Source organism: Balearica regulorum, chromosome 1, assembly GCF_011004875.1.
Source record: "Balearica regulorum gibbericeps isolate bBalReg1 chromosome 1, bBalReg1.pri, whole genome shotgun sequence".
NCBI classification, from domain to species: Eukaryota; Metazoa; Chordata; class Aves; order Gruiformes; family Gruidae; genus Balearica; species Balearica regulorum.
The window spans coordinates 84,318,283-84,449,755 of NC_046184.1; the positions used below are offsets into that span (position 1 = coordinate 84,318,283).

The following is a 131,473-nucleotide window of genomic DNA, read 5'->3' on the forward strand; positions in this document are numbered from 1 at the left end:
CTGTGGGTCAGCAACTAATTGTGCAGCTGGTGTCAGTGTTTTGCACCAAGAAATGTTGTTTTGTTATGATTCCAGCAAGAAAGGCACTCAGACTCTGTAAAGTACCAGTTAAAATGCTGTTTATCAGAGATAACACTATGAAGAAAGGGTGGATAGTACATATAATCTTTTGTCCCTTTGGATGCTGGGAACCCTGAGTTGTGCAGCACTGAATGGTCCTACAATCAGGTCACAGGATGCTGAGCAGATCCCATCTCTGCAAGGGTTGTCTCATTTTGTTCCTCTGAACTCTTATAGGATTTTATTACAAGGAAAGCAATTCTATTCATCATTTCTTCTGTACAACAAAAGGATGTTCACATGGGTACTTCTTGCTGCAGCCTTAAAGACAAGTATACACAGTGTAATTGCTGATACTGTCTGGGAGATGCTTGCAGGCTCCTATTACAATCAACCAGATAAGTTTATCCTGAGGACAAGGGATATGGGCGGCACAACACAGTCTGAAGGCCACACTGTACACACAGCACAGTCCTGCGCCTACTCAGGTTAACTGTTACGTGGATCACTAACTTCTCAATGGTCTTCTAGTGAGGATCACGACAGTTGGCAACAGGGTTTTGGATTCTATGACCATGTGACCCTCTTTGAGGACAGCTGCTTGGAAGAGATGCTTGGAAGAGATGGCATCAACCTAAGTGGGGCAAAACGATCTTTGCCAACAGGCTGGCCAAGCTGGTAAGAAGAGGGTGGTGATCAGTGGGCTCAGAGGGTGGTGATCAGTGGTGCAAAGTCTAGCCAGAGGCCAGTAACTAGCAGTGTACCCCAGGGGTCTAAACTGGATCCAGTCCCATTTAACAACTTCATTAGTGACCTGGATGATGGAGCAGAGTGTACCTTCAGCAAATTTGCTGATGGCAAAAAACTGGGAGGAGTGGTTGATACTCCTGAGGGTCATGCTGCCATCCAGAGGGACCTAAATAGGCTGGAGAAATGGGCAGGAACCTCGTGAAATTTAACAAGGGGAAGAGCAAAGCCCTGTACCTCTCAGTTTTACTCAGGATCAGGTTTCCTCTGTCAGACAGTTGATGCTGCAGCTTCAGAAATTTGAAAACAAGGGCTCTCACTCATGTGGAAAATTGTTCCAGCTCTGGTGTACTTCTGCCTTCCAGTTAATTGCAACACACGCATCATTCACACTGGTTGGTTCCCCAGGCCTCCAGAACTGGAGACATGTTGTGCTCCAGCATGCCCTTGTCAAGCATTGCAGGGAAAGGTCAGGTATGGGACCTGGGGGTCTAGGGCTTGGAGGGGCATGGAAGTGGACTCTTCCAGGTGCTGATTCATCTCTGAATGAGCCCAGACAGGAGGGATGTGTATGATCCTGGTCAGGCATGCTGTTCACTGCAGCTCACCCCAGTCTCTCCACATTCAGCAGATGAAACTGCAGGTCAGCTCTGTCATTCAATGGCTGTGCACCTTCAGCTAGCTTTATCACTGCAGGCTTTGGTTTGGCTCTTTTCTGGAGGAAAGAAGAAAGGAAATCTGCTCCTTGTTATTCTTGCATGCTAAGAATTATCCCAGAGTGAGAGCTAAAGAGGAGTCCTGCATGGCAAAAGCCAGAAACTAGCAGGAACTTTGCTAATGGGTCCAGACAAGGAGGATGCCCCGCAGGCAGAGCTGAGCCCAGGATCCCAGAATGGTGTTGGAAGGAGCTGTGCCACTACAGAAGATACTTTGTAGCTTGTAGAAGAAGAGGCTCTCACTTGCAGGGCCAGGAGGGGATACTGTCACAGGTCACTCTTCTTGAGACAGTGTGTAAGACCAGGCAGAACCTGGGTCTATGAGAACTCATCTTCTGCATGTTTCAGGAAGAAAGCCTCACTGCAGGTCTCTTGTGCAAGAAGAACTCTCAAGGAAGGTAGTGAGCCATTCTGTGAAGTGACAGAGTGCAGTCAGATCACCAAGGTGGACCACCACTGGATTTCTTCTGCTCCCTATCTAGTTTTTCAGGGTCTGTTCAAAGGGAGGCAAAGCATGGGCTCTTTCACTCCACTAATACAAAAAGAAAAGCCCTATGAAGAGGTGTCGTGGTTTTACCCCAGCCGGCAGCTGAGCACCACGCAGCCACTCGTTCACTCCCCCCCATCGGGATGGGGGAGAGAATTGGAAGAGTTAAAGTGAGAAAACTTGTGGGTTGAGATAAAGACAGTTTAATAGGTAAAGCAAAAGCCACGTGCACAAGTAAAGCAAAGCAAGGAATTCAGTCACAACTTCCCATGGGCAGGCAGGTGTTCAGCCATCTCCAGGAAAGCAGGGCTCTGTTACAGATAACGGTTACTTGGGAAGACAAACGCCATCGCTCTGAACGCCGCCCCCCCCCGCCCCCCCTTCCCCCAAGCTCCTTATAAACTGAGCATGACATCATATAGTATGGAATATCCCTTTGGTCAGTTTGGGTCACCTGTCCTGTCTGTGTCTCCTCCCAACTTCTTGTGCAGCCCCCAGCGATCCCGCTGGCAGGGCAGTGCAAGAAGCAGAAAAGGCCTTGGCCCCGTGTAAACACTGCTCAACAATAAGTCCACAGAACAAAAACATCTCTATATTATCAATGCTGTCTCCAGCACAAATTCAAAACATATCCCCACACTAGCTACTATAAAGAAAATCAATCCTCTCAGCTGAAACCAGGACAGGAGGAAAAGTCAATAAGCAGTCAAAGAGTAGGAAAAGCTGTGAAAAGTTTAGAAGGGACAACTCAAGAGGCCAAGAAGCAGGCTGAGAGGACAAATGATCTGGAAACTGGAGAAATGAATTAAAATCAGTCAGCTTGGAAAGCAGACCGAGACCATTACACCATGGAAGAGAAATCCAACATGGAAAAAAAACATGGGACAAGTGACTACAACGCAGCTTTGCAGGGGTGAGCTTGGGCCTCATAAAGCTCCCTAAAGAGAGGAGGAAACTCCTTGTCCAGCAGCAGGTCTCCAGAGGAGGTATATTAACACTAGGGCTAGATGTAAGACATAGGGGGGCAAGAGGTAAATTGTGCTATTCTGCTTACAGCTAGAGCATTGGGCTTATCCAGAGCCAGAGGGGAATGGGAAGAGTCCAAGGTAAACTAAGAAAAATGGTGAAAAGAAGTCTGCGAGGAAAGATGAGGCTTGGCACTGGGAAAAAGCCCCTGGAAGAGGAAAGGAGAGAAACATCTCAGCCACTAAGAGGTTCTGAAGAACACAGTGGTCATGTTCCCACCAGAGGACACTGGAGGACATTAACTCAAGTGGCAGCAGATAAGGATTTTGTTCTGCATGAGATACACTGCTGTCCTGTGAAGCTGGAGAGGACTGGAACACCAGGAAGGGGAAGGGAGGCAATTTCTAGTACTGCACTTCTCAATTTCCCAGATATCACCACAAGTCTCTGCCGATTACCGCTTTCTGACAGCTGTCTGCGACACTGCTTCATGTCAGCTTTCATTACTGATGATATCTTGTGGAATTAAGTCAAATCCCTACAAGTGTCAATACTACACAGGTGGAAATACCCTTGTCAACCAGTGGAAATAGCTAATTTCCAAAGAAGGACTCCAGATTCTTCCTACCTGTCAGATTATGTGGTTGAACAACGTCAGGCAGTTATGAACGCCAGAAACCTCGTCACTAAAAATGGAGCACGGTCTAACGTCCAAGCCAGCTCCCAGGCAGACTAGGGGTCTGAGAGGCAGCTACTGGGAAGACCAGAAGTCTTAACGAGCTACTGGAGAGACCTTCTTCTTTATGCATCTGGCATGAGACATGCCAGTATAGGGAAAACGAGGGGATGCAGGGGCCAGCTATGGATAGACTGAATGACTAAGCCTCGCTGCTGGAGGGGTCCATATTGTATATGTGTAAACATGTATTTTTTCTGCTAGCAGGCTTTCACCCTGCTAGCAGCCAGGGAGGGGAACAGGATCATGCTGTTCACGCTGTTTGTGTTTGCATCAGTGCTTTCTGCCTGTGTTGACCTGTGGGGCTGCTTATGTGTATGTATTCTTATTCTTCTATATGTACCTGTATATGCACATATTGTACATACACACTCAGCCTCACTACCAGCTGGAGCTGGGGACCTGGAGCTGCAGCAGCCTTGCATTTGCTGGGCTATGGGATTCAGCAGCTCCTGCCACCACCCACTGTCATTCACAGAACTACTCCTATTGATTGGCTTAGGAGCCAAATCTCCTTCTCACCTTGCCTCCACTACAAATTCTCCCCTCTGGGACACAAAGAGAGGAATCACTTTCATAGGTGGGAGGGAGTCACACTGACAGAGAGGCACACCAGTGCCCTGCAGGGAGCTGGCACTATTTGGTTGGGAAAGTTTAAGCAGATGATGTTACCTGAGGCCAACAAAAGTGGGAGCACAGGGGCCAGTAAATGGGAATAGGTGGAGAAAAGGTGGGACCCACATGGGCACATGCTCTGCAGCAGGACATGAAGGCAATTCAATAGGCAATCCACTTGTGGAAGGGACCTCATGCACAGCAGCAGCCCTGCCCCTTCCTCCCTCTTCTGCAACATGGTCTGGCCTGGGCAGAGACCATGGAGATGTTAGCATCCTAGGAAGGCTGCTGCATCAGTGTGTCTGGGTTTGCGTGGCAAGGTTTTGGTAGCGGGGGGGGGGTGTGTGTGTGCGCGCGCGCGCTACAGGGGTGGCTTCTGTGAGAAGCTGCTAGAAGCTTCCCCTGTGTCTGATAGAGCCAATGCCAGCCGGCTCCAAGATGGACCCGCCGCTGGCCAAGGCCAAGCCAATCAGCACCTCTGTGATCACATATTTAAGAAAGAAAAAAAAACAGAGAGAAAAAAAAACATTTCTTGGGTGGTTCTGAAACTAGATTCCAGTTTTGCCCAGTGGTCTTACTGTGTCTGGAGACAACTATACCTTGGCCCTAAGTTTCATTTCCAAAAGGAAAACTTTTTCAAGGGGAAACCTCACCTAAGATTTCCCTACCCACATGTGGAGAATTGGGGTGGTACTCCTGTACCTGCCTAACAGGAAAGAACGCCTCCATCCATCTTTGGTAGGGAAAGATTTACCACTGGGCATCTGCAAAGAGTGACTGGTGACTCCTCACAGTGATGGGGAGAGGAGGTCCTGTGACATAGAGTCTCTGGGAGTTAGAGGCAAGGGAGAAGATAAAACCCATGAAGGAAGAGAACCATTGGAAAGCACTGAAGATGTGGAGCCAGTTGAAGTCTAGTGGAAGGCAGAGTCCCACTGGGGAGCAGTTTGTGGGCTCAGGGTGTGAGCTGCTGAGAGTGAGGGTCCACTAGCAGTAATGGGATGGGTATGCACATGCATGTGCTGTCTTAGGTTGAATCCAAGAAGATGTGAGGCCTTTCATGGCACCAGTGCTTGTAGAGCATGAGCAGGGAGGCTGAAGTGAGGTACCCTCACCCTTAAATAGCACCACTGCTCTTTCTCACCTCTTGCTGCTCTCACAGCTTTCCTGTTTATCCACTACTGCACAGAAACTGAGGTTCACTGAGAAAATGATAACCCATGATAAATTGGCTCATTCATTTCAGGAGATTAGGCTCACTGGTGGGTTCCTCACAAAAATGAGATCTTCTATAACAGTAGCTGTTTGTAGTTGGCGGGCAGTTTCAGGGCTAAGCTGGCAAACTCCAACCCAATCGTTCATGTCCTCACCACCACCCAGAGGCACTACAGCAGTGCAGTATACCTAGGGAAGAAGTCTGCAGCTCTTCGGAGACCCCAGCAGAAGCAGAACACTGCAGCACATCTTCTCAGCCTTGGCTACCCCAAGCATACCAAATACTATGCTCTGCAGGCCCTGCAATGACTTCTAGGCCTTGGTTCTTAAGATACCGCATGCCTAAAGTATCTAAAAGATCAAATAAGGCTGTAGGCTTGTGGCCATGATCAACAATGCATTCCTGAGATAGGAAACAGCTCTCTCAGGAGCCTGTCCCAGATGGTCAGACAGATACTCTGAGTCATCATGAATTGGAAGGCACAATTCCTTACTTTTCTTTCCCCTTTTAATGTAAAGAAGCAGTAATGAGTACCTACCCATGCCTGAACACATGAGTGTGTGTTACTATTTTGAAATAAAACACCATACTACTCAGACTCCTTCCCAGGAGAGAAGCCGGAGAAACAGGTGCAGACCAGATGTCTGTTATGTTGATAATGTCAACTTGGGGAAACCTGAAGATCTTCCTTAGCTCCAGGCCAGCATCTGAGAGCACAGGCAGATCCCCAAGTATATCTTCTGGAAGGGGTTCCATGCAGTTACTGCTGTTGGAGACATCTGAGGTAGGTTTCTTCATTTCTGTGAGTTTGGCTCTCCAGTGCATTCATAGATAATAATCACAGAACCTCTCCCAGACTTTAATCTTTCAAGGCTTAAACAAACTATTTTTAACAAAGCAAGTCTTATGGCTGGTTCCTCATTCCCCCTCCCCATTATCTTCTGCATTTATTTAAGTTTCAGTCTATCTTAAGCTATTCAGTGACCCACTTAATATGCCCAGATTTTTTCCTCTCTGCCATTATCCATTAACAAGTTCTTAGCTTAGAAAAGAAACTCTTGATGATTTCAAAATAGTTCTGCGCTTTAAAATTTCATTCCATTTCCCATACTATAGTCTTCAGTGATATCTGATTATTTTCAGATAATATTCATACACTCTATTCATGTACCAACAATGCCCATATATTTGTGGTATCAGCAAGATTTATTAGCAGGAGATCAGGATGAATATGCTAAATTAAATTAGTGCCTAGTACAATTCTTCATGCTGTACTGGAAACTGTGAAGGAAACACTTTGAACATCTTGGATATAACTGCTGAATTATGTTAACAGAATGTTATCATATTGTGTACAAACAGATAGGAACAATCAATCAAAAAAGCCTTTATTAAAGACACCACAAAACACCAGAGGTAAAAAGAGGTTGTACAGTAACATAAAATATCAGTGTCAAAAGTACTTGGAAATTTGGAAGAATATCCTCTACTGTAGAAAAGAGAATACGGTCAATTTTCTGGGGTATTAAAACTAGATTTGTGGAAATTTTTCAAACATCGGGGTTGAGGAGATAATCAGGCACTGTTAGCTTTTAATTCCTAAGAACCAAATCACAAAGTCTTCAGCTCTCTCTCAGCTTAGAATCACCAAAACATCAAAACAAAATCAGAGTTGTAGGACTTTGCCAGAAGAAAAAACAGTAGCATGTGAACATTTGTCTTCAAAGTATAGAATAAAGTTTTTCAAGTTCAGGATGGCTGAAGGATTTTGGGGATCTTTCTGGATAACATGTGCTATTGGATGTGCATGTAAACGATTTGTGCTATTATTAATGCAGGTCACTTAATTGACTTTGGATTATTCATAGGTTTGACATATGTTTATCTGGGCAAAGTGGAAAGAAATGCTTGATCCTTGTATCCCTTACTTCCCAGCTCTTTTGCTGAAGAATCTGCTCAGCTATGGCCCATGAGAGCTGGAAGAGTTGCACAGAGCCCTTGTGGTGTGTGTCAGGGGCCTGAGCAGCAAGATCAAGAATTCTGTAACATTCACTAGAAAAAGAAACCACAGCCACAAGACAAGCAACTGCTTGGTTCTGGATCTTGAAATGCACCATAAAAAATTGGCTTGTGCTATAGCCTGTGTTTTAACATAGGGTAAATTCAGGGGCAGCATTTAAGAAAGGTTCACTGATCTGATTATTTAGATTGGAGATCAAAATAGACCATTGTAAACACACTCCAGTGCTGCTTTCCTGTCAACACATTCAATCCTGTGAGGTGAGCCACCTTCTGTCTTAGATCCTTAGGCAGAGTGAGTTGCCACAATTTTACATTCACTAGATGTCTGCAGATTTATTCTAGCTGAAGATTGAGGTGGTAACTTCACTGGCTGGACACTATTTTGTTTCTAACATGAACTAAAGCAGCAGTTTCTCACTACACAGCTAGCAACTCTGAAAAACGAGCATGAGGGCAACCCCTTTCAAAACATTAAACAAAGATCAAGGCCTTTCCTGTGCTGTCCATCATGGTCTTCTTTTGAATGGTCATTCTGATTTCTTGTTGCCGTAGCAGTGATTTCACCTTAGTTCTTCCATTTATTTCTAGCTTTATTATCTCCTAACATGTCTCTATTTCTAAAATGACTTTTTTCCCCTGTTCCTACTCTTCTTCTAATGATCTTAATTAACAAACTTTGCATATCTAAATCTGGAACAGAGAACGTTTTAGAGACAAGGAAATAGAGAAAGTAAAAAAATAGGAAGCAGTTGTTTTGTTTCACAGGTACTAAGATAGCAAATGTTTCCCCTTCTGTGGTTAAAATTAGTTCTGTTGGGAAAGGAAGTAGTGGGACCCTAGCACACAAAGGCAGTCTTGGGAGGGATCCGAGAACAAACTCTTCTATCACATGTACAATGTAAAGCTGCTTCTCAGATTCATTATCATTCCATACCATTCAGACACCATTTAAAACTATTGCAGAGCACTGGCTTTATTACAGGCAATCACATTTTCATTTTCATGACCAAAAACCTGCTTAGGAGATATATTGCTTCATTGGATCATCTGACCAACTGGGGAAAGAATCAGCCAGCTGCTGGGAAAGGGTCTCCTAGATTGGCCATCCCCAGCTTTTAACGAAAGGAGTCAAATTCTTCTTCACCAGATGAGAAAAGGTTTCTGCCCATAGATTAATTTTTGAGTCATTATCATCTGGGAGCTCAGACATATTTTGGTATTTAGAAAATATTTCAATGAAGGCTTCCCATCCAAAGGCCTCTTGCAGCTGTGGATCTGAAGAAAATGGAAGCAGCACAAAATATATGTATGGAAGTTTAGAATTACTCTACTTGCATTCTTTACAAAATCTTTTACTAAATTTAGTTACTGATCTTTTTACAGGGTATTTTTATTTCTTTTTTATAAGTGTAGCTACCTGACAAATTCTAAATGCTTACTGAAGAATCAAAGTAGCCCTTTAACACCTTCAACAACCCTATATTTCTAATATTCACACAAAACCAAAAATCAAGTATTTATTTAAGTGCTTTCCATCCTGAAGGGCCTTGCTGCACTTACAGGCTTGATTGCTACATTTATTTTTACAATTGTTACAATGGTTCAAAAAAAGATTGATACAATTATCAACCCACTTCTGCATGCTTATAAGTATGCATATGTATAATATCTCTGAATACTTATAATGCATAGGACTGTCTTCTCTCAGCACAAAATAGAGGCTCTCTGCTTGGTGATTCTGCACTTGATGTTTGTACCATCAATTAATCCTGGGTGCTACTGAATGAAGTATTGCACCAACAAAACTGAAAGACTCACTTAAATTTCAAAAAAACCAAACCAAAACAAAAATTATCAATGATCAGAAGTCATCTTGGTAATGCCCAAAGGCTGTGATTTACCAATACATCCTAAACCGGTAAATTCCACAGACAAATGACCTTTACACTGTGCTGAGATCACAAATGACTCAAAACAAGTACATTTTTTGAGGAATGCTTCAAAAACTTCCCTGCAACTCTGGGTCTCCCACTGAAGCGTGATACCTACAGACAGATCAGGATTGACTCATGTTGGTTTATGGAATCTTATGAGCTGGCACACAAAGACTCTGTTGGAGACTAATAGTCAACAGAGAGAGATAATCCGGGGTAGGGACCAAGTGGATGCAGAAAGTGAGGAAACGGAGAGCAGCAGCCCTGGATTAAAATTATCAGTTTGTAAATCTGTTGCAAGCTTAATTTGCCTACAGATTACCTGCAGGTATGTCTCCAGGGCAGTAAATACTTCCCAGTCCTTCAGCTGTGCTCCATTTTCAATGTAATCTTGAATCCTCTTCTTTCTAAGTTCCACTGTGAATGCATTGTGGGCCTTATCTCTTGGGATGCCCAACACAGTCTCATTCACATGAACAGACCAGAGGTTGCAGGTGGCTTTGGTGGTGTGAGGAGGAAACTCCCATTCAGATTGCTGCTGATTGTGGCCCAGCTCATGAATGGCACCCCAAAGGCCATTGGCTTGGAGGGACTACACATCTATCATCTCTGTCACCGACTCCAAATGATGCATGACTGGGTAGCCAGCATGCATCCAACCTGCAGGGAAGGTTAAACCACAATCAATCCTGGCAATCTGTCTGGGAAAGCTCATGGGATGGAAGACCACAGTGAGAAAAATACAATTCATTATCTTTATGTTAACTCATTCTTTGAGTTGTTTTTCATGAGTGGATGCTGCTCATGATATGCTTCCACTCCCTGTGCTGGAGTATCGAATGTATCAACCACAAGCAAAAGTTCAATGTGCACATTGTACGGTCTTCTGCTTCATTTCCACTCCTCGGCACTACCCAATGCAAAGAGCAAAAAAGGCCAAATGACTTTTGCCAGAGCTATAGACATTGAGATGACTGTACTCACAGCAACAGGAGAGGAGGCGTGGAAATCTAATTCTGTCTGTAGAAGAATTTTGTGTTGACACTGGTGTTTTCTTATTTTCAGATCTGGCAAGGAAGATGCTGTTGCCAGGACAGTTTGTATCCTTGTATAGCCAAATAACTGTATGGTTTGTGCTGATGAAAATTACCCCAGCACCCTCCCCAGCTCTTCCTAGAAACTCTGTAATCTAAGTTCTGGCTCTGGAGGAAATACATTGAGGGGAAAAACTCATGACAAATAGCAGACACAAATAAAGTATTACTAAAGGATTAGTTTTCCTAAAGTACTCCCAAAGAAGAAGGAGATTTTAATCTTGAAGGCAGAGGACTAAAATGTTTCATTGCAAAATTTTGTGTCAGGGCCCTGTGTGCACCAAAAGGCTTTAATGGCCTTGAGCTGCCCCACTTGGGGATTCCACTCACACCTCCTGTTGGTGGCCCCAGGGGTTGCATTTCAGCTCAGCCCTGGGCTGTCAGTCCCTGTCTGAGCTATGCTGTAGGCGTGCCTGTCTCCAGTTGTGCCACAGCAATGCCTGTGTCTGGCCACGGACTCGGTTGATCCAGACCCTGATCCATGACTTCCTCGCTTTCAGGATGTGCCTCATCACGATGGGCCTGCCTGGTAATCACTGAACTATGTCTCACCCTGGTTACCATCACTGAACCTGACCATGACCCGCGGGTTGATTTCCTTGCTTGACCTCAGACCTGCCTCATCCCTGAAGACTTGTCTAGCAATCTGGATGGTCAGCTGACCCTGGCTATTGTGCCAGGTCTGCCCTGCTTGCCTCACTCAGGTGCTGGTGAGGCATCTGCCCTCCTGGCTGTCTTACTGCAGTTGGCTTCTGGCTCCCTGGCCCTCGGGGAGCACTTGGCCTCCACTGTGCTCTGACAATGTCAGAAAACAAAATGTGAACTGGGGTTTTGTTTTGGTTTTTTTTGTGAAGGCAGATTCTTGTCAGGTTTTATTAAAGCAGCTGTTTACTATTGAAAAATATTCCATAGTTCACTTCAGCTTTGGATAGAACTTGCTGCTGATGGCCACAGTTACTACTTCACTATAATTGTCATCACTTTGTTTCCAGTTTTGCTGTTTCTCATGCTGTTTGTAAAAATCTTTCTTCAGAAAAGACAGACTTAACATACTCCTTAATATCCCCCATGAATTTATCAGTATTGCTGACTACCATAACCAGATTTAAAAATCATGTTTCTGTATCTTTTCATAGGAATTTACTATCTTTATTTCTTTTTCCTTCAGTGCCAATTCAATAGGCTCAGTGGATCCTTCACAGGTTTCTCACAGCTCCACAACAGTGCAGGAAGGATACAGAGCCATTCACATCTCTGAAATGGTGCTACTCTCCACTTACTTCACCAGGCGTGCCAGAAGCTGGAAGAGTTTTATATGTTGGGTTCTACCATTGTGGCCTCTGGTGGACATAGCAGTCTATCACATTGTGAGTATCTGTGCAGAGGGCTGGAATACATTAAGAGAAGAAGCCACAGAAATCAATAATCCAGCAGTCTTTGAGTGCAGCTTCACTCAGAGAAGGGCAGCTATCTAAACAACAAGTGTTTCTCAGGGCAGCTTCTCAGTTGGTGCAAACTCATTTGAAAGATCTGCAGCTGTGAATCAAGTCTGCATGTGTCCAGGGTCATGCTGTTTTTTAACACTGCTGTTTCTCTACAGCTCAAGGGAAGGAACAGCTAGTGACTTAACATTCACCTCCATCTGTTGACATCCAAGAATTTTAAACTCTGGCATTTGCAAGTCAGTTCTTCCTGTGCATCAGTAAAAATTACTGCAGAACAGCTACTTGTGTCAGCACAAAACCTACTGATTGGCCTGGGTCATGCACACACCATGGTTTGCTTACTAGGCTTATGGAGTCAATGCAGCTAAAACAAAGCAGGGAGAAGGATGGACTTTGCTCTCTGACATGCACTGCCAGATTAACTGCTTGCTCATTCTTTATACCTGTACAAAAATATTCATGACAATTATATTACCTTTGTGTCCTGAGTCTGAATTTTCAACTACAGCTGTCACTAATGGTAAGAATGAATGAGAAAAATATAGTACTCCCATATTCCCTGATGAGCTTGAGGGGTTAGCAGTTACAAAAATTAGCAACTGACATGTAATCTAAACACAGTTGTTGCAGACTCACTGACAGATTACAACTTCATTGTTAAATTTAGAGCCATATGTTGCCAGATGTAATGATCGATTACTCTGATAAAATCCTTCTTACATGAGGATATGCTTGGAGAAGCATATTGCAGTGTGGAAACACAGCACTTACTTATCATGGAATCATGGAATGGTTTGGGTTGTAAGGGACCTTTAAAGGTCATGTACTCCAACCCCCCTGCAATGGGCAAGGACATCTTCAACTAGACAAGGTTGCTCAGAGCTCTGTCCAACCTGACCTTGAATATTCTAGGGATGGGACGTCTACCACCTCTCTGGGCAACCTGTTCCAGTGTTTCACCACTAGTCTGTGGTGTTTCTCTAGTCTGAATCTATCCTTCTTCACTTTAAAATCATCACCCCTTGTCCTGTTGCTACAGGTCCCACTAAACAGTCTCTCCCCATCTTTCTTATAAGCCCCCTTTAAGTATTGAAAGGGGCTTATCATTTATTTTGGTTATATTTCACTAGTGATTATAATTAACTGATTATTAATAACTGAAGTGCAAGTTGTTTACACTTGAGCCAACCACTCTTGAATTAGTCCTACTTGACTGACAGCAACTACACCATGTGAGTTAAGCTGCTAGACCTGTGGATTATTGACAGAGTGGTGGCCTGGGCAGCTGATGAACTTATCAATTCAAGTGGTAGAAAACACCTCTAGTGTTGCAATCAAATAGACCTGAAAGCACCTACCAATCCTACTGAGAAAAGTGTAATACTTGAAAAAAATTAATTGCAAATAATGGTGAGATTTGGCCTTTAGGAGCCTCTTTACCATCCATAACTGGCTACAGCCTCTTCAGTTCCACTGGCCTAGTGAATTGTCTTTAAGTAGCATGTTTTGTAAATGACAGCAAAATGCTGCTTACAACAAACTTTTCCCCCTACCACTACCCTCAGTTCCCCACTGATGTAAGTGATCGTATGCCTGCTAACGTCAGGGTCTTATTACATAGTAGGCTACCTGTGTGTCTGTTACATGCCTTAATTAAAGTTTCAAGATCTCATTTGTCCTGCCTAAACTAGCTAGCTCTGTTTCCCTTCTTTCTGTTGCAATTAGCATAAACTCACTCCAACAGTAATAAGAGTAACATGACACAATACACATCATTTGGTGGCCAGCCTGTCTCCCTCCACTGTGTTTTACCCTGTGATGGCCTCAGATTTAGCAGCAGAATGTGTTACTTTTGTGTACGAGCTCTTGACATTTACAGAAGACTCTTACTCTCACGAGCAGCCTCCATGAATTTGGTGGGATTAGTCGGCTGATTTGAGGATCTGCATGATCTTCTGATAATACTACCGCCTTGTGTATTTCTCATACAAATATCCATCACAGATAAAGACAAAATGTTGTAGTTATTATACTTGCCGTGAGATATCTGGACATCTGCCACCATCCTCTCTGGCCTTGGAAAAGTTGCTGGGATGGCTGCCAGTCTGGCTATTGCATTCATCATCTTGTTCCAGATGGAAAGCAGACTCTCTGGGTTGTCCATGTGGCATACATCAGCAGCTGGTACTGTCAGGATGATGTTCTCTGTGGCCAACTCAGCCCAGGGGAGTGGGTACTGACGGATGGTTGATTGCCAGGCAGAGATGTCACTTTCCCCTAATTCAGCATTCAGGTGAAAAAAGGTAGCCAATTTAAAAAGAAGTGTCAAGGCAGAGGAGAATCACAATAGCTAAACCCCTCTGTATAGCCTCAGAAACAATAAGTTAATCTAGATGTAACTGGGTTTTACTGAATCAGGGGGAGATCTTGAGATTCTGGAGAAGGGTCCAGTCATCTCTGGTGACTCCATGTCTACTGTCGCTGCCAGGGATTTGTGTTGGGTTTGTTTGGCAAGGTTTTGGTAGGGGGGGGGGGGGCTACAGGGGTGGCTTCTGTGAGAAGCTGCTAGAAGCTTCCCCTGTGTCTGACAGAGCCAATGCCAGCCGGCTCCAAGACGGACCCGCCGCTGGCCAAGGCCAAGCCAATCAGCGCCTCTGTGATCACATATTTAAGAAAGAGAAAAACAGTTAGAGAGCGCTTTTGCAGCCAGACAGAGGAGTGAGAAGATGTAAGAAACCCTGCAGACACCAAGGTCAGTGCAGGAGGGGGAGGAGGTGCTCCAGGTGCCGGAGCAGAGATCCCCCTGCAGCCTGTGGTGAAGACCATGGTGAAGCAGGCTGTCCCCCTGCAGCCCATGGAGGAAGGATGAGGGGGTGTAGAGATTCCACCTGCAGCCCGTGGAGGACCCCACGCTGGAGCAGGTGGAGGCACCTGAAGGAGGCTGTGGCCCCATGGGAAGTCCACGCTGGAGCAAGCTCCTGGCAGGACCTGTGGACCCATGGAGAGAGAAGCCCACGCCAGAGCAGGTTTGCTGACAGGACTTGTGACCCTGTGGGGGAACCACGCTGGAGCAGTCTGGTCCTGAAGGTCTGCACCCCGTGGGAGAGACCCACACTGGAGCAGTTTGTGAAGGACTGTCTCCCGTCAGAGGGACCCCACGCTGGAGCAGGGGAACGATGAGAGGAGTCCTCCCCCTGAGGATGAAGAAGCAGCAGTAACAATGTGTGCTGAACTGACCGTAACCCCCATTCCCCGTCCCCCTGTGCTGCTGGGGGAGAGGGGGGGCAGAGGTTGAAGCCAGGAGGGAAGTTGAGCCCGGGAAGATGGGAGGGGTGGGGGGAGGTGTTTTAAGATTTGGTTTTATTTCTCATTCCTCTACTCTGTTTTGCTTAGTAATAAATTAGATGAATTCCCTCTCTAAGTTCAGTCTGTTTTGCTCGTGATGACAATTAGAGAATGATCTCTCCCTGTCCTTATCTCGACCCACAAGCTTTTTGTTATACTTTTTCTCCCCTGTCTAATGAAGGAGGGGAGTGATAGAGCAGCTCTGGTGGGCACCTGGCCCCCAGCCAGGGTCAACCCACCACAGGATTGAAGATACTCGCTTTTTAATATCAAGCAACTTTAAAGGTGTCTCAGACATCCTTATACTGGGAACATGGACAAGAGATTAATTCCTAAATGAAAGTCCTATAAATACACTTTCTGCACTGAGAAATACAAAGCTTTATGCAAAGGCTTTCCTGGGGCATTACTTATTCTGAGGTCTTCTCCATACATGACCACAAAAAACCAGGAAAATATAGGCAAGCCATCAATACATACATACTCACTCTTTACTCACCTGCCCATAGTTAAGTTTCAGGACCACTTACCAAGCCTGAAGAATGGAGCCTGCACAGCCTCTTTAATTGTGACTGATATTTGGCCTAATGTGCTCTCCTTCGGCACTATGATATATATGAGGCCACCCCACAGACTAGAGACTTCCATGGTGTTTTTTTCAACTTTGAACTTCTTTACCACCAATGGAGGCCGCTTCAGCTCTGCAGCATAGCTGAGGTCATCAGTGGTGACAGCCAGTCTGCACCTGGTGGGGAACAACGGTCACCGAAAGGCACTGCAACCCAGACAGGTTCGGGTAGCTCCACTCCAAATGTGGTGTGTTCTGTAGCTACTGTAGGCAACAAGATGGTCTTGTCTCAGCAGGGAAAGGCAACAGTATGCTACCATATGGAACATTATTTTTCACCTCAGCACAGACATCAACCAGATGAAAGTAGCATGAAAGAATTCAAGGGCAGACTTAAACTCCATGAAGAAGAAAATGGAAATGCTGGATCAGATGCCAAAGGAAAGTAGAATTCTCTTTCTACAGCTCTGTTCAAAAGGAGAGATTTTGAAGAAATTTCAAAGTTGGTTGGCCTCAGTTTTATCACCCTTACTTTCCATCACAGCTACCATAGCTGTACTGCTATAAATGGGTAGTGTCAAGGTGAAAAGCAGAGCATGAGCAGAGCTTACCCTAATATGAAATGGGTGAGAAGAAAGGACATTATAATGTCCCATTTATAATAATTCACCTGCTTTCTATGCACTCTCTGAAACACTGTAATGCCCACATGGGCCAGCCATCAGGGATTGAAGACATAGGAATCCCTGGTTGTCAGACTAGTTCTGCCCAATTCTGACCAAAGCTTCTGTCCTATTACTGTCCTTTTAAAGAGAAAGAAACAACTCACCCTGCTATGCTATAATACTGTTTGGATAACTACCTCTAGTGTTTATCCCTTTTTGCTAACAATTACATAGAGGCTGGTTTCAGAGTCAAGATATAAACCCCACAAAAATATTTTTTATAGTGTGGGTGTTTTTCTGTCCTGATGACAAAGGTAATAAAACTTGCAAGAAAACAGCTTGGAGGCCATGAAATGAGGCAGGATGATACCAGAAGACAGCTAGGTGTGGCAAGTAAGATATTTTTATAGTGGGCAGAAATATCTAGTAGTCTCCTCCACATAGACAAAATTCAACCTTATCATTTCTCATCCTATTCACTTTCAATACAGGGATTATTCCTTTAATCTTGAAAACAACAATGTAGGTATTTGTCCTGTTTGACCACTGCCTTGTCTAGAGGAATGGAGAAGGGCATAGAAGAAGTATGAGACCAACATGAGATGACCACAGTGTGGAGCAGATGAAAATCAGAGGTGTGACCATTACAGCTCTATAGGGCAGTCTTTTTCAAGACAAAAGTGAGAGAGAATAACTTGAGAAATGTAGGTTCATGACAGGAGAAACCTGGGGAGAAATTGTTTGTGATTCATGTTTCAGTAAGGCCAAGCCAAACTTCGAAGAAATGAGAATGGAAGCAAGGAAAGTTCTTCTCACTGTAATGAGAAACAAAGGGCAATGTTCACCTTCACGTTAGCTGCAACAGCAGAAGCAGGAAAATGTAGAGTGGCTATTCTTCTGGGAGGAATACAAAGCCCAGTGCTTCTCCATGCTTCTGGACCTTAGAAAGAACCACGGGCATTATCAGGATAGAAACATGTAAGTCATATGAGAGTTTTCAAGTTACAGATAAAATTCAACAGCAGCTTCAGTTCTAATTCTAACAAATTAGTTTTCTGAAGCTTACACCTTAGTGTAAGCAGAGAGATTTAGACTATTATACTTATAGATTCCTCTGGTCAGCCTGATTCCATTCCATGGTTTGGGTGCTGCTGAGGAAGGAAATAGAAAAATATCCTCTACCTTCATTTCTTCCATCAATCTGAACAGTTACAGTTGGGAATGTAGTCATTTCTGGAAGATTTTGGTTGGGAGCACACATTTGGTTTTGTACATCAGGGAAGTTGTCATAGAGCTCGAGAGCTATGTTGAGTAAAACCATTTCCTCAGAGCTGCCTTTGATTGGGCTGTCAGCACTGACATCAGGAACCCCCTGGGAAAGCACTAGCTCAGCCATCTCCTTCTGAACAAAGCAGATAGCTAGGGAGGTCTGTGCTGGAATCCTCAGGAACACTCTTGAGTCCTGTGCTAATTTCTTGAGCCAGGAGGAATATGGTGGCTTTAGAGCTTCTTTTTTCTTGAGGTTTTGCTGAAATTGGGAGAGTGCCTTGCGAAAGTGGTACTGTAAGAAAATCGCATCAGGATGTAAGACTGGCTGACTTGATGGTAGTATGTTATCTCCTAAGATACCAACTCCAAACTTTTGCAGTATTTTGTTCCCAGGAAACTCAGCAATGACATTCTCATCAGCATTCGCTGCAGCCCAGGACCATGCCTGTCCTCCAATCAGCAGACCACCGCCCCTTGAAACAAACTCATGAATCTTCTCCACCTCCTCATCACTGTAAGCTTTGCAGCAGTACACACTCAGGTTTTCCTTAAGATCCATTAGCTTGCAAGGGTTCTTCTCCTGGCTTAGGAAAGTGAAAAAATCCTGCAGATCACCAGCAATACCAACTTGTCCTCCCTTCCCAGCATCAAGCCAACCAATGGCATTGAGGATAAAGGTTTTCATTGCTGATGCTTGGAAAAAGTTTTCATGAGCAAGTACCACAACATGGCCCCTGCCATAGTGTGCAGCTGCAAGGAATGCCTGGTGGGAGTCATTCATTTTTTTCATCATAATGGTGGTTAAACGCTGAACAGGTGCCAAGACAGGTTGTGGAATCTCAGTCCTTGAAGATATTCATTACTTGACTAGACAAAGCCCTGAGCAACCTGCTCTAGGTGGCCCTGCTTTGAGCAGACATTGGAGCAACTGACCTTCCGAGTTCCCTTCCAACCTCAAGTATTCCATGATTCAGATTTCCATCAGCATGTTCCAAATATATTGGCAGTGCAGCACACCTGAAAAATTACTGTGAATATAATGGCTTATTGCCTCAGCAGAGCTGCCTACTGAGCGTGGCCAGAGCTGAGTCTTGTTATCATGACATGGTCTATTTTCCTTGTTTGAACATAGCTCTGAGACAGAGATGAAGCTGTAATATGTTCTTCCTTATGTAGCAGTATAAGGTCCCATTATTGAGCTTCAAATTCATACCTTATTTGTGAGAAATTCCCTGAAGAATTATCATCACTTTCAGGGACTTGTGACATGAAAAGAAAGTGCCTTAACTCTAAGAGAATCATAGAATGGTTTGGGTTGGAAGGGACCTTAAAGATCATCTAGTTCCAACCCCTCTGCCATGGGCAAAGACACCCTCCCCTAGACCAGGTTGCCTCCCATCCAACCTGGCCTTGAACACTTCCAGGGAGGGGGCATCCACAACCTCTCTGGGCAACCCTCATAGTGAAGAATTTCTTCCTAATACCTAATCTAAATCTACTCTCTCAGTTTAAAGCTATTACCCCTTGTCCTATCACTACATGCCTTTGTAAGATACTCTCTCTAGAGCTTTCTTGTAATACTCCAAGGTTGCCCACCTAGTGGATGAAGGGAAGGCGGTGGATGTAGTTTTTCTGGATTTTAGTAAGACTTTTGATATTGTCCCTCACAGCATCCTTCTGAACAAGTTGTCCAACTGTGAGACGAGCAGGTACATGGTGCGCTGGGTGAAGAACTGGCTGAAGGGCAGGCCTCAAAGGGTAAATGGGGCTACATCTGGCTGGCACCCAGCCACCAACACTGTTCCTCAGGGCTCACTTCTAGGGCCAGGTCTGTTCAATGTATTTATCAATGATCTGGATGCAGGAGCTGAATGCACCATCAACAAGTTTGCTGATGGCACCAAACTGGGAGGTGCTGTTGACTCTCTGGACAGACAGGAGGCCTGGCAGAGGGATCTGGATAGACTGGAGCATTGGGCAATCATCCATGGCATGAAATTTAACAAGAACAAATGCTGGATTCCGCACCTGGGATGGAGTAATGCAAGATACAAGTATAAATTGGGAGAGGAGTGGCAGGAAGGGACCTGGGGGTGCTGGTCGACAGACAGCAGCTGGATGTGAGCCAGCAGTGTGCCCTGGCAGCCAAGAGGGCAAACCCCATCCTGGCGTGCATCAAACACAGCATAACCAGACAGTCAGAAGAGGGGATTATCCCGCTGTATTCAGTGTTGGTGTGGCCTCTCCTTGAGCACTGTGTGCAGTTCTGGGCCCCACCATTTCAGAAGGATGTTCAGGTCCTTGAATGCGTCCAGAGGAGGGCAACAGAGCTGGTGGAAGGGCTAGAAGGCATGTTGTCTGAGGAGCGGCTGAAGACTTTGGGCTTGTCTAGTTTGGAGAGAAGGAGGCTGAGGGGCGACCTCATTGCTCTCTACAGGTTCCTGAGGAGGGGAAGTGGAGAGGGAGGTGCTGAGCTATTCTCCCTGGGATCCAGTGATAGGACATGTGGGCATGGTTCAAAGCTGCACCAGGGGAGGTTTAGATGCAATGTTAGGAAGCATTTCTTTACCGAGAGGGTGGTGAGACACTGGAATAGGCTTCCTCGAGAGGTGGTTGATGCCCCAGGCCTGTCAGTGTTTAAGAGACATTTGGACAATGCCCTTAATAATATGCTTTAACTTTTGGTGAGCCCTTTTGGTCAGGCAGTTGGACTAATGATCCCTTTCAACTGGAACTATTCTTTTCTTTTCTTTTCTTTTCTTTTCTTTTCTTTTCTTTTCTTTTCTTTTCTTTTCTTTTCTTTTCTATTCTATTCTATTCTATTTGCAGCACTGGGCAGGAAGGGATAACCTGTGCTACTGAGTCTACTTGCCTCCACCAGCAGGCATCTACACAATACACAATCTGTTACAAATGCCTTAACATTTACACCACACCACAGGAGATTAGCAGGAAAGACAAACATCATCTTTTGTGTCCAAGTTTCTGCATCAGGAAGGATCTAAATACGTCAGGAACTGGCCTCATAGCTGTGCTGTTGACATAGTGGAGAAAAAAGGCTAGATGTGCCATAGCACAGCAGGTCAGACCCAACCAAAAATTTCTTCCTGAACAGTCAGTTATCTAACATTTTAACATGGAGCACAAGCCAAGCTTCTTGGTAGTTTCTCAATAACCTGTAGAAGCACCTTCAACTCCTGCACATCCATCTCTATTCATAGTAATTTCTTTTGGGGGACAGGGAGAAGAGATCTTTTTCATTCTAGCAGGCCATAAGCAGAAAACCCAAGGCAGAATAAACACTATATACAATCTAAACACAGTCCAAACAAATATATAAATACTCACCGGGTGATCAGAGGAATCCTCGGCCTTTCTTTGGACACTGAAAAAGAGCCGGTCTCTCCCTCACTGGCTGTGAAGTACACGCCAGCCACGCTGGTCACCTGGTTCCCAGGGAATTCAAACAGCACCTTCTCCTTGCCATGTCGACTAGCCCAGTGCCAGGCTTGGCCATCAATGAGCAGCCCTCCACCCCCCTTTACAAAGCCAACCAAGTCTTTTGCCTGCGTGCTGTCATAAGCATCCATACAGTACACCCCCAGGGAGGGGCTAAGCTCTGCCCCAGCCTGTACTTTGGTGCCAGCCCTGAGCAGCAGCTGGGAGAGGGAATCCAAATGAGGATGGACCCCAACCAGGGCCTCCGCGGAAGGCTTGAGCCACTCCACAGCATTTCTGAGGAACTGGAAAAACTTGGGTCCTTCAAGATTCCCTCATGGGAAACAACCACAATCTGGCCCTTCCCATAGCAAGATGCTGCAGTTAGCACTTGCCCACTGGTGCTCACCAGCACTGGGAAGGCTTCATCTCCAATGAGGAACAGCTCACATGGATGATAGTTTGTTGTGAACTCAAATGAATTAACATCTTTCACCAGAGAGGCATAGGCTGCTGTGGAATCCATCTGATATACCTCTTGTTAAAGAGTACTGAAAGAGAAAGAAAAGGAAACACTTTTTTAGATTAGAAGCTACATTTGAAATTTTTAACAGATACGAGTTACTGAGATACATACCAGCTATGCTGTTCTACAGTCCCAGGAGGAACCTGTATCCACAAATGATGCACAAATATATAACCCATCAGTAAAGTGAGCCAGGAAAAAATGACAGGAATGAGGAAACTTTGCATAGCTACTAGTCACACAATAATCCCAAGAAACATGTTCTGAAATGTACGTTGAAGACATAATTCCAGTTAAGCCTTTCTATATTCTTCTGCCTATGAGTGTTCAAATTGGTATGAAACTGCTTTACAACACTAACATGCCTGGATTTGTAGAACAACAATCCAAATAATTTTTAATTAGATAATATGTAGACTTCAGATTACTAGGTCTAGCCACAAGCTATTATGTTTCCGTGGCACAATTTTAAGAGGAAGTCTTGTGTCTCCGGGTGGCAAAGTCCTTCAGTTATCTCTAAGACTGCAGGGCTTAGTGTTCATCCTGCTGGCAGAGGTGGAATCAGTGGCACTCATGCCATTGTACCCCTGCCATCAGAGTGTGTTGCAATCAATTAAAGTTGTATGGACTTAAAGGAACATACCTTATACAGAGAGTAAAGAATTTATCATTCGTCTCATTAGTGCCTTGACAGGGCAATTAAAATACAGCAAAAATATTAATCCAGTTAAAATGATACTGTCATATATAATACAAATCATTCAATTATTGCTAAATCCTACTAATGATACAGTTAAAATTGATATACATAGGCTCACTGGTATCTATCCGTTTCCCCAGCATTGGGTCCTGATGTTCAGTCGTGCTAGTCTTTTCTTAGAAAAGATGGTTTGCAGTGAGCCATCAATATCCTGACTTTGTCACTGGGAGGAACTCAGTGGAGGAAAGTAGAGGGAAGTTCTTCCTTGATCTTATGTCCTCTTGGAGTTATTTTTATACCTCTTAAACAATCCGTTTCTTATCGGCCCATGGGTCAGTTACACAATGACTGCTTAGTAATGGTAGACCTCTACCATGTTTGATAAATATGCAGAATCAGTGTTAAGCTATAGAAGATAGCCCTTCTGAGTCTTTCCTGACACTTATAAATTTCTGAAGTTATATCTAAAAGAGACCTGTGGCCACTCAAGATGGTTACTGGTGCGTCTTGAGCTGTTAAATTAGAACAAGGCCTCTGGCTTGCCTCTACTAGTAGCAACAATGCATTTAATGGGTGTCCTGGTTTCAGCTGAGAGGGTTAATTTTCTTCATAGTAGCTGGTATGAGTCTGTGTTTTGGATTTGTGCTGGAAGCAGTGTTGATAATATAGAGATGTTTTTGTTATATGGACCTGTTGTTGTTGAGCAGTGCTTACACAGAGCCAAGGCCTTTTCTGCTTCTCCCACCACCCTGCCAGTGGGATGGCTGGGAGTACACAAGGAGTTGGGAGGGGACACAGCCAGGACAGGTGACCCAAACTAGCCAAAGTGGGTATTCCATACCATGTGACATCATGCTCAGTATAAAAGGGGGCTAGTTGTGGGGGGGCGGGGGGTGGGGTGGCAGCAGCTCCAGGACGCATGGCTCGGGGACGGTCTGGCTTTGGGACAGGTCTGAGCGTGTGGTCTGAGTTGTACGGTCCTTGGGTGAGAAACTGCATTGTGTGCCACCAGTTTTGTATATTCTGTTAAGTACTGTTTTGGTTTTTTTCTTTTCCCCTCTCCCTTAGCTGTCCCAGTAAACTGTCCTTATACCAACCCATGAGGTCTTGCCTTTCCTTCCCATTCTCCTCCCCATCCCACAGGGGGGGTGGGGGGGTGGGGGGAAAGAGGGGGAAGAGGGGGGAAGGGGGAGGGGGGAGTGAGTGAGCGACTGCATGGTGCTCAGCTGCTGGCTGGGGCTAAACCACAACACTGTGGAACAAAGACGATCAAACCGCTTCCAGAACATTACGTATGGAGTGCTGAAGAATTAGACAGATGCATGCTTTTGCAAGGCTGTGTGTTTAGGGGCACATCTTCTGGCATAAGCAATGTGGCCTCATTGCCTCCCCAACCATCGACATGGCCATTAGGATAGGTAACTGCATCCATTCATGACCAGTGTATCTCCTCTGGGGCTACACTGGTGTGGCGGGTTCTACATACCTCCACTTGTCCAGACAGGTAAACTAACCGGCAGGGTAAAGCTGTGTTAACAGAATTTTTTTAATCCGATCCTGCACCAGGTGCCACCTTCTTACATAAGCTGACCTAGCAATACGTTGGGTGTCTTCCTCTATCAGCAAGGGGACAGGGCAGAGACCTAAAGACATGGCCCACGGGGAGAATGAATAGGGTGCTACTTTGCATCTACCTCCCGCTGGAGTGAATGGAAGCTCTAGCCATTTAATATTTGCTTCCTATAACCTCAGTGAAGTGACTAGCTCATCTAAACCCATTCCCCTGGCAGCTGAGAATATATTGTCAAAATAGCCACCATGTACAGTTTTCTGCTGGCAGTTTCAGCTGAATGTCAGAGTCCGGAGTGCACCCTTCATGGTCTTAACAGCCAATCTCACTTGGGGCCTCCACCTGCTCCCCTGCCCATGGGTGCAGGGGCTCCATTTTGGCTCAGCCCTGGGCCTTCAGATGTTAAGTGCCTGTGTCTGGCCCTGCCTCCTGGGTGGCTCTCAGAAATTTGCTGTAGGTAGCTTTTCTCCAGGGTGGGTCCCACAGGCATACATTGTAGCTTGTCTCCTGTCCTGCCTCTGCTGTAGTTCACTCAAGGGACAGGGTCTAGGTCTGACCTAGACCTGGAAATCACAAGATAGTGATTTTCATCCTGATCTAGCTGTGGCTAAACCATTTTATCTTTTAAACCTCTTTCATTTGCTTAATTAGACTGTAGCCTGTGGGGAAAGGTACTGCTTGTTTCTGCATGTTTGCACAGTGCCTCGCACAAGGTTCTCACCCTTGCAGGAGCCTGATGGTCGAAAAACAATAATGATAGTAAATGGCTGTCAGCTCCCAGTATGAACCCTTTTGATTAGGTAAATGCTTTTGATTTCTTGACTATTCAGTCAGGTGGCTTTGGTGAACACTGAAATATCTAAATGGATTTTTTTTTTTAAGGTCAAAGTAACATTTATTTTTTACTTTCTGTGTACAACTGATGCCCTACATGAACTGTCAAACCAAAGAAAATATTGGCAGGGGTTTTTTGGGGTTTTTTTTTGGCAGGGAGAGAGTTAATTTTCTTCCTAGCAGCTGGTATAGTGCTATGTATTGGATTTAGGATGAGAATAATGTTGATAACACACTGACGTTTTAGGTGTTTCCAACCGGTCAAAGACTTTTAAGCTTCTCATCCTGGTCTGCCAATGAGAAGGTGGGGGACGCCCAAAAAGCTGGGAGGGGAGACAGTCAGGACAACTGACCCAAACTGGCCAAAGGGACATTCCATACAATATGATGTCATGCTCCTTATATAACTGAGGAATGGGCCAGGAGGCAGTTTGGCTCAAGAACTAGCTGAGCATCAGTTGCGGGTGGCAAGAAATTGTGCCGTGCATCACTTCTTTTGTATATTTTTCTATTATTATTATTATTATTATCATCATCATCTTCCTTTTCTGTCCTATTAAGCTGTCTTTATCTCTACCCACAAGTTTTACCTTTTTCTTTTTGATTCTCTCCTCCATCCCACTGTGGGGGGTGGGGGGTGAACAAATGGCTGTGTGGTTTTAGCTCCCTACTGGGTTAAGCCACGGAGCAGCTTTACAGCCACATGCATTGTAGTGCATGCTGGATGAGAAAGGCCCCACCTCAATAATGTAAACAGACTTGGAATAAGCAGTGTCATAGAATCATAGAATCATAGAATGGTTTGGGCTGGAAGGGACCTTAAAGATCATCTAGTTCCAACCCCCTCTGCCATGGGCAGGGACACCCTCCACTAGACCATGTTGCCCAAAGCCTCATCCAACCTGTCCTTGCACGCTTCCAGGGATGGGGCCTCCACAACCTCTCTGGGTAACCTGTCCCAGCACCTCACCACTTTAACCGTAAAGAATTTCTTTCTAACATCTAATCTAAATCGACCCTCCTTCAGCTTAAACCCATTACCCGTTAGTGTCCTGTCACTACACTCCCTGATAAACAGTCCCTCACCAGCTTTCCTGTAGACCCCCTTCAGGTACTGGAAGGCTGCTGTAAGGTCTCCCAAGAGCCTTCTCTTCTCCAGGCTGAACAACCCCAACTCTCTCAGCCTGTCCTCATAGGAGAGGTGCTCCAGCCCTCTGATCAGATTCATGGCCCTCCTCTGGACTCGCTCCAACAGCTCCATGTTTCTCCTGTACTGGGGCCCCCAGAGCTGGACGCAGTACTCCAGGTGGGGTCTCACCAGAGCAGAGTAGAGGGGCAGGATCACCTCCCTCGACCTGCTGGTCACACCTCTTTTGATGCAGCCCAGGACACGGTTGGCTTTCTGGGCTGCAAGCGCACACTGCCGGCTCATGTTGAGCTTCTCATCAATCAATACCCCCGAGCCCTTCTCCTTGGGGCTGCTTTCAATCCATTCCTCGCCCAGCCTATAGTCGTGCTTGGGATTGTGCTGACCCACGTGCAGGACCTTGCACTTGGCCTTGTTGAACTTCATGCGGTTTGCACGAGCCCACCTCTTCAGCCTGTCAAGGTCCCTCTGGATGGCATCCTTTCCCTCCAGCATGTTGACCACACCACACGGCTTGGTGTCGTCGGCAAACTTGCTGAGGATGCACTCGATCCCACTGTCCAGGTCACTGATAAAGATATTAAACAGCGCCAGTCCCAATACTGACCCCTGAGGAAAGCCACTTGTCACTGTTCTCCACTTGGACATTGAGCCGTTGACTGCAACTCTTTGAGTGGGACCATCCAGCCAATTCCTTATCCACCGAGTGGTCCATCTGTCAAATCCATGTCTCTCCAATTTAGACACAAGGATGTCGTGTGGGACAGTGCCAAATGCCTTGCACAAGTCCAGGTAGATGATGTCAGTTGCCCTTCCCTTATCCACCAACGCTGTCACCCCATCATAGAAGGCCACCAAATTTGTCAGGCATGATTTGCCCTTAGTGAAGCTGTGTTGGCTGTCACCAATCACCTCCTTATGTTCCATGTGCCTGAGCAAAGTCTCCAGGAGGATCTGCTCCATGATCTTGCCAGGCACAGAGGTGAGACTGACTGGCCTGTAGTTCCCTGGGTCTTCCTTTTTACTCTTCTTAAAAATGGGGGTTATGTTCCCCCTTTTCCAGTCGGCGGGAACTTTGCCAAACTGCCAGGACTTCTCAAATATGATGGCGAGTGGCCTGGCCACTTCACCCGCCAGTTTCCTCAAGACCCGCGGATGCATCTCATCAGGTCCCATGGACTTGTGCACCTTCAGGTTCCTTAGATATTCTCGAACCTGATCTTATCCTACAGTGGGCGGTTCTGGACTCTCCCAGCTGCTGCCTTCTGCGACCTGGGCAGTGTGGCTCAAGCATTTGCCAGTGAAGACTGAGGCAAAGAAGTTGTTGAGTACCTCAGCCTTCTCCATATCCCGGGTAACCAGGTCACCCGTTTCACTCTGGAGGGGACCCACATTTTCCCTCATCCTCCTTTTCTCACTAACATACCTATAGAAGCTTTCCTTGTTGTCCTTGACATCCGTGGCCAGACTAATTTCTATCAGGGCTTTGGCTTTCCTAACCTGATCCCTGGCTGCTCAGTTTCTCTGTATTCCTCCCAGGCTACCTGCCCTTGCTTCCACCCTCTGTAGGCTTCCTTTTTTTGTTTCACTTTGCCCATGTGTTGGGTTTGCGTGGCAAGGTTTTGGTAGCGGAGGGGGCTGCAGGGGTGGCTTCTGTGAGAAGCTGCTAGAAGCTTCCCCTGTGTCTGATAGAGCCAATGCCAGCCAGCTCCAAGATGGACCCGCCGCTGGCCAAGGCCAAGCCAATCAGCGCCTCTGTGATCACATATTTAAGAAGGGAAAAAAAACAGCTAGAGGGAGAGCTTTTGCAGCCAGACAGAGGAGTGAGAAGATGTAAGAAACTCTGCAGACACCAAGGTCAGTGCAGAAGGAGGGGGAGGAGGTGCTCCAGGCGCTGGAGCAGAGATCCCCCTGCAGCCTGTGGTGAAGACCATGGTGAAGCAGGCTGTCCCCCTGCAGCCCATGGAGGAAGGATGAGGGGGTGTAGAGATTCCACCTGCAGCCTGTGGAAGACCCCACGCCGGAGCAGGTGGAGGCACCTGAAGGAGGCTGTGGCCCCATGGGAAGCCCACGCTGGAGCAAGCTCCTGGCAGGACCTGTGGATCTGTGGAGAGAGAAGCCCACGCCAGAGCAGGTTTGCTGACAGGACTTGTGACCCTGTGGGGGACCCACGCTGGAGCAGTTTGCTCCTGAAGGTCTGCACCCCGTGGGAGAGACTCACGCTGGAGCAGTTCATGAAGGACTGTAGCTCATGGGAGAGACTCACGTTGGAGAAGTTTGTGAAGGAATGTCTCCCATGAGAGGGACCCCACGCTGGAGCAGGGGAACGATGAGAGGAGTCCTCCCCCTGAGGACAAAGAAGCGGCAGAAACAACGTGTGATGAACTGACCGCAACCCCCACTCCCCGTCCCCCTGTGCCGCTGAGGGGGGCGGAGGTTGAAGCCGGGAGTGAAGTTGAGCCCGGGAAGATGGGAGGGGTGGGGGGAGGCGTTTTAAGATTTGATTTTATTTCTCATTCCTCTACTCTGTTTTGCTTAGTAATAAATTAGATGAATTCCCTCTCTAAGTTCAGTCTGTTTTGCTCGTGATGATAATTAGTGAGTGACTTCTCCCTGTCCTTATCTCAACCCATAAGCTTTTCGATACCTTTTCTCCCCTGTCTAATGAAGGAGGGGAGTGATAGAGCGGCTCTGGTGGGCACCTGGCCCCCAGCCAGGGTCAACCCACCACAGCCCAGGAGTTCCTTGTTCATCCATGGGGGCCTCTTGGCGTTTTTGCTTGACTTCCTCTTTGTTGGGATGCATTGCTCCTGAGCTTGGAGGAGGTGACCCTTGAATATTTGCCAGCTGTCTTGGGCCCCTCTTCCTTCCAACGCTTTGTCCCATGGTATTCTACCAAGCAGATCCCTGAAGAGGCTGAAGTCTGCTCTCCTGAAGTCCAGGGTATTGAGCTTGCTGTGCTCCCTCCTCGCTGCCCTGAGGATCCTGAATTCCACCATTTCATGGTCACTGCAGCCAAGGCTGCCCTTGAGCTTCACATCCCCTAGCAGGCCCTCTTTATTGGTGAGAATAAGGTCCAGCATGGCACCTCTTCTCATGGGCTCCTCTACACTTGGAGGAGAAAGTTGTCATCGACACATTCCAGGAAGTTCCTGGATTGCTTGTGCTCTGCTGCATTGTCCCTCCAACGGATGTCAGGGTGGTTGAAGTCCCCCATAAGGACCAGGGCTTGTGAACATGAGGCTACTCCTATCTGCCTATAGAGGGCTTCATCTGCCCGGTCCCCCTGGTCAGGTGGCCTGTAGCAGACCCCCACTATGATGTCCCCTGCCCCAGCGCTCCCTTTAATCCTGACCCATAAGCTCTCAGTCAGCTCCTTGTCCATCCCCAGGTGGAGCTCCATGCACTCCAGCTGGTCATTGACATAGAGAGCGACGCACCCTCCTCATCTGCCCTGCCTGTCCTTCATAAAGAGCCTGTACCCGTCCATCCCAACACTCCAGCCATAGGAGCTATCCCACCATGTCTCTGTAATGCCAATAAGGTCACAGCCTTGCAGGCGCACACGTCTCCAGCTCCTCTTGTTTATTCGCCATGCTCCGTGCGTTCGTGTAGAGGCATTTCAGTTTGCCCATGTTGAGGCTGACTTATTGGCTGGGGTGGCTGGAATTCTTTTGATCTATCTTCCCAGTGTTACCCCCTTGTTTCCTGTTGCATCCGGAGCCCCTGGCTCATCTCCTCTAGGCTTTGAGCGTGCTGTAGTCTCTGAGTCCAGCACGTCTCTGAGCAGTAGGCTGAGGGCCCTCACCAGCACCCTGTGCCTCCAACCTGGGCACATTATCCCACAACATGTCGCTGGATAGCCTGATGTTGTCCCCCTCCCCCTTCAAGCCTAGTTTAAAGCTCTGTCAATGAGCCCCGCTAGTTCCTAGGCAAAGATCCTCTTCCCCCTTTGAGAGAGATGAATCCCATTGGGGTTCATCAGGCCTGGTGTCATGTAGGCCGTCCCATTGTCAAAGAACCCAAAGTTGTGGCGTTGACACCAGCCATGGAGCCATGCATTTATGGACTGTGTCCGCCTGTTCCTCCCAACATTGCTGCCCTCAACTGGAAGGAGGGAGGAGAATATTACCTGAGCTCCTGAATCCTTCAGTGACTGTCGCAAGAGCCTGAAGTCCCTTTAGATTGCTTTCGTGGTACGTGTCTCTGCTTCATCCCCACCCACATGGAGGAGCGGCAGTGGGTAATAGTCAGAGAGGTGTACCAGGCTGGGGAGTTTCCTAGTGATGTCCTTAACATGGATGTCTTTGCTACTGAAGTTGGACAGGCTATCCAGAATAGGATTAGAGAAAAGGGGCATGTTAGAGACCATAAATATCAGAGGTGGCTTGCTGTGGAGACTCATATCTCCCTCCCCACCCGCAGCACTGCCTGTCAGAAAAGTGCACTCTTGGTCATATTTAATGGGGAAGCCTGTGAGGTTGCAAGACGGTACCCACACACCATGTGGCCATCTCTGGACTTGGGTTTACAGACGCAGCCACGTGCTTAAGTTCGGAGGAACCAGTAGGTGAAGTAGATGCTTCAGTTGGAATTTGCTCTGACATGGAAAATAATCTGTTATTGTTTAAGCCACCTGTCACCAGGTCTTTTATACTATATAGATGACATTGTCCCCTGCTACAAGCGTCAAGCATTTCCTCTCAGACCACAGAGGTTTGGTAGGTGCTTGACTTGCCCACGTCCCGTTCCACAGCCCAGTGACAGCCATGTCCCTTCCCTCTGAAGCTGCTGCTATTTGGCACATCCTTGAACTGCTCCTCTACGTGAGCGCTCTGAGACATCTGAAAGAGCAGCTAAAAAATATACATCCCCATTGACAGAGGCCTCTAAGTTTCTTCCTCTCTTCTACAATATTAATGTTGAGAAATTCTTTTACCAATGATTAGCTTTGAATTTAACAAGGCCAATGAGTGATTACTGTGTACGGAGAAGATATCCTAACCTTGAGAATAGAGACATCCTGGCAGGACTGCCCAAACAAGGTTGATAAGGAAGAACAACTCTGTGGCCGGGCAACAGAGTTGGGAAACATTTAAGGAGAAGAAATTGTCCTCAAGACTCATGACCATAAAAGGGAAAAAGGAGTGGGGGGCTAAATCCCCAAATGATCACTGATGACCACCTGAGACCCCCACGCATGCTCAGTGTAGTTTTGCAATGCCAGCATTATGTAAATATAGTAGATAGGCAAAGAGGCGGAGACTTCTCAGAAAATGTATGAATATTCATGTCTTTAAGGTATATAGAGGATGAACTTTTGTTTTAGGGTATGCATGACAGGCAGAGCTATCCCCCATGCATCCAGCGCCGTAATAAAGAATGCCTGCTCTTTAATACTACATTAGTGTTCAGGTGTTCTTTTCTGGTTTTTTGGTAACATTAACATAAATGAAATTGTTCTGTACTTCCACACTGTTTCTCCACTGAGCAGTTTAATCCATTGTGGAGCTCATGACCCCGTTACTTGTTTTTGAGGTGCTGTGAGAGTTTCAGGCAGCTCTGTTTCAAAAATAAATTTACTGCGTGTGTGGAAAAATGCTTCTTTAGGAGGTAGCTTAAGATTAATCCTTTGGCTACACTGAAGTTATTTTTACATTCTGCAGAACCAGCAGCAGCCTCTGGCTGATTCTGTGCCTGGCCTTGTATTTTCCCATTTGAGAAACAGCAGTAGGCCCTGCACACCAGCTCTGTGGTACATTTTTCAACCCATTACCATGAGCTGGACCATATTCACTTCTGCCTGGGTTTATTTACAGCCAATTTGGTGAGGCCATATCCCTAACCAAATATTGCGCACCTCTTGGTAGTATCCAACACTGCTCTGCTATACATCTTGGTCATCCTGCTTATCTTTGGGCCTTCCACTGCTTATGGGTCATCTCAGCCACATGTCAGCTTCCTATTTGAAGGCATAGCCATAGTCTGTTTACATCAGTGCACACATCAATTCTGCACCTACATTCACAGAATTGCATCGCAGAATTGCATCACAGAATTGTGTTCTATGCTTCTGATTATGGATCACAGGGTTGCCAAACTCTGTATTTCAGTTTCATCTTGTGTAGAGATTCTTGACATCACTGATTTATAAAAGAGTGATGTATCCAGTACCATTGAATTCAACACCCCAAGCAGCTCCCAAAGAAACAGTCAAGGTCGCCAGTGTATTGAGCTCAAAGTCAGTGATACTGAACCATCTTAGGACCTGGAGGAAGAAACAGGTCCAAAGACCCAAGCAGCTGATGTACGTGCTAGCCACACGAAGGAACAACATAATGGGAGAGTCCCACCCGATGTTCTATCAACTTTTTAGCTCCTGTGCTCTCATTTCACCACCTCCTTTCACACCAAATAGTGGCTGTGCAGGACATAGACAAGGCTTCTGAACTGCAAGCACTTGTGCGCTCAGCCAGCCACCAATATTCTTTTGCATTTTTCCCTTACCAAGGGCCTTTCAGTATAATTAATTACTGTCCACTCTTCCTATTCCATCCAGGCACAGAGCATATCTAAATTATTGGCAATGGAGGAGTTAATCCAGTGTTGCATAGTGGGGACAATTTTTACCATAGAGGCAAATGTAGAAAGTAACGGCTATTGAATCATTTATGCAGTCCAGGGTTTCAGTCATGTCCCCTGCTTTTACCCCTTTTTAAGGTAGGTCCAAAAAGGGAAGGTAGGCAAACACTGCGTACAAGAAAGATAATATCAGATACTTAAGAATGCTTTTCATTTAATCCACTACTGAAAAGAAGTCTCATCTAAATTGTGGATTTTTGGATTACAGTTTCATGAAAGCCCACAGATTTTAAGCAATATGTGAACTATCAAAAGGTATGTCATGTCACCCAAGCTGTACTGTACAGTTTCTTTTCCAAAGAACAACAGAGGGCATTTACCATAATTAAGTCTCTATACTCTGCAGAATTCTGTTTATTTTGGAGGTCACAATACTCAGATACTCACTGTTATGAAAGGCAACTGAAGCCTAAAAACAATGCTCTAATTTGGTCTGATGATGACAGGGTAAGTAAGGCAGCTCCCTCAGAACAGCCCAAACGTGTGCAGTCCCCTGTGGCCATTCCGTAATGAACTCGTCAGTGTGCATGTTTCTGTCTCGCCCTGCACAGGCTATAGGCAGGCTACTGCTTGCACTTGTTAACTCTTACAGAGCTCTGTGCTATGGCAGCTCCTCGTGAGCAGCCTCCAACTCATGCCAGTTTAAAGGCAGCTCTGGTTTGCATAAGCTACAGTTCTGCCAGTAGATCTAGACATAACCAGTACCGCAGAGCCAGAGCCTCTACCACAGCCAGCATATCCAATGTAGTGCTTTGCCTCTGAAACACTGCCACCATGAGGGACCTTATCATCAGCGATCAGAATAGTTTCCTCGCAGTTGTATGGGGTTTTTTTCTGAGATCACAGTCATAATAAAGCTCCCACTTTGAAGGTCCTACATCTACATAGTTGAATCTGGATTATCATGGTGAAGAACAAGGAATAATTCATGAAAATAACCTAGATACATACATTTCCCTACAGGGTGTTAAATGCCAAGTATGCCCGATCTGAAAACATCCACATATCTTGAATTAAGTCATGGTATACTTTATGGAAAGAAGCCATGGATATCTTAATAATGAAAGATCAATGGCTATTTCCTATCTAATGAAGTACACGTCTACATGCATAGTAAAATCCCTGGCTCTTACATACATTATACTTCATGATGAATTCACTTATTTTCACTTCTGTCTGTTATCAACTTACTAAAACAATTTCATGTTTGTACCAAGGCAGACAAGTTTGAAGTAGAATGATGACTACATTCTTTATAACTGAACAATATAAAATTGAAAAAGTGTATACATATTTATGCAACAAATTCCATTTCTAATTATATTCCTACTTGGTTGTCTTTACATATCTAGGCACATACAAAAATGTATAAGAATGCTAAACCAAGGTTATTTAAGTTGCGAAAAGTAAGATTGCCATTCTCCTTTAATACTGTCTGACTGCCCATCTCTGCTATATACTGAGTTTTATCTTGGGAGGAAAAAAGCATCTCAGATGACAAAATTCAAAACTATGACCATGCATAGGTAGAAAGTCTCATAATTCCTACATTAACTAAAGTGTTTTTGATGGAAAAAATTGAGATCTAAGGTAATACATGCAATGGAAATAACTTATTAAAAAATAAACCTGTAATGCTTGCAATATATTTTACTTACATTATAATGTTTTATATTCTCTAGTTCCCATGTAGCAGTCCCCTTTTTATCCTAAATACATTTTTAAAAAAATAAAATAGAGAAGGTACACAGCCCCAGACAGCAGTAACTTTGACCATTTGATTGATAAAAAGAGATTATTTTTAACAAAGTAATTCAGGAGGAAATACAGAGTATGTTAAAAAGGTCAGAAGCAAATGACAGTGGACAGTGAGCAGAGTGAACGGACAAAGCAAAATTCCATGTAAATGCAGTACAGAAAACAGCAAAGGGCAGGATGAAAAAGGGGAATTGCGTTTTATAACTGGCTGACTGAATTGTTTCAGCTTCAGTTCTGACCTAAAGACTACTTAATGCTCTTTGTATAGCAGACCTCGATTGATTTCAGAGGATTTAGAATCAGGCACCGTGTAATTGCTGTTGTTTAGTTCAAACATGTGAATGAACCGAACTGTGTTAAAAATAATGCTTACATCTTCAACAGTGTCTCTTTGGGCTTACCTGAAGGCTGCTCACTCAAGGTAGAGCTGTAACTTGCAAATAGAAAATGCATAAGGACTTTATTAAAAGTTGTTGATAAGGTTTTTTTAAAGGCAACCCTGTAAGTCTCTCACTGGCTCCTCCCTTCACTATCCTGCATTTGTATCACATGGCTGGTTGCACCAAAGGTGAGAACTTCTCTAAAGGGGAACCACTGTGTGATGCAGTGTTTACACCAAGCAGAATTATTTGTTTCATAAAATACTGTGCAAAAGGAAATGTATTTCCTCAGAGAGCTATTCCTGTATTGCAGAAGAGTTTTATTTAGGGAATACTGTGGCCCATTCAAACCTCAGTTCACTCACATAGCTTGCACTCTCCACAGTTCCATCTGACTCTAAAATCTCTTCACCTACAACAGGCTTCTTTTCCTTCTTGTATAGCATTAGGCTATCAATTATTTAATCACTCAGGAAGGTTTTTTATCCCACTCCTGCTTCCATAGAACTCCCTGGACCCCTAGTACCCCACTGCTCTGCAATGGAAATCCAACTTCTGCTCAGCTCTGGCAGTAACCAACTCATATTGAATGTTTTCAAGTGCCACTTTCAGTCATTCATCCTCTCCAGCCATCATTCCCCATTCTCATGTACATTCAGCTTTCCCATTATTGGCATGGTTATACTATGCAAGGTTGAGTGGGAAGAGTCTTCAAGTCCCCAAAACAGGTGCACATAGCACTGAACACCTGAGGCAAGTGATCAAAGAATCACATATGTCACTGCCATAGTGCAGAGTTCACTTTCTTTCACGCTAAGATGACTGATTCATCTAACCTAACTTAGAGAGAGACCTGCAAAGGGCAAATCCTCTGCACTGTCTTACGGGATGAATTACCCTCTGCAGGTGCCTGCTTCTCTGCATTGGCCGTAAAGGGAGCCTTGGGTGAGCAGCTCCACTTGAGATGGCTAACTTTTGGAGACCTAAACCAGGGCAGATGAATCCCATTTTAGCTATGTTTGATTTATGGATTACTTCCTAGAGCTGCTGCGGAAGAATCACAGACTAAAATGAACAATAAAAATAGCACAATTTTTTCTAGGTGTCTAACTAAATTTTGAGAAATCAGAACAAGCAGAAACTGTTATTACATCAGCAGTTCATTCAATGCCACTGAGTTCTTTACTACCAACAAAAGAAAAAGCCATGTTTGAAAATAAGTTGCTGCTAGTCAGAAAGCTTATACAGAAGTAGTTAATAAAATTGACAGAATCATCAGCACTTTATTTCATGTTTGCTCTTGAAGAGGTATTGTGCCTCTGCGTGTTTCTCCAAGTGTCTTGACCTAATCACCATTAGCATGATAATAAATGGAAAGTCTTTGCCAGATCTTTGCTGGGCTTCCAGCTCCTTACTAGCAGAAGCAAGTATATAGCAATAGCAGACAACTTTCCACTAAAAGCAAGCTGACTGTAGAAAGGCAGCCAGTAAATGTATATGTAATTTGAAAACCTCACCAGTGAACCCATTCATTCTTAGTTTATCAGAGCACAAAATCCTGTTTCTGGTTTTATTTTTGCTAAGGTCAGTGTGGCCTCCTAATGTATTTTGCTTTTTTTCCTACTTCAGCTCCTGCTCAGGTCAGTATCCAGCATGTCCCAGGACTTTCCCAGACTGCATGCTGAATTGCTTTGTGACTGCTGCTCGAACTACATTTTCACAGAAATTAATACATTTTTCATGTGTTATTTTGCAATCTGCTCTGTGATAACATTGACTTGTCTTATCGCTACAATCTCACTTTGGCCTTTCTGCCAATCTTTTCTCTGATTTATGCTACATTGCCTTTTTTTTTTTATTTTATGGAGGAGAACAGACATCATTCTGAGGGTGATATTAATTTGAGTCAGTCCAATTTTTAATTTCTTTACTATGTATGCCTGAATATTTCAGACTGCATTTAGAGCTGGTGTAAATAAATTGTAGCTTCTCTACTTGAATCCCTATGGCTGAACTAATCCATCCTAGCTCAGAATCCAACCCACCACCTTTTTCTTTTGTCTTTTTTTCTCTTAAGTATTTCAAGATCCATTTTGTTGTACCATTCATGACAAAGGAATAGATCCTGCCATGCTTACTTAGGTAAAAGATCTGATAATATTTTGAGCATTTTTTTAATGTACATGAGCTAAACTTTTATTCATTAACTCATTAGGGGTTAAATCTGCTTCTGTAGGTAGGGTCAGGTCTAAACCTTTACACTATGTGAATTTTCTTCTCAATCTCCAAACCAGGACCACCCAGTACTGAAACACTGTCTAAGTTATGATCAGTCTCTGCATTTATTTTATTGGAAGAACAACTCACACTAGTGGTGAATAAGAATGGACAGAAAATTTGAAAGACAAAGCAAAATATTAGACCAAAAAAAAAAAAATCACAGGGAAATCAGAACCATATCTGAGCCAGAACGAAAATGAAAAGCTGCTGTAACAAATCTTCAGGTCACTTCTATTTAGGCTTTTTTTACTGGGCATACAGACATGAAAAGTAGGACCACACACACACAGCCTGCAAGTTCACAACATTTTTGTTATTTATTGCTAATACACAAGGAATGGGTTGGGACTGGTACGCTACTAAGCTAAGCATTAACACACTTGCCTGTCATGTGTATGGTGTACTAGCCAAACAATTCTGAATGAGGTGGGAGAAAGATTAACTTCTGTTGCTCCTTGGAAAAGTCTGGTCCTCTGTCTTGATGAACTGCTGTCTTCCTCCTCTCTTTTCCCTCATGCTGTCATGTCAGTGCCTATTGTTTTAACCTTTGATGAGTCCGCGAGTTAAATCATTACTGATTACAATCAAGTCACCTCTTCTTTGTTTCCACTCTCCAGTCTTGCATGGCATGTATCTTGCTGTCAGGCTATGGTTAAGAGTGACAGCTACAATTTATAATTGACTTACTTACATAAAGCTGGACGTTGGATCACAAAGAAGTCATACAATGCAGGAAGAAATCTACAGCATTTCAGTATCATACAAGCTGTATACAAGCATTATAAAGTCACTTTCATCATAGCAGGTGTGGAAGTTCTGCACACTTAGAGCGATTAAAAATTAGCGATTTTAGGCTAATCAAAACCATAGTGAAAATCTCATGTTACTGAGATTATAACTGAAGAATATAATATTTGCTACTATAAAGCTACTATTTGCTTTACAGACCCATATTCTATTTGTATTGTCCTTGAGACCACTCCAGGACTGCTCCACCCTGAAAATCTCCAGAACCAGAAAGGTTCTGCAGGAACTACATCTACTCAGAATTACATTTCTCCTGAGGTGATGAACCCTGAACAAAGGTCATTCGTTATTTAACCCTTCAGAAGATAGCTTAGATGGTTGCTGAGCTGCACACAAGTTTCTGCTGAATTTCGGTTGGGGCTGACCTCCATTGACAGCAGGAAGCTAAAGAATTTAGTGTAAAGCTAAGCATCCAGTGAGATATCCTGCAGCACACAGGGACAAAAAGATAGGCCATAGGTAGTGTGAGAATCAAGGTTTAGACATTTTTTCTTCATGGTCTATAGGATCTCATTGGGTCCTGTTCCCAGGTGGGTAAAGAGGACAGTTCCACAGACAGCTCTTTCTTGATAGGCCAACCCCAGGCTGTAAAAAACGGAGCCAGGTTCTTATTCACCTGCTGAGAAAACTTCTGTGCCCACAAGTTCATCTTAGAAGGATTATCTTTTGGGATGGTGGACATTTTCTGGTAGTCAGAGAAGAGCTGGGTGAAGGGGTCCCAACCAAACCCTTCCTGCAACTGATGGAGAAAAACACAGTGTAAAAACAATGAACTTCTCATTTTTCTGGCATTATTCCCGTGTTACAAGCAGTAGAAAATTCCATAGGTTTCTGCAGTGTCTTTTAGAATGAATGTAAAATTAGATGAAGGTATTCAACTTCCAGGCTTCAGAGCATAACTTAAGAGCACTAAGGTACAGAAAAATACACCTTCCCATTACACTGGCCTGCCAAAACAAACAGAGATGAAACGTGCATTGGGAGCAGCCAGAAATGTCAGCACCCAACTATACAACCTACTGATTTTGGCAGAAGAAAGCTTCCTGTGCAGTGAAAAATCATCAAAGAGGACACTGACAGAACCTGGAAAGAAGGAGCATAGGAGATCAAGGAGTAATCAGAAAACAGGAAGGAGAGACTGTGAGCAGGGCATCTTCCGCTAGGAGTAAGAAAAGGGATTTGGATAGAAAAACTGCTGTTGCATGTGTAAAGAGTTTGAAGAGATAGGGGAAACCTACATTGTTGCTCAAGATGAGGTTAATATGAAGAGCTGACTTGGAAGCTCAGCATGACAGAATGCAGAATGTCTACTCAATGCCCATAGTTCCCTACAAAGCCATGACCTACGTCTCATTTTCTGATATTGAATATATTGACATTCAATTGCATTCCACAAATCCTCCATCATGCTGGAACAGCTAAGCTGGAGACAGCACTTCTACATTAGGCAGAACAAACAGGTAGGTTATCTACCTCTGATAATCCCCTATTGATATGGAAACTCCTGGTACTGAGACTAGCAATGGACTAGGCAGTATCTTTTTGTGAGAAGGTTGGAGAGCCATGAGGAGGCTGACTGGAAGGTGGGAGATGAAGGGGTCTGGTCTTGTGCCAGGTCAAAAGCAGTAAGGCAACTTATACTGAAGGAGGCTCCACACCATGTTAGGCTATGTCTGAACTGCAGAATGCAGGAGCATCTCCTGGACCCTGAGTTCAAGTATCCATCCCAATTTACAACTCCTTGTCACAACATGTCCACAGTGAAAACTGTCTGTTCCCTCCCCCACTGCCAGCCTTCTATGGGAAGAAAACACAGGTATTTGTGGGGGTGAACTGGGGGAACCTGCATCCTTAAGTATGCTGCAAGTGCTTCTTTTTCCTAGTCTAGACAGAATGTGGGAGGTCTCTGACTTTACTCCAAAGCAAGCAGTGAGGAGGTGGAGACAGAACAGTACAGAGAGGAGGTTTGTGTTCCATTTAAATCTGTAAATCTCTTGGGCTAATTAGCTAATTTTCTAATTGTTTTATGCTCTTTTTTGCAAGATTTGTGTTACAGGCTTTAATGACCACTCTGGAGAGGTAAACGGGATCCAGGCTGAACTCTGAGAGATGGTATGCTCCATCAGGCAATGGCAAGACCAGAGGACACCGTGCTGCCATGCAAGTATAAGAACCATACAGGAGCTGGACCTAAAAAGGCCTGAAGATCAATGCTGAAGCCTTCCTACATTGAAGGAATTTGAAAAGTGTCTAAATGGCAGCCAAATGTGGAACATGGAGACCATTCCATTGAAAAAAATTGTTATTTCATGTCACATTTATCCCAGCAGTCCTGTCAGTAGCCAGACAGGAGATGGGAGATCCCAGCCTATAGGGTGTGGGTGAGGCAGTGTGGCAGTGACCAAACTAGTAAGGTAGTGTGGGAAAATTTTGAAACTTCCACTCTGTGTAACTATTTTGACATTTGTTGCACCAGAAAAAACAGAAGATGACTCTTCAGCTTGATGATTCAGGCACTCCTTCTGGAATGTGGAAAAATCAAGATCAATGCTCCTCCAATAAATATTTTGTTGTTTACATCATAGAAACATAGAATCATAGAATGGTTTGGGTTGGAAGGGACCTCAAAGATCATCTAGTTCCAAACCCCCTGCCATGGGCAGGGACACCTTCCACTAGACCAGTGGATGACTGAAGTCCTCCATGAGGACCAAGGCTTGTGAACATGAGGCCGCTCCTATCTGTCTTTAGAGGGCCTCATGCGTTCTGTATTCCTGGTTGGGTAGCCTGTAGCAGACCCCCACTATAACGTCCCCTGTCCCTGCCCTCCCTTTAGCCCTGACCCATAAGCTCTCAGTCAGCTCCTTGTCCATCCCCAGGTGGAGCTCCATGCACTCCAGCTGGTCATTGACATAGAGGGTGACACCCCCTCCTCGTCTGCCCTGCCTGTTCTTCCTAAAGAGCTGGTATCCTTCCATCCCAACACTCCAGTCATAGGAGTCATCCCACCACCTCTCTGTAATGCCAATAAGATCATAGCCCTGCAGGCATGTGCATGTCTCCAAGTCCTCTTGTTTGTTCCCCATGCTACATGCGTTTGCATAGAAGCATTTAATTTGGGCCCTCAATGAAGCTGACTTACTGGCTGGAGTAGCTGGAATTCCTTTGTGCGGCACTTCAGGTGTTCTCCTGTTGACCTGTGATCCTTCTCAGGCTCTGGGCATCTATTGCTGGCACTGACATCAAACTGGTAGGCATGGGATGGATTGAGGTTCCCCTCCTCCAGCAACTTTAGTTTAAAGCCCTCTTCTGCATCTTGACAAGCCTACAACCAAAGATGCTGAACCCATCCCCTTGCCACCTGATGGACTACACGGGCTCCACCAGGGCATCGCCTGATACGAACACCCTCCTCTTTGCTATGTTTTGTAAAGAGGAGCCTAGCCATGTTAACTCACCAGGATACTGCTAGAAGTCTGGCTCTTCTAGACACTTTACAATGCCAAAGGTTTTTCTGCCAATTAGCCTAATGTGCCACAGGAAATCTGCAGCAGATTAAAGAGCTGTGACCAAATTCGACCATCCTTTTCCCATGCTGTATAACAAGCAGCAGTTCCTGTTTCTCTCCTAGGGCAAAAGATTAGTATATTGCACTAAGCTCTCTCCTTGAGTAGTTAAGCCCAAGTCTGGCAAAGGAACATTTTCAGGAGACATCAGCAATAGATGCTTTATCTGTACACCTCTCAGGTGCTTTCTGGACCCAAGACGAACCCACATTGTAGCAAACACTTACAAGGCATACCAGCTACAGTCACCAGGCTGCAGACATCCTCTGACACAGGCTTCACTGACTGTACTAAGAATACACCTGCTTTTCCCAGTTACCTGCAGGTATGTCTCCAGAGCAGTCCACACCTCCCAGTGCTTCAGTTGAGCGCCTTTCTTCAGATACTCTTTTATCCTTTCTTTCCGACATTGTGACCTAAGTGCCTGATGGGCCTGATGCCTGGGAATCCCCAGCACATTCTCATGAACATAGACAGACCAGAGGTTGCAGGTGGCCTCTGTGGTATGAGGGGGAAACTCCCATGCTTGCTGCTGTTGATTGTGTCCCAGCTCATGGACAGGACCCCAAAGACCAGTAGTTTGTATGTGCTTCATGTCTAACATCTCCTTCACTGAATCCAGGTGTCCCATGATGGGGTAGCCAGCATGCATCCAGCCTGCAGGAAAGACAGGTACCAACATATGTTGTAAGTACTCACTCCAGTGCCTCTTAGACATAAATGGGTTTGGGGTTTTTTTTCATTTCTCTAGTGCCTTTCCTCCATCTCACAAACCATGCTGCATTACCATGAATGACAAACCTTTTCCTTTGTGAGATAAGGAAATACAAGTTTCACCCTAATAAATAGTCAAATAAGCAATGTAAAGGTAATACCGAACTATCAGTTAATCATGGTTTCGCCTGCTTTCCCTTTTTATATATAAGCATACACTCACAGCTGGACAGACGTTGAGAATTTAGGATGAGGGGAAAAGCCTGACCATTGCCCAGAATACACCTGAACTCTCACAAACTGAGCACAGTTGATGCCAACCCAGCCATGCAATAATGTGATTCAGCATCCTGGCAGAGCTTGTGTCTTCCTATGTATAGCGTGGATACTGCAGGTCTGCACTCCAGTAGTAAGCAGTGTGGATGAGACATAAGGAAGCACAGTTTGTCAAGCTTAAGGACTGTTCTTAGGCATGACATGCTTAAGCCTTTTCTTAACCTCATAGGATAGCTCTACTATAAACAATTTCCCAGCATCACGCTAGGCAAGAATCTTGCACTTCAAGGGATTTTACTCATGTCTCCTTGGTGTCTTCATCCCTGATTTGTCCTTCTTCTTGAAGATTCCCAAAGCTTCATACAAGAGTCACCTTTACACTCACTATATGGAGAGCCTACACAGCTGGCTTTGAACACTAAGCTTGTAGACTACCCAAGTTGGAGAATATGAATGGCAACCCCCTTCCTGCAGGAACTATTTAAGATCTTGAGCTCCCTCTTTTTTAATAAGAGGGATGCATGCATTTATCAGCCACTGGCGCCCAAAAAGTTCAGGTCCAGAAATGGGAGTGAAACCATTTACTCCACCCAAAACAGAAGGGAATTTTGTGTCTGCAGACTGATGCTTTTAACTGGCATTTGCTCAGGATAGCAGAACTTAACACTCCCAAGATGTGCAGCAAATTCTTTCCACGTGGCTTAGCAAACGGTTAGGACATCAGGGTTCATACCAAATCCTTGTCTCATTGTGGAATGATGAATTTAACCAGTCTACTTTGAAAAACAACTGCACAAAACTTGTACTGAAAAAAGTTCCACATTTACCCAGTAATTTGACTCCAGATCAAATGCACTCAGTTTACAACTTGAAAAGCTGGGGTGGGGGAGCATCAGCTGCAAAACTACAATCTCACGGGCTTTGACAGTGATATTGGTTCTGCTTCTCCATTGGCATCATCTCAGGCCCATGTCTTTTCAGGCTAAGCTTTGCTCACAATAACCTTTGTGCAGCCTGTCTCCAGCAGGTAGGCACACACAGGTTTAACAACTGTCACTGAACGTCTGCGAATAGTCCTGTGGCTGAGGCAGGGAAAAAACAGAAATCAGGTCGCCATCTCCCAGCTGTAGTGACTTTGCAGTGCATTCATGAGGGAGAATGAGCAACTACATGTGAGTCAAAGCCACTGCAGTCAGCAGCTCTGCCTCCTAACATACCCAGGCAGCAGAACAGCTAAGTGAGACAACACCAGTTTTGAGAGCAGGGAGGCATCTGAAAGGGTCAACACAGTTTTTTAAGCCCTGCCTTACCATGTTTCCATCCTGATGGAGTAGCTCACAATTATGTAAGGGTCGCAGACATTTGACATCTTACATATGTTCCTTGCCTGGTTTTAGCAAAATAACCTTGAAGGAAGAGACATTTCTGCTGGAGGCCGCATGTCTCTCAGCCCCTTGAGAAGGCCAATGTACCCACCACATGAGATCTGGACATCTGTTACAATCCTCTCTGGCCTCGGGAATTTTGTTGGTATGGCTGCCAGTTTGCTTATTGCCACCATGATCTCATTCCACAAGGACAGCAGCGGCTGTGGGTTCTCCATGTGGCAGATGCTGTCAGATGGCACTGTCAGGATGAGATTCTCAACAGCGAGTTCTGCCCAGGGAGCAGGGTAGTGCCGGATACAGGCCTTCCACTGGCTTTCACAGGTCTCCCCTACGTTGACAACACAGAAAATAAGTTAAGGACACCTCTGACTTTTCAGCATGCTCCTAGAGGTCAGGCTGGAGAGAGACCACAGGAAATTGTCTTGGAAAACAGTATGTGTAGTTGTGTGACTGGGGGTGGTGGCTGTTAACTAGTTAATCCTCATCCTGTGCTTGGGAAGTCTCCTCAGGCTCTTTTATGGATGAGAGAGACTGAAGAGGACTGGCATATACCAGAGTAATAACATACCAAGAATGGATCCCTGTTTTCCATCTGAGAACAAGCATCAGGTTTCACCAGTGTTCCCTGATGATCTCATTTCTTCTTCTCAAGCAGAGATTTGCTATTTCATATAACAACCCTGGTTTTGTTCAGTTTGACAGAAGAGCAAGAAGAAAATTCATATAGGAAGAGATACTGACGGAAAACACGGGACTTCAGCAGAGAGATTTACTGTAGGGACTGGAGATGGCCATATGAGGGCACAGTAAAGCAGGCAAAGCACCAGGATGCCTTTACTGTGGCAGAGGTCAGCTGGTGTCCCTCCAACCCAATAGTTTCCATCAGAAATCACAACTCCAACTTCCAAAAAATGTCGGTCTGGACAAACCCTGCCCATTTTGTGACAGCTGCCTCACCTACCTCCTGCCATGTAGTGGGCACAGAGTGACTAAGTGACTTACCCAGAATCCCAGAGGACAACAAAGCAAGGAAACTAAATCTAGGTATTCCTAAACTTAGGCATTTCTAAGATTTTCCTAAGCATGGGACCATCTTTCCTTTCAGTCACAGAGACAGCAGCATCTGTGAGCAGCACTAAGGAGAAAGGCACCAAGGTAAAAAAACCTACCAAGCTTGAAGAAAGGAGCTCTGACTGCCCCTTCTACTGTGATTGGCACTTTACCCAGCACGCTCCTTGCTGGTACAACGATGTAAATGAGGCCACCCCAGAGGCAGGAAATAGACTGTTTCTGGCAGGCAATATCACAGGTGCGTGTTACCACTGGGGCTCGTTTCAGCTCTGTGGCATGAGAGAGGTCATCTGTGTGGCACCCAATCTGCACCTAGCAAACAGAAGGGTAGGAACACTTGGTCAAAGGGCTCCAAGTGCCACCTGGCAGACTGACCTGGCAGACTGACCACAACACTCTGAGTCATCTGCAGCAGCACTGTCCTTCCTGGGCATGCACGCAGAAGCAGCCTTTAACTCCAGCCTAGTTCAAGCTTTCAGCCTGTGGTCACCAGAAGCAGCAAATACAGTGAAAAAAGCTGGTGAAGTTCAGTGCTATCCCTGTCTCAGAGAGTCTTACAGCTATACTCCCATTATTACTGGGTCAACTACATCCTTCACCAGCAGTTCAGCATACTGCAGTGACTTCATTCACTGCACTGTACTTGCATTGATCATTCCTTCACCCTTCACCAGCATCAAAGTCACATCCTGTAAAATGAGTTGGAGAAATGTGACCACTGCTAGCTTCTTTTATTGTGTCTCTTCCTTGATCCTCATACAGACAGCATGTGGGTGCAGGATCAGACAGAAACACCTGAGTTAATTTTGCATTCAGCTACAGGGAGCTCACTGCAAAAAATATCAAAGCAGGTAAGCATTTATCTACTTCGTACTTTGCAGAGAACAGGATCCCAAGTAATTAGCTTATATCTGATCTGGATAGATCTACATGAGCGATAGTGACAGTACTTTGAAAGTACCTTATGAGAGATACGGAGAGACAGAACTAAGTTTGGTGCATAGAAGGGCCCAAGTTCTTATCTTGGGCCTGAAAATGACCTTCATCAGCTCTGTTCGCATGATAACAAAACAAATACAGCTGTCTTCAGGCAGCAACCATACTCAATTATCCTGCCAGCACACAGAATTAAGAGGAACGCAACAGAAGAGAGTGGGAAACAAGGTTAAAAATTATGACAACGCATTCAAAGTGCCACAGGGTGGCAGCAGTAGGAAAGGACTGAAAAGGCAGCAGAACCAAGCTGAGAAAAGCTTCCTGAGAACTATTTTTGAACGTTCACCTGACAAAAACATCGGTGTAAACAGAAGCCAAACTAGACACAGCTTACCTTCAGACCAGCACCGACCACCAGGCAAGGGAATGTTATAACTGCTGTGTGCCCTTCAGGGAGGTAGAGTCCTGTACTCCTCCAGGCTGTCTTACCTAAAAGATAAGAGAACACAGTCCTAAAGAGTCAAGGATTTCTTTGGCCTGATATTATGGATTCTGGAGATTTCAAGCTGCAATAGAAGAATATTCTATCCTTTTCTTTTCCTTTGCTCTACAGCCACAGAACTGTCTCATGTTTTACCCAACCTGTCATAACAGTTTTAAAGCAACAGGGTAGCAGTGTGAACAAGATAATCACACTATTAGCAAGCAAGCCCCACAAATTTGAACTTCTGGAAATTCCAAACTTAAATATGTTTACTAGTATCTTTTAAAAATAATAATTAAAAAAAACCCAACAAATACCCCAATAACTCCTCCACTCATATCCTCTTATCCTAAAGCCCTTGTAAGGGGTGCATAGTGTGGTTGGTATTAAACACAGTTGAAATTGTAATGGTCATAAAAGATTTCCTAAACAACAGACTGACAGTGACGTCACATTTTTCCTTATTGACTGGTCCAGCACAAGCTGGGCCCCACATCAATTCCCATTTCTAGCTGACTGAAGTTATAAGAAAGCCTAAAAGGACTGTCCTGTGCTAGGTGTAAGATGGGTACTCCACCATACCACTACAATTTAGCATGTTTCTAGACAGTCTTCCCATGGAAATGCAAGTCTCCTCTGCCTAGGTCTCTGTAAACACTTGTGATACACAGCGCAAAACTGATCCACCTCTACTGTACTGATCAGGCAAAATCCACTCCCTAGTTCTGACATAAAAGTTTACTCAAGCATATTTCAACACAAACAGCAAAAGTCCTAAAAAGAGCTGAACTGTCATAAAGCACCCAGCTTCCAACCTTTTCTGTCCTCCAAGAAAGCAGGACCAGTTTTGTCAAGCAAAACCTAATCTAAGGAAAAATGCAAATTAGACCATATCACAATGTTTCACCAATTCATCTCAGCTTTGCTGAATTTGCACCAAAGGCAGTTTTGAAAGGGCGTTCAGGGTTTGGTATCATTTCTTTCTTTTTTGTTTATGTGAAATGACACAAATTCTGAATATCTCTGGTCAAACAAAATACTTGGCTTCAGTGATGGTGTCAGCCCAAGAAGTTTGCACCATGCTATCAGCCTCTTTTTTTCACCCCCAAAACCAGACCTTCACTCCATCAACTGTGCTGACACAAGCTGTGAAACTGTGCTATAACTCAGGCTGAAATTATCTAGATTAAAAATAAACCTTTTGTACCTAACTCCTACCTCTGCATAGGATGGCCCCATAGATGGCTGTATCAGCACAACTATGGCAACAACAACCTGCAGTGTTGAGCCCGGAGTTTCTCTAGGAGGCTTTCTTGCCAAAGCCCTTGTGCCATGCAAGTACCCCGAGGTGCCTCTGCTAGGTGGCTCTTTTCCCCCAAGTGCCTGTGCACAATCAGCGAAGAAGCAAGACTTTCATGGGAGAGCTGAAGTCAGGGCTGGCCACAAAAGGAGAGGTCAGCCACTACAGAGAGGTCAGCCTCCTCACAAGCTCACAGTGAAACTGCACATCCATCCCCATGTTCAGGCACACACAGACACGTGCACACTGAGGACAGGCGCCCCACCGATTCCAGCAACAGGATGCCTCAAGAGAAAGGGAGATACACTCCTCACCTGGGTTTGTGCCATCTATGTCCACAGTGATAGGGAGGGCACAGATGCCAGCAGCAGACTTCTGCACTAGGGCTGCACTGTCTGTCATGGTGAGGGACAGCTCAGTCGCCATGCAGAGAAGGACTGCCTCTTTGGAGTTGCTCTTGACAGGACAGTGCTTGCTGACTTGTGGGATCCCATTTCTCTGAAGCACTTTGGTCAAGATGCGGTGGAGTGAGGCATACGCAGGGCAGTCGTGGGCTGGGATGTGCAGAAAGGCAGCGCAGTCTTGTGCTAGCCTTTGCAGCCAGTCCTTCAAGGGGGCCTTGAGTTCCTCATGCTCATCTACATGCCTGTTAAAAAGAGCGAGTGCCTTGCGGAAGTGGTAGTGCTCCCCAGACCTCACAACCGGGTACTTAGCTGCCTGGACGCTCTGCCCCAGGATGCTCAGCCCAAAGCGGTTGAGTATTTTGTTGCCAGGATAGTTTGCCACAGCAGCTTTGCCACGGTTCTGGGAAGCCCAGTACCAGGCCTGGCCTCCAACCAGTAGGCCACCTCCCTCTGCCACGAAAGCATGCACCCTCTCCGCCTCTCTGTTGCTGTAAGAAGAGCAGCAGTACACACTGATGTCATCTGTCAGCTGTGACACCTGCGACTTCACCTCTTCCTGAGAGAGAAGACTACACAGTTTCTTCACGCTGGCATCCACACCCACCAGCCCCTTTCTCCCAGCATCCAGCCAGCGGACAGCATTCAGCAGGAATCTGGCCAGCTTTGGGGAGAACAGCTGGCTCTCGTGGGTTGCCACCACAACACGTCCTCGGCCATAGCGTGCAGCAGCTAAGAGGCAGCGGTGAGAGCTGTCCAGGCAGAGCGGGAAGGAGAGTACACCATGCACCAGCAAGCAGGATGGTGCACCCCCGGTCACCAAATCCAGCTCCGACACACCACGCAGGAGAAACTCAGCATCAAGGCCGAGGTTGGCCTGGTGCCTGCAAAACCAACAGAGTCCAGGTTAGCCCTCATCCCAGAGTCCTTTCCACAAAAGGCCACCTTGTCCATCCTGCCTCTTCTTCCTCCATATTGCCCGTTCTTTCATTTAAAAAAAAATCCATCAATACCTCATTTTTCTCCTTTTAAAGCCTGTTTTTGCAGCCAAGCAAATCTGTAAGAATCTCAGAACTCCTTTAAAAAAAGGAGAGAAAGAAGAGGTCAAAAGTAAGTTTCTACACCTCTGACTTTGAAGAGCAGCTTGAAAAATCTAAATACATTGCAGAAACTCAAGAATCAGCCTTTCATATTTCTTAAACTGCAAATGATGTGGGAATTGGTACATGTCCTATAACAGAAACTTCCTCCATTTACCCCTGCCAGTCATCATCAACCAGGCAAGCCCGAAAGATTTCTTTGTGTCTTCTCCCAGCCTCTGCCACTGTTGAGAACTGAAGAAAGGATAGCTAGGCCAGATGGGCTAGATGGACTGGCAGACACACAGCTAGACAAATAATGAGTGACTAGAAGTTGAATCAGGGCCCTAGCACAGTCTTCACATTAGCTGGTCTCCACAATATAAAGACATTACGCTGTGCAAGGCCCTCTTATCTCTGCTCTTTCCATATAACTCCTATATGTCACTGTGGAGAAAGACATGTTGAATTAGTCTCATTTGCTTTGTCTACACTTTCTCCTGGTTCTGCCAGAGTTTTCCCCCAACACCTGGAAAGAACCTGTTGTTATGCGGCGATTGCAGCCAACTCAATAAGAATAAACAATGCTGCCCTTCTGCATGCCCATAGGACAGGAATTAAATTTGCAGCTCTCCTTTGGTTATTACTTTAGAGAGACCCTTTGTCACACAGAGTATGTGCCCACCCATATGGCACAGCATTTGCCTTAGAGTGCAGTCTGATTCTCTGTGGGTTAAACAAAGGCCAGTAGCAAGGCCCAGATGCACAGAGCTCTTGTGTTGCAGGGAAATTAGGTACCTAAATTTCTCTGTGGCTCTAGATCCAATCAAAACCACCACAAAAGCACCCTAAACAATGTGTAATTCACCATTAGGTACCATTTAAAGTCTTGTTAATTGCTATGTAATTTTTCTCTGCTGAATTCTCCACTTCTCTCCCTCTTCCATGCATGAGGCAGTGGGGCCATGCCTGTGCACTGCACAGGGGGACAAGAATCAATCAGCAAATTTTAATTAAGTAACTTCATTTGTGAGCCGTGACCTAAGCACTTCGCTGAATTCAACAGCAAAGCTTTCTACTACCTTTATTGGGAAACAAATTGAGCATCCAGAGAGTATCAAATCCAATTATTTGTTTGAAAATAACAGAAATTTAGTGTTATATATTCACACGGAAAATGCCTTGAAGGAAAGACTTGCAGGGAATTTTACTGTAATTGTTGCAGCTTCCACTGCTGTGACATGAAGCTCCCACACAGAGGAAGCGCAGCAGCACTCATGCTCCTCGGAGAACCCGCTGTGCTTTGTGTAACAGCAGAAAGTCTTGCGAGGCACAGCCTGGCACACCTGCTGGCAAGGGGAGGTGGAGGAAGACAGCAGAGCAATGCCCAGGATGCCACTGCCTGGTCTGCTGTGATACACAAATCACAACAGCCCTGAGTTTTACACCTGCTGTTCCAGGACCCAAATGGCCAGGCTGGAATCCCAAATAAACAGGGAGCACAGAGGTTTCCCACCTACAGCCTGTGTCAGACGCTGAGAAGGGAGGTGGCACCCCTCAACTCTTCGCCAGCCCCTGGGTTTCACCTGCAGAAGGTGAATTTTTGCAAGTAACCGGCTAAACAGGTTTAGCAGCTGCCAGCCAGAGCCTGCCCCAGAGGGCTGGCCTGGTGCTTCATCTCCAACCTGGTTTTGAACTGTGGGAAAGTTGCCCTGAATGTATACCCGTCTAGGGAGAGGAGTTACTCCTTCCATCCCTGTCCCCATGTTGCTGTGTGTTGCACTCAGGCACACCTGGTCAGGCAGATTGCTCTAAAAGATGGCTCCTCTCATTTCCTTCCCCTTGAACGAATTCCTCAGGCCCGTTTCAGCTACCCTGGAAGCAGTCAAAGACACAATTCCTTCCAATTGCAAACAGCAGGAAGGTCCCCCTTAAATTGAAAGACAATAGTTGCATCCCATCCTGGCTATTAAAGAACCAGCGTTCGCCATCATCCTCATCTCACCTCAAGAATCTTCTATAAACACCTCACCTGCATAACCTGATCAGTTGTTCAAATACCGAGCAGTTCAGATACTCACGGGACAATTAAGGGGATCTTGGAAATTTTCTTGGCAACTCTGAAGATGCCTTTCTCCACAGCGTTTCCTGTGAAATACACGCCAGCCACGCTGGTCACCTGGTTCCCAGGGAATTCAAACAGCACCTTCTCCTTGCCATGTCGACTAGCCCAGTGCCAGGCTTGGCCACCAATGAGCAGCCCTCCACCCCCCTTTACAAAGCCAACCAAGTCTTTTGCCTGTGTGCTGTCATAAGCGTCCATACAGTACACCCCCAGGGAGGGGCTAAGCTCTGCCCCAGCCTGTACTTTGGTGCCAGCCCTGAGCAGCAGCTGGGAGAGGGAATCCAAATGAGGATGGACCCCAACCAGGGCCTCGGGGGAAGGCTTGAGCCACTCCACAGCATTTCTGAGGAACTGGGAAAACTTGGAGTCTTTCAAGATTCCCTCATGGGAAACAACCACCATCCGGCCCTTCCCATACTGTGAAACAGCGATCAGAACCTGCTTCTTAGAGCTCACAAGCACAGGGTAGGCGTCCTCTCCAACAAGTAGCAGCTCACAAGGAACAAAACCGCCAGTGAAGTCCCATGGCCCAACACCATCCACTAACAGCTCATAGGTGGCAGATGGTTTCATCTTCAGGTCACTCTTATCTGGTGGAGAGAAGACCAACATTCATTACAGTATGGCTCAGTAATAAAGGTGTAACAACTCTGTGGGGTCATTTCTGGGTTGTCTAGTAGGAATTCCAAACAAACAGGAAACATGTAGTGGAAGCAGCTTTGTGGACACAACTTTTTCAGTGATTTGGGATTTTTGTTTGCTTGTTTGGCTTTGTTATCACACTATTTACCATTTAAACAGAAATGACAAATGTATCAAGATGATGGAGGAAAAGAAAGTGACTGTTTCAACAAATTCTGCTATGCATCATGGAGGAGAACAGGGAAATAAAGGTATTCGCTTTCCCATCAATGATTTATTTGGAGAGGGAAAGTCTACTAGGAACTTGACTGGTAGGGACGGTTTACATGGAAATAGCCAGAAAATGAGAAGACCTTATCAACACAACACATGGCATAATTCAAACATGCAGGTCACATTTTCCTTCCTAATTGGATACATACAAAACTACATACAGTTGCTGCAAAATGATATTCCAAAGTTGTACTTTTCTACCTCTGTTTAGGCACTATAAGCCCTTGCTTAATATTAGGAGATGCTGTGATGGGGAGAGTCAACAGAAATGATTAAGACAACCAGCTCCCCTGGAATAAATGTCAGTTTAAAAGTCACACAGTACCTAGGAGAGCAGGTCTGGGCACAGCGGATTCGTGCCCTAGTTCCCTGACCCAAACTGCCACTAACAAGCAAATAATTTCTCTTTTCTGTAGCTTTGTTTCATCTATTTTCCCATCTATGAAGGAAGGAGAACGGTACTGACCTCAATTGCCAAGCCCTCTGAGATCTATGGGTGACACGTGCTCTATTTAGGCTCCCCCAGCTTGAAAGTTTGTCTCTTCTGCTGAGCTGGTGCTGCTGTGACTGTACAAACAGGAAGGTTTTGAGGTAGAGAGTATAACCCAGTCCCACCCAGTTCCTGTCATTCAGGATTCACAAGGCTGACTTAGAACACAACGCCTACGGCAAGGGAAAGCGCTGCTTGGGGGCGGGCCTGGCCCTTTCCCTGTCAACATCCCATGCCAACACTGGAGCGGTGTTCTCTAGTCTTCTCATGCATTTCATATTTGGCTACCCTGAAAGCAAATCCTTGGCATGCAAACACAGGAAAATTGAGAAATCCTGGAGAAGCAGCATTCTTCATTTGGACTTGTCACAGGCCCCATGGTGCTCAGAAACAGCAACCTGATCTAGAATGACAGTATCATCCCCATTGCTTATCCTATGGACATGCCTGGAAGCACCTGTTTTCCACCCAAAATCTTGTGAGACTCCACTGTTGTTTTACATATGATTTCTGAGTTGAAGCTGCTGATTAACACAGGGTAAAAACTACATTGCCCAGCAATTTAGTGCTTGTTTGCTGGCTTAGTCTGAATCCCAGCTTTCTTTCCCTGGGTTTGAACAAGGCCTATGTTTAAAGGCAAATACAAGATCTAAGTAGTTTAGGTGGCTTGCCAGGAATCATGCAACAAAGTAGTAACGCAGCTTGGGAAAATACTAAAGGTGTTTTTTTTCTGGTGGCTTCTCTGGATTTGACACTAATGCACCTATACTGATACACTGACCATGGTGTAAGGGAGAGGAAAATCAGGTGGAGTTTTGGCAACTTGTACTCTACCTGAGGACTACACTACAAGACAAGGTTTAAAGTAAATTCAGTAAAAACCCTTACTTCTTAGTTCCCACCCTTCTTATCAAAGGATTTGAAAGCTAACATCCTAGACCTTGGTCCCTGTACTGGGTTGGTGTGGCAAGGTTTTGGTAGCGGGGGGGGGCTACAGGGGTGGCTTCTGCGAGAAGCTGCTAGAAGCTTCCACTGTGTCTGACAGAGCCAATGCCAGCCAGCTCCAAGACGGACCTGCTGCTGGCCAAGGCCTTGGCCAGTCAGCTACAATGGTAGTGCCTCTGTGGTAACATAATTAAGAAGGGAAAAAACAACCTCGGAGAGCTTTTCCAGCCAGAGGAGTGAGAAGATGTAAGAAACTCTGCAGACACCAAGGTCAGTGCAGAAGGAGGGGGAGAAGGTCCTCCAGGCACTGGAGCAGAGATCCCCCTGCAGCCCATGGAGAAGATCATGGTGAGGCAGGCTGTCCCCCTGCAGCCCATGGAGGAAGGATGAGGGGGTGTAGAGATTCCACCTGCAGCCCATGGAGGACCCCATGCTCATGCTAGAGCAGGTAGAGACACCTGAAGGAAGCTGTGGCCCTGTGGAAAGCCCGCGCTGGAGCAAGCTCCTGGCAGGACCTGTGGACCTGTGGAGAGAGAAGCCCACGCTGGAGCAGGTTTGCTGGCAGGACTTGTGACCCCATGGGGGACCCACGTTGGAGCAGTCTGTTCCTGAAGGTCTGCACCCTGTGGGAGAGATGTTGGAGCAGCTGGTGAAGAACTGTAGCCCATGGGAAGGACTCACGCTGGAGAAATTGGTGGAGGACTGTCTCCTGTGAGAGGGACCTCACGCTGGAGCAGGGGAAGAGTATGAGGAGTCCTTCCCCTGAGGAGGAAGGAGCAGCAGAAACAACGTGTCATCAACTGACCATAACCCCCATTCCCCATCCCCCTGTGCTGCTGAGGGGGGGGGAGTGGGTAGAAACCAGGAGTGAAGTTGAGCCCGGGAAGAAGGGAGGGGTGGGGGAAGGTGTTTTAAGATTTGGGTTTATTTCTCATTGCTCTACTCTGCTTTGCTTGGTAATAAATTAGATTATTTTTCCTCTAAGTTGAGTCTGTTTTGCCCGTGATGATAATTGGTGAGTGATCTCTCCCTGTCCTTATCTCAACCCACGAGCTTTTCATTATACTTTTTCTCCGCTGTCTAGTTAAGGAGGGGGAGTGATTGAGCGGCTCTGGTGGGCACCTGGCCTCTAGCCAAGGTCAACCCACCACAGTCCTATAAAAGGATGGGTGCTCCCTGGTGTTTATCCAGAACAAGAAGTAGCTGTCTTGGGAAGGATTTTAACTCTCTCTTAACTGAATGCAATTATCACCATATAACAGAATTCCCAAATTCTGTGTAATCACAGTATCTCCCTTACCATTGTATTAACCATTTCAGTGTGTAGAGAAGAAAGGCAGTGTACTCATTAAACCCAGAGCAGACACAACTACAGGTGAGGTACTAAGGTATATCGGGGCTTTATTCAAGGCAGACTTAAGATTCCATCATCTGCTGTCCAGAAGTCATCACATCCAGCCAAAAGGGATGTTGTACAAAGGAAGGAATACCCCTTGGTCCACTCAAGAAGAGTATCTCTGGGAGACAGGTGACTTGGGCGACTCTAAGGGTGAATAAGGGAACAGACTTTGTGTGTCAAGTGCTCAGTCACTTTGGGGTGAGTCCTTAAAGATCCCTGTAAAGCCTGTGAGGATCACCATAAGTAAAAAGTACGGGATTGTGCAGTATCTGAGAGGAGCAGGATAAAAGACACAGGACAGCCACCAGGGTGGATCACTTGTTAACACAGGCAGCTTGAGACAGACACAATTCCTAGGGATTTGGCTGCTCTTCATAAACAGGGGGGACTCCTGGGGTTTCCAGTCTTTCCTCTTTTTCAGATTTACAGTCTAGCTGTCTGCACAGTAACCAAGCACCAAGTATGCTGCAAAGTCTATAGGCAGTAAAGAATGAGTGGGCTTTTGCTTCTTAACATGTTTATCAACAAACTGAGCAAGAGAGGAATGCTGACAATCAGCATTTGTTGCAGAGACAGAAGTACTTACATTCATTATGTTTGTTCATCATCAGCAAGGTTTTAAAGTGAAAGAGGGCAGATTTAGATTGGATATAAGGAAGAAATTTTTTATGACGAGTGCAGCGAGACACTGGAATGGGTTACCCTGAGAAGCTGTGGATGCCCCATCAGTGGAAGTGTTAATAAGGTTGGACAGGGCTTTGAGTAACCTGAGCTAACGAAAGATGTCCCAGAAGGGCAGGCAGGTTGGACTGGGTGATCACTGAAGGTCCCTTCCAACCATTCTGATTCTGTGATTCTATGACTTGTGTGCTGTGTAGCACAAATGCAAATTTAACATATATAAAAACTGCAAGTGTACTTCAAAGTTCTATGGCATATTCTTATAAAGAAAGCTGGTGTCTAGACTGCAAGAGTAAGTGGACTCTAGAGCTGGCTTAAGCACACAAGTGAGAGCCCGGGCTGATGTTAGGGCAGTAATGTGCTCAGGCTCTGCCCTACTGGAGGATCAGAACTCAGTCTCAGCCAGTGTGTGCTCACATATGAACAGCACCCAGGGTAACTGCGAAGCTTGACTACTTGAAAATGGGCTCAAATTTGTGTTAACCTGAAGATGGAGACGATGACTCTCAGGACCGAACATCTTGGGTATGTTCTGCATGCTTCTCCACCCTTTTCAACACCTGTGCAAGCATAAGCACAATGAGGCCACCAGTCAGGTAGCCTAAAGCAGAAATCCACGAAATCTGAAGATCAGGCAATGTGCAAAAAGGGTGGTGAGATGCAGCAATAAATTCAGGTCCAATGGATTGCACGCAAAAGAGAACACAACACTTAAACTTTGACGACAATCTGTCTTAAAGAACTGCTCCAAACTATGGTAAAAGAAGGCACCTAGTGGAGAACACATAATCACAGAATATCTCGAGTTGGAAGGGACCCGTAAGGATCAGACTCCAACTCCCTGCTCCTCGCAGGACTACTTAAAACCAAACCATATGACTAGGAGCATCATCCATTCCTTAAAACACAGCAGCATTTTACTAGGCTTGGAAATTGTAGTGTTTTGTTGTTCTGCTGCACTTTGACTAAAATTGTTTGATCTTACGTCAAGAAAGCAATTACCAAAGGAAGTTACTGTCTTTATTTATTTTTTTTACAATTACAGTGTTAAGAGTTACTTGAGAACAGACTGAAAACCGATAAAAACAAAAAAAAACACCCCAAACCCCAACAATTTTAGTCAAAGTGCAGCAGAACCAATCAGGCAATTAGCGTCTGTACTTACTGTTATTGGTGTTATTTTCATATGGCACTTTACAGCAGTAGATTACAAAACACTACAATTTCCAAGCCTAGTAAAATGCTGCTGTGTTTTAAGGAAAAAACCAGGAATTGCCAATCCTTTCTGGTGGTGTTAACATGCACACATTAGGGTATACTCACTGGCTAACAGGATGCAAAGAAATAGAAAACCTGAATGTCTAAACATACATCTGTCCAGCAATCTTAATTGCTTTTAAAGGTAAGGCAAGCAAAGAACAAAATGAAAGCAGCTGATGACATCTGTCTGGGTATTTTAAAATAATTTTGCATTTGGAAAGGTAATTAAAGGTAATTAAGGTTAATTAAAATTAATTTTACTAATTTCCTATGAACTGAAAGCAGGCTGATGGGCTATGATCAGTACAGGGATAACTGAAACAGAAAAAAGTGCTGTTCAGTCTTTTAAAAAAATCTACATCTGTGATCTAAAAAGGATAGCACGTATCACATAAATGAAATTACTAAATAACAGAAAGTAATCTGCAGAAGCACAGGAGAAGTAATCATAACTGTAATAGAAAATAAATTTTAAAAAATGACAACTTGCCTAAATGCAAGTCCTATGGCCTGTAGTTTTATTAAAGTGTTGACATCTGTTGGTGAACAAGGAGAAGAACAGCTCAGAAATTTCCAAGAACTGGAGATACAAGCCCTTTCCAATCCTGCACTGGAGGAGTTGAGTCTCATTTGCATGCCTGCTATGTAACAGCTCAGATCATTTCCCTTTAATAGGCTTTAAAGCAGGGCATGAGTGTAACACCACTGTTTTGACAAGGAACCGAGGTGTAATGCTCTTTGCACGTGGGCCATGCCAATCTATTATAGTCTGCAGTGACATCATAAAGGGTAAGGAAAAACAACTTTCTCTCTTTTAAACTAAAAGGACAGCAAAGGATTTGTTTTTCTATATACTGTCTGGGAGCAAGCGAAAGCAGGGAGACTGGGATAGCTCACTGAAGCTGAGAATGAAGAACAGGCAGGGTATATATATAACAGGCAGGCCCGCAGCAGGGGGGTTGGAAATAGATGATCTTTAAGGTCCCTTCCAACCCAAACCATTCTATGATTCTATAACTGAGGTGGCGGGCAGCAGCTGACATCCTTAATGCCTATCACAGACATGTCACACAAACTAATGGTGTAGGGTCAGACTGATGAAAGTTTGTGCCCTACTGTGGACTTCAAAGGAAGCACCACTTATAGCAATAAAAAAATGTGCAATTCACATAAAGTGAACATTGCTTCCTCCTTATCATGCACCATGGTATTTATAATGCAACAAGCAGAAGTATTACAAGCTATCTCTGATCTCTTAAATCATATTCTTTTCCAACAGAGGAGCACCTGGAGTTTCTTTCAGATTCTGAGACTAACCAAGCAACCACTCAGAAGAAATGTATGCCAAGTAAAAAAAAAGTAACAAGTTTCCTTAGTTCTTCATTACTGCAGCTAGATAAATATTTACAATCAATCAATGTTTTAAGGCCTTATTCCAAATAACATCGGTGCACAAATTATTGCTTTTGCCCATGTCCAATGAGCTATCCCTCTGGATATTAGTTTCCCCAGGAATGTCCTCACCACACTCAAACCGTGCTGGCTCGAATCACATCTTCCCTGGCAGCTGGCATCAAGGCTGTCCCTGTCGATGGCTGGGCTGTCGGTCTGCCTGCCAGCTGGTGGCTAAGTCTGAGTCAACACAGAGTGTGTGGCTTCTTTCTTTCTTACACCCCATGCTCAGCCCTTTCAAGCCAATCAAGCATGCACCCAGTGCTCATGATGAGCTTGGGTTCAGTTGATGTTCAACCACAATGAATACTCAGGTTCATTCCCTTTTTCGTTACTCTGTTTGCTGTTATCTCGTATTGTCATCTTTGAGCTTGTACAGACCTGCATTCCTCATTTCTTATCCCCGCTTGTGTGAGTCTGCAGTGCCAGCGTGATCCACACAACTGGAAAAGTGAACCTCCAGGCCACAGCCTGTCATGGCGGGGCTTTGGTCAACCTACACAGTGCAGTGACTCAAGCCATGACGTACGCGGGAAGTTGACCCTTTGACAGCACCCCAAAGGTTCCTTCCTTCCTGATGGGCTAGGCCCCCAGAGTCCTGCCCTTGCCTGTGCAGCACCTGTCAAGCTACAGCTGAGCTGTGTTGTCCTACACCATCTTTTATGTTTTATCTCCAAACCTTGCTACCTCTAATAAGTGTTTTTATAAACCTATTCATAAATCTAGCATGTTGCAGACCAGCTTTAGATAGGCTTCATGTCCTGGGAGGCTGTTCCAGACTCTTGCTGCAATTAGTTGTTTTTCAGGATATTTTACTGCCTAGGCTATTCTCTATTCCATTTTAGGCAATCAGCTCACTTGTCTTTCACTCCGCCTGATATTGCCAGAATTTTCATGTCTCCTAAGTGTACCCACCAATTTCTGAAAGCTTTCCTTTGTATTCTCCCCATGTTGCTTAGTCTACTGTCTTTAGTTTCAAAATTGTCTCTACTGTGTATCTTCTGAAAACAGGCCTGACATGACATTAAGGCTCCTTTCCAATACTGTGGTACTATAAACAAGCTTTAAAACAGGCTTAAAATGAGGCTTAAAAGACTAAGGAGACTCTTCTGACATGCTTTCCACTCATACATACCCTAGCGAAAGTGTTACGGCATCGACATCAACTAAACCACTCACTGCCTTTTTTCTACCATCTCTGCCCCTTTTTCTATAAAGCCCTCCACATACAACCTGCTTTCAACTTTTGTGTGCTGCACCTTAAGGGAGGCCCTTAAACATCTAAGTAGTCTTGGAAAAGTTACTAAGGGACATAGCCTGCATTACTGGGTTTAAATTACTTAAGAGTTTGCACTGCTATACTGAAAACAGAGGAATGGCTTAAAATATGTGAGATACATAACACCCGTAAGAGATCTCCACTAAGAGATCTCCTTTCCTTCTATTTCTCACTTTCCTGAACTTGGTTCTAGTGTGTTGCAGCTAATTTAGCACCATTTCTACATACTGTGATTTTAAATGCTGGATTATGAAGCATACACCATACAGCTGAAAAAGTACCAGTCCCAAACAGAAACTTCATTGCCAAACATAAGGCAGATGACCAGAAAAAACTTATTTTAAATCAACATATAGTTGGTTTATTATTACAAAATCTAGGTGAAAAGAGAGGTCAGACCTGATGAATTGGGAGTACAAAGCAGAGAACTTGTGTTAGTGGTGACTGAAGAATGTAAATTCAGTACCACACAGACTTATTAGTCAGGGGATAGATGAAGAAGTATATCCCATGGTTTTGCAGTGCCTCCCCTAAAAAGACCTGCTAGACCAGAGCCTGTGTAGATACTTCTGTGTTCCTCAGTGCATCAGGGTCTAGGGTCTATGCACAGAACCAGCTTTGTACCTCCTACAGATTTAATCTGCAGCTACACAACTCATCCATGTTAAACTGCAAACTGACAGCAGCTAGAAGCTTCAAGACCAAACGCACCCAGAAACCACAGTTGTTTCTTTCCCTCTCCACCCTCCCCCTACATAGTCAGTTTGAAAGTGCACTGAAGTGTTTGCTTGGGGTTGAAAAGCATGCTCTTTTTCAGGGGAAAGCTGTAGATTTCGCAGTGTACACCCACCTGCTGAAGCAACTACAGGGTTTTTTATTTAGGTTCTTTCGCTACTACTTCCCTCTGGCAATCAGCAGAGCCATCCTAAGGCTGCGGGTGCCATTGCGCACTGTGTGCAGCTGCGGCTTTATACTGGCACGGAACAACTCCAGGTTGCATGCAGAATCAGGACAAATGCAACATGCATACTCACAAAGCAATCTCACATACTGCTGCCAAACCTTCTACAGCCTTTCCAGGGATCCCTTCTGAACTTAGAGGTTTGCATTGCACGGGCCCATGTCCTGAGATGGTATTCAGGTTTGGAAAAGCAACTCTGGAAACACAGAACACCAGCCTGGAAGCCTCTTTCACCTTCAGTGACCGGTTTTGTTACCGAAGGGTCAAACACCAGGCTGAAGATACAGAAGGCACGCAACAAGCAGCCGTGTCTTTTCCTCAGCCGCGCGGGGGGTGTCCGCGATGCGGCCGCGGTTGCGCAGCCCCAGCGCTTTTTCGGAGCCGACGGCGCGGAGGAGCGACTGCGGCAGGCAAGAGGGGCCGCTGTGCGGCAGCTCGTCCGCCCGTCGGGAAGCGGCGGGGAGAGAGGGGAAAGGAAAGTTCAAGAAGGGCCGGGAAGACGCCGCCCAACGCAGGAAGCCCGCAAAGCTGCACGGGGCGGGCTGGGGAGCTGGTGTTAAATGCAGTGGAAGGCTGAATGCGTTTAACGCTTTATGCTTTAGTTATTTATGCCCGAAATGATTGACAAGGTCCTGGTTTGATTTTACATCATTAGAAGTTGCAAATGATTTGGACAAAAGTAGCATACAGCCCATGCGGTTCATACAGATGCCCAGACCCTAGTCTGCAAATTCCTCTACGCTTGCACTAATGCTCTTCATATTAAGAGGGGGCATTTCTTTTTATTGATGCATCCTCAAATGTTCCAGCTGCAGGTTGAGGCATAAAACTGTGTTACTTACCCCAATGGATTTGACAGGCAGGTCACAGAGCTTTATGTTCTGTGCCCTCAGCACGTCTTCACCTTTCCTGGTCCAGGGTAACAACCGTTCCCTAGCACGTGGTTTCTAACAGGGGACCCAGCCCAGCAAACCAAGGGATGCCCGAGCACCCCAAGGTACAAGCTTGCTGCCGGGGACCTTGCTTCCGCGGTCATTTCTACGACCTTTCTTGTGTTCGTCCACAAGCGCGTGGTGGACGAAAAGAAGCCCACGCGTCTGCAAAGGACTGCTAATACTGAGGTGGCAAGAAAGTTAGTTTTACTCTAAGCGCAGCTGAGAGTAAAACTTCCCCAGGCAGGGCGCAGCGGCTGCGCCTCGCTGCCGGGCCGGGTCCTCCTGCACCACCTGCGAGAGGTAGGCGCACCTGCCCTGCGCGCCCAGCGCTGTAAAAGCGCGCCTTCCTCGTCGTGAATAAAATCTTCCTGTTCCTCTCCTTCCTTCCCTCCCCCCCGCAGCCATGTAACGCTGCCAGGCAGCTGTCTTCCCCCCCGCCCCCACCGCGGGCGATGGCCTCTCCGCCCCCAGGGGCGACACGCACTTTCACCCCGGCCCCTGGCACAGCCAGGCGCTTTGCGACAGCCCGGCTGCCTCTCTAGAAACTTCTCGGTCCCTCCCTTTCCCCTCCCCTTCCTCCTCCCCCTGACCGGGGGCTGGCGCTGCGGCGAAGGCAAGAGGGAAGGAGGCGCACGGTGCCCGCCCCCGCTGCTCGGAGCCGGAGGTGCAGCGAGGCGCTAGTCCCAGCCCCAGCCCCAGCCCGGCGGCAGGCCGGTGCCGACCCCGACCCCGCGAGGCGGCCCTTCCCTGCGCAGCGGTGGCAGCGGCAGGCGGGATGACGGCGGAGGAGATGAAAGCGGACGGGGCTCCCTTGGAGGGGGCGGACATCACCCCCAAGCGCGATGAGGGTGTTCTCAAGGTACCCGGCGGCTGCGGGCGGCCGCTCCCCATCCCCCCGCACGCACTCGGAGGCCAGTGTGGAGCAGTCCGCACGCCAGCGAGGGGGGGACGGTCCCTCTTCGCCTGCGAGCAGGCGCACCCCGGGCGCTCTGTCCCCGCGGTGCCCATTTTGCCCTGTGAGGGGAAGGGGACAAGGCCGTTACTGGGCCCGCCGCCCGGCAGGCTCGCGCAGCCCTGACGCTTAAACATTAGCGGCGGCGCGCGGGGAGGGCGGGAGGCCGCCTCGGCCGCGCACGCGCTACCCGCCCGCGGGGGCTCCCACGCGGCGGCGGCGCGGGGCTGCCGGCAGCTCCCCGCTCCCGCCCCCCGGCCGGGGCGAACCGGAGACCGGGCCGCTCCCTAGGAACCCCCCGGGTCACGGGGGGGCTGCGGAGGGGAGAGGCGCTTCTCGTTGCCTTCGGGCTCTTCCCCGGGCCTGGGGTGGGCAGTCCGCATGGCTCGCAGGGTGCGGTTCTGCCCGCACGGCTTGTTTTGGGCGGGGGTCGGGGTCTGCCCCCGCCCCCCAGCACGTGTTCGCGCGAGGGGAATTAAAGATGGTGCCTCGGCAGGGCACGTGCGTTTCGTGTACGTTCATAGCTGGCGCAAAGCAGCCCTACGCCGTCTACTTTTGCCTGTCTTTAAGTCTCTGAAAATGGGTCTCTCCATCTTGGTAGGAGCAGGCTCTCAAACCTGAGATGGTGCATTGTACACGTGGGCCTGATGTAAATGCACCCCGGCGGCAGGAGCCGGAAAGGCTGCCCGTTGGTTCAGCTTCAGTGGGAAAACTAGCTATTAACAAACTGCAGGCTGCGGGCGCGGTTTGTGCCATGTATTGGGCCAGCCGGTAGCCTGGCTTCTCCCCTTTGTACTGGGAAGCCAGTTGATAAGGGTAGCAGAATTTATACCATGAGGGGGAGTTGCACTGACTTCCTCTGTCAGATATTTCCTATTTCCATATCTCTAGAAATTTCTTAAGTCTCTCTTAAAAACTTAATCACTAGAAGCATTTTTTTAATCGTGGTGAAACTTCAGAGCTATGGTGTTCAGAAGAAGAAAAGCAGCACCACAGCAAAGACAAAATTCTGATTTTAACCTTTAGAGCCTTCTGGGTTTGTCATTGAGACGCAGCCTCCAGTTCAGGAAGGGTATCAGGGACTAGATCAAATATGTGTGGTTGGCTTCTATAGGCTGCTTTCCCATGTTTCCTGCTAACACGCTTTGGTGAGAGTTTGTAATTTTTGCATGGAACACAGTATAAGGTTAGAGCTGCATGGCTGCCCACAAAGCTGCCTGCAGGTCTCCCGCATCTCAGATCCCTGAAAGGCAGTGAGCATCTGCCTACTCCATGCAGTATGTACCTTTTGATGATGGAGAAGCAGCAGGCCTTTTTTAATATTTTTTTTTAAAGGAGGGGAGGAGAAAATACCATCAAAAGAACTGAGGTTGTGAAAAGCTCAAAAAAGGTGAGATGGTGAATTGATAAGGCAAAAGACTATAGAGATCACAAAGTCCAGCCTTCATGGATTTTATTTTTCTAGTAATTGCTGGAGTGCAGAATACACCCATTGAAATCGGGTTCTAACTCTAATCTACACCAATTTTGTACTGGTGTCATTGAACTGATTCCAGGAGAGTTTATTTGTTCATTAGCTTTGTATCAGAATAGTATCCAGAAGTTTTTACCTGGTACTGCTGAATGTGCTTGCACTACTTCTAGTGTATTTATTTAAGTTTAGAAATAGAAGTATTTGCCATCACAATATGAACAGAAAAATTAGGTTTCCCCACCTGAAAGGGAAATGTAAACCTGATGGAAATAGGGTTGCCGTGTTTAGTATATGGAAAAAGTGAAACTTGAGTCTCTTGAAAATTAAATAAATACAAAATAATAATATTGTATAAATACTGAAAATTAGATATTCATTACTTTCATGTTGGATAACTTGGTATGGTGCTACAAGGACATGGCATTTTGAAAAGCTTAGTGAATTTCCATTAAATGCAGTTGTTATTTCAAAGTGACTTCAGATCAGCTGCTTTAAAATTACTACTTTGGATCCACTTTTATTTATTTTTTTGTGTATATATCAAGGCATGATGTAGTTTAGGTTGGTTACCAGATTCCCTTATCTCTGTGGGAGTGGTTGCTTGAATTTTTGCCTTTCTTGGGGGAGAAATCAATAGATTAGTTCTGCAATGCTAATAACTGCTGTAGCACTGAAGTGGTGCAGGGTACAGGGATGGTGTCCTGTGTGAGGTCAGGCATCCCTTTTCACGCTGAACACTTTCTCCCTAAGGAACTGAGCAGGTAGTATTTTTTTCTGGGTGGGGGTTTTTTCCCCTTTTTTTCTTTTTTTTTTTTCTTTTATGCATCCAAGGAGATGCTTTCCATTTAAGAGTCTGACAGAAGCTATTCACGTTGCCTTGCTTTGGATGGAGGGTGCTGGCACTTCAGTCAGTTGCATGGATGGTGGGAGGCAAAGTAGGAGATTGACAGTGGTTGGTTGCAAGAAGTTGAAATTTGGAAAGGAGACTCCGAAGGCTCTGCTTCCTTCAGTGAAAAACATGATTGGTATAGAAGCATTTTTAGAGCTTTTCTTTAAAGGAGAGACAGCAATCCATATAATAAATGTTGATCTTGTATGAACCATATGTTTTCCAGGTCTCTCTAGACACAAGCAAACAGAGTCTTCCATTGGTTCCCTTTTGCCTAGCTAAAGTAATTGCAGAACTTCGGCTCAGAGCTAGATGGTTTCAGTCAGTCTTGGAGAAAACTCTAAATTTAAACTTCAGGAATACAGTTCAAATGAACACTAGAGAGATTGGCCAATCTTGCTTTTTGTATAGTGTAGATTTGGTTGATACTGGTCTTGCTACTGAGGCTGGGGAACTTCTTGAGAAGAAAATCAAATCCTTGTAGCTGTATGTGAAATCGAGGTGCTGGCAATCTGGGTCAGAGTTGTGGGGAGGCAAAATTAATACAATATAAGAATTCCTAAGTGTTACTGTGTTGGCTGCTACAACTAACCTGCATTGGAGCAAGATTCTGTTAACCTTTGTTAAACTACTCCAGTTAAACCAGAGAGTCTTGGATTACATGTTAGAATAGACTTTGCATGGAAAGACCAGCTCTTTTTCTTGTTTAAATGCTTTGCCTAGAACACCAAACTCAGGGGTAATGATAGAGTCGTGGTTTGAATAAAGTGAAAAAAACCCTACTTAATGCTTTACCTGATTAAGTTTCAAGAACATTTTAAATCTTGTTGAAGAAAGGTAAGTGACATTGCTAACTATAGATGCAGAGATCTGTAAGCTGGTGCCAGCTGGTGCCAATTAAGTTCTCATATCACAGCAGAGCCATCTTGAGATTCCTGCATTTGCAACACTGCTAATCTGTAGAGAGAATGGTCAATCCATTTTCAGATAGCTGAAGTAAACCTGCAAATCCTTTATCTATTTAATATAACGTGTGCATCTAAGTAAATGGAATTAATGTCCAATAAGCAGATGTAGTTTTCATCATCTTAATCGGGCTTACTGTTTTCCTCAGGTTGTCAAGAGAGAAGGAAGTGGGACAGAGTCTCCAATGATAGGTGATAAAGTGACCGTCCATTACACAGGATGGCTTCTTGATGGCACAAAATTTGACTCCAGTCTAGACAGGAGAGACAAATTTTCATTTGACTTGGGGAAAGGTAATATCTTGTGTTTGGTATTGATCAGTTTTGGTAATAATTGAGGTGGGATTTCCTTGCATGTGTGGCTCCTTCATGTTAAAGTTGCTTTTTAAACTTGTTTTCAGAGCTTAAGGTTTATGCTTTTAGAATGGCCCAATAAGAACGGTTTCGAGATTTTTTTGAATGAGAAAAATGTGTAACCCCTTGAGGAGGCCTGCTGAAGAATTCACGGGCCTCAGATAAAGCATTCCAGGGGAGCAAATTTGCCCTGAAGTGTAGTGATAAAGGGTAGTTAAAAAGCCAGAATGTCTATTTTGTTGATTTTTAATTTTTTTTTCTTTTTGGCAGAAGACTCAAACTCAGGAGTACTTAATTGTGACCAGATACTGGGACAGGGTGCATGGTGGCAGCTGTCAGCTGCAGCATGATGAAGCATACTCCGTTTTTCCCTAAGTTCCCAAATTAACCCAAATATGAAGCTCGAAGCAGTGCATCTCTTCGTTATCAAAAGTTTTCATTTTTTTGAATGCAGAAGTCTACACATCCTTGTTCCAGCAAATCTTACTACTCAGTCTGAGTTCTTCCCTGGCAGTTCCATACCTGCTGCTTTTTTATTTGGGAGATAAATTCTGCAGCGTACTGAAATTTGAGATGATCTGAAGTATGCCTATTAATACAAGACCAATAGAAAGGCTGCTTGACTGAGTTGAAAGGAGCAGCAAGTAGGAGAGCTTGAGTAAGAGATAGGATTTTGTTACTTGAGGTTCCAGCTTCTGTTCACTTTTGGCTTTAGAAGGAATACTACTTCTCCTACTTTTCCTCCCCTTTCTGTTACAAGTGCATGTAACTTTTAGTTACCACTCGTGCTGCTCTTTGCCAGCAGATAAAGTACAGAGAGAAAAGGCTGTTGGTTTGGATTGTTTTCAAAATACGAGCAGGCAATCTCTTACCCTAAGACCTTCCTCTTCGAAGAGTTTATTGTTATTTCCTCACACTTGAGATTGTGCCAAGTGCTTCAGCCCGTGTCTGTGTTCAGATGACTTGTATTCTCTATAGGCAAGGAAGTAAGGGGAGGAAAAAAAAATCACTACGCCTAGAATGAAGAAATTTAGCCAAATTTGGGTCCCCAGGTGACTTTATAATTTGAGAATTAAAACTGATGTACATAAATCAGAGTGAGCACAAGTATCAGTATTTCTGCTCTGTCTTAGCTTTTGTATACTGAAAGTGATAATGCTCAGTTTCACAGCTGATCACATCTTTGATGTATGCCTAGCAATCATGTGATTGAAATTTGACTTGCATAGGTGAGGTGATCAAAGCATGGGACATTGCTGTGGCAACTATGAAGGTTGGTGAAATCTGTCGGATTACATGTAAACCAGAATATGCCTATGGCTCAGCTGGGAGCCCCCCAAAGATACCTCCCAATGCTACACTGATTTTTGAGGTAAGTGAGAGCCTATCTCTAAAACCGTACGCTTGAAAACCAAAACAAAATTCGTATGTCATTGTAGAAAATGTGTGATGTAATATCCTTTTGAAACAGGAATGCTAGGTTTTCTAAAGAGAAAAATATGGTTAGAGTAATGTGGGCAAAACATAAGAGTTCTAGCTTGGCTGTTACTGATCTGCAGTGGCTCAGGTTCCCTCATTTTGGAGTCTTTAAAATACTTGAATGTCTTCCAGTGTTGATAGTTTTAACTGTACAGTTACGGAATGATTCACTGTAGGAGAGTGTCGGTTGGGGGCATGGAACAGGAGAGGGTGGACTGTCTCAGTGGTGGACTTTGAAGTAGCTGAAAAAATGAAATCTTTAATCCCTTTTCCACTTGTTGAGACTCAAAGTAATAATACTTATGTTAAACATTATGAAGTTTTCAACAACACAAAGAGCAATTAATGTCCTCACTGATATATTTTTCATACCTTTTTATGTTTTCTTCACAACTTCAGCACAACCTTTGAGCTCTTTGGGGGGACAAAAGAGACCGTATAAACTGCTAGAATATAAAGTATATTTGAACAGCCCTACAACTATGAACTCTTGTCTTCTGTAGAGCTAAGCATTTTAATAAGCCATAAAGTACCATAAGAACAGTTTGGATTCCGGTTGCTTGTTGATTACCAAAGTCTGTCTGTGGATCCAGGCTATGTCGCTTACCGTCATAGAAGGCTGCTTGTACACACTTGGTCCCTGCGACAGATCCAGCGGCCTTGAGTTTGATGCCTGGGTAACACTGGTTTTACAATTCATACAGACAGTTGGTCTCATCTGAGGTGAACTGTATGTCTCGGTGAGCGTGGAGACAATTAGCATGGGTATTTCTTAAGCTCACCAGCAGAGGACAGAGCAGTTGTCTGTTGTGCATTATTTCTGTAGGGAGAGTGGTTGCTCAGAATGCTGAGACTCATGTTTGATTTTTCCATAGAGGATGATACTAAAGCTGTTCCTGGAGCATGCTCTGACAAACAGTCAAAACTGTTTCGGGAGGATATATCTTTCTTATTGATGAAACAGTTCAGTTTTCCAAGAAATACTTTACTTGCACCTGAGAGAAGGCAGATAGACTCTTTTTAAGTGTGATTTTTAAAATTACTTTGCTCTAAAATACTTAATCAATGGATTGGATTCCTACATTGGGGGCATAACAAAAGTTTTTAAGCTCTGATGATTGCTCTGAGATTGAATGTTTTATCTAATGTCTGAGAAAGGTGAAAACAGCTCATGGAGACTCAAAGCCTATTTAGATTTTAATGGAAACAATCTGTTAAGGAAGGGTAAATTAAACATATATGGATATTGTATTTGTATTAGATTTGGATAGAGTATTTGCATTTCTTTTTTCTATGAACTTGTGAATTAAAGATGTATTTTGTGTGGAAGGATTCAACAAATACTTCCAGCAGGTAGTATCCGAGGCCATTAAAGGGATGAGGACTTACTCATTTCATGTGCATTAAAATTAACGTCATTATTTCTGCAGCTGACTGTTGAAAAATAATAATCTTGTAAAGCTCTTCAACAGTATTTTTTTAATATATAAATCTGAAGATACTCATGGCTTGTATTGTATCAAACTACAGATGCTGGAATGCTGTATGCTTTGCACATATGCAGGTGATACGAAGTGTAATATAGGGCAGGATTGAAGGGGGAGATAAAAACACTAATGCATATTTACTGTGTTCTGACCTGATGATTCACATGCAAAGTCTAATACCTTTTTCTGCTCACCTCATTTATGGTTGAGGGAAAGGAAGAACAAACAGAACTTCAGTGTAGCAATTGTTGAAGATGTTCAGCTTCTCTGCTTTTTTTTTTTTTGCCCGGTGTCTCAAAGCTCAAGACCTTCTACCTCAACAGCATAATAAAGCATTCTTAAGGCTTAGCACTAGTATATAGGATGCTACGTCTTTGTCCTGCAAAAAGAGATAAAGCTAACGTTTTAATAAATAAACGCATTAATTACAGGATGGGATTTGTTTCATCAGAATACTGCTGAGTCTGATACAGTCATCCAGATGTTTCAGTTCCCCCTATGTTTGTCTTAATGATGCCACTCTGACCTCTCCATCTTCTAGGTACTGTTTAGATACAAGTAGTGTTTCATTTGAGACGCTTGATATCCCCTAATGCCTGCCTGAGCAGTAATGTTAGAGGAGAAAAGGGAGAAAGAAAAGCACTGGAGCTGCCTATGATGATTTTGTGCTTCCCTAATAAAATGGCCTGCAGATGACTGGCTACAACAAATCAGCAGTGCCGGGTGTGTCCTGAATTAGGAGGGTGGGATGGAACTTAAGTCAGAAAATTTTACTAAGTTTTATTAGGTAGGAGTAATTTCTGACTAGTATGACTCTTGGGCACTTAAAATCTCTTGAGTTTCTACTTAAGTCTTGCTCCTATGTTTCCTTGTTACTTAAGTCAGCACAGTTCTTTTCCAAGCGCCATCACCATAATAGAATTCTGTATGCGTTGCCTTAAAAAGGACTCTCTAAAACTTACATTAAAATATTTTGTAGCTGTGTCATCACCACATCAGCATTTGGTTATGACCTGAAATAATGGGTGTCTTATGGTTTGTTTTGGGGTTTTTTTTATTCCTCATGATTGCTTTTGCTGAGCAATATAGATAGATTCTTCCATAGAATACTGTTGTTCAGGTAAAATAAAAACAAATGGGGAAACCTGTATGGTCATCAGTGGGATGTTCTGGAGTAACTTAGCCTGTTTCAGACAGACTGAAGAGAAAGACCAGAATATTACTTGTTATTAGGTATCCATCAAAATACAGAGTGGGCAGTACTCTTTGTGCTGGTGAATATTCAATTTCTTTTGCATTCCAGGTATCTTTAAGTCCAGTGTCATGAACCTCCGCAGCATTAGCCTTGAACTCTGTTATCTTTTTTTGCTTTTCTTTTTAAATGTCTAATATCTTACAGGACATTAACTAAGATTGTGTCTTTCTGAACAGCTATAGTTTCAAAGATCTCTGGAGAACAAATTCTGTGAGTTACTGAATTGATGTGATGAGAATAAGTGCAAGGCTTTTCTTCCCTCAACAGATAGAACTTTTTGAGTTCAAGGGGGAGGACCTCACTGATGATGAGGACGGTGGCATCATCAGAAGAATCCATAAAAAAGGGGAAGGCTACTCCAAGCCCAATGAGGGTGCGCTTGTAGAGAGTAAGTATGTTACACAAATAGTACATGGGTTTACCATGTGGGAGGGCACAACCTTTTTCCAATCTACACCTTCCTGTCCTGAGGGAGAAGAATATATGGCTTCTCTTTCCTTTACCAGGTAACTTAACGTAGAGTAAGCTTTCATTCTCTTATTTCTAGCAAGGTTTACATTTTCCATCAGCATCTGTGTTCCTCAGGGATACTGAATCTGATAAAGTGCTTATCAGATAACAAAGGTTGATGAGCCTAGTAAAGTATTTCCATTTGCTGAGGAGTAAAAGGGGAAGTAATTCTGGCACTTGTTGGAGTGGAAAAAAAATTACAGATTAATGCAAAAAAAAAAAGGGGGGGGTTTATTAAGTTTAGCGGCAGCAGTTCCATTTGCCACCAGTAGCCACCATGCGTAAGGAGCTGTTAGAAGAGACTGTTTAGGAGGAGGCTTTGGCACTCGCTATATTACCTGTGCTACCTGCCCCATATCATACATAGATATCTTCTGATTTTTCTCTGGGTTGTTCTGTTTTTTGTTACCAGTCCAGTTTGAAGGCCGATACGGAGATCGTGTTTTTGACAGGCGGGAACTGCGGTTTGAGATTGGAGAAGGTGACAACTATGATCTTCCTCATGGTCTGGAGAAAGCAATTCAAAAAATGGAGAAATCTGAGGAATCCGTGTTCTATCTCAAACCCAAGTATGCTGTTTCTGATCTTTTGATACTTGAAAGGCTTATGTTAAGCATCTGGCAAGAATTAAGTGTTTTGTTACAATGCCTTTCAGCTTTTTAAAGTGCTGTAGTAAAAACTTGGATCAGCCCCAAAAGTTTGATGTATGAGAAGTATGAAGCTAAGATCGCTTTGCCACTAGGTTGTGAAGTAATAGCACTCCAAAAAAAATTTACTTAAATCTCTGTAGTGTTGATCTCAGTAAATAAAAAAAAAAAAAATGTTGCTTTTTTTAACTTACATTTCTGTGGTCCCTCTTAACGAAGTGGTACTTACTGTACAGCAGTGCATATAAAGATACCTAAAGAACAACCTCAGAATAGGAAAAGAGCTGATGAGCAGCCCAGTGTGACCAGATAGCTAGTCCTTTGGTGTTATGGAATGTTTTTGTTTGTTTCTTTTCCTCCCCCCACCACCCCAATCTTACAGCTATGGTTTTGGAAGTGCCGGGAAGGAGAAATTTCAGATCCCTCCAGATGCAGAGCTACAGTATGAAGTGAAACTCAAAAGCTTTGAAAAGGTAACAAGAAGAGATGAAGTCCCAAAGAGATTGGGATGTGGGGGAAGAAGTGGGAGTGCGACTTGATCAGGATGATGGAGTCCTTGAATGTTAATCTGAAATAGGGAAACCACTGTTGTCAGAGATGATGACGCACTGGAAGCTCTTGGCTGAAATTGTTACTGTATCCCTGTCCATTGCTGTCAGTGTCTCTCCTGCTCTAACTCAGTTTCCAGTAGCAGTGCAAAACGCTGCTTTGCCAAAGCTATCTCTATGATACTGTTAGTGGGAAGCAGCATAGCCGCTTGGTTTTCCCAGAAGTTGTATCGTTGACTTGAACTGTTCCTTTTTGGGTAGGCTAAGGAGTCTTGGGAAATGAACACAGATGAGAAGCTCGAACAAAGCTGCATTGTGAAGGAGAGAGGCACTCAGTACTTCAAGGTAAATTGCCACCCCCAAGTGGTAATATCATTTCTTAGTCCATGTCATGAGCTGATAATGATGATTACAGTTTCTGTAGTTTCAGAGTGGTGTTCATGGTATTCTCTGTGACATTTTACAGGGAGCACTGGAGGGGAAGGTGTCTTTAAAAAAAAAAAAGCCTCAGAGGTGGAATATCCAAAGAACTAACAGGGAGTTAGTTCTCTGTCAGAGCTGTTTGCTGTACCTGCAGATAATTTGGGGGCATACATTGAATAGTAGCAAGGTTACAGTATTTAAATTCCTGCTACGGGATAGTGCTGTCAGTGAACAACATTCATTTGGGTAGAGATGTATGGAGAAGCTGTTTCAAATGATTTGACCAGCTAAAGGCAGACTTTCCTGTTACCTTCATGACAGAGCAATAGTTGCGCTGTTTGGAAAATGCCCAATCTTCCTTGTTCTATATCAAAAGTTGAATATAAGGTGGGAGTTCAGAGTGAAGTATCAATGCTGGCCTATACCCCTGGCTGTAGTGGGGGAACCAGTAGGTATTCCTAAAGATTTTCTGATCCTATGCAGGAATGGCTTTCAGAACTAGTATACTTTAGTGATAAAAGCTATTTTCTGGTTACTCCAAATTACTTTTTTCAGATCCATGTAAGCAGAAAGGGCAAGAGGGAGATAAAAGTTACTGTGATGAGCTGTGTGATAATCAAACTGCTTTGTTTACAGGAGGGGAAATACAAACGGGCAGCGTTACAGTATAAGAAGATTGTGTCATGGCTGGAGCATGAGTCAGGACTCTCTGATGAGGAGGATACAAAAGCCAAAAGCTTGAGGCTTGCTGCCCACCTTAATCTAGCTATGTGCCATCTCAAGCTGAAGGAATACTCCCAGGCTTTGGAGAACTGCAACAAGGTAGTAAGAGTTTATTTATTCTTAAACTGCACAAGCAATCTGACATTTTATCTCTTGCTTTAACAATTTGAGGGATACCAGGCCACATGGTGTTTGACCTTTCTTACCAGCTGGCAGTTGGGTAGTACTGAATACACAATTGAAAAATATCCAACAAGTTGTTTCCATGATTATTGTCCTTTTAATATCTTTTACTAGCTTGCTGCTACATTGAGAATATTCTAGTATTTAGAAATCAGAAACACTGAGGTGTGGTGAAGGTAGTCATGTTGATAAAGGTCGTTTAAAGAGGTGGAATAGAGCCAGGACTAAATCTTAGACTTGCGGGTTCTCTGTCAAATAGCCTACTAGATTCAGTCCTCTTTGTACTTCTACTGTATTCAACTCATCTTATTAGTAAGCCCTGACAAGAATCATAAATGTACATCAGAAGGTACAGTTTCTAGCAGTTTCTGGTGTTCTAACTGCATATTATTTAAAAAGAAAAACTGGTCTTGAATGTCGTTTCGTTTTTTAATGTAGGCACTCGAATTGGATAGCAACAATGAAAAAGGCCTCTTCCGGCGTGGAGAAGCACACTTGGCTGTCAATGACTTTGAATTGGCCCGGGGAGATTTCCAGAAGGTGATACAACTTTATCCAAGTAACAAAGCTGCCAAAGTGCAGTTGGTAACTTGTCAGCAAAAAATACGGGAGCAGCATGAGAAAGAGAAAAAGATGTATGCCAACATGTTCCAAAGGCTTGCAGACAAAGACTTAAAGGTAAGTAACACTACTCCAGAAGACAAGAGATGGTGTCATGTGTTAGACAAGAAATAGTGGTTTAGGTATTCAGCTTCTTAGTACAGATAAATATAGTGGGAGAACACTCAGGTGGTTTCCTCTGGGGGAAGAAACTGGAAATAGCCAACAGTCAAACTGATTAGGCCATCTTGTTTGAACTAGACAACTAGCAGTACCGGGCATTGCACAGAATGCTTTTACTTATTTCAACTGATTTTGCAACAGACCAGTGTTAATCAGAAAGCCATTGTAGTGATGAGATGCAAACATGATAATGTTCAAGAACTGAAAAAGTGCCCATTCACCTTGAACTGATTGTTATAAAGAACAGTCTGTTCTGGTGCCTGGGTGGCCCATCTACTGACACCTTATGCCTGTCATACAGATGGTGCTGAGCACCATCTTGCTTCTTGTGGAGACATTAAGATGTGGTTGATGCTCTTCCATCTCAGATGTCACAGATTGATTATGAAGTGTCCGAATTCAGACTCTCAGAAGATTCATTATTCTACTGTGTGGATGGTTTTCCTACAAAGCTTTCATTAGCAGTTAATAATGGCAATACTTGAGTACAGGTTATAACAAGGTTGTATCAGCTAGCAAGAAACATTCAAAATTACTGGTGAGGATCACATATTCTAAGAAATAATTCCTTAAATCTGATGGTCCATAAGGACTAGGTAAACCTGTAACTTCCAAGACAAATCTGGGATTTATATTGACCTCAATTTTCTCATAACGTTGGGGAGTGCAGAAGCTTGCATTTTATGATATTATTTTCACAGATTTTTGTGTCCACCTTCCCAGAATATGCATCTCCCAGAGACAATGGGAGATGTATTCCATTCTTCATCCATTACTCTGCTAAAGTAGTCAATAGTAAGCATAGGGTTCACCCTTAACTGGATGGTAGAGTGGGCAAGCTGTTCTGTTTGAGGCTTTTTGGTTGTGGGGTTTTGTTTTTTTGTTGTGGGGGGGAGGAGTTTGTTTTTTCTCTTCAAAGAGTAGCGGTAGTTCTGTGGATTTGGTCCTGCTTCTCATGGAGGAGTGTAAACAAACACATAAATGCAGACTTTCCTCACTGATTCTGCAAAGAAAATGTCATTGATCATGCAGTCACGTATCTGACTAAAGCAGCCTGGTGTCAACAGTCCTTGCTTATTGGAGCCTGGAAGAATGTATGCTGTCCTTTTAGACGTTGTCATGTATAGCCATGCAGTACCTTAATTTTAATGAAAAATCTCAGGAAGATAAAGTTACAGAAACCAACCAGAATTATTTCACTGTTGGGCATCTTCACTTCTGAAATAGCAGGGTTTTATTGCCAGCTGTAGGACTGTTTTCCTAATAATTAATTTATCATGTTGTTTTACTCTGGCTCCCAGTGTTTCTCTGTTAGTGCTGGTGGGAGAAGTTCAAGAGTTCTGGAGAAGAGGCTTTGTTTACCAAATTTCTTCTGAGTGCTAAGGTGGCAGCTTGGACTATAGTTCTGAAATTCCTGACATCTGCATATCTTATGGTCTGTTGAAGATTGACAGCCACTCTTGCATCAGTTGTTCTTTTCATGAGTTTGAATAGATCACATAAAAATTCACACTTTACAAAGGTGAGGATGTTTATCACCTTACCTTAAGCCCAGGATTGCTAGCTAAAATTTTCTGTGGAGAGACTTCACTCTTGTGTGCTTCACAAAACACTTCTAAGGATGAAAGGTTGACCTTTGATGCCTGAATGGCCTAGTTTTCTTGTTTCAGTTAAGTTGATGTAAATCTTTAGTTTAAGGATTCTGCCCCTTTTTCCCTCTCCTGTTCCCCTCCCTCAACAGTGCAAGCTTATGTCCTTGCTTGTTCTTGTCTGGTTCTCATCTAACCTCATAATAAAATAGTGGTGCTAGGCTGACAGGTGGAATAGCAATTTCATTGCACTGTCTTTTGAGATGAGCAGGACAAGAGACTTCTACCTCCCGTTACTGTGTTTGAAAACTATTTCATGGCCAGGATGTGCTGGTTATGTCCTATTGTAAAAACTGACCTCAGACCCTTCCCACATGGTGCTCTGCCTTCCACATCTTTTTGTGTGGACTGGAAGATGCAGCAAGAAGAGGGCTTTTAAAGCAACCGCCTTCTCAGATTTTCTCCCAGCTAAGCTCTTACAGAGGGCATCCAAGTGACTATTGTTGAGTTGAAATCACTCTTCATGAAACTAGTTGTCCAGTAAAGATATTTATTCATATATTAAGTCCAAGTGTGTCTCATACAAGTTGGGGGTAGGGTATGGGAATTGCTGAAATTGAATCACATGGAAATTGAAGCAGGATGAAAGCAGTTCTGTGCAGAAGTTGCCTAAATAAAATTCACTTTGTGGGAGAACACTTTCTTAAAGCATTGTGGCAAGCATGTGTATGGCATGTTATGAATCATAACCATCTAACACTAGTATTATTTCTGAGCCACCTCTAAACCACTTCAGGTTTCTTAGATGCACAAAAAATGCAAAGAAATTGTTGATTTCTCTTGGCTGAAAGTCCTAATTCAGTTTTAATTCAGTCTTGCAGGGAGACCAGGTATCATAGTGATAAGAATCAGATAGTGTTTGTGGTATTATTTGCAAGTGTTAGCAATTTTGTATAACAAAGGAATATATTTTCTTTGTTTCTCTATTTAGTCAGCTGCTACTCTTCAAACCAGCCACACTGAAGATGCAGAAATGAAAGATGAGCGGAATGGAGTTGAAGAGAAATCGGAAGTTAATGCAGAAGCATAAAAACAAACCCTATTCCATTAGTTTTGTAAATGAAAGAATTTCCAGTGAATTAAACCTTTATTTTTCTACCTGGTTGTACAGTGGCTTCAGGGGAGCAGAGGCTGAAGCCACCATGCCACAGTCAGTTACAGCTTTATATGTCTGTTGAAGCTGAGTGGCAGCATAAATCTGGTTTAATCCTAGGGACTTTATTTATTCATTCAGCCTCTGTTACTGTTTGGGTTCTGTCTGGATTTACTCTGCTTGGCTTGTTTGCATTTTGGCATTGGTGTTTGTCTCTTTCTGGTTCTGGCTCACTTCAATCCCAGGTTCTGCTACCTAAATATATTTCCTTGATTTCTTTCAAGTAATCGGCCTTTTCCAGGAGTCCTCACATGAGACTTGAGAACAAATTGGCACTCCCAGTTCTTCTGCCTTGGCATTGCCCTCTTCCCCCTGTTCAGTAGGGACAGTTCCCCCTTACATTAAGTTGTGTAACCTTCCTTGTATGCCTCCTCTTTGCAAATTGCTGAAGGTGAAGACTGTGAAGTCACAGCTTAAGTAATAAAGCTCCAATTAAACTCAAGAAAACAGAACTTTTCGTGGGTTTTTATTGGAATTTTCACAGAATTAAGAGAATTTACTGTCCTTCAATCATTCAGTGTTTTCTCTTCCATGTAGTTGTACAGTAGCCACAGTATTCAGTTATTTTTCTGTGTTTGTTCATTGCCATAGAAAGTTCCCACAGTAATTGATATGGTATTTACCCATATATTTGCAAAAGGAAAAAAATGTTGCTGAAATTGTATAAAAAGCAAGTGTATAACTTATGCATAGAGCTTATTTTCTGTTCATATTGCTACCTTCCTTTTCACCCTCTAAGCTGTAAAACTGGACCAGAAAAAAACCCATCATTTATTTACACCTGAAAGTGACTGGCTTTGAAGAGAAAATAAGTGGTAATGGTTTAACACATTACAAATACTTCTAATTCCTAATGAACTACAAACATCTGTGTGATTCTAATGTCTGCTTATCCCCATCTCACAAGAAAGCTGTTGCTTGATATTCTGCTTCTTCATGCAGTATGTTGTGTGTCTTGTTTTGGGGGTGGGTGTGCTTTTGGGTTTTGTGTGGGCTTTTTATTGGGGTGGGCTTTTTTGTTTGCAGGCATGGAACATAGTCCTCAAACTTGCCTTCTCTGTTTATCTTGTTTTACGGTGTGTTAAACTTGGCATCTCCACTGTTCTGTTCTGAGACTCTAGCAGCAGGGACACTTTTTTGCCTGCTCTTGCAGGAGGAAGGTTGATAATGTGTTCCTTGCAGATACAAAAACTGATTTTTTGCAGTGAGAAGAATGTCTTTCCATGGCATGGGATGGGCTGGAATTGTGCGTATATTGCAGAGATCCCTGTTTTAACATGAATGACCTCTGAAATCTTAGCTTGAATTTCTGGTCTCCATTGCTGAGACAGAAGTACTGTAGAAGCACGTATTCATGGGGTTCTCACTGGCTGGGAGGTTGCCAGTACCTGCCCCTGCAGGAGTGCCAGCTGTATCGCCAAACAGTCCCCAAAGCAGTAAGGCCTGCTTGGCATGCTGTATGCTGTCCGGCCCCCAGGCCTGAGACAAGAAATGCTCTCTGTATGGTGTAGCAATGCCCTGAGCTTCAGTGGGCTGGGGGAGGAATAGGAGAAGAGGTAGGCTTAATGTGCTTGGTAGGTCATCGCACTTAAGGAAATGTCAATTGGATTTGCTTAGCAAAATGTTGGTGTTAGATATCTGAGTGCTTTTCATGAGTTCTGACTCGGTAGTATCTGCCGTGTGTAAGTAAAAACTTTCACCTTCTACCGAAGCTCAACTACCTCCAAAGCGGGGGGAATGTTACAGGTTTCCACAAGGTGTGAAGAATGTCTGTCAACTGAAGTTACAAGAGGGGACTTCCAGACACAGAAGAACCGTAAAGGGAGCAGGAATGTCAAGCAAGAGTTCCTTTTTTCCAGCAAGGAAATAGCTTGATTTGTTGGGAATTACTGGAAATGCGAGCCCCTGTGGCTGAAACTGTTGTGAAAGTAAGCATAGGGCCAAGTCCTAATGATAAATTTCTAATTCTTGAATAACATTTTTGAAAATCTCCCACAGGGGCTGACAGTCCTTCCATGTGTTTTTGAAAGCAAAAAGATTATAAAGCATCTATTGCAGAGTCAGTGGTGGATATGTTCAGTGTGAGCAGTCTTGAAAGTACCATTTTGCCCTCGTTACTACATAACCAACTGAAACGTTTAAGAATGTAAATCTACTAAGGACACTAAATACGCTCTCTTCAGGCAGCTGAACGGAGGTTCCATGCTGTCCTTAAAAATGGGTCTAGTTGCCAGCAGAAGATGGCATACTAGTGTTTATAAGTGAGGTCATGCATGTAAACTTCAAATATAAACTATTTGTTATGTCCTTATAGAAAAATGCTTAAAATAAACAGTTACAGTACTGACTTTGTAAACCAAACACCTGTGTCTCTCAATTTGTAAATCCTTCTTGTAATAGTTGTACAGTATCTTTGAAACAAGTGTCCTGATTGACTATCCACCTGTAAAAGTGGAAACAACCGATCTTTGCCCAAGCCCCAACAGAAGCAGGAGGGAACCGCTCGGGGCTGTCGAATGTGGGACCGTGCCCTCAGATCCGACCAGGAACTGAGCGGCTCGTTTGCAGAATGCAGTAGGGAAGCGGTTTTGCTGTTAGGACGAGCTGGATGATTTAAAACGGCAACCAGGCTCCCGGCCGTGGGCGTGAGGCCGTCGCAGAGCCTGTGCCCTGGCAGGCCGTCGCTCGCCTGCTGCTCCCGCTTGGCAAGCAGCTGCGAGACAGAGTAACGGGGACAACGGTCGGGCTCTCGCTCTGCCGGAGGGACGCGCAGCACGCCGCGGCGGGCGGGCGGGCGGCAGAGCGGCCGCGGGCCTAGCTGCCCAAAGCGAAAAGGCGCGTTTCCGAAGCCAGAGCGGGGCTGGCCCTCCCCCTCGCCCCGGCCTTCGCGGCTGCCGAGGGCCCCGCGGGGCCGGGCTCCCGGATGCCGCCGCGCTGAACGCTCTCGGCTGCCGCTGGGAACCGGGGGCGGGGCTCGCCACGAGCGCGGCGTCGGCAGCCAGGCCTGCCGGGAGCCGCGCCCCCGCCCCACCCCGCCCTCACGTGATCCTCTCCTTCGCTGTCGTGCGCGCGCTCTGCGCCTCAGCGTCCTGGCTGCGTTTGTACCGGCAGAGCCGCCGTCGCCTCAGCCTGGCGGCCGGCCCGGCAGCCAGCGGCGGGAGCTCCGCCTCTGCGGGCGGCGGCTGCGGGATGCGGTCCGTCAGCTACGTGCAGCGCGTGGCGCTCGACTTCGGCGGCAGTCTCTTCCCGCACGCCATCTGCCTGGGGGATGCCGACAACGACGCGGTCCGAAGGCGGGGGGTGGCTGCTGTGGGCCTGCGCGGGCGGGCGGTGTGGGGGCGGTGGCCGGGCCGGCGTGGCGGGCTCCGCCCTCGCGTGGCGGCGGCGACCCCGTGGCGACAGGCCGCGGGAGGTGGCGCTTCCGCGGGCGGAGTGCTGAGCCCGGTTTGGGCGCGAGCTGGAGCGAAGCCAGCAGCGGGCCGCCGCGATGTCCGAGGTGCTGCCGCCGGCGGGGGCGAGGCAGTGGCGCTTGGTCGGCCTGGGGAGCACCGGGGGCGTCCCAGGACGGCCTGCCGCCTCCGCCCGGCCGCTCTCAGAGACGAGCACCGGTAGGGCGAGGGGCAGCAGTCGCAGGTTGTAGCGGAGGAAGTTAACACTGGGTGGAGGAGAAGCACCGAGAGGATGATGCGGCACCAGAGCAGGTGCCTGGAGGAAGTGGGAGGGCTTCCACGTTGGCGGGACTCGAAGCTTGACAAGGGCTTGTCAGAGATTCAGGGGTTGGATCAGATGGCCCCCAGAGATCCCTTGCAAATTGAATGTTTCAGTGATTCTGGGCTGCAGCTGGTCAGTGTTTCTGTCACCGTTAGACATGCTAGATACCCTTGGCATGGGCCCTGGATAACATATAGCTAGTAGGGAGGCTCACTGGTGCCAAAGAGACGCTCTGCTGTCATGGTGGTGGGGATGTAGAGGTGCAGGGAAATGCTTTGCTGGGGCACAGTGGATCACAAACAGGGTAGAGCCAAGTTTCAGTGTTTCTTGACTTATATGACGGATGGATGTGCATCGGGAATCTTGCTGTCAGCCCCACAAACGGTTGTTTCTGATGGGTCTGATTTGTCTGTAACTAGGAAGAGGTTAGCTTAACCAGATATATGTAAACTGTCCATTCTTCTCAGCAGTCAAATTTTATTACAGCCCTATCCTGCTGTCCTGAAAAGTGTCATGGCCAGCAATGCAGTGGATGATAAAACAAATTTTCCCATAAGAAGTTGTGTTATGTGAGGTAACATGTTCAGGGAGTTATGAAATGCGCACAATTTAAATACACAGAGGCGTGATGCAGAAGATGGGATAGTAGGAGTAGGCTCGTCAGCTGGTGTGGTTGGTGATTTTTATCGGTCTTTAAAGAAAAAAATCACCATTCTGAAAGACCTTTACCCCTTCATCAGTGAGAGTGAACATCCAGTGTAAATGTATTGTAAGTACTCTTGCAGCCTCTTTCTGGATGATTACATTTTCCTCATTACCATCATCTTCCTCAGGTGATTAAAGAAAGATCAAGTCAATCTAGGTTGAAGGATGGAGGATGGGGTGATGATGATTAGCAGAGCAGAATGTTGAAATGGTTAGTGACAACTCTGAAACAATGGCTAGAGAAACAGTGGGTAATGGGATGTTGCTCTAAGGAGCTGCTCTCCAGCACTTATCTGTGAGAGTAAAATTAGGGCTTTTATTTTTTCCCAGACTTTCTCTATTGATTAGAGGCTGTCTCTTTAACTCTTGTTTTGCTTTGCTGCTTCTTCCCACAGAGTGATTTTTAGATACGAATTCTGTAATTATTGCTGTGTGGGAATATTGTTACTGTAATTGTGAATTTCTTCTTACTAACCCAATTCTCTTGTACAGCTGAATGAGCTAGTGGTGGGAGACACCAACGGGAAACTCTATGTTTACAAGAATGATGACAGCAAACCCTGGGCTGTGCGGTCTTGTCAAGGAATGGTCAGTTCTTGACAAAATTTTTCAATGGTTGGGCCTTTTGGTGTGTGTGCAGCCAGCTGTCCTTGGCCACTGCCTAGGAATACGTAGGCCAGAGGGGAATGGCAGCCAGAACTGGTTATGATGCCTTTCATGTAGTTATGCAAGACCCTGCTTTTGCCCACAACTAGTCCCATGGGTGAGAAGTGATGAGCAAAGTACTGAACAAACACAGGAACTGGGCTTCTGTCCCACCTTGTCTGTGCTCCTGTGCCCTGTGGATTTTGCCTCAGGGCTCTGGGCAGTTGTGCAGCAAATATGTTTCTGTCCCTGACTCTGCTCTCTTTGTCCTTGAAAAGGTTGTTTAGAGTTCAAGAGATAGTTTATGAGAGAGGAGGGAGTAAGGCAGAGTGCTGTTTTGGGTTGCCTTCTCATGTATTGCCTTTTTTTGTCTTGCAGCTCACGTGCGTTGGTGTGGGAGATGTATGCAATAAAGGAAAGGTGAGAGCAGCCAAACTCTTCCCAGCTGTGTCTGTAGGGTATGTGGGAGGTGCTTAGGACATTAGGGTCATGTCAGATCCTCAGAGTGGAGGAGGACAGGTTGCAGGTGCTTTCTCTCCAGGATCTGCCCTTGCTCATAGAGTTTTAGCACTACTGTTCTAAAACTGTTTTTCTGTTTACATATAACCTGTATCTGTGAGCAATATGCAGGTTTTAGTGAGCAAGGAAATCCATCCTATCTTCAGGAAGCACTATTGATTTGCATGTCCACCTGTGTGAGTGCCACAAGGCTTTGGTGGTTTGAGTGTTGCTCCTTTTCCTCAGTGGCTTTTGCCCTGCTCCGTGCTGGTCCCTGCTGTGGGCCGTGACCCTTCTGCCACTTGGCTGTGTGCATTTAAGATCATCTAAACAAGACTGAGTCACAGAATAGTCTAGACTCCCAAGCAAATTCCACTGGGTCTAATATGACTCCTTTTGCTGGACTGCTATTTCTGGGGGTTAAGCCAGGACCACTGAGTCCAAAAGTCCCAGTTTAGGCACCCTGCCTAAAATACTGTAGCAATGTGTACTCCAGTGGGGAGCAGACCTGAAGTGAGCATTGAGAAAGCCACACGTTTGGGGATTGTGTGCGCACATCAGCTTGATATCCTAGACTGACAAGGATGAACAAGAAGTTTGGACCCTGTAGTATCCAAGTAGTTTGTATCTGGCCAAAAACCTTCTGTTCCCTCTGTAGCAGTCATTGATCTTGATGAATCCACCCTTATATCTTCCCTCGTCCTGCTGTGCGATAGCTTTTGCAGTTTTTAGAAGAGGAAAAATCAGAAGATTTTTTTCTTCCCTCTTAGAATCTCGTGGTGGCAGTGAGTGCAGAAGGCTGGTTTCATCTTTTTGACCTGACTTCGCCAACTTCAAAACACCCAGATGCTTCAGGCCACCATGAGCTGGCCGCAGCAGCAGAAGAGCAGAAGCCAGCGTTCAAGCAGCACATTCCTGCCAACACCAAGGTCATGCTGATCAGTGACATTGGTGAGCTGGGAAGCTGATGTGGGAGTGCAGGGTGAGGGCATTTGTGGGTATTAGGTGGGTAGGTGGGGGGGGAGGGGGGGAAGAGAGAAAGTTTGTGGGACTCACAGAAGGAAATTACTGTCTTGCTGAAACAGGTGCTCTAACAAACTGCAGCCAAGTTGTGGAGGAGAGAAACAGGAACTTCAGGAATTTTCCTGAAGCGCAAGTTCTCATTACAGGATTGGGATCCTCAGGGATGCTACCTAATGGAAACCAGCACAGTGGTTTCTGAATGTTGGGATCTTGGGGTTATGAAAACCTGAGAGAGCCCATCTATCTCCTTGTATTGCCTGCAGATGGAGATGGGAAGTGTGAGTTGGTGGTGGGTTACACTGACAGGGTGGTACGTGCCTTCCGCTGGGAGGACTCGTCGGAGAATTCAGACCATATCTCTGGGCAGCTGCTCCTGTTGAAGAAATGGCTGCTAGAAGGTCAGGTAAGGAAATGGGATGTTCAGAGCAGAACTTGTCTTAGTCTTCAAGAGGTGGCTCTCCCAAGGGAGGAAGCACAAAATCTCAGTCCTGTGAACAAAGCAATGTTGTGTCGATGGCCTGAAAGATTATTTGCCCAGTGGTTGTCCTATACATGCAGAGCAGCTGGTGGGTTGGTCTGGGAAACAGTCACTTGCTGTCACCCAACTATAGAGCATTAGTGGAAATTACCAGTGTGTTCTTAAGTGGCTTTTGGTAGGGAAACAACCTTTTACTGTAATTTGGACATTTTGCTTCTAGCTGAATTTGTTCAGCTTGTGCTCAGCTCTGTCAGAAGATCTGCCATATCTAAGTTTAGGTACAAGGAGCACAGTGAACCCTTCTGAGATGTTTAAAGTTCTCGATTTGAGTCTATTCATTTTTTTCCTCTGCCAGTATAGGTGGACAGCCTCTCTGTGAACCCAGGTCGTGATGGCTCACCGGAGATGATGGTGTCTCAGCCAGGCTGTGGTTATGCCATTCTGCTGTGCACCTGGGTCTCTGAGCAGCAGGCCACAACAGAGGGGAGAGACACTTCTGCCCCAAGCAGGTGAAGAGCATTCCTGCATGGGGTAGATGAGGAGATTCCACTGTAGATGCCCGTCACAAGGGGGCACCACCGGGGGGGGGGGGGGGGGGGGGGGGGGATGGGCTGTCATTTGTCCTTGCTTCAGTGACCTGCTGTACTGCTGGGAGTTCATGAGTTAAGCCCACCTGCATCCAAGCTTTCATGAACACTTTTCACATCTCTATCACAAAGATGAATACTACTGCCTTTCCTTGTTATCCCACCCTCCTCTCCTTGCGTGGCAAAACCAGCTGACTGAGGGGAGCAGTGCTGGGGCTAAGGCAGAGAAATGAGTGACCTAGATCTCTGGAGAAAGAGTAGTAGGCAGTCTGGTGACCTGTCTAATGGTGGGAAGGGTAGCAACTGAAAGACTGGGCCAAGCCCAGTTAGTCTGAAGCCCAGGATGACACTTTGGGTTCATTCACTCATTTCTTCCAGGCAAGGTAATTGGAGGTTTCCTAATGAGATCCCTGGCAGCCAGCACTGTAAATCACAACCAGAGCAACTGCGATGAGCAGTGAGGTTATTGTCCTTGGTGCTGGAGGGACCCCTGTGGGGAATTCAGGTGCTTCTGTGGTGTTCTGTGAGACTTTAAGGCAGACCCAGAAAAATGCAGCAGCAGGGGGGCTAGGCAAGTCTCCTTTATGTCTGAAAGACCTTAGTGAAATGGTCTGGTCTCCTAGCCAGAAGCCAGGCCCAGGCATGATCTCTGACCAACCTATTCAACCCCAGGCAGACACTTCCTGAGTGAAGAGCAGCCAGGCTTACATGACAGTAATGATAAAAATTGTCTTTTTGTTTTCCTTGATCAGAATACATGTTTCTGTCTTTTTCTTTCTTTTTTTTTTTTGTTTGAGATCTTTCCAGTTTTCTGGTGCATCAAATCATGCTGGGTTTTGGGGTTTTTTTAAGCATTAGCAAGTTCCTTTCATACGTGGAGTGGCATGCATTCTTTTCCTTGGTCTTTACCATTAAAGGGCTAACCCATACACAAACTCTATCAATCTCTGGATTTGTAGAGCTTTGGAGTACAGTGCTCTTGAGATTGTTCTGGCACAGTCCCAAGCATGGTTCCATAACCTTTCTGTGATGTCTCTCTTTTCCCTAGTGAGGCCCCTATTAGAGATGTTATTCTGCACCAAACATCTGGACGGATTCACAACAAGAATGTTTCCACTCATCTAATTGGTAGCATCGGCCGAGGTGAGAGATTAGGAGCTTGGGGTCTCTGGCCCAACAGTTGCCTGTGTTAGTTTTTTCAGTATGTCAGTCCAGCTTGAAATCAGATTTCCTGTGGTTGAAAAATAACAGTGGGAGGCAGCTGCAAGAACAGAGGAACTTGGCTTCTGTTAGCCAGCTCCCAAAGAGAGACAGCTGGATATTTGCATTTGAACTTTTTATAGCCTTTGTCCTTCCCTAGGTAGCTCTTACTCTTCACCTTGCACAACAGTTTCTCTGCAGCCTCCACTGGACTGCATTTAGTCATCCTGAATCAGGCTACCATGCCGTGCTCATACGGATGTCCTTGATTGTTGCTTTTGCATGGTGGCAGCTTATGCCCTCCCCTTATTCCCTAGATGCATCTATTCCTTTCCAGAGCCTCATCTTTATTCTTACTTTTGTGCTTTTCAGCATTTGATTCCTGATACTTGGCAGCTATATCATGCTCTTCCTTCACCTATTCAGTCCCAGCCCCTCCAGAGCTGTTTCTATATTTCATTTATATCGGTGTCCTCTGTCTCCTTCCAATGTATTCTGTGTAGCTGTTGTATCTAAACTCTCCACAGCTGCAGGCTCCTCTCAGCCCTGACACACTGCTGTTGTGTCCAGACTTTTCTTACACACTACCACTGCTTCCCTTGGGTAACTGCTTTGTGCTCTGACCCGCACCTGGTGCACCTGATGAATCCTGTTTTGCTATGGAGAATAAGCAGCTTTCAGTCCCCCTTGGAGCATGTGGCTGTAACACAAGAAGGCAGAAAATTCCCAATGCAGATCACTTTCTCTTGTCTGCAGCTGGCTGGAATCCAGCTGCATTTGCTCTGTCCAAGTATTACCCGCTGCAGTGCTGTCTGAGAACAATTTAGGCTGTGCAATGTAATTAGAGCTGTGGGAGAAGAGTAATCAACTGAAAACCTTCCTCTTCCCCTTCCTCAGAGTGCTCTTCCTCCCCAGTTCCTAAGCTTGTTATGTTTTCAGCATCTCAGATGCTGCTATGAGCAAACATGGTCAACAGAGCATGAAAGTAATTATTTCACTGCATACAAAGCCTTGCATCTAATGAGAAGTGTCTGTGAACAAGGCAGGCATGTAGAATAAGGGATGCTGGACCATCAGTAATGAAACAGCTGAGGAGTGCCCTGCTGACCAGTTTGTAAGGGGGGCACAGCAGATCTTTTGGATCAAAGCCTGTCTGGATGAATGTCAGCTAGGGGCAATAGAGCACTCAACCAGCTGACTGTTTGCTTCAAGCTGATCCGCAGAAATAGCGTAGTCTGTGTCCTGGGAGTGTGCCGAGTGTTGTAGCTTGGAGCTGTCTATGGGCTGTGGAGGTAGGCTTGCAGTATTACGTCATTCTGAGGAAACTGCCTACTTGTTTTCACCTCTGCTGGCTTGTTCCTGACTGCCAGGTTTCCTGGGCTCCTGCAGACCTCAGGGAGCCAATGTCTCTCCCTTGTCACTGAAAGGGTTAAATGCAGCTGTAGTCGAATACAACTCTAGTCCTCCCCCACCAAGTGTGATACCACTTTCAAAACTTGACCTTGCATGTCTTTTCTGACTGGTAGCTAGGTAGTGAGTGTACTGAAGCAGCCTGGTGGTTAGGGGAGTCTCATCTGCAGATGTAACTGGTCACATTTGTCGGTGCTGTCCTGCACGTAACTGTCATATACAGGCTTTGGAGAGCATACTGCTTGCAGGAAGTTCGCAGCTGTATGAGCATAGCCCAGGAAAGCCAGGGCTGAGTGTGGAGATGAGCATGAAGGCAGATGTCTAATCTGCTCATAAAGCAAGGGCTCTGTAGCATCTGACCAGTGTTTGCTGGGAGACGATCAACAACAGAGTTGGTAGCGTGATCTCCACAGACTTATTCAGGAGTTGCCATAGAGGTACTTTTGTGTTACTGTGACTGATGCTTTGTCCTTCTGGCAGGCCACCCCCCCCACCCCCCCTTTTTTTTTTTCTCCTCGTCCCGTGCAGCTTCCCAGAACAGCCGAAGGCCATGTTCCTGTCCTTGAAAGACACATTGAGTCTACATTTGTAATACTCTTGTTTTGGCTTCAGATGTTCTTTAGTTGCGATAGTCCTGCCTGTGCTTGTGCATTTCTGGAGCCTGGAGAGGATGTGATGCAGTTCACTAAAACTGGAACTGCCAGGGGCCTGCAAGTGCGCATGTGGTACGGACAGACTCCTAGGAGGAGCCAGCAGAGCCAGATGTGCCTGTATCAGTGCAAACCAAAGGTCTTAGGTTTTGAGATGCCAGTGTCCTACAAATAAAAGCCAGCATGGAGTATGATTGGTTGCAAGAATCTGTAGATATCTGATAAGCAGTGTCAAAATTGGGCAAAAAGGAGGCAGGATGGATCAGCTTGTCTTGAATCTTTATTTTTTTTCAGGAGAGGTAGGGGACAACTCTCATAAAACAGCATCAACTCCTGTAATTCTCTTCTGCACTTACAGGCTGCTCCAGTGAGAATAGTGGCTCAGGTCTGTTTGCCCTCTGTACTCTGGATGGTAAGTCCTACCACTGTCCCAGAAGAAAGGCCTATGGGGTGTCCAAGGTCTGTCACTAATTCAAAGCAAGGAACCAGGGGCTCAGTGCCTTTGATTTTGAAAGGAGGGGGAGCTGGGCTTCAGAAATGCTTCCTGGGTCAAGCAAGAGAATTTGACTCAAAGACTCTTTTTACTGACATATTTTATATGAAGGCATGAAAGCTAAGACAGGAGCCAAGGTAAGAGTTGTCACTGTGAGCAAGTCCCCCATAAACCAGGTGTGTGATAACATGCCTGTATCTGAGGATACGATAAAACATATTAAAGCTCAGCCTGTGTTTCTGTTCCTTACTGAATTTGGTCTCATGTTGCACAGGCCTGCTCTCTTCAGGAAACCTGCTGTGTTTTCTATGTTACTAATACCTGCCTTTCTCTCACCCCTGGTACAGTTTATTCATCTGTGGATTTCAAAGCATTTTATAAACATTAATTACCTGTATGGTCCCATGGCCTGTGGAGGTAGAAGTATTAACGGCATGCTGCAGCGAGCAGCTGGGAAAATGAAGAGGCTAGGTCATTGGCCCAAAGGCATGCTGAAAGCTTGAGATGGAGAGTGAGACTAGAACTTTCACATGCTGACTCTTAAGTTGCCTGCTTACTCAAACAACTGTTTGAGATGCCAGCTCAACGGTGTCATTCATGTAGACAGGAGCCTCTAAACCACAGCAGAGATGTGTCCTTGTACTTGAAGGGAATTGCATTGTTTCCAAAAGCAGTAAAGGAAATGGATGCTGGAACTTAAATATTGGTAGAGAGCAGCTGGCTTCACGCAGGCCTGGAGCCAGGTGGTTCTGCTGTGCCCCTGACTGAGAAGTGATAGGACAGGCTACAATAGGATTGAATCTAATAAGGTGAATGCCAAGTTTCTGTTCAAAAAACAACAGTGTGGAGACAAGATGCTGTGCTTCTCTTTTCCCAGATAGGCAGTCTGGCCTGTTTGGGCCAGATGTCCATCTGCCCAGTGATGTCCTAGGGAATTTCTGATTATTCTCTGGGCCTGAACTCTGAAGCTTCTGCATCTGGCAAGGCTTCGTGCCTCACTGTGGTTCATACAGAGGCTGGAGGGCACTGTGAGGATAGATTCATGTTTATGTTCCACTCTGTCATGGCCATCCACCCAGTACTATCACAGTATCTCAGGATGATAGAAAAACGGTATGTGAAGTAAGTGTCCAGTATGCTTTTAGTAGCCAAGAGGCCGTGCCCATGCTATTAGGCAACCAGCTCTCAGCTGATACCTGTCAACGTACTGTCCTGAGATCACATGATCTGTAGGGCATGGGGAGAAGCTTCTAGGTTACTCACTGTCTCATGTGAGATCTGTTGATGTACTGTACTTTGGGAGCCTGTTTGGGCAGGTTTCTTCTTGTCTTAGAGTACAATCCACTTAGCAGGGCTGCTCCCGTTTTTTTTCTCTGTTTCAGTTACTCATGACAAGATAATGGACTGCTGTCCTTCCCAGAACTGAGATTGTGTTATCTATTATCAACCATAGCCAGTACCATGGGCCCAGCCCTCTGCCTGCAGAACCCAGAGTGTTAAGGAGTGTGCAGGGCCCAGTGTTTGCAAACATCTCACTCCCAGTTTAATGTTTTCAAGACAATCTTAAGTTGTTTGTTTTTTTTGTCCTTTCAGGGACATTGAAACTCATGGAGGGAGCAGACAAGCTGCTCTGGTCTGTCCAGGTTGATCACCAGCTATTTGCTCTGGAAAAGCTGGATGTTACTGTGAGTGTCTGTGAATAGGGCTGGGAGGGATGAAGACAAAAACTCAACATGGCTTTGTGTATATGAATTTAGGAAGGGCATAGGGAGTATGATTTGATTGAAAAAGGATGAGATTATTTCAGGATGACATACAGAGGGCTCTGACTGTGCTGATGCATTCTGCACTCGTGTCAGTCTGTACACCTGCAAGAGGTTGAGCTGTGTCTGCCTGTGTGACCTAGTGAGCCCAGCATCCTGCTATGAACTTTTTCATCCTCCACCTGCTCTTTTGTCTTGCAAAGTTGAATGGTTTTGCACACTGCTAATACCCCGATTGTCTGCAAGCTCTTATGATACGTAAGGATTACGATAGAGAAGAGAGAGGTGGTGTCCAATTGCAAAAAGATTGGCCAAGTGCAACATGTTTGGACAAGGTGTCCAAAAGTGACATATTGTTCAGACATTAGTGTTATGTCTCTGAGCAAACAAGAAAGGTTCTTGACTGCTGTGAGTAGTTGATGTTTGCGCTAATATGTGTTCTTATGGTTCTTGCAGGGCAATGGGCACGAGGAGGTGATTGCCTGTGCGTGGGATGGTCAGACGTACATCATTGACCACAATCGGACTGTTGCCAGATTTCAAGCAGATGAGAATGTCAGTGCCTTCTGTGCAGGTGGGGAGCCTGATTGCAAAGCCAGCCCTCACAGCACTTCTCCCTCAAAGCTACTATTCCCTTCTGGGAGACCTGGAATCCTTTGTCAGTCTGCAGTGGGGAATAATTTCCCTGTGTATATACTGCAGAAGGTCCAGCTAGTCTTTCCTCTGGTGGCATCTGGGAAGAGTAGGGGTGAGAGGAGGTTATGCCAAGGTTTGTCTGTGATGGTTTTGGGGTTTTTTACTGTCCTTTTTGGGAGTGCTACAGTGGTCTCTTGTCATCTCCACCACTTTTTTAATTTGCAGACTTCTAAGCAGTTCTCAAGTGGAGATAAGGAGCCCCATGGAAACAGCCTGAGCCTTGGCTTTGCTCAGTCCTCTCTCTCAGACCTGCAGGAAAGCAGCTTGCAAATCCCCAAGCTCCACGCATTAATAACAGTTTAGAGACACTTTCTTGGACTGTCTCAAAGGGACTTCATATATCCAAGCTGATGCTTGTGCCTGTAACCCTTGGTGCTTGCTGCTTTCTGCTAACAGCTTTGGTACTTCATCATGAGAAGTTACCTATTTGCTTTCTCTGCTCTTTTGGAAGTAGTTCTATCTCCACACTTTTGCTTACTGCAGGCCTCTATGCATGCAAAGGAGGAAGCAACAGCCCCTGCTTGGTTTATGTCAGCTTCAATCAGAAAATCTACATCTACTGGGATGTGCAGCTGGAGAGAATGGAATCCACCAACCTGTTGAAAATCCTGGATTGTGACCCAGAGTTTGGAAGTCTCCTGCAGCAGCTGGGTGTGGGTGAGTGCAGAAAGGGTGAAGGAAAAAAGAGAGGAAGGGCCACTGACAGGTGATGTGCTGAGAACTAGAGTTCCAGGTACTTCTTGAGGAAGACAGGCTTTCGTACTGCCTGTTGAGAGTCCCTAACAACTGTCTTTCTGTCTTTGTCTCTTCTCCACAGAAAGAGGTGATGTTTCTGCTGTCAAAGATCTGATTCACAAAACACTGTATTTTCCTGAGAAACATCAGCAGAGCAGCCCCTCGCAGTGTCAGGACCCTGCTGGAGCAGACTCTTCTGCCCACTACACTGTCATACAGGATCCCTTATAACAAATAATGTGGAGGTTGACACCTTTAACACCAGCACAAACTCTTTTTCTGACTGGAATCAAGCATCTAATGAAGATGAGACTGTTCTTTTCCCATCTCTGTCAAAGCTTCCAGACAGCAAAGGGTGTGCAGGACAGGTTCTGTGGAGGGATGTGCTTGGCTGTAGGCTTGAGTGAAGGTGGTGGGTTGATTTGTTTTTAGCTGAGGAAGCTACTAGCACAGCAAGAGTCCAGGGTCCTGCTTATTGGTTTCCATGTTCTCCGCTAGCTAAAGCACTTTATGGGTGACTGTGAAGGAGCACTGAGGACATAGATAGAGAGAATAGCTGAGCTTAGTCTTTGTTTCGGCCTATTCTTAGAATTGGTCTTCCGAGTTCTTAGCAGGATCACAGTGCAGGAACTGCAGTTGGAGGAATTGAGTTAGGGAGCAGGCAAGGGCCTTCTCCATTTGGGTGTGTTTTTTAAAGTAGACCCAGGCATTTTTTGCCTTTGTTCTGCTGCTGGTCTTCTACCAAGCTGTTTCTCACAAACCACCTCGTGTTCTGAGAAGCTGGAGATGTGTGAGAAGAACCACAACTTGCACTAATAAGTTGTGGAGAGGTAACAGCTCCAGCGAACCCCAGCTGTGCTCGACAAGCATTGCTTGTCTCTATCTTCTTGGGCAGGGTGATCCCAGAGATGGTTGTGACTTAGCAAAGCAGCTGTGACCTAGGCAATAAGAGAAATCTCTCTTAACCATGGATCTGTGGTGCTATGAGAGCTTGGCTGTTCCATAATAAGCACTAGAAATGCCACACTTCCCTCTTGTTGTGGAGAGTGCCATCCTATTTTGAGTCCTGCACTACTGAAGGGAATGGACTGGAAGTGATGTTCCACTTGCTGGTATGCAAAATCTGGAAAAGGCCATTGCTCACCCAGGCTGCTCATATGCAAAGGCCCAAGCAGGAACCTGTCCACATGCTGCTGGTCTGCTTTTCCCCATCTCAGCTTGCCCCTTGCCTAACTCACCTTATTAGGGTAGGAGCAGCATGCTCTCCTGCTGTTTTGCATCTTATTATCTTCTCTCACTTGTGTGATGTTTTACTGGACATGCATAATGGATGGAGCTGTCCCTTCACCCTTATGGCAGCCTGAGAGGGTTGCATCCAAGTCAGCGCAAATATAATTGTGATCTCTCTTTAGCAAATGGTAACATTTAAAGGTCCTGCAGGCTGTTGAAAACCTGCTGTGCTATCTATACTCTGCAAAACAGGGCAGCCCTAATTGGGAGAAAGTACTTTGTATAGAGAAAAGGAGTGTCTTGCCCTTGGGTCAAAAGAATTGTTGTTGAAGTAGCCCTATGTGGTAGAAGGGCAGGATCTTTACATAATAAACCCTAGCTTTTCTTTGCAATTTCCATCTGTAGATTTATATAAGCTTTATAGAGGACAGCTTATGTGCTCTACATTTGATAGCTGTGAAAGTTGAAGCATGGAGCAGTGAAATGGTATGACCTGCTCTGCACCAGCTAGCACTTTCTTGCTTCACAGACTGCTCTATCTTCTGACTCTTAACTATAGTGGAAGTTTCACTCCATTTTAATGACTTCACTGAGAAGCATTTTTTAAATGTTCCCTTGTCATACTAAGTGTTTGTGTACAGCTGGACCCTTCAGGCAGGAGCTCTCAAGTCATAATAGTGCTTTAGTAACAGTGGTGTTCAGAGCAGCGGGGCTTGAGTTCGTTAGCTATGGAGAGCTGGTAATGTAGGGACCGTCTACTGATGGGCTAAAGCAAGGAGTTGTCTTGAAGCTTGTTGGCTCTAGATTGTAACCTCAAGAAATTGTCATCTCTAATGATGCTGAATGTACAGCCACTCATCCCAGCGGGCAATCACCACTGCTTCTGACAAATTAGTCAGTGTGACCTCTTGGGCTGTCATCAGTCTCACAGTCCTTTCCTAATGAGGATAAGTCCTGTTGGGGCTGTTAACTAGATCAGTGTATTGGTTCTTGCTGCTTCCAGGTTTCTGTTTCCCAAAACCCAAAGCTGCTCCTTCCGATTGCCAGAACAAGTAAGGATTCTCCCTTCTCTTCTTTCAGGCAAAGTAGTAGCAACTGCTAGTCTTATCTCTGCCCCTTGGAGCCCAGCTGAGTTGGGGAGAAGCAGATGTCCCTACAAGTGGGATGTGCTGGTTTTGGTTGTGAGAGAGTTAATTTTTTTCATGGTAGCTAGTATGGGCTGCGTTTTGGATTTGTTCTGAAAACAGTGTTGATAACACAGGGATGTTTTCGTTACTGCTGAGCAGTGCTTACACAGAGCCAAGGCCTTTTCTGCTTCTCACACCGCCCTACCAGTGAGTAGGCTGGGGGGTGCACAAGGAGTTGGGAGAGGACACAGCCAGGACAGCTGACCCAAACTGATCAAAGGGATATTCCATACCGTATGATATCATGCTCAGCATATAAAGCTGAAGGAAGAAGAAGGGGGGGGGATGCTCAGAGTGATGGCATTTGTCTTCCCAAGTCACCGTTATGTGTGATGGAGCCCTGCTTTCCTGGAGATGGCTGAACACCTGCCTGCTGATGGGAAGTGGGGAATGAATTCCTTCTTTTGCTTTGCTTGTGTGCATGGCTTTTGCTTTACCTATTAAACTGTCTTTGTCTCAACCCAGGAGTTTTTCCTCGCTTTCACTCTTCCAATTCTCTCCCCCATTCCACTGAAGGCTGTGTGGGGCTTAGCCTTTAGCTGAGGTTAAACCATGATATGAACAGTTTGGTTTCCCTGTATTCTGAGTACTTTCCACTTAGCCCTGTTGCTACCTCATTTTAATCTTGCACTTCAAAATTAGTGGAACTGACATAAAGAGGGACCACAGCAGAGCAGGACTCTGCAGACCAGTTTCCAGAAGCATACAATGGAAATGACATTTTAGCAGTGTCCCTGAACAGGCCTGTGTCTTGGCATATGCTGTTCTTCCTCTGCTTAAGGCTGTGTATTTTCTTGTTCTGCTCCCCTCCTCTCCCCTCATGTCATCCCCCACTTAATTCTGTGGCTTCTGTTTCCTCCAGCAGGGACAGAAACAGGATGGTTATAAGCAACAGAAAACAGTAATGCTTGAGTTTTCAGGCGTGGCTCATGCAACCTGGTTCTCTTGCTGTGTGTGCTTTGACAAACAGTCCTATCACAACTTTGTCCTACCGCAATTTGTGCCTGCACTGGCTCTGCTCAACATCTTTTTTGCTTTGGTGAGGCAGGTGTTCTCCACATAAGTACTCTCACTCTTCATCCCCTGCTGGAACCCTTGAGGTTCCTGCAGCAATTGCCTGCAGCATTTTATTTGCCTGAGAGTTGGGCCATTCTGAGCCAATCTGGTAGCTGGGTCTTACCGGCTATTGCAGTGCTGGTATATTGTAATTCTTTCTTGAGACGTAACAGGAAAACAGGCTTGTCTACACATAACAGAGAACAACTCAATACTGTCTGTCCATGCCAAATATAAACCTTTATTAGCAACACAAGCACAAGGGGGATACAAATGGTTGTATGACTGAAACTGTTTTATGCAAAACAAACTTTGCTGTACAGGTCGAATGACTTCCAAGGAAGGAAGGTCAAACTCATCTACTGTTGGACTGTTAATTGCTGAGAAGAAACAGGAAAGGGTTAATGGGGGGGTCTTCTAAGAGCCATTTTTAAAAGAAAATGGGGCAAAACTGATGCAAATGTTGGACAGGGCCACCTGTGCAACCTAGCCCTCTTCTCTTCTTGCCTTGAGGATAACATGGCTGTGTGCTGTGCAAGTCTAGGCATGCTGCATTGTGGAAAGCAGAGGTGAGAAGATACGGATGCTACAGATCATCCATTCCCCAAAACTTTTCAGCTCTTAAAAGCATTTGAGAGGAAAAACATTAGTGTTTGAGGGTTTCCCCCAAGAGATTATGTGCTGTAAGCAATACAGAAAACTTGCAGATGCATTTTGCTTCTGTGCCTCTTTGTGCACAAAGGAAAATGGCAGCTGTCCACACAAAAATTAATTGGAACTTCTGTACTATTACTTGGCCAAAGATCATGTTCCTCCTTTTTTTCATGCCCTGAACTCCTAAGTTCAATTAATAGATTGTCTACAGTCAATGCTTCCTGAAGTCAATGCTTCACGCTGCTTCTACTGGCAGCAGTTTTCCATGAAGTATGAATCTACTCGGAGAATGAACCATATAGGCTCTGCCTCTGGACTGATGGAGTTACGTTATACTTGCGTTGTAACTCATTGCCTGTTTGACCCTGCCAGCTAACACAAGCCACACAGTTCAATTGGAAGTTGTTCCTTCCCACGCAGCAGAAAATGTTTGCTACATCCTTCTCAGTAGCAGACTGGCATACCTACTGCTGCCAGGAAGATTTTTAACAGGGCAGGATTTGCAAGGCACGTTTGTATGTCCCAGTGACAGCAGACAGCAAGTGAGGAGTCCAACAGCATTTTCAGACACTGGGGGTATTTGCAGATAAATGATTTATGGCTTTGGTTGTCACGCTCAATTTACTAGCAATAAAATAAAGGGAGGGGGTTGCTTTATTTTCCTGAGACTTAATAAACCCACTAGCCATCCATGCTCTCATTTTTGTGATCTCTTTGCTGAATGTAGTTATTTCTATAACTCTTCAGGTATATCCTGGCATTTGCTAGTGGAGTCTCTTGAAAGGAGAATTGACTGTAAATATGTGTAGGTGGCTCAGTGGTCTTCAGTTCCATAACTCACCCGCTACTAGTGAAAGAAGGAGCAGGCCTCTGGGAATGTGGATGGCTGGAGCTCCCATTTCATTCAAAACCAAGTGACCCCAAGCTCCTGGAAACAGTCCTGATTATGGCTTCAGCAGCATGCATGTTCTTGGGATAGGTTTACCTCTTGCACACAGGCCTTGGAAGGGGCTTCAGAAGTCCATCTCCCCATCCCAAGCAGGTACGGCCATACATATCTCGCACCTGCCATGTACACTTGCTTCTCTCTTTCAAAGACTTGCTGTGACAGACGCTTCCCTGCAGACTGTTTCACGACTGTTGTGTCCGCTCGACTAGAAAGTAGCCCTAGTAGGAGCTGACCACCAAGGTGGTTCATAGAGATTATCCCTAAAAAAATAACATTCCATTGTCTATATTGAAGGGACAGGCCTCATCATGAGGAAGCCAGTGTTGGGCACATACAGGATGTGCTTATGTCCTACTCTGAGGTGGTAGTTTATACTAAATTTCTACTTTCCCTGTGAAAGCATTAGCATTTTTTGATCTCCAGTGGAAAAGACCTGTAGATAGCTCCTTCCTTCCCCCTGTTCCTCAAAAGCAATAGAGATGACTAGAATTGGGGGTAGGGAAGTGTACCTGTGTGATAGGTTTTTCCAAAAGAAACTACAATTGAGACAGTCTTCAGCTTTGCCAATCCACTTAAAAATAACTTTCTGGGCCCCCTAACATAGGAAGACTTTTAAAAACTACAGTGGTTGTAGATGGAGTTGAGTTTGCTTCTTTGAGATGTTTTAAGTCCTGTTTTATAATCACATCTTTTAAAGCCAAAATTTCTGTCTTTCGCAATGGAAGCTGGGATTCCCATGTAATGACATAAAAATGCTGGTCTTTGGAGAAAACATGTTTGGGCACGAATTCAGAATACATGTGTTAAGGTCAGTAACAGCATGCCATTTAATGCCAAGGAACGTTGGGAGATGGGAACCCACCAGGAGTTCTGTTTGATGATGAGGAAACCAGGTACTGACGCTGTAGGATTAGACTGTGATTTAGGGGATGCATTGAAGTGAGTTGTCAACCATTGTTAACAAAGGGGAAAGGCTGGCAAGATAGTGCCACAGCGTGAGAGAGTATTAGCAACCAGGGTACAGGAAAGTGTTAAAAGGATTGTCTAAAAAGGAAATAATTCCTTTTGGAAGAAGCAAATTTGTCACTTACCAGTGCAGAAAAATAAATGATTCACTTGGGGGAAGGTAAGGAGGATGCAAAGAAGGGTTCATTATGCAGAGAAGAGGGACAGATAGGGCTGGTGATTTTCACCTACTGTAGCACATTAATTCACAGAGGAATCTGAATTATTGGTGATTTGAGAGATGAGGCATGTGAATCACAGAAAGGCTTCAGAAGGACTGGAGCATGTTCTGAAGGTGAAGCAAAACCAGAGTTATCCCAAGACTGACATGCAGGAACAGCACCTACCGAATTCCAACAGCAGCTAGTGTGCAAGTATCTGCAGCGTTCTAAGTGACAGGTACTAGTCAAAATAGAATTGTCAACTCAAAGTCATGCCAATTTTCTGTAGGATCCCATCCAGCACCCTTTAAATCATTGGAAAGATTCCTGTTGGCTTCATTCTGAGTTCGGGAAGACTCCTACTCACCTACACCCTCACCCTAGCCAAAGCCCAGCTCCAAAACAGACACCCACCAGACATGGCTCTCACATAGAAGTGGCCAAGACTGAAAGCTGCTGGTGGCCCTCCCCTTCCCTTGGCAGCCCCTTCACAGTCCCACCAACACTGGGACTCTGCACTTGCTCTACCACCTAACCCTCACCTACCCCCTCACCAGCTCCAAAGTGCATACCTACCACCTAGGGTTCCCACACACAAATGGCCAGGACTGACACCTGTTAGTGGCCCTTGCTTTCCTTGGTAGCCACTTGTGGGCACCAGCAAAGCCCCACAAAAGCTGTCAGGTGCTCTGGAAGGCAGCAGAGAAGTACCTGGGCATCAGCAAAGCCCAGCAAAAGCCCTGGGGTGCTCTGGAGGGAAGTAGAGCCCTTTATGGGCCTCACAAAACCTGGCAAAAGCCCTGGGGAACTCTGGAAGGCAGCAGAGCCCCTTTTGGGCTTCCACAAAGCCTGGCTAAAGCTTTGGGGCACTCTGGAGAGAAGCAGGTCCCCTTGCAGGCCAAAGCAAAACACAGCAAAACCCGTAGGGCACTCTGGAAGGAAGCAGGGCCTCTTGTGGGCACTGGCAAAGGCTTTCAGATAGGGTTAGGTGGTTGGGTTACAGTTAGCATTAGGGTTAGAGATAGGGTTAGGGATAGGGTTAGGGTCAGGGATAGGGTTAGGATTTTGGTTAGGGATAGGGTTAGGGTCAGGGATACGGTGCAAGATTAAAATGAGGTAGCAACAGGGCTAAGTGGAAAGTGCTCAGAATACAGGGAAACCAAACTTCACTCCATGTCATGGTTTAACCCCAGCTGGCAGCTAAGCCCCACACAGCCTTCAGGTTTTGGGTTAAGGTTAGGGTTTGGGATAGGTTTAAACTTAGGGGTATTATGGTGTTAGGGTTAGGGGTAGTGATTGGTTTAGGGTTAGGATTAGGGTTTGGCATAAGATTAGGTTTAGGGTTTTTTTAGGGATAGGGTTAGAGTTAGGGTTTGGGGTTAGTTTTAGTGTTAGCATTAGTGTTAGGGTTAGTTTTAGTGCCAGCGTTAGGTTAGCATTAGGCATAGGGAGAGTTTTGGGGTTAGGGTCAGCATTAGGGTTAATGTTAGGATTGGAGTTAGGGTTAAGATTAGGGATGGCATAGGGCTAGCATTTGGGTTTCGGGGTTAGGGTTAGGTCTAAGTTTAGTGATAGGTTTAGTGTTATGGTTAGGATTAGTGGGATTTGGTTTAAGGTTGGGGTGGAGTTTAGGGTTAGAGTTTTTCTTTAGAGTCATGGTTAGTATTCAGGTTATGTTTAGGGTTAGATGTAGAGTTAGAGATAGGGTTAGGGTTACGGTTAGAGTACAGGTTAGGGTTAGGATCAGCATTATGGTTCAGTTTTGGGGTTAGTGTTAGAGATATTGTTAGAGTTATGGTTAGAGTATGGGATAAGGTTAGGGATAGGTTTATTGTTAGGGTTTGGGCATTAGTGGCAGTGTTAGGGTTAGAGTTAGGGTTAGGAATATTGGGTTATTGATAGGGTTAGGGTTTAGGTCTGCGTTAGGGTTTAGGGTTAGGGTTTATGATTAGTGTAACAGTTTGGGTTAGGGTTATGGTTAGCGATAGATTTAGGGTTAGAGTTAGTGTCAGCATTAGGGTTTAGGGTTAGGGGTTAGAGGTTAGGCTTATAGTGGGGTTATGGATTTTATTTTAGTGATAAGGTTAGTTATACAGTTAGCATTAGAATTACGGAGTTAGGATTATGATTTAGGGTTAGGGATAGGGCCAGAGTTTGGGTTAGCATTACAGTTGGGTTTAGGTTTTAGGGTCAGGAGTTAGTTTAGGTTAGGTCAGTTAGGTTAGTTTAGGTCAGTTTAGGTTAGGTTTAGGGTTTGGGATTAGGGTTACGTTTACAAGGTGAGAGTTTGGTGGTTAGAGGGTTTACTTAAGTTTATTGTTAACATTCAGGGTTTGGTGTAGGGATTAGGACTAGTGGTTAGGGTCAGGATTATGGGTTAGGGTTCATATTAAGGTTTCATGTTTAGGGTCAGCTTTAGTGGTTAGGGTTAGGTTTAGGGATAGATTTAAGGTTAGTTGTTAGAGTTTAGGGTTAGGATTGGGTATTAGGGTCAGATTTTGGGGTTGTGTTTTATTTTTACCATGTTTAGGATTAGTTTTAAGTTTTGGGGTTAGGATTTGGTGGTTAGATTTAGGGAGTGAGAGCAGTTTAGACTTTGGGTGCTATGTTTAGGGTTAGGATTTATGATGAGTGGCTAGTGTTTTAGGGTTAGGGGTTAAGTTTAGGATTAGGTTTAGGGGTTAGGTTTAGGTTTAGGGGTTAAATTTTAGGTCAGGGTTAGGTTTAAGGATTAGATTTGGGTTAGGGTTTAGGGTTTGGGTTAGGGCTATAGTTAGCTTTAATATTTAGAGTTTGGGTTTAAGGTTTGTTGGGTTCTTTTAAATAGATCATAAAAGTTAATGAATAATACGGGATGTAATTGAAATGGTATTTATCAGATTTAGCATATTATTTGCCGTCGTTCCACATGCTGTTTTTAGAGGGCAATGAGAGTTGGAAGTTAGGTGAATTGCTGCACATAGGAACGGGTGTTTCATCTGTCACAAGATTTTTTCAGCAGAGTCGACCCAGGTACCATGTAGATTACAGCTGACACACAGGATGGTTTCATACAAATCTGAACTGTCATTAAAGACCCTTGGGTTTGAGAAGCCAGTCAGACATGCAAGTGATACAAATCCAGGAGGAATTACTAGTACTTTGCAAGACAGGCTCATCGAGTAGACATGGGTCCTGACATAAATGAGAAAACTGTTGGTGTCATTCAGGAGATTCATGGAAGGCAGTTCATGCAGCCAGAAATAATCAGATGCACAGTAGAAAAATGGCAAAGAAGCCAAGGAACAGATCAGAGGCTTCAAGATATGATGACTAACAATAAAAGTCACTAGACTGATGCTCCTTACAGAACAAGCAGATGCCTGTCACACCAACTGACATCATTGGTAAGTGCATCACAAATTATACCAGCCAGGCTGTACTCTGCTGTCCTTAGCATGTGTTAAATTACAGCATACACCCTCTGATTTAGGAAAGAACTAACAGGTAAAAGCAAAAATAGATACACAAGTTGTTTGAGAAGCACAACAGAAACAATGAGTGGTTTGATAAAAAAGGAAGAGAGCCAGCAGTGTTTAATCCAGGAAGACAGGCAAAATAGGGATGTCATGAGATTCTAAGGGTGGACAAAAGGACATTGTGCAGAGTTTGGATAGTGAATCAGTAGTCATGAGGCACGGAACAAGCCCTGATCTGGTGCATCCTTCCTAGAGCTAGTAAAGAATAGACTATGTATTTATCATACAGCTGTGCTCTAGGACGCAAATTAAAAAAAAAAAACAAAAAAACAAAAAGCCAAAAAACCAAAACCCACCAAACTTTAAAAAACCACAACAATTCAGTGATTTAATAATCACCCTGGTCATCCCAGATGAGTTCACAGTTCTCTGATCTGAGCTGATACTGCAAGGAAATCTAGTTCTTGTTTCATGCAGGACTAGCAAAGTTGATGGGCTGTGAGATGCTGGTACTTGAGGCTGATGATGTATTTGTGTCCAATCACTAGATCTCAAGTTGAAAGAAAGGAGCTGACAGAGCAGAAGACTCTGGGTGCGGTAATTCATCACAGCATTTAAACTGAGTGGCAAGATCTCTGATGATGCAGCAGAGGTGATAGGAATGTAGCTCTAGCAGCTGCAGTGCAGAGAGGAGAGGCCTGCTCAGAAGAACAGGGTGTGCAAGTCTGGTTACTATGTATAACACCAAGAGATGATAAGCATTGCCATTCATATAATATAGCTTAGTGGCCAAGGATGCAGTGGCAAAGCCCAAACCCCTGTGAGTGTCCACCATACTCTAGGCATCTACGCTCAGCATTTCTGCAAAGGTTTCTTAGAATTAAGAACTCTAAAAGTGTTCTTGCTGCGAGGTTTTTCCAGTAAAGTACTTCTCTTCAGCTCTGAGACAGGAAAAAAGTAACAAAATCCAGTTTCCCAGAGTACAGGTGCGGGTACTGGCCACAGATCCCTTCCCACAAAGAAAGGGGAGTGGAGTCTGCTCACATTGAGGCAAAGAGAAGGAAAACATTCATGGCAATCTTCGGAGGCTTTTGGAGAAAGTGCTGTCCTCCTGTCCACAGAACAACTGGAGATTGTTCACAGAGACTCTCTTGTCTCATGAACAGAGGGTATTGTAAAAATAAGTCATTAAAAGGGTAGAGTGAATTTAGTAGAGAAGCAGAAATTGGAATGACTAGGGACGGATAGAAAAACAACAAAATGCCCAATGAGCACATGGGGACAAGCAAGAGGGCCCACTGGAAGGCGAGATATCTCTCAAGATGAGGCACTCCCAGCAACAGCAGTTTCCCACACCCATTTGCCTTGTTCTCACTCCCCCGTGAATGCCTCAGCCTAGAACTCAGCAAGGTTAGGGGCATGTGAGCCTCACCCTCATCTCTCTCTCATAGCAGCAAGTCTACTCAGCCCCCGACATGGGGAATGCAGCCAGTCACTGACCAGGCTCTTCAGAGGCGTGTAGAAAAGGCAGCTCTTGACTCAGTGCTTTAAATCTCAGGACTCCTTCCTCCAAGTCGATGCAACACTAAAGAAGGGGAGAGCCAGTTACTTGCTGGACATTTCAGACAGCAAATCTCATAATGTCTGTGACTGGGGAAAACCTGTATAACCATCAAACAACCCCACTTTGGGTTTGTAGAGACTTACAGTTCCCCGCTCTGTCCCCCATGCTGCCTCCTTGCTCCTATTTTCTTCAGTGGTTTCTTCTCCAAAACCCTTCACAGGGCCATTCCGCTGCCTTCTTCCTATGACACTCTCTGAGGTGATGTCCTCACATCACTCAGACATTCAGCCCAATGCTTTTCCAGCTTTATGAGTCTGACATGTGGCTACAAGTATTTGACAGGCAGGAGCAAGCTTGCTGCAGCCATATTCTGAGCCACCCAGGAGCCAGGCCTAGCAGAACACTAATCCTGACTGAGTTGACAAAAGGAGAGGACTTTTTCCACCTGTGTCCAGCTAGGGTTGGACACTGTGATCATAAAGCTTCATTTGGCTCAAAGCAAGGGCAGAGCTTGTTCACATCTGCTTTCAAAAGGCAACACAGATATAAGTCATGACACAGTTTGTTTCTTGTTTCCTCTTCAGTTTCCTCTTCCCGTTTGCAACTTGTATGGTCAGGAATACAAAGAATGGGAGATATGATAGTATCCTATTGGGTGATTCCTTTCTTAAAACATTTAAGAAAGACTGGAAAGGAATCAGTGACTCAAAGCACAATACAGCCAGCCAGGCAGCTGTGCAACAAGCATTGCAAGTGGCACCCTGGAAGACCTGGATGTGAGTATTTCTGATGCTTATAGCAACCAAATCTTGCAAAACTTGTTGAGAGAAGCCCTGCAATAAGCAAGAAGCTGTTCCTTACCTTGAGAGACAACAGAGTCTGGAGACCAATGCAAAACTCCATCATTTCATCATCTGAGAAGAGAGAAGACACTGATCAGGCTCAGGACTATATACACTGCCCCTCTAAAGAAGTGTGTCTCTCCTGTAAGGGGATGTGGAATATGAGAACATCTGGTTCATAAAGTTATATAGTTATGGTCTATTCAGTATAAAGTAAATAACAAATAGCAAGGAAAATGATGAATTAAACACACAAACATTAACAAGCAGGTGGTAACAATAACAAAGACCAGCACTCTTCTGCCACTGACTGATGAGCAATTAAAGAAGCTACTTAGGCATAGCCCTGAAGAGGGTTAAAATGAACTTTGTATCTGGTAAGAGGAGGGAACCATGATTATCATGAGTATTATGAGATATTTGAGGGAGTTTGTGGGATTGTTTGAAACTTACTATGAGATAGCAGAAGGGGCTTCTGGGGTCATGTAAAACTTACTATGGGCTGTGTAGAGGAAGGGCCAAAGGCAGGGCAAGACAAGCAGCAGGGTGGATCAGGGAAGAACAAACATGGAAAAATGGAGAGGAGAGTGGGTAAGGGAGCTAGTCACATGCAAGCAGGCTGTTGGTCAGTTCACTTGTCTGACTGAACCCTGTGCCTGATGGCTGCAATCTTCTTATTAAATAATTTTATTAAGTAGGTTTTTTTTCTGTGTAACCTTTCTTTCCTACATGACTGCTGCAAGTCTTAAGTGTTAGCAAGTGTAGAAGATGCCATGAGTTAAAGGGCAAATAGCTCTAGATGTCAGTAACTGGAGGGACTGGCATGCAAGAGAGATGCCAGTAACTGAAGGGACCATAGGGCTCATCAGTCTGTGTCAGCAACTGGAGAAGGGGACGTAGCTCACAGATACCAGCAGCTAGAGAGACCAGTGTACAAGTCTGGGTGCCAGTAACCGGGGGAGGGAGCACAGGCCATAAGTCTTATATGTCTGGGTGCAAGCATATAAGGGACTGCAGTGTGCTTCAAAGTAATAAGTTCCAATAACTGGAGAAGGACTGTGGGTCACAGATCTTGTAGGATGCCACTAACTAGAAAGACTTGGGTATGTTTATATTTCTCCAGTGAATTTAATCATACATGTTTGTGGCTTTGTATACATAATTAGCTAGCAAACTTCGGTCTGGTCTAGCCAGTGAGTAGGAGGCAACCTGCATCTGGAAAGACTCAAGGCCTGGGACAGTGGCTAGGTAAAGGGCCCAGGGTCCAGACATGCATATAAGACAGACCTAGAAGCTGGGCTGTTACTTGACGATTCTGTGAATATGAGTGTGCTTGTGAATCTAGAGACTGAGGATGTATGAGGTTCTGCTAGTGAACTTGAATCCTGGTCAGCCAGAGAGGAGGAGCAGGACTGGGCTATCTGTGCTCGTTGTTTATGTGAGTGCTGGTAAAGGCACTGGTCTACGAGTGGTAATCTGTGTGGCTGGCCTTGTCTGTGTCCTCTTTGTATGTGCCTCTCTGGAATATACGTTCAGCCTTGCTGCTCTTCGAACTTGCCACTAAGAACATGCACTGGACTGGGCAAAAGTGACCTCCTGGGTCTTAGAGTCATCCATCTGGACTTCAGTGGCAGGGTAGGAGGAATGCCCAGGTCCTGGAGTCTGCAGGATTCAGCAGCCACCAATAACATCATCAACACTTCCCATGTCTCCTGGATGCCTGCTTGCCCTGTAACCAGTGGCTGTATTTTATAATTTATTTATAACCACATCACCAAGAGCACTGTGTGCACAGAGAGATGTAAGGCACAAATGTAGCAATTCTGCTCCTTCCAGGCAGCCATTTCCACATCCCAGCAAAATGGATAGGTGCTACTGGGCTAAATTCACCTGTGCTGGTACTAATACAGACTCCCCATGAAGGGCAAGAACAAGTGGAGGGGAAACGAGGGAAGAAGAGTGAGCTGGAGTGTGGAAGAGGAGGAAGCTCAGGAAGCTCTTTCTAAATGACTAGGAAAGTGGGAAGAATGGACATGAAAAGAGGGAGCAAGGGAGGCCTTGGAAGATGAATAGTACTCATCAAAGATGAGGAGACAGATAAAGGCAAGAGGGTAAAGCTGGAAGACTAATAGGGAGAAAGAACAAGGGGGAAAAAAAGATGACTAAGTTGTTTTTAGCATATGCACAGCTTGATGTAAATGCAGAACATGCAGCCTTTCTGCCGTTTTCTGGGTGTGCTCCAGTGCCTGTGGACTTGACCTTGTCTCCTATGGCTCCTTCCTTCAAAGGGTCCTGCCTCAGGACACTGAGAGAGACTCAGCACTTTGGGGTTACCATGTTCTTCCAGGGTGCTCCCTGCAGCAGAGGCAGTTGAGCACACAGACAAACACTCTGGGTAATAAGCTGTACGCTCCATCAGCTTCCCTGATGACTTCCATCCAGCCAAAGACGCAAGTACCCATTCAATAGGAGAGCACAGGGCACCAGAGGACTAGGACTAACCAAGCAGTCTGAATACTTTTAAGAAAGGTCCATTTTAGAAGGAAATGAAAATTTTCTACATCCTGTGTTAAGACCAAAAAGCCCCTAATTTCTCCCCACTTTCAATGTCTTCTGTCTTCTCTGTACTCTTCCTATGTCCTTTCCATTGAGGGTATTCACAGTGCATAATGATATTGGCCAGCAGTGGAGGTGACCGTATCACCAACCTCCCACTGCATTATGTTTTTTCCCAGAGATCCTTTTAAATGCCATTTGTAAGGCAAGAGGGACACAGGAAAACTGGGGGGGAGGAGGGGTTGGCACTCTCACCTACAACCAGTGCTGAACACAGCACTGTCTTCTGGCCAAATTGCACCTCCATATGTTCTACTCGGCCAGCAACACTGGGGATGGGAAGAGAGGGGTCTCCACAGTCCATGGCAGACACTTCTTCCAGCCTGTGGGACACAAGAGGTGTTATTGCCTCGAGTGGAGGAAGAGGAGGAAAAACAGGACTTCTCACTGATGGTAGTACTTCTCAGAACACTGAGACAGTTCTTGGTCTCATTGGGAACAAGCCCACAAGAGAAGGAATCTCTTTCATACAGCATGTCTGGAGGCAAATTCCACAAGCAAAACCATAAGGCACTGTCCATTTGGGTTCCTCACCGCTGAGGCTAACCATCAGCTGGGCAGCTTTGCCCTGCAGTACACACAGACAGAATGACACATCTCTGCCTCCTAGTCTGGGGTCTGCAGACAACTTTTCCAGTACTCTTGATGCCTTGCCCTGTAGCCCACCCTCCACATCTTCTCCTAAACAGCTATGTGCACATGCAAAGCTGCTAGTAATTATCATTGGGGTTGGGAATCAAGAGTACCTAGGTTCTCGCCATAGGTTTTCTTTTAGCCACCCCTCCTTTTCTGCTGTGCAAAGACTTACCCCAACTGGTTTAAACAGCTCTTGGAGATGAGATTTGGTAGACACCCAGTGTTAACAGTCGCTTTCAATACCTGACCTTGGCACTAGAAAAAACAACAACAGATAATTACTGTGGGCTCAGAATTGGCATACCCACTCCTCCAAGAGTGTGACAATCCCTTAGACCTTCCTTAGCACACAGCCAAAGATGTGGTGTTTTAGGCAGTAATCAGAAGACAGGAGACTCAACCAAGACAATGGTGGTCACCCCAGTTCTCTGCAAACCTCTGCCAAAGGCTTCTTCTTGAATTTGTTGTCTTTAATTTGTGTTTGATTGCTCAGACACTTATCTGTTATTAGTGACTTTAACTTAGCAGAGTTAACTTAGAGATGCATGACTAGTGAATTTGTTCAGAAAACCCACATGGATTTATTAGCAGAGCAATAATTGATATGACAAAAGCTTCTAAAGGAATATAAGCATCTGCTATGGCCTTTGTAGGTATGCTCTCTCCATTTCTTCTGGTGTCACAGGGATCAATGTTCCAGGGCTAGATGTCTGTTCTCAGTTGAACAACTTCCAGAGGGAGAAGTCTGTGGGAGAAGCAGGACCACCCAGGACAAGCATCCCTGAGAAGAGCTTGAATTTAAGGCAGTTCCCAAGATAACTGACACATCCAAGTGACTCCTGAATCCAAGAAACAACCTAATAAAGAGGTGTCTATTTTGTGTGGGGCTTAGATTAAGTTCCTAGATAGTTCTTTAAGAAAAAATGACATGAGCACTACAACTACAATATTTACAGCTGGTGTCATCTAGCAAAGGGAGAGACTGGATGCCCTGCACCCAAGACACCTCTGCATGATCTTACTGGAATAATCCCCAGTGCCTTGACCACTTCATTTCTTCACCCCTTTGCACTTGAAAGGGAACAGGAGATGTGGTTGCCATCTGTTTTCTGTCCCCTCTGCACAGAGGTCCTTAATGGCAGGCCAGAGGTGCTGAAGTAACAGCAGGTCTCATATATGGTAGAGGTCTGAAAAAATAGGGTCGTCAAGGACATCAATAAGAATTATGTTCAGAAAAAAAAAAAAAAAAAAGAGGAGTAGGACTTAGTAAAGGAACTGGAAAAGATGGAGTTACTGCCATCTACAGAATATGGCTTGCACCTACCTATGGTGCCTAACCATATCCACTCTTGACAGCCTAGTTCTTTAAGGCTCTGTCTTGCACCAACACCCAAAAAAAGAACAACCACAAAGTTTCCCTCTTGGGAGGCTCATTTCCACCCTGCTATCGTTTGTATTTTTCCTGTGATTCCTTGTCTTCCATCCACTACAGCACTCAGTGCCACTGAGCCACTCAGAAGCAGCAACAGACCTTCCACAGCTCCTGTACCCTTATATTCATTCCTGACGAGTTTAAATGCTTTGAACACCTTAAGCAGATCATCCTGACCATCAGAGACTCAGTGCAGCACCAGTAGGGTCAAGGAAAATGTCTCAATTTCCTGATTTCTTAACTAAATCTATTTATGATTATTACATGGGTTAATCATCACAGAGCTACATCCTGTATTTCTAAGATTTCATTTTCAAAAATGTGCTATTTGTGAGTTAGTATAAAGAGAAAGGAGAAAATACCTCCTCTGAGAAATACCAGAATGCTGCAGACACAACACTGAGTTGTCTCAAGGCAACCTCAGAGAGTGCATGCAGGCTGTTTTGTTTGGAGGTCATCTTCTGGTCCAAACTCCATCTGCAGTACCTCAGTGTAGAGAATTTCATCATTCTGAACAGTTAGATAGACCATGTTCCTAGAATGGCCACTTAGTGGAGAAATTCTCAAGAACTGCAAGACCACTGGAGCCAGAGATCTCAACCTATATTGTTTTACATAGTTCACCAAGACTCATGTAAGACTCATATATGTATATATGATATATATTTAAATAACATCAGTGGTTTTAGAAGAATGAGCATTCACCATCCAGGAACAAGGAAAGCAGTGCTCAACTAGTGTCTACACAGAAAATATGCACAGATGCATATTTTCAACACCACCTGATTTGGTTATTATACTTTTTCTTCTTTAATATAAAAAAGCATGTCTTATTCATAATTAACAAACAGTCCCGCGTGACTGCAAACACTTGTGACTTACAACACCCAAGTGAGGCATATAATGCTGAATACTTTAGGACAGCCAAAGCCAAGACAGATCTTACAAATTTCTGGCTGCCAGCACTGTGTCTTCTCAATTATATCACGTGCTTCTCACAGTCTCAGCCACACTGGCATCTATATTCAATCCAAGGCTGCTCTTTGGCACATGGTATGGAAATTGCCACAGAACTACAAAGTCACAGGTTGAGAGAACACAAAACTTAACTAACTGACCTGATACCAGCTGGAAGATTCATGAAACAGACTCAGACCACAGAGAAACCATCCCCCAGCAGCTGTCTCTGCAGTTCTTTGCACATTCACACATGAATATTCCCCCAGCTCCTTTACAAATGAGCAGTCCCATTTCACTGTGGAGCATCTTTAACTGCCAGCCCGTGGTAAATCAGATCACACATGACAGAGCTGGTAGGAGACCCAGCTGAGCTGCTGTCTGTTCCCAGAATGCATGCCCATTCTCTTGCCTTTCGTTCATGCCCTCTGCCTCTTGGCACAACTCTGCTTTAAGCAAGTGGGGGAGCATGCTAGAGCCTCACAGAAGGGGAAGAGCTGCAAAACACTCTATTTGGAAGCCACTGACTTTGGCAATACTTCTGCTTGTTCAAGAAAAACCATTGCCACCATGGTTGCAGGCTGCCTGGAATGTCAAGTTTTTTAAACATTCAGGACTAGGAGTAGTGCCTGCCTATAGAGGTCCCCAAGGCCAACTAGAGAGACCCTGCCTTACCTTATGGCAACAGTTGTTTGTGGTATTACAAAGTCCAGACTTCTAGAGAGAAAACAGCCTGGAAATTGACTGGAGTCAGAGGACAATCCCTTATCCCTGCCCATGGCAGTGGGGTTGGAACTAGATGATCTTTAAGGTCCTTTCCAACCCAAACCATCCTATGATTCTGTGACAAAATGTCTGCCCTTCTGCTTTTAGAGCTCTGTAACGTCTGTGCTGTCTGGTCCTCACTGACACATCAGCCCTGCCTGGAAGGACTGTGGCCCGAGACAGGCAAGATAAAGCACAAAGTGCAGATACATGCTAAGCATCTGTCTCCTCATCCTCTGTACTGTGCTTCATAGAAGAGGTTTCCTTGTGCCTCCTCACTACCTAAGCAGGTATATAAGCCATGAGTGTCAGGTCAGGTATGCTACCACATCTGCCCAGACTGCAACCTGCCAACAGTGTCCAGCTGAATCAGCTCTTCCTTATTAACAGATATGGATTCTACTGGGAAAGAGTTAACCATCCCTGTGGCTCACAGAAGCCAACTGTTCATTGCCCAGCTACAGAAAAGGTGTTGTTTTGGCACTTCAGAAACAGAAGACCTGGAGCATGGATAGCAAATGCTAAGGAATCACTGGGAGCAGGCAGACCTGAGATGCATGCACTATTAGCATTGCTGTGATAATAAACCTAAACTGCATCACTAGGCAGATTCCTGAATTTTGTTTCAGAGCAGGCTGGGAAAGTTGCAAGTTAGAAACCTGCTAGGATATAACAGGACAGTGATTATTCTGTAGAAAACCAACATTTAATCTCATTCAGTGATAAACAGCCCTGCACAGTTATCAGGTCCAGCAGCCTCACAAAAGCTATCCACCTACCAATTATACCACTACCATTTGCCCAGAGAAATCACCAGGAGCCTGAGGAGAGTTCTTGATCCAGCATACCACACAGACAATGCAGATTAGACAAGGAATACAATGCAGATTAGGTAAGGAGTACACAAGCAGCTGATGAGCACTGCCATCCTTCTTGGACTACGAGGACTTTTATTACATTACCCACTCTCACCTCTGCTCCAAAATTTTCATTCTGTTACTAGCAGTCACCATTAATCTTTATCACCATTAATCTTTATCTAAAGGTCAGTTATGGAGATTTCCAAGAAAGAGAAAGAGGGGAGGGGAATCAGTAAGGATCACCATTTATAAAGAACTTTGTTTTCTGAAATAATGTCAGTTCCAAAGTCAAGAAGCTGCTTTAACCAACCAAGGTTGATTAATCCCAGGTTGCTTTGGCACAGAAGAAAAGCAGCCTTGGACAGCAGTGGAATCGTTCAGCATCTCTTTCCAAGTCAGCTAGAGACAAGCCCTACCACAAAAAATAACAGCTTGATTTACGATGCAGAAGCCAGTCATGACAAACTCTCCAAAGTGCTTTTTAAAAACTACCACAAAAAGGGGAAATTCTGATAAAGTACCATATGAGCAACTCACCTAAGTAAATAGGAGAGTGAGTGACTCCACGGTAAAATTATTATAGACTGGGTCTGTCCGTGATCTCTGAAACTTAGGCACAGGGCAACTATAACCTGTTAGAATGAAAACACTTATTGCCTGAATCTCCCTGTATCATTGAAGTCTACATTTATTCAGCTTTATTTCCTAGTCTAGTTTAGTAGTAACTTGACAGTAACTTGAAGTAGTAACTTCAGTAGTCAGGTGATGCTTTTGTTACCATTTTGGAATTTTCAGCATACTTGCCTGAGTATAAATGGAAGCTTTACACTGGTAGTTGATCTTTTCTCAGGAGCTGCTGTCAGAGAGAAGAGACTTCACTGGGGTCATATTCCATTTCTAATAAAAACTGCACCATAGTCAAGCAGTTCTCCAAAAGGTACCAGCTCACCTCTCTGGTTAAAATGAACTGGCAGCCTCAGTGTTATTTCCTGCCATAGATCTGTTACTTACAGGTGAGGCTTTTTAATGTTCACAAATGTGAACATGAAAAGCAGCAAGACTAAAAAGAAGGGGAGGAGAACTTCCCTTCCTTCAACGTAAGAAGATTAAGTTTGGCAAACAGCGACTGGATCTTTAGAAGGGCAGAAAAAGAGATAAATGCCTGTGCAGAAGGTATTGAGTTCAGGGAAAGTTAAGTGCAGCATAGGAAAATAGGCCTATTTTCTTGACTGTGATGTTAATTAACCTTCCTCTGTGAAGGAGAATACAATGTGTGATGGGGGTACATTAGAAACACTGAAGGGGAACAAGTAGTGGACTCTGATGCTGAGTTAGCTACTGCCCCTGTGATATGATGCCCACACATCCCTGTCCTTGTTCAACGTATGCGCCTGGCAAAAAACCCCCACCCTTTATCACTGACTTTCCCCTTACAATACAGAGTGGTGATTAAAGAAAAAGAAACACCTTGATTTGCTCAAAAAAAAGACTCCAGCTATTTGGAGAAATTACACTGAAAGCCATTCATCCTACTAGTTTGGTTTTTTTTCTGTTATGTTAACCTAGCTACATCAGAGTCTAAAACCCAGGGTAAGCAATGCCTAACTACAACTGTAAAGGCTGGAAAACAAACCAGACAGTGGTTTTGCATGGTACTGAAACACTTGATCTGAACATTTCAGAAACTTGCTACCAGGCTGGGTTCTTATGATACTTAATTGTGCCAAGTGAATTTTCAAAGGTCTATGTGTTTTTCCTGGAAGCGTAGACTGTACACTCTAACATGTGAAATGTTCTTTAGGACAGGTAACTGAAATAAACACAGCTTTAAAATGTATTTTGTGTACCAGGTCTGTATCTTGATGAGTCTCATATCTGTATATTACTGAACAGCTCTAACCATGCAGCCCTCTTTCATGGGGCACAGCTTTGGATGTGCTTTCTTACTTTCTTATATGGGTCCAGAGAAGAGTGTGTTCTGCTCTATAGGAGGATATATGAAGAAAAGGGAGCTAAAAATACTGCTTCCATGAAGAAATGCAACAGCTCTAATTTAGAGCACAGTTAGCCATTTTCTTAGGAGGTCCTTTGACACCTGAGAGAATCAGACCAGACTGGATCCAGTAAGTGTAAATCAACTAGGGGCACCTGCCTTAAAGTCATAAGGAGACATTCCTTGCTTCTGTATGCAGTTATGAAATGCCTCATATCACAGGAAAGCTGGCCTCCAAAGGAAGGATATGTGATTAAGGTAATTTATCTTAAAATATGGACAACTAGAATGCATGTGGCAGAAAGGCTTTCCTCTGTCTGTTGGAAGAACTGAATCCAAACTCTAGGAGAGGCCATGTGGGAAATCTACTCTCTCTGGCTGTGGCTGACTTTGCAATGAATAACTTCGCATGGCCCTTGGGAGTGGGGCAGCTGGAACTTATTGAGCAATTACTGTCACTGTGAAATCAGCAGCACCATGTTGTTGCCTTACCTGGCACTGTATTAGCAGGGATGAAGTCTCTTTTCTCCTGTCCTCTCCCTTTTCCATCTTTTCATCCTGGTCTTTTGCCAGCGGAGATTGTACCCGTGCAGACTGAACCCTGGTCTCGCCCCGCAGTTTGTTCAGATTGCCTTCCAAGAGGCGCCGCTGGACCACACTATGTGGCTGCTGTCTCCATCACAAAGAAAGAGAAATCCCAGCTAAGTATGGAGCTAAGGACAAGGACATTTGCTAGCCCAGGAAAGCAGATTGCAAATGCTTAACCCACGTGATCATCCTGATGAAAGACAAGCTTATCCCAAAAAAACTTTTTTTAAATTTCAAGATTTTGTCTGTAGCCACTACGGTGATGTTAAAGTGTTGGGACGTCTGTGACAAGCAGGTCTCTGGGAGGAAAAGAACATATCTGATGAATGCTCTCCCTACACATATCTGTTCTTTCAGGTAAACATGCATTTGTCAGTCTCATACCTGTTCAGGTACTGTGATACGCTACTTGGTGGGTGTGTGCTGACATCCAACCAGGTACACTCACACCTTCTAATGTGGGAGGGGATGGGGGACGCAGCATGTGTGTGATGTACATATGGGGTAAGAAGGCAAGACTCCGGAAATTTTAGGTGTACAACCAGTTATTTGTAGTGAAGCAGGAAGCTTCCCCTGCATAGGAAACTAAAACTAGCTTCTAATATTCTCTGGAGTCTGTCTCTGCTCCCCTCCATCAGAAGTGATACTATTTTGACTCCCTTCCTAGTTGGGGGAGCATCTATGAAGCCCTCTGTTGTTCACAGCTAGAAGGGAGCACTGTCAAGTCAGATCACAGGTTGAAGGAACTTCATTCCTATCTCACGTATCTCATTCATATCTCATGTATCTCATATTCCTATCTCACTCCTATCTCCTTTCTCCTGGACAGAAGAAAAGGAGATGCACCAAGAGGGAAGAAAAATTGTGAAAAACTTCTTGTCCTGACATTGCATACACATACAGGAAAGTGTTGCTTTGGAAAGAAAGCTCCCTTTGTCATCAGCTTGATGCTCTATTTTTTGCCCAATGGTGATCCAGTGCCTCCAGTCCCTGCACAGCTGCTGAATCAACAATGGGCAGCATCAATGAAGTAGGCCTGTTGGAGGTACCTTTGTCATTTTTCCATGTACTCAGCCCTGTGGCCCTTCTCCAGGACAGCAGCTGCTCAGAGTTAACAATAGTGTTTGCAGTAACAACTGCGTATGTGAAGAAAGGCAATTAATCTGAAGGGGCTAAAGTGCTACAGCATAAACAGTTGCTTTTATCTTTCTCAAAAAAAAATTTTAAAATCAACTTCCAGATGGTGCTGCAGTTTGATGTAGGATCTTATCAATGTGCAGGCCAAACATCTGAATTAGACCAGACCTTCCAATGAACTGGGCTGTATTAATCCTACAGGGTGCGTGTGCTTTAGATTAGCTTTATGCTTGGTCGGAGGGCTGAGGCCAGGGAAGTGTGTAAACTGCAACTCAAAGCACACTGACTTGTCAGTTTTGCCCAATGGTTGGAACAGGAGAGCTGTTACTGGCTCTTTGGTTGCACTCAGCATTGCTCTTTGCAAGCTGCTAAGTCCCTCACGCCTCTGTTTCCCTCTCACTCATGGAGCGAGAAACAGATCATTCACATGCTGCATGAGAGACGCTTGAAAAAGTGTGGTTAAAATATCCCTCTGTTCCTGGTGTTTTCCCAGCCTGCTGTGCAGACCCACAGCACAGCTGGCTGTTGTGCTTCACTCCCTAAATACTCTGAGCACAGTGCCAGTTTGGCTGCCAGCTAACATCTGGGCCATGGGAAAAGGGCAGGGAACTGACAGCAGGTCTCCAAATTCCCATCCTCCCTCTTGTCTCCTCTCGCAATCTGGCATGCAAAGGACCTTTCCCTCTCCCTGCAGCCTTTCCCACATCAAGAGCTGGCCCTTTGCAGCTGTCACCCCTGTCCCCTTCTTGTCACTCAGGCTGGGAAGAGGCCAAGCACTGATGTGGAGTAGCTGAGCTTTGGGACTGTGGAGGCATCTGATTCAAGAGAAGACTCCTGGGCCCCCCTGCCTTCTGTCTCACCAGTGAGACGGGGAAGTGGATATTGTTGTCTCTCTTGGGCTGGTAAGAAATAATGAGATGAAGAGGATGGTGAGGGAGGACCTGAAGGGAGTTGTGGCCAGCAGCTGGAAGGAAGGCCCTCTCAGGACTCTTAGAAGGGTCAGTGCAGGTTCCCAGTTCAACTCATGTTCAGGCTCTCCAATGTGAAATCTCAAGGCCCTGCTATGATTAGTGAAGTGGTATGGTATGGGCTGGGAATCTTGATTTTAGGGAGGAGAGAAGCCAGATCTTCAGAACGTCTTGGTACTTTCAGAGTATTTTAGCTCATGCAACTACTTCTTTTTTTTTTTCCCCATTTAAAAAAAAACCAACCACATGTCATGCTTGTAGCTGTTAAAAAGCTGAAAATGTGAGGTCTCTACTGAAATGTATAATCTTGTTGCTGGAGATATGATGGGCCCATCAAGTCGCAGACACTGCTGGATGCATTGCATAAGCTGAATGCACACCCAGAATACACAGAGTGGCAAAAAGTAAGAACTTGACTTTGACTGTATAAGAAAACGTGTCATTTTTTAAATTACGTGGGGTCTTGCTCTAATTTTAGGACATGCGGGGCTGCCACAGCTGGAGTCTCTGGCACTGTCAATGGAGACATATTTTGGGGACTTAATTAAACTCTCCTCCCAGTGTAAGTGCTATAGGACTCTGGGGTGTTTTGCACTCTCTCCAATGCCAACTGCTCCAGCACTTCCTGCTGCTGCTTTGTTTTCAGCCCTGCATTCCTGTCCTCCAGGAGGGAGCCAGATCAATTTAGGAAACAGAAGGAGTTTTGCATGAGGCTGGATAAGTGCCTAAAAGCATATTTTGGACTCCAATTTGAAGCCCCCGGAACATCACAGTGATATCACAGCAAGTGATATCACCAAGTTGCACCGACTGCTGAATTGCTCTTGGAATTCTAAGGCCTAGTGCTTCTCTTGCTCCAGGGTAAACCAGCAATGGAGGTACTGCAGCTACCGCATTGACCCCAGGTATGGCATTGTGTGTGTGAACTTTGTACAGGTGCCACACTTTATTTTGTGCCTTGTAACACCAGTGCAAAATTTCCATGGCAGAAAAGATGTTATGCTTTATTCACTGCTCCCTAGCTCCATGGTAAAAATGTTTCAGCCATTCTGTTATGGACCAAACATGAACTATGCAGCGGTTTTGAGTGACCAAATGCCACCTGCATGCAAGGAAGTCTCCTGCCTAGAATGGTTAATTTGACCAGGCGATGTGTTCGCGGCAAACAATTCGGACGCCTGTCTCGCTAGAGCACGCATTTGGGGCTTCAGAGTGTCAGCCTCTGGGGGCCAAGACTGCCGCCCGTACTGTGCAGGACTCTCACACAGGCCTCTGGCTGGCACCGCAGTTGTCATTTTGGGGCACGATGTGTCAGGAGTCAATTCCAAAGCAAAGCAGACAGGCATGTTTCTCTCTGTCTTTGTAGCTAGGTTCAGCAAGCATGCACTAAAAGACTCAAAAGTGGCTCCTCCCCATTCTCTGCCAAAAGCTGTACAAGGAAGAGCCATGGGGTATGTCTGGCTATCCCCTGCTGAGGATATGTTTCAGCTGCAATGCTGCAGGGCGTGAAGGGCCAGTGCTAGCCTGCCCATGCTGCCAGCCTGAATGGGGCCTTCCCAGCTTCGGTGTGGCCAGACCTCCTTCCCCGCGGGGAGGAGAGGCCCTGTTCCTCGCTAACAAAACACTTACGTGACTTCAGACAGTGACTGTGTTCAGGGCCAGAGGAATGCTCACGACGAGTCCCTGCTTAAGGCCACGTGTGTGGCTCTGCTGGCAGAGCACGAGGTGACGGCTCAGGGTGACTTTGAGGAGCCACCCTTGACCCTGCCGAGCCAGGGACTCTCAGCAGCAGCCGAGGTGGCTTGTGGGGAGGGTGGCGGAAACAGAAGGATGTGCTGGCACGGGAACATGGCACTGACCCCTCGTCTGTGCACGGCAGAGCTGCTGCACCCAAAGGTTTCAGCAAGGAGAATAGCTTCCATTCTGGGCCAGTGCCAGGGACTCTGCCTGTCCCACACATGTGTGCCCTGTGTGCGCAGCATTGCCTTGCTGCTGGTAGCCGTGAGACCTGCCACAGGAGCTGGGAAATGATCAGAGGAGATATACATGCATGATATATATCCATCTGTGGTGTTGCTGCAATGGTCTGAGGATACAGAGAGAAGCATAGGCTGCAGGGAGGGGCAAGATCTTTTATGACACCAACTGGCACAGCTGGAATAAGTCGTTGTGCCCCCATCACTGGCCAGACCCAGGCCCTCTTTTGGGAAAATGGTTTAGACCTCTGCATCCCTGAGCAGTTAAACTCCACAGCAGAGAGAAAGAGTTAGACAGCAAAACTGCCAGCGCAAGGGGGAGATGTGTGCAGTTAAGCCAGCAAGAGATCCTGTGGGAAACTGCTCCCTGCCTTGAGGAAGTTGCTCCAGACCACAGACTGCCCAGGCTCCTGGATCAGATCCTCCTTGATGCCTCCTGCTCCACGTCTCCGCAAGGAGATGCCCACAGGCCCCACTCCTGTCCTCCTCCCTAGAGGCAATATCCATGGGTGCTGGCCACTGCAGCTGCCTGCACGCCTGGCTAGTGGTCATGCCCTGTGCTTGCCCTTCCAGAAGTCCAAAGACTGGGGGGAAAGAGAATAATGCAAAAAGGTGACAAGGTCAAACATAAGCCTCTTGGAGTTTCAAGAGCTGTGCTTCCCTCCCTACTGAGTCCAGGAAGGAGTCTGCTTTTGAGCTGGAGCATGCAGGAATATATGGGGGCTTTCAGAGGCGTCCCACATGGAAACATACATGTCAGATGAATATATTTATGTACTACGTGAGTGGAAAGTTGGATCCTGAGGACTCCTTCCAGTCCATGTCTGCCTTCCTCTGCAAGGAGTTTGGTTCCTATGGGGATGCATGGGAAGATGGATGCAAAAAATGGGCAATTCATTCTTTCCCCTCACCCTGACCTGCTTCTAGATGATGCTGAAGGGAAGTTTCATCTTTGCTGAACCCATGACCCTTTCACAAAGCCTGGCAGCAGTTCCCACTGGGATGAAGGCTATTCAGAGGACTCCCTCCCAAATGGGGTCCCACTGGACTCACCAGATCCTTGGAGGTGCCAAGCCTTGTCAAGCCGTCCAGGGGCAGCAGGTCAGCAGAGTCCTTGTGCACAAACTGGGTGGCCTGTTTAAGGCGCCTCTTCTGTTGCAGAATAGCTTTATTCCTCAGCTCCACCTCACACTCCTGTCGCTCCAGGTCAGGAGTACCCTCACTCTGCTTTTCCTCCCGGTCTCCTTGCCCCAGTGGCAGGGTGCAGCTGTTCCTTGTGCTCATGGTGAAGATTCAGATAGAGCAGGTCCTTCTTGGTGTGCTGGGGTGTTCCCTGCACTTGTCTCCTGGTGTTTGCCCTCCTGAGGCTGACTCAGTCTCTGAGCTCCTTTCCCTTCCCCACAGCTCTCTTTCTCTCCCTTTCTCTGCCTTTCTTCCTGCTCTCTTAGTTATAACTCACCCATCTCTGAAGTGTCTCTGTGCCTTTTTCTCCCTCTGTCCTCTCCACTCTCGCGGTGTCCCTCTGCTCTCCACCTCTTCCTCTCCCTCTCTTCTCCTGCCCTGACTGCAGCTCTGCCTCCTCCAGTCGGTGGGTCCCTGTCGTAACAGAAAAAGCCCCACGTCAGAAACCAATTTCCATAAATTACAGCAGACCCGGAAAGATGCTCCGGCTGGAAAAATCCAGCAGCAGCAGGATGGCCCCACTGTTGGGGGCTGGACTTACCTCCCTTGGGCTGTGCATGCGCACGCGCACGTGTGTGTGTGTGTGTACACTGCCTGTTCCCCCCGATACGCTGAAGAGACAGTAAATCTCTCGGTGGCAAGCTGTGCAGTTCTTTGTCTCTGCTGGGGGGACTTTAATGCATTTCAGTGAATCTGTAAATACTGGCAACAACATGGTTCAGTCTAGGAGATGATGCAGTGCCTTGGTAAATGGGAGAGAGCATCTGCCTCAAGGCTCCTGGCAGACATGCCCAGTTTCATTTCTGCAGAGACTGTCACGCATTTGGAATAGGCTGTGCTGAAGGATTTTACTGTGTAGATTGAATGAAATGCTGAAGGCCTGGTTTCTGCTTCGGGCCAGGGAAAATGTATTGGGCCTGACTCCGCCCTCATTTTCACCCCTCTCCATCTAGAGCCAAAGTTGTAGAAGCCTAAAATCACTGGCTTATTGATACCAGTGGACTTGTCTCCCTGTTTATGCTAAGAGCATGCTGACATTGCTGCAGAGTGGGATGTCTGGACCAGGGCAGACATCCCTCCTCTCAGGGGACAGAGGACATGGCAGAGCTCACTTTTTCAGCTTTCTGCCTCCACATTGTCCTGCTTGAAACTGTAAGTTTCAACTTGAACTGAAGCTGCTTTATTTTGATCCCTTTTCACTGGTGAATGCACTGCCTCAGTAAGCACCAGTTCTGATGTCATGTACAGAGGAGGAAACTGAATTTTACCCAGCTATGAAGCTGAGGACAGCATTACCTTTCCATGAATGTCAGCAGGGGGTGAAACAGCTTTCATGTACAACACAGAAGGAATAGCAGCAACAGACTATGAAAGCTACAGCAAAAGTATGCTTTCCATTACTCCTTTTTTATTTTTTTCCAGCTTAGGAGTATGTAACATTCCAACATGACTGATAACAATTATTTCTATGATGTTCTACATTGTATATAAAAGTATAACACTGAGTTTGCAGTGTTAGGAAGTAAATCCAATGGTCTGTGTACAACGATGAGTCCAGTCAGCCACTGTAAGACCTCAGTGTCATTGTAGAAAGTACAAAAAAGTTGGCCTCAGTGCAAAGTAAACCATGTTGTTTACCTTTTACTCCCTGCTAATCATCGCAGTGATAGCATTTCTCTTACGAAATTTGGTCCTTACGTGTTAGAAGGAAGGCTGGTCATTTTTAGAGTCATTCTAAAATTTGAAGAGGTTAACCTTTTGTTCCCAGTATGATAACTGCTTTACACAAGGCATCATGTTTCCCACAGCACCAACTTGCAGAACCAGATTTGGCAGGAATGAAAGCAGAAATATATTCTAACTAAACTAACATACTTTACTAACTGCTTTACACTAGAACAAACTCCAATATCATAATGCAGGCAGAATCCCATCAAGAGCTCAGCAGAGCTGTTTTCAGCCGTCTTTGTCTCTCTGCAAGCTGAATTAAGAAGACTTTAAATAATGGATATTCCCAGGGAAGCTGTGTTCCCATGGTCTCATTTTCTTGCCTCTAAGTTATCATGATTCCCGATTTACACACACTTTTGACCTCTTGTGGCCTCACTGAGCACCCTCTGAGTCTTGTTATCAAGTCCTTTAACCATGCCCATAAACCAGTACTGAATCATGCACCTCTACTCTGCCACAGGGCCCTGTTTCCCCTCCTGCAAACTGAATACCTCAGCAGGCCAGCCTTGACAAGGCAGCTCTGCTTCTGCTGGCAGCAATGGCAGTGCCAATTTTCCTGAAGCCTCAGAACAGCCTTAAAACTGCAAAGTAGAACAGAACATCTTGGGACCAGATTCCCTACAGTGTCTGCCTTGAAACATATGGGCAGACTTACACAATTACTGATGAGATTGTCTCCCACCTTGGACGTGTGTGTGGGCATGAAGAGAGAGATCCCACTCCCAGTTCCTCCTTGCAGCTAGCCAGCCTTTTTTATTTGTTCTTGCCTGGCACTTTAGCAAAGGTAAATCAAAATTTGCCTTGCAGCTGTGCTGGAGTCATTGCTTGAGTAGTCTTGCTTTAGGGTTTGACCAGCTAATCCTGGCCCCTAACTCACAAAATATTTCTCTTCTAGTACCTCAAAGGGGAGAATTCTCCAAATCTTATTTAAAGCTTTCCCCCCCTCCTTCATCCCTTCTGCTCCAAAGAGCAGGTCACTTTTAACTCTTTACATCCTGTGATGTGTTAGTTCCCAGATCTGGCAAAAAATCTCTATCATTTTGATGGAGGTGGAACCAGCTAAGATATTATCTTCTCCCTTCAGAGGCATGCTGGGTTCTAGGTCACTGGTTTTTTCTATTCAGCTATTACTTTTTCCATCTTATTCTTCTTAAACAGAGCCCATTTACTAAGTAGGTTAGGTGCTTTCAGTTTTTTTGCAGAACGGACACTCAGAAAGTTTTCTAATGGAGAGCCATACCACAGTGCAGCAAATATAAGTTTATTCCCAGTAGCTATGCCTTTCCCAGTCATCTTTTCTAGGCCCTGGAAAATAGTGTATGACTCACCAACAGCCTGTGTTAGAAAAATAAAACTGATTTAGATAAAAACATTCATATACAATCCCATACACACAGAAAAATTGTTTTCCTTCTTAGATCTAGTCATATACGATAGTCATAACCTGTTATATTATTCTCCACCCTTCATACAGGAATTCTTACAGGGTGTTTAACAGTGCTGTTCAGACAATGGAAGAACCCCTCCACCTCCACAGAAGATAAAAGCCCTTCTCCCTGCTCCTGCTAGCAGCTTGGCATTCTAGCTCAAGCAGTTACAGGTCAGTGAGAGCTCTGGGGCAAAAGAGTCCAGCTTCTAACCACAAAGCCATAGCATTGTATCCATGTTTGTAGCTGTTGGCCCCTGGTGTTGACCCCCTCCATGTCTGAGAAATGTTAAAGATTTCAGAATTAGTGTCCATATTTCTGAGGAAAGGCACCGAAAAGCTGCATTTCCCAGTAGCCAGTTTGCCCAGCCAAGAAACAGGAGAGGGTCAATATTTCAGCAACTTGAAGCTTGCTCTACCAAACTGAGACAGTGCCTTGGAAACTGGTGTAATGTAGAAACAACCTCTGTTGAAGAAATTAATGAACAGTACCTGAAGTAGTGAAGGGGAGGAATGGACTCCTTTGCTAAAAGAAGTAACTCCCAGATTAAAGAATATGAGATAAAGTAAAGATTTTACCTCCCTCTGCCAGGGGCATTAGGGAGTATCCCAGCTGTCTGAGGAGCTGCTCTGTTGAAGACTTTCACTGGTTTGACTTTAACTTCACAAGATGAAGTTCTTTCACCACAGACTTGCTTTGTATCTCACTTCAGGGAAGCTTTACCTAACCTAATCATTCCTCTCTAAAATATTCTCCTACTATTGCAATTTCTAATACTTGTTCCCTTCTTAAAGAATTCTTTTCAGCTTTGAATTTTTCTCTCTTTCATCAATTTGGAAACTATTCTTTTGTCCTCTTGTAGAGCCAACACATTGAAGGTGGGAGAGTGGATTTTAGATAAAGGGTTTTACATTTCTTTTGTGTCAAGCTAGGCTGTTACAGAGCTCAACAATAGCCTCCACAGAATGTAACCAGCCAGAGGTTGTTTCTACATTACAGCAGTTTCCAAGGCACTCTCTCAGTTCAGGAGTGCAAGCTTAAAGTGGCTGTAAAAGTGCCCCTCAGCATAGCAATTGTGTCAAGGCCAGGAGATTCCCTGTGGTGGCCCAGTGCAGGACCTCTATGAGATGACTTTCTGCTCATCCTCTTGCATTCTTACAGCCTGTGTATAGTCTGTGGATGCACAGATGGTGCAGAGGAGGGATGAGAGGACAAACCTTATTGAGGCAAACTATGCATGCTTCTCTCTCCCCTGCCATCTATGAAAAGAAAATATTTGGGAAAAAAAAAGCTTCCTCTGCTTTGAATTCCCTCCAGTTTGTCTATTTGGATAATAAAATATATTCCTTCAAATACTAAGTTACAGGCTAGAGTATTTATATCTGTGAATACGTCTGGCAAGTTTCCTTGAGATAAATGTCATCTAAAATCTCAGATGTACATAATGTTTTAGCTCAGCTGCTGGACAGCAAAGTATGCCCTGCCAGTAAGGTCAGTCAAAAAGTAGAATAGTTTGCTTAATTAGGTAATTTAGGGTCAAGTCTCTGTAGTCATCTGCCATAGGGGCTAGATTTATGAAAACACTGTGGCAAACTTGGAATTATGTGGTCCAATATGAATTGCCCTTGCTGTATAAATATTGCTGATAATGATTTGTGTTCTGTATGTATTGATTTCACCGCTTGAGCTAGGCTGCATACAAAGGGGCCCTTTCTGTTTGGTTAGAATAGTTAGCATTGCCACAGATCACTTGCTGATCATGCAGCAGGCAATACAAAATTCTGCCTTCCATTACATGGCTACATTAATTACACTAGATGACTTTGGCTTTGTTTTCATGAGGGGAAAGAATATCCGCTTTTATTACAGAGCACTAATGCACATCATAGCAATGGCAACTATCTTACTCATGCTAGAGCTTCTCTGAGCTCATAAAGGTGTTTAAAGTAGCGAATACTTTCTGGTAGGAATATGCTTACCAGTGACAGTATGCAAGAGTCTGAGATGAAGGATAGTTGTGTATTTAAGGCCAGTAGCACAGTACTTGGAAATGTGCAGTCTCAAAGATGTCTCCTGTGTGTGTCTCTGGGTAGTTGTTTTCATTTCACTGTCCCTCCACTTCTTATCCATAGGGAGAAGAGTATTTCCATTATCCACTTAGCTTGAGGCTAAGAATCCACTTGTCCCTAACACAGACTTTTTTTTAAAAGTCTCTATATCCTGCCATAATAATAATGAAAATTTTACACCATTAAGGCTCCTTTCAGAGGATGTCCTCAAAGCTGAATACTCAAACAATAAAACCCAGTGCTGTAAGGGTTGCCTCAAAAAGCTTAATTTGGTATGCGTATGTGTGGTCTTATTACTAAAAGCACTTACAGAGTCTTGGTAAGGTGCTTTAAGTGGCTGTCTATGGGCTTCTGTCAAAACTTTGTATTTTTTTCATATAAAACAACAACAGAAGCAAAGAAAGAAGACAACCACCTATATAATTTTTGCCCGTGCCTAGCTAGCTATAGAATCAGAGCAGATCTTGTCTTGCTCAAAATGAAGCCCAGATGTGGTCCTCAGAAGGTAAAGAATCTCCCCTTTGGTCGTCCTTGCCTCCAATCTCCTTTCCTGTGGAGACAGGTTTTACTTTTAGAGTCCTCCAACAGATGCTGCAGAAGACTTTCCTATCAGCACTTGCTAGGTGTACTGCAATGTTTCCTGACATGTTTGTTTGTAAATGGCTTGCTTTGTATCTTAAAGCAATGAGATCAATCAAATTCTTCATCAGTCATCAGTCTAACTTGCTGAAATTAACTATAATCACTTTGACCAGGTATATTTGTCAGTATACACAGGCTAAATCATGTATATTTTCTGGTTGCTGCAATGTGATGCTCCGTGAGCACCTTGACTGGAGCAGTTCTACTGTAGCAGGGCTACTCAGACAGTCACACTCAGTTCTGGGGGAAGTCAGCTGCTCTAAAGGGTGTTGCAGCCCACCTACACTCTCTTGTTCAGGCAGACTTTTGTTTAGAAATACAGCAAATCAAGCTTCAGCACTTGCTGGCTAAATCTTTAAAGACATGGTCCTGTTGTGGATGGTTCTTCAGGAACACCACCTCAGTCTTGCTTAATGAATCAGCACATTTTCCACTTTGTGTATTCTCCTTGTTGGTAGGTGCAAGGCACTGGGCTCATCCCTTGTAAAATAGTCAAACCCAAGCCCTGAAAACAGTGTTTCACATCTCTCGTGCTTTTCTGTGGTACCTGATCATTTTGCCCCAGCCTTAAACCTGAGGACTGTTGAATCTGTGACTATGATGGTCCTTATCCAACCTTCTCCTTTATTCTCTCAAATGGCCTCAAGTTGCACCAAGGGAAATTTAAATTGGATATTAGGAAAAATTTCTTCAGCGAAAGGGTTGTCAATCATTGGAACAGTCTGCCCAGGGAAGTGGTTGAGTCACCATCCCTGGAGGTATTTAAAAGACGTATAGATGTGGCACTTAGGGACATGGTTTAGCGGTGGGATTAGCAGTGTTGTTAGGTTTGTGGTTGGACTTGATGATCTTAAAGTTCTTTTCCAACCTAAATGATTCTGTCATTCTATGATTCTATGTCTTCTGAACTCTGTCTCCATTTGGCTCTTTGAGTCACCTTCTTCTCATCAAGGTCTTCCTTCCTGTCATCCACTCCTGAAGCCCAGTAGAAGTCTCTAGGACACAAGAGAGCTCATGTTCCCATGGTCAGCTGCTGGCAGTCATGAAGAGCAAGTTCAGAAAGAAATCTCCATACACTCCAGCAAGTCTGTGCTGGAGCACACTCTGTACTGAACAAATCTCTTCTCAGGTTTAAGTTGGCAACTATGTCTCTGCTAAGGATGTGAAACAGATTTTTTAAATAATGTTTAGAACAGCCAAAAATTGGAAAAATTTCATTCAGCCTGTAAAAAGGGATACATCAAAACCAAGAAGGACACCCTGACAAACTCCCTCCACAGCAGGAAAGCTCTAGGTCTTTTCAACAAAAGGTTTGCTATAAAATTTTCTTTTAACCTGAGCAAAACATTCTTGTGCTGTCATTTATAGAAGCAATTGGGCTGTTTGAACTGAATTTCCTGTGTTCCCTGCCCCTTCCCTTCCCAGTAGAACAAGAATAACTCTACCTGAAACTGATATGCAGTATGGATATTTTCTGCTCAAACAATTCCAGATTTTATAATGGAATTACCAGCACAGTAGTACTGCTAGTACAGAAGCAGCTTTGTGTATACAGTGCACATACAGTGACAGGAAGACAGAAGGATGTGTTATGACCCCAAGGATTTGATGGGTAACAATGATGGTTCAACAATGTAATTTTATTTTAAATTATAAACACTTGGTTCCTTTGGTTTCTTAGCCTTTAGGCTGCATTCATACATCATATCATCAGCTGTTCTTTGCATTCTTGATGGCTAGGCCCTGGCATGGTTTGAATGACAACTGAGATGATCTCATGATCTCCTGACTCCAGCAATCAAGATTTTAATAAAAACAGCAAAAAAATCAAAACTGAGATTCAGCTATGGGAAATGGCAAAACAGCCCTTATCATTGTAGTATGTCAGTCCCATGGATATGCATAGCAGAGTGCAGACTGTCAAGCACTAATTAGATACTGGGTGGAGATCCTGAGATCAGACCATTCTGTGGCATTGATATAATTATTTGCAAATACTTGGAAAAGCATTTTGATGCTTGAAGCATCTTCAGTGATCCCACAAGTTGCAAGCAATGCGCTTTATAGTGTCAGTTCTGCTGCATTCCTGACCTTTCTCTCCCTCCTATCATTTGATGCTAAATGCATCAAACACTATCAGTTGTCCAAAGCTTTAAGGCTACATTGTGATTTGAATTCATAAAGGAATGACAAGGGTCCCAAGTGGCTTTTGAAGCAGAAAAAGAGAGTGATTAAAATGTCTAGAAAATGAGAGGAGGGGCTGAGAGGGAGTGGGTGAAGGTCTACAAAGAGCAAGTGTATGCACACGAAAACTATCTAGTGGGTGGGGTAGGGGTTTGGAGGCTTGGGATCATCCTGGTCTGCATGTAAAGACTTGGGGTTGTGGAGGGAAATATAGAGACACCTGCTCTCCTGGGATACTATTTCCAACAGAAATTCTGCAAACATGAAAGCCCTATTCAGAGGCCTGGCAGGACTATTGATGGGCTGACACATGGAGCACCATGGTTTTTCCCGGCATCTGAGTCCTAACCTGTAACATGCCCCCTGTTGAGAGAGGGAGAAGTAAAGGAGAAGGCAGACACTGCATGTGGAGCAAAGATGAAATAGAGTGTGGTCGTGGGAAACCTGAGAAAGAGAGTGAACTGAGAGTGTCTAAATGGAGAGACAGCAGTAGTACAGATTACATATGGGCACTTCCAGCCTACAAGAAGTAGCCCTAAGAGGATGACAGAGTTCTTGACAATCGATATTCTTATTAAAATTTCATGTACTGCTGACTTGACAATGCCCGAAGCAATTCCTTCGTTATTAACCTCTCTGTGTGTAACAACAACTAAGCAGGCAAACTTTAACTGCCCAAACAAAAGCTTTTCTAAAGTGAAGTTTAAAGTGGAAAATGCACGTTGATAATTCAGGACAGGTTATACTGCAAGAGTTGTATAACTACCCCTAAGTCGAGTGTTTCAGGGCTTAACAATATACATCATTATCCAGAATAGAAATTGCAGTTGGAATTTCACACTGTTCCACAATCCAGAATAACTTTGTGCATAGACAAACATGTAATCTCAGAATTCAGAATCAAATAAAGAAAATAAGTAATCTAAACATGTTACTCCATGAGAAAAGCATAGAGTTGAGATGGGATGTTGTGGCCTGTTGTGTAATGATATCCAAAACTTTGCCTTTATTAAAATTTATACAATAATACATAAAATGTGAAAGAATACAGTACACCAAGAAAGGATATCATATTGGTAATGAAAAAAAAGGAGCATTGCATAGAAAATGTCAGCAAAATCAAGAGATTCCTCTGATGTCCAGTGAAGATGAGGGGTTTTCTGTTCTGTTGGAAAAAATGATCTATCCATTTTCCAAACAGTCCTGGTTCTAATAAGCCAGTCTCTTCTTTGTAACCACAGCTATGTATAACAAAACGTACCTTCTACAAGTTACAGTGCTAAATAAACAAAGGCCCTATTGGCAGCAACCTCCTATTCAGCCATGAGAAGGTAATAGAGACCAACAGCAGGGAACATAAGCCATCCATGTCTGACTGTAGTTTAATAATAATTTGTGCCAACTGTTTTGCTTGACTTTCTTAAATAATGTAATTAAATGTTTCTGTTTTTAAATAGGGTACATCAAAAAAAAAGGAAACAAACGTGGAGGATAAATAATTCTGATGATATATCTTCTATGCAAACAGTTTAGCAGTGTGGTCTATATAATGACTTCCCACAGATTTTGAGGTGTGGAATAGAATCTGCTTTGCATAATATTTTGCTTGGTATACTGTGTATCAGGGTATTTATCATCTTTATTTTTCCAAGAAAAGTTGTAACTGAAACTCAAGGACGAATGTGTCATTTGAACTGCATCAACAATTCAGATTCATGGCCTTTATGTTCTAAAACTCTGCTTGTATCAAAGCAAGAAACCAGTCTGAGATGACGAGTGAAGCAGAACACTTTTCTTTTAATCTCAGGCAGCTAATACTTTGTTATACCCTGAATATATTTTTATCCAGTTGTAGCTCACCTCTGCTCGAAAAAGGGGAGGGGGGAGGGAGGCTATTTCTGTTCAGGAGCGAGCTCACGTTTTCCAAGTCTGTTATTCTGCTCTCTGAATCCATAATGCATTTTAAAGAGGAAGTAAAGTATTTTACTAAAAAAGAAATTTCCACCTTTGTTTAGAGCTAGACTGCCCTCCGGTAGAAATGAAGGCTTGACACCCTCACAAAAAGATTGCTGGGTTGTAAAACAGGGTCTCTTTCTTCCATGTGGGGAAGGGCTCAAAGTTCTTCCTCCACCAGCCAACTTGCAAAAGCAAAAAGGTGGCAATCATCTTCACTCACCTCGTGTCAGGGGGCGTCCAGTCCTTTTCAGCTGACAAAATGGAGTAGGAAGAACCTCACTCTACCAGTGAGGGGGAATTACCTTCCCCTTTGCATCTGTCGCTCTTCTTGCCAGGCATAGAGCAGAATTTTCAGAGGAGTGGGGCAGCTGCAGCACTTGCAGACTCCCTGTGGATTTGTGTGTCCCAGATCCTTTGAAAATTTTATCTTAAATTATTTTTTCTTTCACTGGCTAGAAGGTATTAAACGGCTTGCTCTGTTGTCAGGACAGTCTTGGGATGGTCGTGCACATTACTCAGAGAAGACCTGGGGAGTGCTACCCAAGGGTGTGAAGAACTGTGCCTACCTGCTCTTGAGCTCCAACAGGTTCATGAGAAGACAAGACGTATAGCTCTGTTGTTACTGAAGGAGGATGGACAGAGGCATCCACCATCTTGCAATATCACATTTCTACGCTATAATCCAAATACTGAGCCTGCAGAGGGACAGGTGATACCTGCCTTCTGGCCTCTTTTCTCCCTCTGTATACATCTCCTCTCTTCTGAGCCTACTTCATTGCTCTGCTCTTGAACATACGACTCTCTCATTCTTTGCCTGTTTACAACGCCCTATGCTACTGCTGTGGTTTTGCCCCAGCCGGCAGCTGAGCACCACCCAGCCACTCACTCACTCCCCCTCATCTGGATGGGGGAAGAGAATTGGAAAAGTTAAAGTGAGAAAACTCGTGGGTTGAGATAAAGACAGTTTAATAGGTAAAGCAAAAGCCGCGTGCACAAGCAAAGCAAGACAAGGAATTAATTCACTACTTCCCATCAGCAGGCAGGTGTTCAGCCATCTCCAGGACAGCAGGGCTTAATCATGCATAACAGTAACTATCACTCTGAAACTCCCCCAGCTTGCTTCCTCTTCCCCCAGACCCTTATATGCTGAGCACCATGTTATATGGTATGGAATATCCCTTTGGTCAGTTGGGGTCAGCTGTCCTGGCTGTGTCCCCTCCCAACTTCTTGTGCACCCCCAGCCTACTCGCTGGTGGGGTGGTGTGAAGAGCAGAAAAGGCCTTGGCTCTGTGTGAGCACTCCTCAGCAGTAACAAAAACATCTCTATATAACAAAACCACATCCATCTTATCCACACTGTTTTCAGCACAAATCCAAAACATAGCCCCATACTAGCTACTATGAAGAAAATCAACTCTATCATCTCAGCTGAAACCAGGACAGCTACACAGACCTCCTGTTTCCTGTGAATTGCCAACTTGACACTGCCCTGACACCCCTATCCCAACTGCCTGAAATGAGATCTTTATTCACTAAGCCTTAACAATGTTTCCTATTCTTTTTTACAAAATACTTTTTTCCCTCCCTGCTATTACTGTCATGTGGCAGCCAAGCCTTTTACCTGGTTACAACCATAGATCTCTTTTGAGACGTGCTTTCTGACAACACTGTCAAACTGCTTCCTTTCTGTCACTTGCTGAGCAAGTGTGACTTAATATGTCCCATCTTATTCCCAAACCAGACTAAAACTTCAAGTGAGCAACCCCAATCAGCAGTAAGGATGGAGGTATGTGGTGAAGCTACTGCAGGGAGGACATCGGAATTCTTTTGGTTGGGGCTGGTTGTAAGCTCTGCACCCTCTGCCTGCTCACAAGCAGGAAAAGGGGATGAATGGTCTTGTAGAATTTCCAGAGAACCTCTGATTTCAAAATGTACGGTTACTCACTGAAAAGGGTTGCAGAGAGAGCCACTGGCAGAAAGCATGTATTTTCCTATGGAAATGCTGCTGCCGTTGTAGTGTTGCCCAAGAGTTGTGCTGTAAGCAGAGGTATAACAGGAGCATGTATTTTCTGGGGGAGGTTATCAATAATCTTTATTCTTGGATGATGCTCCTGTGTTACCTGTTCTGTCTGTGCCAAGAGCTGGCAGGGGACACTTTCTAACCCATGACGCAATTACCTATATGCTTCCAACTGTCTGAGTCCCCTAATACAGAGCCTCAAACTCCCTAAACTTCAGTGTGTGCTCTACCCCTATACAGGGTGCTGGTGCTGTGCCTTGTTGCAGTGCCCTGTTGTCTTCTGTCTGTGTCTCCTTGTATTTTTTTACCAGCTCCCTGACAGAAGGCGACTGTTCTTCCTCAAAGTAAGTCTCAATGCTGTCTCCTGATAACGGGTATGAGGACTGGGGCAAGACTAGGCCCAGCAGTCCTTCAGTGCAGGTTCAACTGGGTTGAGCTGAACACAAGGTGATTGCAGGCTGGTTCTTGCTGTTTGGAGGCTGTATGTGTCCAAATGGAAAGAGTTCAATGTTCTGTTCTTGGACAGGTGTACTTCT

At 45.0% G+C, this 131,473-nt stretch overlaps 4 protein-coding genes and 1 pseudogene across 22 annotated transcripts; 2 read left to right on the plus strand and 3 right to left on the minus strand.

The window, feature by feature from the left end:
• Positions 1-8,322: 8,322 nt before the first annotated feature.
• Positions 8,323-21,849, minus strand: LOC104639977 (TRPM8 channel-associated factor 2-like; annotated as a pseudogene).
• Positions 21,850-37,452: 15,603 nt separating this feature from the next.
• Positions 37,453-61,734, minus strand: TCAF2 (TRPM8 channel associated factor 2). 14 transcript variants are annotated; one of them, XM_075762266.1, is made up of 10 exons: positions 60,780-61,509; positions 56,222-56,297; positions 52,689-52,789; positions 51,264-51,897; positions 48,017-48,987; positions 46,313-46,407; positions 45,081-45,294; positions 44,000-44,239; positions 41,853-42,190; positions 37,453-38,706 (listed from the first exon to the last, which is right to left on the minus strand). In XM_075762266.1, exons 4-10 carry the CDS (start codon positions 51,878-51,880, stop codon positions 38,461-38,463), a joined length of 2,721 nt encoding a protein of 906 aa, XP_075618381.1. In that variant the 5' UTR covers positions 51,881-51,897; positions 52,689-52,789; positions 56,222-56,297; positions 60,780-61,509; the 3' UTR covers positions 37,453-38,460. The 14 variants fall into 14 exon arrangements, with proteins under 14 accessions (XP_075618381.1, XP_075618366.1, XP_075618437.1 ...); XM_075762251.1 differs by lacking the exons at positions 52,689-52,789; positions 60,780-61,509 and adding an exon at positions 61,532-61,734; XM_075762322.1 differs by lacking the exons at positions 52,689-52,789; positions 56,222-56,297 and adding an exon at positions 61,532-61,734 and having other exon boundaries at positions 51,764-51,897; positions 60,763-60,885.
• A 482-nt stretch (positions 61,735-62,216) lies between these two features.
• On the plus strand, positions 62,217-79,459 carry FKBP4 (FKBP prolyl isomerase 4). Its single transcript, XM_075762386.1, has 10 exons — positions 62,217-62,483; positions 66,054-66,198; positions 67,488-67,630; positions 70,747-70,867; positions 71,402-71,558; positions 72,019-72,109; positions 72,446-72,529; positions 73,244-73,429; positions 73,952-74,191; positions 76,877-79,459. The coding sequence occupies exons 1-10, from the start codon at positions 62,400-62,402 to the stop codon at positions 76,973-76,975; spliced, it is 1,350 nt and encodes a 449-aa protein (XP_075618501.1). The 5' UTR covers positions 62,217-62,399; the 3' UTR covers positions 76,976-79,459.
• A 675-nt stretch (positions 79,460-80,134) lies between these two features.
• Positions 80,135-96,509, plus strand: ITFG2 (integrin alpha FG-GAP repeat containing 2). Of its 6 annotated transcripts, none has more exons than XM_075762449.1 (12): positions 80,135-80,383; positions 82,007-82,102; positions 82,538-82,579; positions 83,428-83,608; positions 83,944-84,083; positions 84,519-84,667; positions 85,794-85,888; positions 88,364-88,417; positions 90,092-90,183; positions 90,718-90,835; positions 91,441-91,614; positions 91,775-96,509. In XM_075762449.1, the coding sequence occupies exons 1-12, from the start codon at positions 80,288-80,290 to the stop codon at positions 91,921-91,923; spliced, it is 1,386 nt and encodes a 461-aa protein (XP_075618564.1). In that variant the 5' UTR covers positions 80,135-80,287; the 3' UTR covers positions 91,924-96,509. The 6 variants fall into 6 exon arrangements, with proteins under 6 accessions (XP_075618564.1, XP_075618572.1, XP_075618589.1 ...); XM_075762463.1 differs by lacking the exon at positions 80,135-80,383 and adding an exon at positions 80,450-80,594; XM_075762490.1 differs by lacking the exon at positions 80,135-80,383 and adding an exon at positions 80,601-81,642.
• Positions 95,381-119,456, minus strand: NRIP2 (nuclear receptor interacting protein 2). The gene is made up of 6 exons (XM_010298829.2): positions 118,780-119,456; positions 113,550-113,726; positions 107,223-107,305; positions 106,610-106,737; positions 103,818-103,870; positions 95,381-102,977 (listed from the first exon to the last, which is right to left on the minus strand). The coding sequence occupies exons 1-6, from the start codon at positions 119,008-119,010 to the stop codon at positions 102,885-102,887; spliced, it is 765 nt and encodes a 254-aa protein (XP_010297131.2). The 5' UTR covers positions 119,011-119,456; the 3' UTR covers positions 95,381-102,884.
• Positions 119,457-131,473: the final 12,017 nt, after the last annotated feature.

What these genes read in the sequence shown, in the direction of transcription:
- TCAF2 (XM_010307273.2), bottom strand. Translation starts at nt 51,919, where the DNA reads ATGTTGGTCTTCTCTCCACCAGATAAGAGTGACCTGAAGATGAAACCA. An exon ending in AAGATCCCCTTAATTGTCCC is followed by an intron (nt 48,988 to 51,263) that starts GTGAGTATCTGA and finishes TTGGTTTTGCAG; the next exon opens with GCACCAGGCCAACCTCGGCC. An exon ending in TGGTCGGTGCTGGTCTGAAG is followed by an intron (nt 45,295 to 46,312) that starts GTAAGCTGTGTC and finishes TCTGTTTGCTAG; the next exon opens with GTGCAGATTGGGTGCCACAC.
- FKBP4 (XM_075762386.1), top strand. Translation starts at nt 62,400, where the DNA reads ATGACGGCGGAGGAGATGAAAGCGGACGGGGCTCCCTTGGAGGGGGCG. An exon ending in GCGATGAGGGTGTTCTCAAG is followed by an intron (nt 62,484 to 66,053) that starts GTACCCGGCGGC and finishes TGTTTTCCTCAG; the next exon opens with GTTGTCAAGAGAGAAGGAAG. An exon ending in AACTCAAAAGCTTTGAAAAG is followed by an intron (nt 72,110 to 72,445) that starts GTAACAAGAAGA and finishes CTTTTTGGGTAG; the next exon opens with GCTAAGGAGTCTTGGGAAAT.
- ITFG2 (XM_075762449.1), top strand. Translation starts at nt 80,288, where the DNA reads ATGCGGTCCGTCAGCTACGTGCAGCGCGTGGCGCTCGACTTCGGCGGC. An exon ending in TGGAAAAGCTGGATGTTACT is followed by an intron (nt 90,184 to 90,717) that starts GTGAGTGTCTGT and finishes TGGTTCTTGCAG; the next exon opens with GGCAATGGGCACGAGGAGGT. An exon ending in CCTGCAGCAGCTGGGTGTGG is followed by an intron (nt 91,615 to 91,774) that starts GTGAGTGCAGAA and finishes TCTTCTCCACAG; the next exon opens with AAAGAGGTGATGTTTCTGCT.
- NRIP2 (XM_010298829.2), bottom strand. Translation starts at nt 119,010, where the DNA reads ATGAGCACAAGGAACAGCTGCACCCTGCCACTGGGGCAAGGAGACCGG. An exon ending in TTGGCACCTCCAAGGATCTG is followed by an intron (nt 113,727 to 118,779) that starts GTGAGTCCAGTG and finishes TGATGGAGACAG; the next exon opens with CAGCCACATAGTGTGGTCCA. An exon ending in CCCTGCTAATACAGTGCCAG is followed by an intron (nt 107,306 to 113,549) that starts GTAAGGCAACAA and finishes TGTTTTTTCTAG; the next exon opens with TGCCAAGGTCAGGTATTGAA.